The sequence below is a fragment of the Aythya marila genome (genome assembly GCF_965140915.1).
Source record: "Aythya marila genome assembly, chromosome: 12".
In the NCBI taxonomy this organism is placed as follows: domain Eukaryota; kingdom Metazoa; phylum Chordata; class Aves; order Anseriformes; family Anatidae; genus Aythya; species Aythya marila.
Window position 1 is genome coordinate 7,390,002 of NC_139053.1, and position 144,179 is coordinate 7,534,180.

Genomic DNA, 144,179 nt, shown 5'->3' on the forward strand with positions numbered 1-144,179 from the left:
TAAAGAAGAGAGCCCAGCCAAGCACACTTTTATGAAAACCAGAGCTGAAGCCATTCTGACGAGGCAGGAGTTGTGCTAGTTTAAAGTCTATGAACAACAAACAGCGCAATGCTTCACTCCAGCACAGCTGGCCTCTGAGGAAGCTAATTGTACTTGTTCTTGAAAGAGAAAAGAGCAGATAAGCCACAAAGAGTTATATTGTGGGAACAGCTTGTATGGACGCTGGTGAAGGACATGAAAGGAACCAACTAAAAATACATTTGTTCCTGATTGTAGCCAGCTTATTTTGATGGGGATAATTTACATATCTCATTTAGATAGTTAATGTTTTTGTGGCAATTTTTTTTAAACCTCAGCAATGTATTCATTATTTTTTTTTAAGTCTAATGGAAAGCGGATCAAGGTATTTAATCATACCCATACATTTAAAAGCAGAATGAAATTTACTGTTACACTTAGGGAATTGTTTCAGATGTATAACAAGAAAATCCTATATATGTCACTATGCAAAGCAGGCAGCTTTTGCAAAGCACCCCATGGTCTGCTGGCTGATGGTTTTGCTCATTGATAAACAAGGGAGAGGACTATGCTGTCAGAGAGGGTCTGCACATCTTAGCGTTGAAAACGATATGTACAACAGCTGGATGTAAGCTGCAGTCCGTATAATAGACACGGATCCTTTTGTATTAAGTCACACGGCAACAAGTATTTGTTGGGAGAGCCTCACCTCAGCTCTTACATTTCAGTTTGCCAGAGGGAAGAGCTTTTCTAAGGTAACACTTTTTGAAACGTCAGTGGTCTGGTTGGAAGGAAGAACTCGCCTTCACTCAGATTCACTGCCTTGACCTCCTGCAGAAGTGCCAAGGACAGCCCAGCCCTTACAAAAATACAAAGAAGCCTGCCAGCTGTGTAGTAGTACGTTCCCTACACCGACAGCCATCCTTCAGATCCCTCCAGTACCTTACTTTATTTGAACCTCGGAGCTGACTGTACATCTGGAGGGGATGGACGATACTGTGTTCTGCTAGCAGCAGTATTTTATTGGCAGTGGAAGAAACTACAGCAAGAGGACACCTCCCAGCTTGGAGCTGGCAGGGAACAAATATGGTGAATTGTCTACTGTGGGACTTCTTAAAAAGAATCATTTTATGAAGACTGACTTTGCCAGACAATTAACTTTCATCTCACATCCAACACTGCAATTTAACGAGAAGTTTAAATGTGCAGAACATCACTGCTGGTCCCACAGACATGGTCCCATCCCATTGCTACGTGGCTGGATGGATGCATAAAAAGAGGCAGAGGGAGAAGACAGAAGAACAAGAAGAAGAGAACAGGCAAGGCTCCCTCCAGCAGCAGTGGCAAGTTATGGCAATTAAAAACCTTTCATGAAATTCCCTAGATTTGAGCTAAGAGCAACACTGAGCAATACTTACAGGGTTGCATGTGTATCTGACAGCAGAAACAACAGGCACCTCCTGGGTTTGATGAAAGGAAACAGATTAATACTATCCAAGCACTGAATATTTATGCATCAAAATGGTAGTTTGTTGCTTTCATCTCTCTTTTGCAGCTAACACAGAATACCCTGTGATAGGTTCTGACTACCTTCACCTAGAAGATTGGTGGTCCAGCTGGTATTTTCTTCTTCTAGCAGTTCTGTAAAAAACACTTTCTTTGGTAACATAGTACAATTCTTTAATAATGGATCCCATGAACCCAGGAGATTTCTACAGCATAATCTTTCCCTCTCCCTATTGCATTGCTTTCAGCATCATAGCCTCACTGTCAGACCTCTACAAGTTCAAGACCTCTGCCTGACTTTGCTATTAACCTGTTAGCGATGCCATTTCTGTGGGCAATGGAAACATCCCGCCACCTATTTTCAGTAATGCTGTCAATATTATTGGCATTGCCAGGGAATAGTAGAAATCATTACAAGCTGTAGTGCCTCAGACCTCATCAGGTACTGACTGCCTTGGGTGTTCTACAGGATGGGATAGGGAAATGAGAGAGCCTCCGACACACCACGCAGAGGTAAGTTAGGGGCACTTCTCATCACCACTCAGCATTAGCCAGCTTCCCCTTATTTCTGAAATTGTCCTGGTTGCTCACCCTAGCACACGTTTCTCAGCCCAACTTCACCCTGTCATGCACAGGAAGCACGCTGGCTCTCCAGCCCTTCCTGAAGCACCAGGACAGGCTTGCTGCAGGAACTGATAGAAGAAATGAGTGCCAAGCCTGCCAGGCAGCAACTGCCTGGGGGACAAACTTCTTCCCCTGCTGGAGAAGGAGACATGCTCTGACGCTTTTCCCAACAGCGAGAGGTCTGCCTTCATAGTTTTCAGGGCAATGAGATAACTTTGGACAGAAGTTGCCAACTATTGCTGGTTTCCCATAGGCGGGGGGCATTCTCTTCAAAGAGCTGCCAGAGTTTGCAACGTAGCATGTGACCATTAAGGGAAATTTTCTTCAAAAATCCATCATCTGCTAGACTGCACCGTAGTTCTGAGTGCTGCTGTCTGACATGGCAAAGCCAGGATGATGTGGTGCCTCTCCCAGGGGGAAAACAGGCTTGGTATTGGCAGGATCTGCCTGCAAACCTGGGCCAGCAGCAATGTAAGGGGATAATTACTCCAGAACAGAATGAGAACTTTTGAACTCTAGAGCACAGCATGAGGCAGTTTTTTCTGTCCCAAGGGAACTACTGAAGAAGCAAACATTATTATGGATGACGCAGATGAGAAAATGAGAAACGGGGCAGGGGAGGAGGATGTATTGTTTAAATTGAAATATTTTAATTTATCACATTTCATTTCCTATCAGTGCATCAAGAATTCAGAGATGTTCCGTTTAAATGAATAACATGAGAAATTACCACTCAACATCAATTTACAAATAATCTGGGTAACTGCTGTGGCATTTCTTCAAGCCCAGGGAACCACCAAATGAGGCGCCCTGGTGCCCTCTTGTGGATTTTAGTGTCTAGAGAGAAAAAAAATTAGAACATTTTAGTGCTATGAAGGCTAAGGTGCTGCACAAGGAGAGTAACATTACAGGTCCACACAGAAAGTAAAACAGTCTTTTGATTGCAAGTTTTTTTTGCTTGCTAGTTTTCTGAAGGTGAAGGCTAAAGCAAGCAAAAAGTACCTTATTTGTTCTACAGTACGTTTTTTTTTTTTTTTTCAGCGTTCCTAATTATTAAAAAATTATGCCATGGAGTTTTTAGGTATATATGCTTCTGTATACAGGCAGTTTGTATCAGCTTAACCTGGCTGTATTTTAATAGCAATGTTCTCATCTCCTAACAAAAAAAGCATTCAAGAGCAGGGACGGGAAGGGAAGATGACCTTACAGAAGCTCAGCGCTCTGTTTCTCTCAGCTTCTTCCATGCTACTTCCAGTTTTCACCAACATGCAATCTCTGACTCTGCACTTTGATGTAAACTGCATGTCAGAGGAACTTATTTTGAACCCACTGAATATAAAGATACCTTATATAATTGGAGCCTCCTAAATCCTTAGTACCCATACACTGCTGAATTATTTTGTATCTGTATTGCATAGAACAAAATCAGAAAACCCCACCTAATGTATCTGTAAGGACGTTCAATCATGTTAAAAACATACTAAAGCCACAAACAGGTTACTTAGGTCAGGCAGCAGGTGGCACTGAAATCCCTTTATGAGATGGAGTCATCATCCAAATGCACATTTCATAAGGAGTAAGGGTATATGTTTCTCAGCATGTTTATAAGATCACATTTAGTGAAAGAAAATAGTTAATATCTCACAATTTGATCCATGAAAGAGAAAAAATGATTTAGAAAAAATGATTTTGTAACCTATTATTTCTATAGAATAATTGCAAATAAGTGCTGTCATGGCTGCTGTACACTTACTGTTAATCAGTCATCTGAAAATGTAAAAATGATCTCTTTACAAGTAGCCTACTATTTACAAACAAGAGCTTTTTTCTTTTTCATTTATTAATGCTTTCCATTGTCTTTAAAATGTGAGTGAAATGAATTTTCATTTTCAAAACTTGGTCAATGCAAAGACTGTTCTTCTTTGGGCTGCCCAGGGAATTGGTTGAGTCACGATCCCTGGAGCTCTTTAAAAGACATTTAGATGTAGAGCTTTGTGATATGGTTTAGTGGAGGACTTGCTAGTGTTAGGTCAGAGGTTGGAGTGGGTGATCTTGGAGGTCTCTTCTAACCTAGATGATTCTGTAATAATAATCATCATCCAGCAGAGCACACCCTAGTGTTGTTTCCTGGCAGTACTCTTGAAGGGGTCTTGTATGTACTAATACCATCCTGCCTTCAGGTATGTCCTGTTCTTCAAAGAGACCAAACTTAGGCCTCAACTATAACACTCTTATAAAAACATTTTTTTTGTAATGTTCTTATTCAAGACAGAAATCTGTCTAGTTTTTCAGATTTCTGTCTTACAGTTGGCCCTGCTGTAGTCAAAGGAACCAACCAGGCAGATTATCATGACAGAGCAGACAGAACTAGCATACCAACTAGCAGGATCACGTGGGTCAGGGAAATGTGTCAATCCCCACCTTTTCTTACCATACTACTAAATCCTTCCAATAGAGGATAGCTCACAACTGTCCTTTATTATTACTGCTTTTCCAGACAGCTAGAAATCTTGAGGGGGTACCAGCTTGTTTGTTTTGTAGTCCACAGGCATGGAGTTGTATTCAACTAGTACATGGCAGTAACTCCAGCCCCAGGAGCCTTTACTCACGTTAGCACAGCACTGGGCTTTTGAGACGAAGCTGGCAACTCCACAGTGCCCTACTTGTGCTCAGCACATCACACCTCTGCACCACGTTCCCCGCACATACTGGATGCACCTGTGCAGATGCACTGAAATCAGACCACAGTAATTCTGCAAGATGAGGAAAAATACAGGATTCCTAAGGAACTCACTACAGCACACAGAACAGAGAATAGGTTCAAAGTGTATGCAACGTTTTATTGAAAAAATACGAATGTTCTGTACATAAAGTACAACTCGATGGGCTTGACAAAATCCAGAGACTTATTGGTTAATAAGGGTCATCTTTTCTTCTTTTTCCTCTAAGGACACAAAGCATAGAATGAAGCAGCAGGTCCCCTGTACTTGCGTAAGTGCAATCCCATCGCTGTGCGTGCAGCATAGCGCCTGGCTCTACACACGGGACTCCAACATGCTCAATGTACTTTGATGGATGGTCTGCAAGAAATTTAAAGCATGGAAGAACTGCACAGGACTGGTCCTTCAATCCATTGATCATTCCAAATTTATTGTGAGATCTCTGTACTCCTAAGCAGCCTGCATCTGCATACCCAATATTTCTGACAAATAAATACAAAAATAAATAGGGATCTGGCCTCACAGAACCTCAAGTCTCAGAAGCAACACAATTTGTAGCAAGCTACATACATAATTTCAACTGTATCAACATAATTTATTTAAATCTCTATCAATAAATGTATTAAAAGTATAAATTCTTATCCAATACTGAGAGTTTAGTTCTGGAAATAAACCCAGAAAAACAAAAGCTTTTTCAGTACTCTCTTACAATTTAGTGTGCTCTTAGAAAATGCTTTATAGCTGAACTTCAGCAGAAACTAGCTGCTATATAATGTAATTCTATCCCCCCAAACCTAATATAAAAAGCTTTTTAAATCTTTTTACAGTAACTGGCTTTCATGTCCTAACTTTACATACAGTTACTAAAAATACTGCATATAGCAGTGTTGTCTAAAAAAAGGTTTAATGGTAAAACTACATGCACAAATGCTGGAGTACCAAAGCAGAAACTGAATAATGTGGCAGCTTCACAATTAATTTATGTTGCTAATTGGATGGTGTAACAATACTGCAATCCCAAAAGATATGTATGTTGCAAATGGAAAGACAATGATCAGGACTGGATGAGGAGAAAGTTAGGCAAAAAACCTTTTTTTTCTTCTCCATTTAAAACTGGAATGTCCGTTATCACCAAGAAGGTAAATGTAGGCCAGCATTAGAAACTTATACTAAATCAGGAGTAAATTGTGATGACTTCTCGGCCACCTCCTCTGACAAGTAATACTCTCTCCAGACCCTCAGTCAGGACTTCAAGAAACTCCATGTCTGTTTCAGTAAAGTCAAGGACAAAGAAATGTCAAAACCAGAATACAGTGATTAGCTCCCCCTTACAGAATTGTAGTAAAACCTTGGATTTGTAATGCTGTAGGCAATGAAAAAAGTGATCTCTGAACAATCCCCCTAGTTTGTACTTATTACAACCCAAGACAAGAGGAACTTTCCTACATGCAAATTTTGAAAGACTTAGGGAAATGGAATTTTTCCAACTGTTAGCATATGCTACTTGTGGCTGAATGCATTTCTACATGCTTGTGTTGTGAAATGTCTCACTGGGAAATGCCAAATGAGAGCTGAGTTTAAACTGTATTCCTTGAAAATTTGACATATCTGTATTTATCTTTCTAAACAGATACAGATGGTGGCCGTTGCATAGGACTAATGACAGTTGTTTATAAATGCATCAAACCAATTATTTTATATACAGAATTTAATGTTACTAACAGAAAGATACACTTAAGAAAATCCCTAGAGGACTCAGTTTTCCCCCCTCTTTTGCCTCTGACTATGTAAAAGAGGAATCAGTGCTTTTAGACTGACTCAGATGCGGTTACAAAACCTACTTTTTTGTGCATGTCAGCAGTACAGCAAGTTGTGTTAGTGCATGGTTCAGCATGAGCCATAGATGAACTCTAGTCTAATGTATTTTCAGAAATATTGCTCTTTTTCAATATGAACTGCTTTCATCACAAAGGCATCGGGGAGACAATACAAAGAACATACTACCCCAAAATCTTGTACCTACTACTTAGTTCTGAATAAATTCTGGGGTTTGGGGAGGGCGAGGCAGAGTAGGAGAGGAATCCAATGGATAAAAACAAGCTTCGTAAATTTTCTTCAAGCTCACTCAAGTTCAGACACTGCCCTACCCAGAGCACTGACTGCAGTGATGCCTCCTTAAACACTGCCTACTTCCACTACTGAGAATTAACTTCCAAGTCAGTGTCATGGACTTCATCCCCACAAGCAGATGCCCAGCCTTTAACTAACCCTGCACGCAGGATAACATTGTCCATACGCCTTTCAGAGTTGGCCTTTTTGCTTCTGCCCTCAACCACGTTACATGTTGTCAAACCATTGTAATGGCAAAATAATCACAAACGAATTATGCCATTTTTGCCAAAGTGAAACTTTGCAAGGAGTTGGTAAATTAAGTTAAGAAAGAATTTAGACAGGACTGATTTCAAGGCTTCCAGAGCAACCAGTGGCAAATTTTAAGTAATCATTATATAGCAGCCACAGGCAAGGATTCTCCACTCAGTAGAAACCTTGTCACATGTGATGGCCTGACACCACTTGTGGCAAAGCAACTTCAAGCCTGAAAGGATACAGTTTTCATCACCATCGGTATTCTTTGGAGGACCAGGCATATTGAGGAGAACGAGTCTGGCATCGTGAGATCTATTAACAATAACTTCATTGAGCTTCACCGCTGTGTGCATTCTTCGAACGTTAGATTGGTTCCTGCGGAGAAAGCACATTCAGACGTACTGTTAGAAACACAACCCCGAAAACTGAGATTAAGAAGTCCTTAAAAGCATACCCCAAGTCTCCTAAAAACCCTGTTAAGCATTAGCACACAGTATTTTTTTCAAACAATTTTGAAGGTATTAGAAAGATTTCACAGAGATCTTCAGGTTCCGCCAGCCCATTGGTTTTAAGATCCCTGGAGTCAGGTCTCCAGCTGTTGGTGTTGCTCTTTACAAGCACATTCTATAAAGATGATTTACAGTCTTTCATCAGAAGTTAAAAACACCTTTAGAATCATAGAATCATAGAATCATAGAATATCCTGAGTTGGAAGGGACCCTTAAGGATCATCAAGTCCAACTCTTGACACCGCACAGGTCTACCCAAAAGTTCAGACCATGTGCCTAAGTTCACAGTCCAATCTCTTCTTAAATTCAGACAGGCTCGGTGCAGTGACCACTTCCCTGGGGAGCCTGTTCCAGTGTGCGACCACCCTCTCTGTGAAGAACCCCCTCCTGACGTCCAGCCTAAATTTCCCCTGCCTCAGCTTAACCCCGTTCCCGCGGGTCCTGTCACTGGTGTTAATGGAGAAAAGGTCTCCTGCCTCTTGACACCCCCTTACGAGGAAGTTGTAGACTGTGATGAGGTCTCCCCTCAGCCTCCTCTTCTCCAGGCTGAACAGGCCCAGTGACCTCAGCCGTTCTTCGTACGTCTTCCCCTCCAGGCCTTTCACCATCTTCGTAGCCCTCCTCTGGACACTTTCCAACAGTTTCATGTCCTTTTTATACTGTGGTGCCCAGAACTGCACACAGTACTCGAGGTGAGGCCGCACCAGCGCAGAGTAGAGCGGGACAATCACCTCCCTTGACCTACTAGCGATGCCGTGCTTGATGCACCCCAGGACACGGTTGGCCCTCCTGGCTGCCAGGGCACACTGCTGGCTCATATTCAACTTGCTGTCTACCACGACCCCCAGATCCCTCTCTTCTAGGCTGCTCTCCAGCGTCTCATCGCCCAGTCTGTACATGCAGCCAGGGTTTCCCCGTCCCAGGTGCAGGACCCGGCACTTGCTCTTATTGAACTTCATGCGGTTGGTGATCGCCCAGCTCTCCAACCTGTCCAGATCCCTCTGCAAGGCCTTTACGCCCTCATTTGAGTCCACAACTCCTCCAAGTTTGGTGTCATCAGCAAACTTGCTCAAAATACCCTCTATTCCTACATCCAGATCGTTTATAAAAATATTGAAAAGTACCGGCCCTAAAATGGAGCCTTGAGGGACCCCACTGGTGACCGCCCGCCAGCCTGACGCAGCCCCATTTACCATAACCCTTTGGGCCCTGCCCGTTAGCCAATTGCTCACCCATCGTATGATGTTTTTATTTAGCTGTATGGTGGACATTTTGTCCAGTAGGATCCTATGGGAAACCGTGTCAAAAGCCTTGCTGAAGTCCAAAAAAATCACATCAGCTGGTTTCCCTTGGTCCACCATACGGGTGATCTTATCATAAAAGGAAATCAGGTTAGTTAGGCAGGACCTACCCTTCACAAACCCATGCTGGCTGGGACCAATGACTGCTTTGTCCCCCAGGTGCGCCTCAATAAGTCCAAGAACCAACTTCTCCATGATTTTACCAGGCACTGACGTGAGACTGACAGGCCTGTAATTGCTAGGGTCTTCTTTCTGACCCTTCTTGAAAATTGGCACAACATTTGCCAGCTTCCAGTCTACCGGGACCTCTCCAAATTCCCAGGATCGTTGAAAAATAATTGAGAGAGGTTCCGCGATGACATCCGCCAGCTCTTTCAGCACCCGGGGATGAATCCCATCCGGACCCCATGGACTTGTAGGGATCCAGGTGGAGTAGCAAATCCCGCACACGTTCAGGGTCAGTTGGGAGTTTGTCATCCCCACCGTCCCGGTCCTCCAGCTCAGGGCACCCTGGGTCCCGAAGCCCATCATCGGCATTGAAGACAGAGGCAAAGAAGGCGTTAAGCGTCTCTGCTTTGCCTACGTCATCGTCTGTGAGGAGACCTTCCCTATCAAGGAGCGGCCCTATGTATTCTTTAGTTCTCCTTTTTCCATTTACGTATCTAAAAAAACCCTTTTTATTTTCTCTCACAGACACAGCCAGCTTCAACTCTAGCTGTGCTTTGGCCACTCGAACTTTCTCCCTACAAACACGAACAGCATCCCTGTATTCTTTCCATGACGCCTGGCCCTCCTTCCAGTAGTGAAACACTCTCTGTTTCCGCCTAATCTCCATTAGAATGTTCCTGGTCAGCCACGCCGGCCTCCTGCCCCGCCTGCCTGACTTGCGATATTTTGGAATTGCCTTATCTTGTGCTTCTAGGAGGCATCGCTTAAAGAGTGACCAGCACTGGTGGACATCGAGGCCTTCAAGAGCAGTTTCCCAGGGGACCTTACTGACTAGTTCCCTGAGCAGCCTGAAGTCCGCTTTCCCCATATCTAGGGATGAGGTTTTGGTGGCACTTTTCCTTCTGTCACCATAAATTTTGAACTCAACCACTTCATGGTCAAGGACATGTACTTTGCCCAAGGACATTTGAGACTGCCGTCTTCACTTCTGGCAGCCCTCTCCAGATGCCCTCACTCCCATGGGGGGCACAGACAGAGCTCTCATGGCTCAGTACCACAAAACTCAGAGACCCATCAAAGCCCAGCAGGAGGCTGGCAGCCCCTCATTCTATCCACACACTCCGTGAGTGGATTTGTCTTTGTGTTGCACAGCAGTTGACATCTCCAGAGAAAGCCTGGCTTCCTACAGATTTATAGGCTACAAGTGGCTGGATGCCTGCCTGCTTGTGGTGCTTTACTGATGCTTACCATCAATTTTAACCTCTTCTTCACTGGGACACTAATCAACCTTTGTGCCTGGCTGTTTGCAAGATAAACTTATGATCTTTAAAATTTCAGTTGTGCTTTCTAATTAGAGCAGCCACGTGATTCAAAAGTTATGAGAGAGAACATTACAGATGCAGCATGATCTCACAAGCCTCTGTTCTTTAAGAATCCAGGTTAATGTAGGTACAGGATTAATTTTTCAGAATATATCATCACATAATAACATCAATTCATGTAGCAACAGAACTGAAAAGTATCTTTTTGGGGATTCTGAGCCTGGGAATGTTTCCTTCCTAAAGGAAATCAACCATTATTTTGGTACTGTAAAAGGAAAGCAGAACAGAAATAGACTTAAAGGGAGAATAGATTTGCAGCTTTGACTATTCTCCACTTTTTTTCTTCAATTTAATACATTAAAACAAGGTATTAGTAGAAACAAATGGAAGATGAATATGCAGTTTTTCTGATGCAGTTTTACATGTTATGAGTTAAAGTTTTTAGTAACCTTGCTGCTCTTCCAAATACTTAGGTTTGCAAATATATATTTTACATATTTTATATACACAGAGAACAGAAGATGCAATGGTACAATTAATGTTTGTTATACTAACAACACAATTTATCCACTTTGAATTACCTCTCTGTTATTCCATGTTATTTAATTTAGAGCAAGGACACCCTCTGTCTTTACCACATCAGTTTCAGAAAGCCAGGGACAACAAGGAGACGTGCCAAATTATGTTTACAGGAAGTAAGGAAGAAACCAGCACCAGAGACAATGTACTGTTATTAACTATGTACAATTTTGGAAAAGTAACTGAAAACTAAAGGTTTGGTGTTCTCTAAAGTGACATTTAAACTTGGCATCTCCCCAGTCATTTGAAGTCGTAGGCTATGAGAAACTGTTTGTTAGTGTCCAGAAACTGCCAGAAATAACATCATAGCAGTGTTGTAGAATGAGAGCTTCTCTAAATGAGTAATGTTTCCCATATCTTATGTCATTCTCTACTTAAAAAAATAGGCTCAGACCTGTAACTGTTTTCTTTCATGATTTGTCAGGATAACTTGTGGTTTGTTACACGCTATTTATAATGATACTCATCTTAAGTGGCTAATCCTATTCCCTTTAAAACCACTAAGACTGCTCAACTCTAACTCCTTTTCTTTTCTTCCATAATTACATATGGTTTTCCTGCTTTTTAGTTGAGAAAATGAAGTCTTCCCTCTCAACCATCTTAAGGCACTTCTATGTTAAATAACAAACTTACAAGTTTTCCCATTCTCTGAAAGCATGGAAGAGGAAAAAGTACAGGTAGTTAACACCAATTTCAGCAGAATTTCTACAGTATATGAACTATATATGATTCATCCTAAAGCCGATTCAAATTGTCACTGTTTTTTTGGGAAGAAAAATCTGTAACTTTGCCAAGTGTGCAAAGCTGGCCAAGTGAACTCTTATGTAAGATGCAATACATCAGAGAGGTCACAGGACATTCACACATTTTTATTCAAAGCCACAAATAGAGCTTTATGTCCAGCTCTAAAGGGTGCACACTTGGCAATATTTAGGCTGTTGTTATATGTCAGTGCTCCTTCAGAAGCAAATCCATCTTAGGTTTAATCAAACATATCTTCTATTCACAGTCATTCATCACCATCTCCACAGCCTCTTCCTTGCTGCATTTAACATCCACACTCCATATTAGATCAGCAAAATTATCGGTCTTTTATTAATTGTGATTTGATCAGTAAAATTACTGGTCTTCTATTAACTGTGATTAGATCAGTGGAATTATTAATCCATTTTTTAAATTGTGTATCTTGATGTATTTGTGAGGCAGGAAGAAAGTTATAATAGGCTTTAACATCTCCAGTTTAGAACTCAACTATACCAAGTAAAATAGTGAGGCATGTGTGCCACATTTAATCGGTTAGAGATTTCTCAGGAGGCTAACTGCTGTCTTTTCAGTAGTCTGATCTGAGTGCTTATTGCACAAGTCTAACCAACCTTTAGGATGGACAAGACAAGAAATGCAAAGCACAACTTGATTGTCAGGAGGTGCAAACTGTTGACTCTGACAAGACTCACGGCTTAATGCTGATGAGATCTCTAAAGCTTCCCACAGCACTGCCTCGGTTCCGCTTCTCAGCATCACATTTCTCTTTTGTCCAGGTCATCTGAATGTTCTCAGGAACTGGGTCCCCCTCATCTTCTTCATCTGAGTACAAGCTTTCCAGTCGTGCTATTGAATGTCTGTCTTTTACCAGCTGAGCCTAGAGGGCATGCGAACAACAAGGTGAACTTAGTTTATTTTGCCATCTGGGGTTCTTTTAAGCAATAAAAAACTTTTTGTTCTGTTGTATCCTTTATTCTGTACAGTCAATTTAGTGTCTAGGACAGCTCAGATGTCAAGCATCTGCCCTAGCTAATAACCTTACATACCAACCTGACTTTAAACTGTTTAGGTGAGTGTGAACCATGCAGAATTTGGACTAACAGAGGCCTAGGTCTGCATATATACAAGAAAAAACGAGAAAAAGACTCCATGTCACATTGTGATGTGGTCTGAAACAATGGATGTCTGACTCAAAATTGATGATAAAAAAGTCGAACAAATGCATGCACAAAAATAAGACAATACGCTTGGCTATGAAAGGTGCAGACTAATAGTCCAAACTAGAACGAAATCTTCAGTAGGAAAACAGGATACTCTATAAATTGAGACAAACCCCGGACATCCCATAGAAAGCAAAACCAAAGTTAAAACAGGGTTGAGACTTACATCCTCATGTCACTGAGTATCATTTACACTGCAAAGTAGAACATACAAGTTGTTTCTGCAGCTTATATGCACTGCCATTGTTTTCCCCAAAACCAAATGATTTCTAGCATGGGTTTGCAAGTGCAGCCAGGCTATTCAATGACTATATGCAATTTTGGGAAACAAAAAGCTACACTAGAAGAATTTCCTTATAGCTTTAGAGCACAGGACTTAAATTTAGAAGCAGCTATATAAAACACCACCAGAAAGGAACTTTGTGTCATCCAGCTCAGCAGCCCATAATAATCAGCCACAAATGACATACCTCCCGTTCCCTCTCTGTTTTTGTCAGCCTCATTTGCCTCAGCATCTGAGATCTCTGCTCCATCATAAGAGTTCTCTCGTAAGTATATGCTGAGATATCACTATTGTGCTGTGGAGATAAGAAATATGTTTTGCTCTTTTAATCAAGTCATAATCAAACACCACCGTTTTTCCCTCAAAGTGAAAAATGGGCTCAAATTTCTTACCATTTCTACCACTTCTACCTCTGCCTCTATTCGGAGTTGATAAAGGAAAGTAGCCAAGTCCTTCTTCATCTGGATGCTGTTATCATCCATCTGAGCCACAGTAAAAATTCTCATTTTGCATTTTCTCCAAACCTGGAGGGAGGGAACATAAATTCTCAGAACCTTTGAACCAGTAACACTTTGCTATATGAAACAGAAAACTACCGATATAACTGCTTTTTTTTTTTTTTTTTTTTTTTAAATCAGCACAAGCTCTGCTCCTGAGCCTTTTTTCTTTACACTAATGCACACCAAAGTGGTTGGTAACAAAGTCTCTCTAGCTCCTTACTTTGTGCTGTTTGAGTAGAAAAGGAAGAAGCATCAACATGCCCCCGTCATGTACAATCCACCACACATCAATGTTGCCTTCATTGTAACGCTCATGGTTGCTGGGGTAGAAAGACACATTTTTGGGAACCAGTAGAGCCAGATGGGCTGCAGTTGTGCAACGAACAGTACCTGCCAGATGGGGGAAGAACAAACAGTTAACTCTGATTCTGCAAGAGTGATCTACGGTTTAAAAGTTACTCACTAGGCAAACGTCAGCAAACTGTAAAAGTCACCACTTAAACAGAAAAGAAGTACAGAAAGACTTGTACGGACAGGTCAGGCCAAACGATGCAGCTAGGATCAAACAAACTTACAGGAACACAAGCCCTGTTTCATGTCTGAAATAAGAGCTGCAATCCTCAAAGCTAAGTGCAAGGAGGAAGCATCTGCTTTGTTCTAATTTTACTGTGTTAAGTAGTTGAACCATCCGAGATGACAGGGGAACAACAGGGATATAGCAGGACAGTGTTAGCTCCAGCAGTTAAAATGGATAGATTAGCAGCTATGAAAGGACAGAGATTATCTAGGAAAGAAATTATAGTTTGCCACAAGAACAGTACCCTTGAACTCTGTAATTTTTAAGCATTCATTAGAAAGATGAACTTTAGCTGCTAAATTAATCTTTGGAGATCTTTCATGGGCCTCCTAGCTACAAGTGATATTTCAAACTTATTTCAAATGTATTGTGAGAAATCATCTACAGGAAATTTGCTTATTGCTTTGCCTGAAAGCATAGCTATATTTTTTCCCCTTTCTCCTCAACTGTATCAGCTGGTCTCACACGAGATTTTATTTCCCTCACAAACTTTGCCTCAACTGCTGTACTCGCTCCATTTGTAATGCAATTCTAAAGACTTCAGATTATCACATTTATTTAAAACAAATCAAAAAAAAAAAAAAAAAAAAAAAAAACAATCCACAACCCCAGCACTGGAATTTAAATCTATAAGATTGCACTTATTTTCTAAGACTTTGCTCCATCAGCTCAAGAATAAATCCATGATCAATAGTAGAAACAAAAAATTATAAAAATAAAACCAGTTTCACAAGAATTCTGCTGAAACCCCCAGTGCGTACTGTGTATGTAATAAACATCTTGGTGCACAATGTTTGATCACACAGAACCTTCGAAACTCACCTATAAATGTCTTCCATGACCTTGGATCTTCACTTTGCCTCCAGCCATACGGCCATCCCAAAACCACCGTGTTATGTTTCATGCCACCTAGCCCACAGGACTGGATCAAGTGGGCTATTCCTTCTCGAACTTTATTGGCTACAACTACCTGACAGAATCCTTTCACCTTCTCAATGTCCATCATATTTTTAATAGTCTGGAAGACAGACAAGGAAAAACCTCACAACAAAGAGAAACTCTATGTCTTGGTCTGTCATTTGATTACAGTGTAAAATCTTGGTGCGTATGTCCACATGTACAATACATTGCAAGGCAAAGTGGATGAGCAGATTCTGCTCATCTACTTTCCTTAATAAAACAGCAGAGAGAGCATACACTCATTGTATGTAATATCTGCTGAAAACACATAAGGTTCCCTTCCAAATATAATTATTTCTAAGATAGAAAGATAGCTTTTTTGTTTGTGTAATAATCTCTTACACACAAAAATTGTAGCAGTTAGTGATATCTGTGTTCCTATCTCACTTTCCGTTCTCTAATTTTAAAACAACCGACTTACTAAATACACTTAATTAGCTTCCCTTGGATTTCCAGATTCAGGTATCTGTGTAACTTGCTGTGTTATTATATTCAACTTACAAATATGAGCACTAAACCCCCACTCAAAAACCACTAACGCCCCACACAAGAATACCAGGCCCTTTATTTGTTTAAAAAATAAACTCGCTCAACCACAGGCCTATGAATTAGTTTTTCCTTTGTAACTGTGTTCCTGTACAAAAACCCTTCAGGGAAAACAACAACGATGGGCAGATGCTGCACAGATGTAAGCAGGGCTATGATGTCATGTTTTACACATTAAGGAAGATGAAATGATTTATTAGCAAATTTTCAAGACTACCCTTTAACGCTTTTTGTGATAAAATTACCACCATATAGCGATGAAAAGAACACAGCACATTTGCTAAATTTTTAACAATTTAAAGTCACTGAAATGTTCCTTGGTGTGTTCAGAAACTAAATAGTCGCCTTCCCTCCATTAGTCAGCATATATAAACTCCCACAGCAATTATTTCTTATAAATGAAGAGCTTTATGCTTTTTTATTATTTCTTATAAATGAAGAGGCTTTTTCTATAGGTTGCAAGCATTTATCTTATGTTCTCAAAGCTACAACTGGCAGCTGAAACTTTTGCAAGCTCTTTACCAAACAAAAGTAGTACTACTCAACTAGTACTGTATTTCATGGAAGTCTTACTGACACGCCTTTCTCCAAAAGTTTATTAAACTTTTACATTACCTGCCCACTGACTCCTCTCTTTCCTTTAGGAATTTGTTTAAAGCACTGACCTGTTCAGCAGCCTGGGCTTCTCCATAAGTTTCCAAGAAATTCCCTTGGATCACTGATCCTATGATAGTTAAACCTTTGCCAGCTTTCAGCTGGGATGCAAATGTTAACAATCTAGGGTATTTCACATGCAAATCTTCATCAAGTTTCAGAAGCACCAGCAACTGAGGCCTGGATAAAATAAAAAGGGAATGCATTTTTGTATTAATGCTTTGCAAAAGCACTTCTAAAAAACTGTTTCTTTCAATACTTTAATTGTGCTTGAATATTAGCCCTGATACAGTACACTCTTTCTATATCTCCTACATTTGGAGGGTTTTAATTAATATTTTCTTTCTCTTGATTTGAAGCACTGAGGGAATTGTTCTGCTGTATTGTTTTGACAGTCATAAAACCCATTCATGTACTCAGCTTAAGAGACTTGCATTAGTGTTTTATTAGGTGGTTGATTTTTCAAGGCTCTGTTAGGCACAAGTAGAGCACATGCTGTGTTCAGAAGAGTAAGCCTGTCCCTGCAGATCTGTCTTGAGCCAAAACATTGGGAAACATGAATGCTTTTACCTAAACATAGATCCCACTTGCTCTCCGTCCCTTAAGATATCATTACACATCTGCTACACTATTTTCTCTTTCTCTCTCAAGCTATGGTTAAGCAAGTTCCAAAAGATTTATAGAATTCTTAAGGTAGATGCTTGTCCTCTTGTTCAGAGCCTAACAAGAATTTTGCAATGCATAACTGTGAGGAGGATTCTGTAATCTGGCTTGACACAAAGCCAGAGGGAGAAATGTAGGTTATTCTTCCAGTTTTTAAGTCTAGAATGATAGCAGCGACTTCTTCATGCCCCCAGTGCAAATTACAATGGCCCTCTGCTCTCAGCCATCTTTACAGTTTCCCCAATTTCCACTTATGATTTTACATTTATATATATATTTGATATTATATTATGATATCAATGTATTGCATTTATTTATTTTCTTGGCATTTAGATTCAAGCACAGATTCCCAAAATCTGTTTGGAATCCCATTAAAACTTTACATGTAAGAAGATAAACACAACAGGGCACATTACTAGTCTAAAATGAGTACCTCCAGTTCTTTGTGTGCGGAGGGCCCTCCTCCAGTCTGAGTAAGGCGTATCTTGCCGCGCTGAGCGAAAGACCCCGGATACCATCACCCCATTCCTTCTCTGCACTGTGAAGGACATCATTTAGCCATCATTCAGTTTTATGAACATTTAAATTATTTACGAGCATTTAAAGGATCATCCAAGTTCCAGCCCCCTGCCATGGGCAGGAACACGTCCCACTAGCCCAGGCTGCCCAAAGCCCCATCCAGCCTGGCCCTGAACACCTCCAGGGATGGGGAATCCACAGCTTCTCTGGGCAGCCTGTTCAGTGCCTTAACACCCTCGGAGTAAAGAATTTCTTTCTAATATCTGATCTAAATCTACCCTCTTCTAGTTTCAAGCCATTTCCCCTTGTCCTATCACTGCGCTCTGTGACAGAGTCCCTCCCCAGCTTTCCTGTAGATCCCCTTTAGGTACTAGAAGGCTGCTGTAAGGTTTCCCCAGGGCCTTTTATTCTCCAGGCTGAACAACCCCAACTCCCTCAGCCTGTCCTCATAGGAGAGGGGCCCCAGCCCCTTGATCATCTTTGTGGCCCTGTTCTGGGCTCATTCTAATAGGTCCCTGTCCTTCTGGTGCTCAGACCCCAGAGCTGATAGCAGGGCTCCAGGTGGGGTCTCACAAGAGCAGAGCAGAGGGGGACCACCCCTTCCCTCATCCTGCTGCCATGCTGCTTTTGGTGCAGCCCAGGACAAGGGTGGCTTTCTGGGCTGCAGGTGCACTTTGCTGGCTCATGTCGAGCTTCTCATCAACCAACACCCCCAGGTCCTTCTCCTCAGGGCTGCTCTCAATCCATTCTCCATGGATTGATACAGCATGTGTCACATGCACATGTATCAGGTACATATATGTATGTGATACATATCACAGAAGCAAAATGCAAATATTTCAGTCAGATCTATAAGACACCACCACCTTCCTGGATTTAATTTGTAATCAACACTCTGCTCCAGAGGTTTCCCAAGCATAATCAAACTTGGAATAAGGAATTTTAATACATCATTTGTTAAAATCAGGTTATACAGCCATACCACAGCCAAACTCCATCACATATTAACCATCTCAGGCAACCTAACCTGCAGAATCAGCTTTTCAATGCCTGTTCTAGACAGACCTTTGTGTCAAATAAACTGAAATAAGATGGCGGCCTTCAGGTGTTCTGGGCCTGAGGTAATTGTATGTGATAACAGAAATAAAAGACCATAACCAGGGTTTCTGCTTCCTGTAATTCACAAATTTCACCAAACACGTTCAGGGGCTTAAAAAAGCATGTCCCTGAGATTTCAGGGGCTTTTGTTTAGCAGTGACGCAATAAAACAATGAGAGAAGAAAATAAAAAAAGTATTGCTAAGGGAAACCTTCTAATTCAGATCTCTGGAGAGTGTCCATTCCTTCACTAATTGTCGTAAAGGCTGGAGATAATTCATAAATAATAGATCCAATCTCCTTCCTACGCTCTTCTGTTCATTTAATACTTACCCTTGATATTCAATGTACTTGTAAATCATGCCTGCAATAAGCATAGCTACCAAAGCATAATACCAAGATGAAATGAACATCAGTGCCAGGCAAATACTCATGCCTAAAAATGAGAGAGCCCTGAAAGAAAAAGCAAAGATATTAGTGAGTAGTAGTGCAGAAAAGCAATTAAGTAAGTAACTTCAATTATTCTCTTGTTCTTTTTTCTTTAAAGTTGTCTATTGTGAACTGGCAAAATTGTCTATTGTGAACTGGCAAAATAATATTTCCATTAAATCTCCCTCATCCTCCACAGTTTTAGTATCCTGTTGTAGGAATAAAACTCTCATCCCATTAAATATTTGGGTCTGGCCCACTAAGAATATTACACTGATGTCTCCTTGTCTAGAACCAATATCCAGAGAAGCAAGACATGTTCACAGCCTTCATGGAGAGGGCTCTCCCCAAACACATGCTGCAGATCACAGACGAGGCACTGAACATGCTGGCCTTTTGCTTACCAGTGATAGTATTTAAATCGGGGCCGCCAGTTTGGAGTTCTGAGAAGTGTTTGTACTGCACATGCTAGATTAACAAAGAGGTAGCACATCAAGAAAAACCTGCAGGAACAAACAAACAAACTTTTTAGCATACACATTTACAGATTATAATTACAATAATTATTTAGTCAAAATATTATGTGTGCCTACCCATTAATTTTCGTTAGTCTGAAATATCAGTCTAAAGTAGTTAGAACTTTTAATTGGATCAAGCTAGGTGCATCTGCAATATCAACCATATCTTTTACATCATTCTGCGTTAAAAATAATATTTTCCTGCATGAAGTAGCAGTCTACCCATACCAAAAACCTTTTTATTCAGAGAATATTCCAAAGCAGAAACAAATGGATTTATATATAGAGCCACAGGTCAGAGAATTCACAGAAACAATAAAAGTGGAACTCAGACAATAAAAAAAAAAAAAAAAAAAAGACAAATCAATCAAGATAGTAAAACTAAAAAGCATATTTTGGGGGTTTTGTTCATTTGTTTTTATAGCATCCACCCTGTTCCTTACATTGAGAGAATTGGAGCCACCATGTCAAGGGAGGCAATAAGGATTCCCAGCTCAGCAATTAATGCTGTTAACAGAAGAGCCCATGTTGGTTCACCATTTGCTTTGCCATGACCAAAAACCTGAAGAAACATAAACATTTTCAGCTTTTATCATTAGATATTAAACATATCTTCTAAGTATCTCAAAGTTAAAATGAAAAGAAAAAATAAATCCATTTAGATAATAGTAACTTTCCTATGTATTTTCTTCTTGAGCAAGGAGAAAATTCTAATGGCTTTCTCTACTTCACTGAATTAGATGTTAGATTTCTTCATAAAATTACCAAATATGTTTATTCAAAATCCTTCAAAAATATTCCTAGTTTTTAACAAATGAAAACAAAGCACTTAAAAAAAAATACAGACCTTCACTTCAACGCTGGGCAAGCTAAGGAGATCTAATGGATCTAATAATAAATAGATCTAATTTCCAAGAGCATAAAGTCAAGTAACTGGTTAGTTAGTAACTACGTACAGAATGCCTTTTATTAAAAAAATAGAAAATGTACAAACCCAGAGGAAAGGAATAATGTTGTCCTTTGCTATTGCCTGCAGCAGCCGGGGGGCTCCAGTAAGGCTCTGTAAACCTGCTCCACAGGTAGAGAAGAAGGATCCTATCACAATGACCCACGGTGAGGGCCATGAAAGGGTGCCCACTACTAAGTTCTTGTTCACTGCGTCGCCGTACCTGCAGAGAGGAACAAGACATTCATGTTTTAAAAAGTATTTTGATACTCATATTTGATTTTCTTGGTCAATTTTAAGCTGTCATTTAAATACTATTAAATATTCTCTACAATAGGAAATACAGGAATTTGTAAACGATCTTAGTTACTTCTAATACACACGTAGGAAGTGTCTGCAACCTGATTTAAGCCATTTGAAATGTTTTCTACCATTTTTTTAATAAAATTCTTGTTTTATTATCAGAATTATGATTCCATACTTTCATCTGGAATTACACAGTTATTTAAAAAAAAAAAAAAAAATCAAAGTTTTAATGTTTAAAACACCCAACACAAACCAGTATCAGACACTCCTACAGATGGAAAGGCATCCAAAAGTAAAGGAAAAAATAAAAGAAAAAAGAAAAGAAAAAGAAAGTAGAGCATTGAAGCAGGAAAACTTAATGGTTACTTACTTATCTCTCAGGACTACACCTTCTATGCAGGCTCCAAATAATAATACACAACTGAAGTCTTGAGTACAGAGTGTGCTAAGGAAGTAGTATTTATTTAAGCATGGCAGATAAAAACAAGAAGTATTGTGAAAAGTTCAATCTCTGCCTCTGTCCTACAGCATTTGCACTGCAGCATCTTCAAAAACACATGGCAAAGCTGATGAGTAAATTAATACCTCACTGCTCATATATACCTTCTACTGTTAGTGACAAACAGTTATTATTCTAAGCTTTGATTTTTTAAACTAAGATTGCTTTAAATGTTACAGTAGAGGAGATACCTTCAAATACAAGAGAAGGAGAGAAGTAGGAAAGATTTCAATACCAATTTCTGTTCTACAGTAGCAGATCAAATTGATGTTTACATGTAAACCACTTCCTTTGAAGTTATTTTGAATGTACAGCTAACTATTACCTTGCACTTTCTCATTTTCCAGTCTGACAGCATTCACATCACCAATGTATCTTTGAATATTTGGTTTATTATTAAACTGTACTATTTCTGCATCAGGGAGTATAAAATAATTCAAGTTTCTTAGTTCTGGCATTCCAGTAAAGGTTTTGATCTTGTGATTTTAGTTTGATTGTTTAAATTCTAAGCTCTACCCTCCAATTCCAAAATGTAATTATGAAATAAAAGGAATAATAAAAGGGGAAAAACGGATTGCTCCTTAAAATTATGGTGTGAGCCTTCCACTGGGTGGCGTATTAATAGCTATGTATAACGTTATCGCTCATGAAAAAAGTTTTGAGCTATAAATATTATAACACTAAAGTCAGGGGTTACATCTGTAACCTGTTTTAATAAGTATTACATGCAGAGGGAACAGTTTTTATGGTACGGAGTCAGTTCCAAGTAACATCTGGAAACGCCTGCGCTCCTAGGAAAAGCCTGCGCTCCTAAGAAGCTGAGACAAGTGAGCTGGGATTCTGACTGGCAGCTTTGCAAGGTTTGGCAAAAACAAACAAACAAACAAACAAAAAAAAAAAAAAAACAACACACAGGTTCCAAACAGCAAAAGTTCCAGAAGAGGCACCTTCTGAGCCAGCTGACTTTTGGGTGGGATTTATTCAGAAAGCTCTTTATTAATTAATTTATTAATTTATTTATTTATTTTTAGGTCTTGCTCATAATATGTTTTTTGTTTGTTGTTTGGTTGTTTTGGAGGGGTGGGTTTTTTGTTCATTTTCTTCAGAAAACCCCTTCATAATTGGCTGTTTAGGATCTCAATGGCTACCTGAAGCTGAAAGACATCCCTCTAGCAGGAGGGAGGAGATTAAAAAAAGACTTTTCTAAGCAGAGCTTCTGTGGTCCTAAGCCCTCAAGAGTTTAACCTGCCATCTTCAACTGTGACAAAGGTTTTTCCTGCGAGTACACACTCAGCACCTGGAAATCTGGTACGATCTGGAACATCCTCATATTTTGCAAATTAGGTGCTCCAGTCTCAGTGGAAACAGGCTGGAAATGGCGAGTCATTCATAGCTACATGGAGCTCGCTACCGAGTGTTTGTAACACTTCTACACATGCCAGCTGGGGGTGTGTGCTAAGCATCTAGTGTAAGTCTGGTTTGTCTTGCCTTAAAATGTTCAAGAAAGCATACGCTTCTTCTTGTCATTTAAGCTAAAAATACTTTTTTAAGGACTTGAAATTTGTGATCTGTGTTTAAAGCTTTCCCTAAACTTAACAGTCCACAACATCCTAAGCTAGATATATACCCATATTCAACCAGCCTGAAAACCTGCACACCCAGATTTTATTAGAAAACAACAGGATATCAATTCAGATGCTTTCAGCCCAAGAAGTGCTTTCCTTTTTGGTTTTGTTAACCAATCATACTCACAATAATTTAGTCACCCGAAAGCAGTCCCACAAATCAAACACACAATCATTCAAGTGAGTCAACTATAACACAGTAGGACTCCATGAATTTTAAAAGGATACAGACAAGTGATGTGGTGACAATAGCGAGAATTGTTCCAACAGGAATGGATTTTTGTGCATCTTTTAAGTCCCCTGATCTATTTGAACCAGCCATGATGCCTGAAAATAAATTTTGGATGCAAGATCAAGGGAGTGAAGAAACCTCAGAAACCCAAGATGCCCTCTCCTCTTTTCCCAGTATTCTCACCAGTCACTGATGGGAAGAAGATGCCAACCAGCACCATGAATGAAGTAGATATATCCGAAAGCACATATAGATGAAGGTTGTTCTTCTGGCCTGTTGCATCAACAGATGGGTGATGTTCTTTCTCCAGTATCTCTCCCTTCTCCAAATAATTGCTCCATAAATTGTCTTCAAACATCCCAGAAAAGAAAAGCATTATTTTGGTTCAAACTTGTTCTCATTATAATGAGTCTAAACAGATGATTAAAAATGCAATTCATGAAATTTGGTGATCAACACAAATTAAGACATGCGGGTTACATGACAAAGTTTCTGTTTCATGCTTTCAAGGGAATCTGTACCAAAAATAAATATATGTGAATGATCTACAGAGGTCTAGGCACTTTCTCTGCTTTAAAATTATAAAATGTAACGTTCTTTTAACTTTATATCTATTTTAACCCCCAGAATTACTCTGAGTATTTTTAATTAACTGTGATATCCACACACTCCTGAGAATCCAAAGCAGCAACATTAACTAGATTTTTGGACATAAACTTTTCTTTTTGAGGAACTGAGAGAAAAACTATTGTCCTTTAGACAGTGGAAGAATTATAAAATTAGATGGTTGGGATTTGAAATTGCACTAATAAATGCTAATTCCACTTTAGTAATTAGATTACCAGTTCCTGTGCAAACAGGCACTCGGCACCTACACATAACATCTGTTCTCCAGAGTTCATTTCAATAATGAACACTTTTCAATTGTATTATTTACAGGACTGGACAAAAGAGCTAAACTAATTTTTAGACAAGTGTTCTTAATCCTTCAGGACATAGTTTTAACCTGTCTAAACTGGAGAGTCATAGCTACAAAGAGTTTTGAAAAATTGTAACAATTTACTCACATTAGTATAGCTCTAATTATAGTTGACTTTTGACTGAAATTATGAGATGTGCAAGGCAAATTTAGTTTTACAGCACACAAGTACTGTATATCAAGAGCTATGTGTCATCTGCCCTTTTAAGGATTATAAGCCTTTGGTTTCTTTATTGAAGATAATGTTCTTTGCCATAATATTATTTTTTCCATTTTTCTTTCCGATCCACCAGGGAACTGTTTCAACTGCTCTGGATACCTCCTCTTTAAGGGAAAAAAAAAAAAATCCATACCTTTTAAAATACCACTAGCAGCTCCAGGAATTCCTGCTATCTCGGAGACATTGTTTAGTAGGAAATATTCATCACAGTTCTCAGTGGTTAAGTTTGTATTGTGGCAGAAGTTCTCCCAAAGCTTAGAAGCCACGGTAATGTTATCCTTAACTATGGTTTTGGCACAAACATCAAACTGATCTCTTATCAAAGTCCTGTTGCCCAACATGCAAATCCTGGAAGGGAAATGTAAAAAGCAGTATAATTGCATGGCACCCGGAAAATGAAATACATCTTTCCCCATCAGCTGCCTTTCCTATCATGGAAGCTTCAAGTGGCTTTAGTCTGCTACATTAACTCTCAACTTCAGAAAGGTGGTGGTAGCACGATGGAAACTAGGCATCTGTTTTGCTTGGAAGTCAGAAATATAAAGCTACTTTTTCACTGATTCTGGGAGAGGTATAGCAAGCTACATAAGAGTGATTCAAAGATTTTGATGTCAGTGGTAAATTTACCTTAAACAAAGGAAGTGAAGTATTAAGCAATATTTTAGTTTCCAGTTAAATAAAACTATAAGAATGGAAAATATTTCACAGATCTAAAAATATTTAGAAAAGCATTACACCAGTTTCTGTACAGAAGCACTTAAATAATCCCTGATAGCTTTTAGCTTCAGAATTAGAAACATGCAATTCAGTCCCAATAAACAAAGTTTCTTCTTGTCAGAAGATACTATGCATCACTGCTGAAATCATCCAGTTCCTGATGTGATTCACCTATCCACAAACACAGCTTTATCCCAGCAGTGGAGATTTTTAACCTGCATCTCCAAAGATGGTTCCACAGAGAGGGTGATGCAACATTACAGCTTGCTGCCACTGAAAAGTTCATTCAGCCTCTCCTCCTACTGCCAGGAAATGCCCAAAAGGGGACTTAAAAATAAAAAAGTTTATTATTTTCAGACATTTTAATAAGTTACATTGATTCACAGGCCTCAACAAGCTGTAAAGCCAGGAAAATGAAAGAGATAGGGCCATTCCTTTAGGATTGGTAAGCCTGTGAATTGTAACTTCTGAGAAGCCTTCTCCTCCCGTATTAAAAATAAGTACAATATCTGATTACTGAAGCAAAAGAGAAAGGAGCACAGCACAAGGAAGAAAGATAGGGAACATTCATGAACAATAGAAGAGATAATGAGGGGGAGGTAACGACACTCTTATTTTTACTGCTGTAAACCTGCTGCTGTTGTAAAATATTATAATCATTGGGCCCTAAATATCTAAAGGGAGCACTTGTGGGTTGTGACTGCTTATTTATGGTCACAACATTTTGAAATGTGAATAATTACGCAGACTCAACTCCTCTATTTCCATTCCATTCTTTTCTTGTCAGCAGTATCAGGAAATATCGTTTGCATTTTTGGTACAACACGTGTATCCACGTAACCGCTGCTCCAGCTCTGAGTTTAAGAAACCTTATTACACGTTTAACATGCCAAGGAGCGTGCGCTGTGTTCAGAGCAGAGCTACTCATACAGTAGACTAATCTGCCTTCAAACCAAGGGGAAGTTCCACTGGGGCTCCAGCACGGCCCCATCACACCTCCCACATTCCTGAGAGATGCTCTGTTTCTCAGGGAGCAGCAGCATCACACCACCAGTTTCCAGCCACGAAGGCAGCACATCACGTCTGACTGGCCTGCAGAAAACAGAGCTGCCACGCTGCTTTCTGCTGAGAAGGGCTGCATAAATAACCCAGCCCAATCCTTGCTCAAAAGTAACTCAGCAGCTGTAGGCTAAATGGATCGTCTTTGTGGGAAGCAGAGAAATGTCAGCCTCCATCAATCTGGTACACTCACGAGACTTTGTTCTACTGAAGCAGTTAAAGAATGTGACAATGCATTTGTTTTCACCCAAGGAGTTTCTATTCCATGAGCTCTGCAGGCAGAAGGCTATCAGTGCTACTATATACAGCTAAAAAATCTGAAATAATTCAGACACACAAAAAAAGAAGAGCTTTGACAACATATTAGGCACAAGTTTTAAGTAACTTCTATTGAATCCCATCTTCCAAATCTGTAGTCAAAGCTATACCCCCACCCCACCTCAGTCCAGAAATACTACTCACGGAAATTCAGGTGGATCGAAGATGGACTTGATAGCTCCAGCGTAAATGGACAGTATGGATATTACTACGCAGGCCAAGAAGAGGGAAGCAAATTTGTTAACATATTTCACACCTACAAAGACCACCACTGCCATTAAGATGAGGAATACAGTTCCATACACCCTCATGTTGTTTAGCATAGCACTGGATGCATCATGGGCACCGGATGGATAAAAAATTGCTGCTTGTGGCACAATATATGTCTGAAATAAGAAGAAAGCAAGCTGAAGGAGCACAGAACCACAACTCTGTCTACACTACTGTAGTGATCTTGTCCCTATACAAGAAATGCAAATCACTCTCCAATTTCACCAGGAACCTTCAGTTTATAGGAAAAGTCAAAGGGTAACAGCTCATTCTGTTTCAGTAGTACAACTCAGACAACTTTATCAACGATGAGCACATATATCTGATTAAGTCATGCTTCTGTCCACATTTCCATGAGAATTTGCATTCTAGATACCCACAGAGCATGCAACTCTTAAAGTGCAACCCTAGCACTACAGAACTGGAGACCTTCTGGTCTGACATGTGAACGTGCATATGAATACGGGACAGGAATACTGCAGTATTTCTATTTACCAGTTGCCTTAAAAGCACGGCTGCCCCAGTATTACTCACCAATAAAATCTCAATGGCACCAAGGATATACATTGCTCCTGCGAATGTTGTTCCCAAATAAAAGCACAGCCCTACAGCTCCACCAAACTCTGGGCCTAATGACCTGGATATCATGAAATAGGAGCCACCAGCTATGAAACAAGAAAAGAGAGGGTAAAATTGTCATTTGTTGGTTGTTATGTATTTTTAAACAATCACAAAAAGAATGTACCAAAACTACAGTGTGTATCTGCTTTTCTAGGGCTTAAATTAAAGCATCTTTTTGTTAGTAAGGTGGTAAGTAAAACCAAAAAAATATATAGTATTTAGCCTAAATGATATTAAAGTGAAATACTAGATATGAATTCAGGCTTTGTAACCTGGCTTAAACAAGTTTCTCTGGATTAAAACCATATTTTAGTAGTAGTTTGCTAACTACACTTACCTGGAACAACGCCATTTGTGGCAATAGCACTCATTGATATGGTTGTCAACATGGTCTGTGAGAACAAGAAAATGGAAGCAATGGTGTCAACAACATTTTTTAAAATTGTAACTTATTCCTTGTTAGAGTAAACCTGCCAGGGAACAAACAATACAGTATTTCTATTTATTCTGCCCTGACAGGTCATTATCTGAAAGAAAACAAGGGAAGCAGGAATTTAATCAAGCTGTTGAGACTTTTGCCTGAGAGATGGCTGCTTTATCAGGTCAAACAATGTCTGTCTGCAGACAAGGCATGATAAAAGAGTGCAGGTGTCACTCCCTCTGCAGAGCTGAAATTCCAACAAAGGCTTGTCCAGCAAACCAGGCAGCTGTGACCTAAGATGGACACATAAAACAGCTTTTTGCTGAACGAACACCATTTTTCTGACTGTATCTACACTAGAAATGGTTTGCCAGTTTAGAAATACGATCAAACACGAATTTAAAAAAAAAGTCACATGCCTACAAAAACGTGGCTGTTCATTACACATACAGCTACAATGCAGCCTCTCCAAGTGTCTCACTAGTTTCAAAGGTGTTATGTAACAGGTGTTATTTTAGCTATATACTTACACAACAGCAGCAAAGTAATACAATCAGGAAGGACTGGAGAACTCCGGCCATTCCTACCATCCATGTCAGCCGAAGGAAGAGAATAACCCCAAAGATATTCTGCATGCATGGTAAATACACCCCCATCAGGGTGCCCATGCTGGGTGACTGAAAAAAAAAAATAATAATAATAATATGTTGGCATTCATTATCTGGAGGTATTCAAAGCATAGGTAATCAAAAAACATACAACTTCAGTTTTTTATATGATAAAAAATCTGCAAAACATAAAGTATGCACACACAAGTACTATTATCCTCCACTTCCACAAAACATGAAGCAAACTGCTAACACCAAAACCCTCAATTTATAAACAAGATGCTGACCCTATCACATCTTCATGTTTGAAGTCATTATATTCAGCATTTAACACTAGTCACTAACAGCTAACCATATTCATCTGTTTTACTGTAGAACCACAGAGTTTCTAGAATGGAACCAGGGGAGGGCTGCAGATTTAGAGTAGGACATAACCTACCCTACTCCCCAGAGTTTATAAATTAGCTTCCTGGAAAATATACTTTTGTGCTGTTATAACCACAAACAATTTGGAAGCAATCTACAGGCAATCTTAATGTGTTAGTTTTTTGTGTTTTTTTTTTTTTTTCATATTCCATATAAAAGGAATGATTTTACCTTTTCTATACTTAAATAATAGTAGCATCAGACTCTGAATTGCTTTTGACAGTGACTGTGAAAATGAAAATTGTTTACGTGACTTCACAGTGACTGCACACTACTGGCATTCAACACAGTATCTTCCAGAATTCTCCTTTGCCTCAATAGTTATTGTCAAAGGACAGTCAGGTCTCACACAACGATATCGAAGTGCCACTGGGAAAGGCTTAGTTTCAAGGAATAAAAGTGGTCCCTGCATTGGCACACCTGGCACTGGCAGCAATTCAGAGTCCAAAATCTCTGTGGTTTCCTGCCAGGACATTTCATTGCTTCCATATTTTAAGGTTTTGTTATTCATTTAAAATCACACAGAATGCTGAAACATAGGGGGAACCTAACTTCTCAAAGGTTCATCCCTTTTCACACTTCTTTGCATTAATAAACTTGAATTCCAAACCATATTACCGACGGGCAGCATCCAAAGAAACCCATACATAATCACCTAAATGACAAGGATATTAAAGGGAGGTAACAAAACTTGTTGACGTTTGACTCCACATAGCAGTAACGAAATGCAAAAGTAAGAAGCCATAACATGCATTCCTGTAAACAAATCAGTCATGAATCAAAAGCAATGGTACTTAGGACATGCATATTTCTATCAAAGCAATAAAGCAGCTAACTTCATTCTTGCCTTGCCTTCACTTAGGAAAGAATGAATTAGCTAAGGTAAGGCAAAAGTATATTTTGGCACGCAAAGCAAAATCCTAGAAAATAGAGTGGTTATAGTATCACCAGGTTAAAATAAGTATCCAAACGAATTCAGTGCAACTTGCAATTGCATGTTACAATTTGGAATTTCCTCATCTGCATTTGTAATTTGGTGTGTCTGAGATGAAAGAAAGCTGTACTTCAGAACAGGATCCCAACATTTCATTGTTAGAAATACCAGGAGCTGCTAACCAATTTTTTTTATTTTTTAATTTTTTTACGTCAGCTTTGAATTCCCTCTGTGACTGAAGCTAAACCTCCTGAAATAAAGTGGGCAATGGGACTGTGTGCTGGTGGTCAGCAATGGGCTTACCCTGCAGGACCAGAAGGGTCAGAATGGATCCAGAGCGCTCTTACTTGGCTGCTCCAATGCAGTACAAAGAAGTCCCTAAATTTGCCATTTCTACAAAAATTACCACCCTACAGGACTGAAAGCTTTCTCAGAACAATGTACAAGGATGAAAGGAATTGCTGTCTTCTGATACTACCAGAAATGACACTTGTACAGAAGTATTTTGATCAGGGTAAGGATTTTGAAATGAGTTGTTCCAATGACTCAGCAGAAGAGAATTTTCTCAGGCTATTCTTTTTAATACCACCCTTGTTTCCTCAGAAGCCCAACTTATTGCCATTACACAGCAGGGGCAGCACAGCTGTATATTCTACACACAGTGTGCCAAGCACTAGCAAAGCAGGTGAGTTTTCAGCCTGCCTGTTATACATCTCTCAACATCTGTTTCATTTGCATAAGAATTTGCCTTCACTCAGCTCTTTCTTATCTGTTCTACTTGGCAGTTTTGCTCTAGTGTTCATCATCCCTTCCCCATCCCTCTGGAGAAGCCCTTTTTGTGTATCAAGTGACAAGCCAGCTCCAGCCACAGAGGAACTGCGCATTAATTGCATAGCTATGAGACTACTGCAGAGCACAGCAGCCTAGCCTAGGAGATGCACCAGCGTCTGCCAGCAGATGAAACCCAAACCACAGCATTACTAAGTGCACCTGAGGCATAAGGGTTTACTCTGTATTTTCTTACCCTGTGGAATAAAAAAAATACAGCCATGAAATGAATGATGCACAAATATTGCTTGCACCAGCTTGTTCAGAGAAATATTTAACGCCAGTAATCTTCAGCAACTTTACCCTTTTTATCCATTTTTTTAATCAACAATAATTGGAGTAAGTGATACTAAACCAGTACTGAAGCTTTAACAGAATGCAAACTGAAATAAGAAGGGCATTACATTCAGCCTCTGCAGCTGTCAAATAAAACTAATTAAACAACCCAGGCTGCACAACGGAAATAAAACAAAGGCATTCTGAAAAACACTGGTTTAGTTTAGTTCAACTGAGAAAGGACAGAACAATCTCAAAAATCTCAGTTTCAGTGATGCAGATCTTGTTTCTGCATGTGTGGCATTCTCTCTTATCAGCTGCAGACACATAATTGATACAAATATTGATCTGAGGCTGAAGGACATTATTTCCATTGTGCCAGTATGACGGGTCATCAAAGCACTTGCCTGCAGGGCTCAGGGACATTGATCAGTAATGACAGCTCTTGGGGCTGCTCTGTAGCATGAGGACAAACAGCAGCACAGAAATGCTCTGCCTTGTTAAAAATACATGAGCTAAAATACTTAATCTAATTTCCACCATGAGAAAGGGATATTTTATAGCACTGTGACTCCTAAGTGCTTTAATACAAGACTGTATTTATAAAACAGAAAAAGCAACCCAAATCTCTACCCTGTTACAATGCAGTAGCATCAATTTTTTTCTGATGTATATCTAACACAGGATGATACCATCAAAAATATCTGATGGGAATGCTGAAGCAGGGTAATATATTTATATTGACCTGTTTTGCACTGAAATTGTCCTGATCTTTACTTGTACCTTCCACAAACTCTGCATTAATTATTCCAAGAGATGAGAAGGGGGATTAGGCATTTTCCAGAGTTCATAGAAATAACAAATCTGTTTTGGTCTTGTCACTTTGGAAAGCAGGAGTCAATAACAACGATCTTCAACAAGGCAAAGCACCTCATTATCTACTCATTTAAACTTAAAATTTGAAGAAAGATCTCATTTTTTTGATACCCACCACTCAGAGATTTCATCACTTTATGCGTGCACAACTGTGTGTGCTCTCTCATGCTCTCCTCTTTAATTTGAAAGGATCTGATCGGGGGGAGAGTGGTGTGCCAGCTCACAAAAGAATTCTCATTCAGAGACCTGCCTTACCAGCTCAGATAGAAATATATTCACTTACTGAAAGGACTGCTTTCTTCTTTCAATTTTTGAATACCAGATCTGGAGTCTGCTAACCCTCCTTGCTCAAGTTTTTGTCAATAAGATGCCAATTCAATAAGTAACACAACAGGACAGGCAGCTCACCTTTTGTCAAGTTAGCTGGGCATGTATCAGCTGAACAAACCCAGGAGAACATTCAGCAATGAGTCAGTTACCAAAGCTGCCACTCATAAACTATATGGGCCACCTGCTCCCGTGCTAACGCTCAGATAGGAAGAACAGGGTATCAGCAGTGCACCAGTTCATGCTTCAAAAATGACTAAAACCAAATGTTTTAAGAAGTTCTGAAAATCCATGGAAGAATCTCATTTGTACAGTGTCTAGATAATTTCAATGCACAGCGTTGTACAGTTTCCCATTTTTAATGATATAATTATTGGCCGAGTTATTATTTGACTTCATTATACTCTATGAGATGTTTAAACTTTTGTATTGCTTATGGCAAGACAGGGAGAAGAAATTCAAAGTACTGTTATGATATTGCAATTGATGTAATTTATCTCAGAGACAGACATGCTAGGCAAAGATTCACTTAAGGAAACAGCAGTGTTTACACAAAAAACACTGAGATATTAACACAGGGTAATACTATCACTTTTGGAATAGTTACCCAACTCCTTCGACAAAAAAAAAAAATCTGAGAAGTCTGTAAACACACATTTTAGGGGCATAGTAAGACAGAATTTTAGACAATTAGAAGCCCAAAGTGCATTTTACCATAGAAGCATAGCTTTCATGAGGACAGTATTTCTTTTTTTTTTTTTTTATAGCCGTCAACAGTTTCAAAATATTTAAGTGTTTACATGTATCATGTGTAGACACAGAAACACTAACAAACTTTACATGTTACTCTACTGAGGAGTTAGAACAACTTCTCACTTTACTGTTATTTTGCTGAGTTTCTTCCATAGGAAGCTATACTGTCTTAACCAGTATTACACTGCATCACCAAATTCTCTTAATTCTTTCTCAACAGGGAAATAAGCAACTGGCTTTCAGATCAGACTGCATCATACGCTGGTATCCTCCCTGGGCAATCAGTAAGGAAACTAATAGCAAAAATGATTAGAACTTTATCTGAACAGTAAGGACTTGCCTATTGCATCTCCTTCCACTCTGTCTTTGCTAGGATAACAATCAATCTGCTTCTGGTAACAAGAGGTGGAAATATTTTTTTTAGCTTATGCAATATCACCAAGTTAACAGCAGATACCTCACCTTATTCCCCTCAACAGCATGCTAAAACAGAGATACAGATGAGATTTCATATTAGCAATGTCAAGGTAAAAACTTTACACAGACTCAATAATTAGCATACTACAAATATCATGCAAAAGAAACTTACAGTTAAAAAGTTTAAATTACTTTTTTGATTTAAGGTTGAAGTACCAAAATGCAGTACAGCACCTACACAACCTTCACTCAGTCTTGTAACAATGTCATATTAACCCCAACACTGCAGCACTTTAATCCCAGATAAAACTGAACTTTAAGCTTCATGTTGACTAAACAAGCAGAGTAAGGAAACAGTGTGAGCAAGAGAGCTGGAATCCAGCATTCAGCATGGCGTAATGTGCATTCTCTTTGACAACAATGTGCTGTTTTTCAGCATTATCACTTCCATCTCCTTTTGAAATGGATCAAAAAATTTTGACAGGACAATATTATGAAATCTGTAGAATTCAAACACTATCTTCATTTTCTGGAAAACTTTCCTTTGAAAAAACTGACAGGCCTGCAAGTGTCATAAAATGCAGCCCTACCACTTAGTTTTAGCACCAACTAAAACACTTGCCTGACTGCCAGAGCACTGACAACAGCAGTTAGAACATAGCCCTTGCGATAGAAATCAAACTACCAACAATCCAACCTCACCTTCTACTTACTTATTACAAGGCCAGCCCAAATGGGCTAACCATCTAACTGCAGATCCTTTGGGGTGGAATTCAGTTGCTTAAGAGCCTATCAACCACAATGACACTTGAGCTGCCCTGGGGTGTCCAATCTGACCTCCACCCACCACTCTTTAAGGGCGTTGTCTCCTTCAAGCCCTGTGTCATACCTAACAGGCTTGCAGAGATCTCTGATATTACCCAGCACCTCAAACAGCAGTAGGGAAAGCCGTTGGTTTTTGTTTGTTTTGTACTTCGATTCACAGCTAAAAGCTTACCCTACCTAACCCCATTCCAAGTGTATATAACTGCAGAGTAGCGCACCCTCCTCAACCACTGGATCAGTTCCCATTTTTTGATGCCATCTGATTACCTACCACTGAGTTCTACAGTCTTCTTGGCAACACTGCCACAGCACCTCACAGCTACAGAAGTTAAGATAAAGTGTGAAGGAATCCAGCTCTCCAAATTCACATAGGGAACTATTCAGTTTGTTAGCTGGCCACAGAGAGAATTTTTACTTACTTTTGATACTTTCTTCTTGGAGCCATCGGTGCTTTCTGCTTCTTCGTGTTCCTTAACACCCTGGGTAAGGTTTGTGTAGTTGACCAACTTGCCAAGCAGAGATGACACTTTTGGTCGTATATCGAGTTCTTCCTGTGGAAGAAAGCAATAAGTCAGCTTCTGCAAGCCACAGCATTTGTGGAGAGGAGGTGGGGTCATGCCTTCCTTGGCATGAGGCTGCCAAGGAACACACCAGTAAAATCAACAAGGGGAGAATGGAATATTTCATTGTGCATGAACCACTGAGGAGAGGGCTTATTTCTGAAATGAGAGCAACTGACAGGAAAAGGCCATAGCAACAGGTATGCACTGTATGCACCCTTCTCCTTATGTACTGGAAAACACAATTTACAGCAATAAAGCAGAACTTTGAGCTTCAGGACTGTACAAAAATGAACATGTGCCTTTCATGAATCTCTAACATTAACGTACAACAACAGATATAGTTTTAAAAGATTCAAGTTTCCGAATAAGCCAGTCTAATACTTGAAGTCCAGTCGTTGCACACACATTTGAATTCTGAATCACTTTATTACACTTTTCAACTGTGTAATCTAATTCATGTGGAACTAGATAAAATCCCAGAAGCCATATGTATAGAGCCTCAAAGTTTTAGATTCTTCCCATCCAACCTCTGTTTCTGAAAGTAATTTCAAGAACAAACCAGTGGCTTCCCCATGCAAACAAATACTTTCCTCAGACAAAGATGGAAAAAGAAAAAAAAAATCTGCAGCTCAATGAAACAGCTAGCCTGCAAAGAAACAAAAGTAGGACAAAGTCATTCTCTTCCCTTTTCTCTCTGAAGCTGAAATGCCTTACATGTCTAATTGCACAATAAGCAATGCATGGCAAAGAGAAACAGCTTTCTACACAGAAAATCAAAGCTGATTATGAAAGATTTCACTGTCTGAAGTTCTATCATATCTTCATGTATTGTCATGAACAGTTTCTGGGAGGATCAATGCTTTGCAGCTGATGCAGAAACTGACCCCAAACAGTAAAAAGGTAATGCCATGAGCTAAGCATCCCTTTTCTTATTCTTTCCACAAATCTTATGTATGAGATTTCCTAGAGATGCGACATTTCCCATCTTTAAAAGCCTGGTTGGAGTAATGTGCTCCCCATTCAGCTGAGCAGCATAGCCTTTGTGTTACCTGCTCCTCCTCCTCTTTAGCACTACAGAAACAGCCTGCAGCATTGGTGTGGTACTGTGCTATTGCTTAGGAAGGAGGCGGGCATGTAAGTAGCAGCACTAATGCCACAAATGGCAGACTAACCATGACCTGCAAACCAGTTTATCCTGGTCATGGAATCACTGTGCCTTGGAGGAATGAGACACTGGAGCTGGGAGCGTGCTTCCAAGTCTTTAGCTCAAGCACTCTGCCATGCAAACACTTTTGTAGGAATTCCAGGGTGAGTTGCTATCTAGCAGGCTAATTATACATGTCAGGCTCTATGCCACACAGCTGGACTTTGCAGGGACCAGCCTGGCTTCGTGTAGTTAACCAGGATCACTGGGAAGCAGTAACTCAGGAGCCCAGCTGGAAAGCAGCTGCAGAGCCATGCATAAACTCTCTGCACCACTCCCCAGAACCTGAGCTTCTGAAAACATTTTTTAGAAGCTTGGTCTTAGCACACCATGAGATATTTTCACTTAATGCAGTGCCAATGAAATGAGAAGGAGGATTCTGCTGGGCTTGGTGTGGGTCCAGATGGCCTCCTGTATAGGAGTCTGGTCCTCCTCACTTCTGCATGGAACCAGTCACCTCTCTCTGCCCCGCAGTATCTGAGCTATTCCATCCCAGAGAACGTCCCACCATTACCTCAGACAGCAAACACATACCCACAACCACAAGTGGTGAAGAAATCCCTATTACTGATATACTGCAGGTGTAATACAGGACACCCGGGCTAATTCGCATACCTGAATTTAGGCACACTCCTGCAGGACAATGCAGTGATTCTCAACACAGCAAATCAGCTGAGTCTCATTTTCCACACTGCTCAGCCCACAGAGCCACAGCTTCACTATTTAAATTCCTCAAGTCACCTCTGGTACCATTATACTTTGCTGCATTATAGACTTACCCTTAAACACACCGACAGGTTTTTAGATACCAGACTCCCACTGAGTGAGAGTTAGGTACCAATCCACCTGGATCTTTGCAATGCTCTACCTTCCACTGAATGATAAATAATATATATTCAACCCCTCCCAGCTCAAAAGATCACAAATCACATCAAAAGTCTGAAAAACACTTAGAAATTACCTCAAACAAGGCCAGATTTCTGTCATAGTAATCACCTCCCTTGCCAGCTTCTGAACTGTTGAGGAAAGGACTGTTTTCTTTATGGTTGCCATGACCTGCAAGGAAAAACAAAGCAGATTTTGGTAAAAACAGATAGAGAGAAATCCCAAGGAAACTTCGTAACCTTGACAAAAAAAAAATCCACAGGGAATAAACTTGTTTGTTCAACCAAATCCGTTTCTTTCAGTATCTAATGTTATGCCACAATATCGATATCAGAGACGTGACTCTGTCAGGGGAGGTTTTGCTCTTTCTATTCCTCAGTTTCCATCAAAGCAGACTAAAAAGTCACTGCAAAGCAAAACGTACAAGTAGGGTCCCAGCTAACCCCCAGCTGGGCCTTTGTTCTCTAACGTTTCCTTAGATGACTACTCCTTACACCAAACTGCGACAAGTCGAGATACAGTTCTTCTGCACCCGGAAATCTCTCCTAACACTGAGAGTAACTTGTGAGCAGCATGTCCAAACAGATCGGGTCAATATAGTAAGACTGAACAATTCAAAAACTAGACTCTGTTGCTACAATACCGGAAAATATCAACCAAAAAGCTCCTCCACCCCGCCGCCCACGAAGTCCTAGACATAAAACCACACAGACTTCACGAACCCTTACCACTTTTGTTTTAAACAGACCGTGCATTCTTCAGAGTCCTCTTACGCTTTTAAATTAAAACCTAACAGCAGGTACAGTAAAAACAAAGCATTCACATATGCAACAAACCATGAAAATAAAAAGACAATCTGGGAGAGCAGAAACTTTCTTTAGAAAGTATAAATTTAAAAATTATAAAAGGGCACTATAGTACAAAATAATTTCTGCCAAATGAAAAAATAAATAAATATAACAAAATTTAAAATGAAGTCTATTCCAGCAATCAGAAGTTCTCTGACATGTGGCTCCCATTATCATCTGCTTGACAAACAATTCCTTTCAGTTCCTTTCTTTTGCTTATAACTCTTCACTCCCTGCTCTTTCAGCCAACAGAAACTAAAGAGATTTCCAAAAGTATCTCCTTAAGAGAAGGTCAATCAAAGGAATACTCTCTCTATTTACCAAGAAAAAAAAAAAGTAACCACTAAAGAAACTGAAAATGAAAGGAAAAACAGATTATCTCAAATGAAAAGATGGCAAGTTCAAGAAGCCTTGTACGCTGACTAGGAAAAAAAAAAAAACAAGATTAAATAGCTGGATTTTGGGGTGCATATTTTCACTGATTAAAGTAATCAATTCAACAAGGCTATGCTAAATTATTTTAATACCATGGAAGTGTAATTATTTCTGCATTGTGAGATCTGAATCAACTTACAAAATTAACATGGCAGGCAAGTAGAAGACTCCTCCCCTACACACACTGATCAGCACATACCCCACCGTTACCAACATTATTGTTTCTAGCAAAATAATATGAGAAATTTCAGTGCTATTCTTACTGAAGGGAAGCAATGCACATGAGGAAGCACTGTTTGCTGGAAATTGCTCACAGGTGCTTCGAGCAAAACTGGTGGGGAAAAACTCACAAACAACAGATGTCTTTGTAAGTTTCTGGAAGTAATCACTTAGCAGACTGAAAATATTGGTAGATAGCAGTCGGCTGTTTTTACATGCCTACTGCTTTTCTCACTGCTCTGAGGATTAACACCGAAGCATGGATTAGCAGCGCCTTGCACTTGTCTCAGCCTATTTGCTGACCCTACCTACACGTAAGGGATGTTCACATTGCTGTATATTGTCAAACTTTTGCATGACTAGGAAAAAAAGTATCTGTAGGTTTAACAACACAATCAAAATAACATGTTTATTTAAATAAAGACAAATACTTACTAAACAAACGGTAAGAACTACTTGCTTTCTGTAAACATTAGGTCTTTCATTGGCAGAGGGAGTGTACTAGACCAATTTTATTGCAGTTCATATTGCTTGCTATTCTGCAGTCCATTCTATTCTATTTTGGTCAAAGTACATTTGCAAGTCTTGCTGAGGAAATTGAGTCATCTGCCATAGATTTTACTTATGAAATTGAAAATAGGCGGGGTGTGTTTGACCACAAAAATTGAAAACTTTGGTCTATGCAGTAGCTCCTCATTACACTTACCAAATGTAGCAGGGTCACAATTAACATGTTTTTTTTTGTTTGTTTGTTTTTTCCCCCTCTCCTTCTTCTTATCTCCTATATACTTGCTTTTACTTGCTTTGGTAATTCAAAGCTTAAAAAAAAGTCAAACAATGATTTTTAAATTAATTCTTTGCTGTTGTAATTTTCTTTGTTCTTAGCTTATAGAAGCAGTTTACCACTTCAAAAAAAGTATAGTGGGTGTTCCATCATTTGTAATGCTTACACAATCTCTCTCTTTTTATGTATAAAAATCATACTGTTGTCAAGATAGCTCATACATCCAATCCCAGATTTTTATAGAAGATGACAATTGCTTTGCTCTTTCAAAATGCCAAGCCTCTCATTACTGTCATCAGTGTAACTTGCCCTTGGTTAAGAAACATTACTTCATACCTTCTCCCTAAGCCTGACACAAAGACAGTGACTTAAGATCAATCAAGATAAGTGGCATTATTTTTTAAATGGATCTTCATTTTACTGCAGTACATTTTTCATCACTGGTCTCTTCAAAAGCTCTGTGTCCTTCTCAGAAAGAGCACCTGGCTCCTCTCTCAGTCACCATTTGCATTTTCCAGTATCAACAAATTCCTTCCCATTGGCTTCCCTTCTGAATTTAAGTCCTTGGTGTGCTTGCTCTATACATCTTCCTGCACACAGGAAGCTCAAACAAAGCTAACTGCGAAAGAAAATCAGCAACACTAGTGACTGGAATTAGAGCATTGTTTTTGCGATTGCTAGGGCACGCTTTTCTCTCTATAGAACAGTTCAGATGATAGAGAGATACAGCTGGCTTTTTACCACATTCACAGCACTAGCTCCATTATCCTGGAAGTACGTACAGATTATGGATTGCTGCCAGCTACTCAAAATAATAATGAATTTTCAAATTCCATGATTCTACCAATCCAACAAAATACCACATTAAACCCCCTCTCAAACACTGGTCACTTATACTCCACTGCTTGGCACTGTATGTTTACATTCAAGTTCTTTCAAAGAACATATTTTAATTTCACCATTACATGGATCTGGGTGCTACAGAGATGCGCCCTGCATCAAGAGGAGTAGAGTAGTACACTGAATAGTTAAAAACAGCTAATTAAATGATAGCCAAAATCACCTTCACTACAGTTGTATGTTTGGTGTAATCTCTACTTTTCATACATGTTGTAAAACAACACCAAGGTATTAATCTCAGCTTCTCTATTTCTATATTCTGTTCCTGATTTCAGGAATAAAACCCATGGTGGATGACTCCATTTGCTCAACAAGAATCGCACAAGAATCAACAGGTGACCACACTCCAACAGAACAGAGTACAGCACAGCGTGACACATATTGCAATAAAATATTTGTACGGTATATTCTGTCTGCCAATGAGCAACAGCAGCATCTTCACACAGACTTACTTGAACAGGAAGAGCTTGTTATCTCCATCAGTTTTGGAAGAGTGCAGAGGTGACCTCGGAAAGATACTCTGGGGAATTCTCGCCCCAGCTTCTCACGAGGACAGTTTACACTCTGAAGCATGAAGTCTCCTGGGCGAGCACCATCCCGTGACATGGGCAGAGTTTTCCACATTCTTAGTTATCAGGCCTTTGGTCTTGGACAGCAGCTATGTGATGTTAGTTTTCATGATGCAAGATTGTTTTGCAAGGAACATTTCATAAAGAGGGAGCTATATACTCTGCAACAGAGAATAATTTATTTGCCTTAGTCCCTAATTAACCTCAATTTGTGAGATAGGAAAGCTGTACGCCAAGTAGGCTAATGTTTCCTCCTCACTTGTTTCACTGCTTCTCAGTCTTCGTTATGTTTCAATAATTAAGGGTTCTTAATTATTAAGTTATTATTAATAACTTCTGAATGCTGCCAATTCTCTTCCAAACCAAATAATTCTATTTACAGCCACCACTACAACTATGCAGCATGGCTAAATCTCCAGCATACATGTAGATCCCTGCACTTTTTAAGGCTCCCTGACACAGGTACAGGCACAGGTCTAGAGAACAAAATTCACTGTGTTTTTCAACTGGGTTCCATAAAACAGCGAAGATGCTCCATGGAACACCACCTAAACACCCCGACTGTGCATATACGGAAGTGTGCAAACACACCAGCCCAGGAGATAGGATAAAATGATAAATGCATGTCCAAACCTTTGCCTTGCTTTTATCTTATTGCCAGGAAAAAACACGGTAGCAAAACTGTACCAGACAGTCTGTGGGCTGGTTGTACCGTGTTCTCCATAAACTTTAGGTTGTCTTTAAAAAAAGCAAAAAGACAAAGAACAGAGGACGGTGTTCACAAAACTGCTTTCTTTTTGGAAGATGGTTAGGCTAGAGAGCCAGCTCCCCTGCTAGAGCACTGTGTGTGCAAGCCTTCTGTGCAAGCCTGCAAGCCATCCTGTTTTCTTTGCTGAGGGATGAACACCAGGAATCAAGGCAATTTACAGACAAAACACCTACTTTAGAACAACTATAAGCAAGCCAGATTAGTGAGGATAAATGAAAGCTGAACAATTAGGCACGGCACAACTACTGTAAAGGCAGACCAGGAAGCTTTGCAGTGGTAAGGTGTACTCAGCCAGACTAGGACGATAATCATCCCTGGGAGAAGCCGGCAGGAGCGGCTGCGTGACTCGACCTGTCGAGGTTTTGTTCCCTATCGTCAGTTTCTGAACTCCCTTAAAGAAAACTACCACTCCCGTTCTTCATCACGCTTGGTTAAATAAGTGGAAATTAGTACATCTTAAAACACCCTCAGATCTTTCCATTTGGACATGACTAAGCCAGATACTCACTAGTTCTTATGGAGGCTTTACCTATGTGACAAGTTAAGGCGTGCTGAAGGCACGGATGGACAGGCTTTCGTCTAGCCAGCACCAATAACAGGAAAAATATAGTAATGCAAATTAAGCTGCAGTTAGGCTTAAAATGTTAAAAAAGGATTCCCAAGAGGGCTGTACTTTGATACAGCCTGTGACAATGATATGTAGCGTTCCTGCAGCTCCCTGCCTGAGATACTCAGACCTAAACCTTAACTACATCCCTTCAGCTCAGGGACAGAGCTCTGAGCAGAGATTCATTAGAAAACCAGACATTCAAAGAAAACCCTGTGACCCTCCCCACAAGATAATTGAATTTCTGGAGCAGCGTAGGAGCTAATATCTTCTTTGTAATTGCACTGTGCATGCACAGCCTCCCTCGTGCACACCACAGTAAAAATATTTTTGTAATGAAATCGGCTGCAAAGCAGCTAGCACCATGTTTTACAAGCATCGCTGGTCACAAAGCCTGTGACAGTGAGGGACAGGCTAAGAGGTTTTCATGCACAGAGAACATTAAAAATAAATAAATGTAACTTAATCTAAGATTTAATAAAATTTTACAAATATTTTTTAATATTCCATCATATTTTAATATTCCATCTACAAATGACACTGGATTTGAACATTAAAAGGTAGAGTGGCTAATAACCCTGCAGCTGCTGAGGGATTCCTTTAACCTAATTTCAGCTCTCTGAGCAGTAGGCAGTTATGTTCAACTAATCGTGTCGGCTTGCTCTTCAGTCAGAAACATATGGCTGAATTAGCAGATCCCTGAACTATGTCTCCTGTACATACATCTTGGCATGCTGAAAATTACACTGGTGCAGAGACCCTTAACTTCACTAAAAACCTAATTTAAAGATTGAAGACATGCAAAGCTGATCCCTCAGCAGAAAACACGTTTGTTCTGTTTGGATGATCCATTTTGGCTTTTGTAGATTTTTGTGTGTCAGGATCTTCACAAACTTCTATACAAGAGATCATGAGGCCTGAACTCAGTTTGAATTTTTGCCCATAAAACAAAATAAGTTTGCTAGACTTACTGTTCTCACAAGATCTGGAAGCAAATGAATACACACAAGACAGATATTCTACAGCAGATTCTACAGCAGAAAAAGTTGCAGGAACAATGGGATTGATGCAAACATTATTTTCAGGTCAAGTATTTCTTTCTTGCAGAACCAAATAGTTTCATTAGTCAACACATTTTAATGAAGACATCTGTTCACAGCCTTAAGGATCAAATTTTAACACAAAAAGCTGCCAAGGCCCATTTTCATTATACTTTGGGGTTTGTTTGTTTCTTTGTTTGCTTGTTTTTACAAAAAGGAACTGTTGTAACACAGTTTTTTGACAAAGCACTGTCCAGATGGTAATAGTGATATTACTTTTCCAAACACTTGCATCTTAAGATAAAAGGTGGTTCCCTTGAAAAGGCTGTGCAGTGTTCAGATAGCATTCTTAGCAGAGACAGTAAAGTTTTGCAGAACTGAGTATTGCTGAAGAATAGAAAGCCCTAAATAAATGTCTTGGCCTTTCCTAGTAGTTCAAGAACCCTGATATCTCCACATTTGGCAGCAAAGCATTCTAGAGTATTGTTGATGTGTATCAAGAGACCACCATGTTTAGATAGCCTAAGAAAAATGCAGATGACAGCACTTCAAATACATTCTAAATCTGTTTATGTTCTTTACTTATGTGGCCCCTCACATGGGCTCAACAAAACTTCTGCTCTTAGGACTGTCATGAAACCTCCTTCTTAGAGAATTTGGGAACTATAACAAATAATTCAACTTACAATTATATATTTTGTTTTTGCACAGATTATAACCCGTAAATTTCATAAATAAAATTCAGATATGGGTTCTTTTCTTGAATCACTCATGATCAACTACTTCGCAAAAATCCTAATCCAATGTTAGATATAGTCCAAAGAGATCTTATTCAAAATAATAGTAATAGAGACAACCTATTAAAAATGTTTGTTTCTCCATGGACAGCACACAGCTAGCCAGAAATAAGAAACATTTTTTAAATACAAATTCTGATTATAAACTCATTCACTGAAGTAGCACTGGCAGCTCACATCACAAATCTGATACGGAATATTAATTTATTTGCGCTTTATCTACAAAGTAACCAATATTATCTAAAAGATTTTTTTTAATGTAAAAAAAAAAAATCAAAGGACACTTTGTAATATTCAGCTTTTAATATATAGCTTTTTAGTATGTATTTAATATTTAGCTTAAGTTTTTTCAAAAACTGAAAATGAGAATGTCATTGCTTTGCAATAGCAAAAGGTTTATAGTGACCTTCCCAGATCAAAAAAAAAAAAGAAAAAAAAAAGAGAAACAACTCAAAGTATTTTGAAAACCTTGCTAAATTTTCAGTTATTCTTTTATTGTTTGCTTCTAAGTGTGTTGTTGTTTTGTCTGGATTTCTTTTCTGTTCATTTTTTCCTTTTTGAGTAGGAGTACATTTACATCAGAAATAGGAGAAACTGGAAAAAAAACGGCATTGTATCAAGTGAGAAAAAAATCATTCACACTACAAAGCATGCATTGGCAGTGAAATAACTGATAACTGTTAATGCCAGTTCACTTAATACCTTGGACCACTGAGTCGATTTTCACTGCAGGTGGCAGAAAGCATGAGCCATAAATCCCAGGCTGCCCCAGTATTTTATGAAAATAAAGGCAAAAGGCACACTAGGTACCAAACCATACAACAATAAGTTCTGTGAGAGGAGAGAAGAGCAGAATGAAAGTGCAGATCGATTATTTTAACCTGGACAGCTTTTAGGCAGCAAAAAGACCCTCTGTACTTTAAACACAGGCTCAAACTATCACTGCTACACTGACAGCACTGAGCTCCCACATACCACAGCCAGACACACGCTTCCATCAAAAAACGCAGCTTAGGGCCAAACTACTGACGTGGATGGGGATTTTAAAAACGTAAGATGCTCACTCACCATTTTAAGACTAACACATAGCATTTACTTCACTGTGGATTACCACTGTCATTAAAATTTTGCGTTTACTGGATTTTACCCAACAAGTAAAGCGTGTTTCTTTGGCGCTACTCTGCAGATACCGTGCACATGCTTACAGTCAGCAACAGCTTTGGCATCTGCAAAAGCTACACAAAGCATAGTTTTACCAAAATAAATAAAATTCCATATTGTTGATAATACATTAGTTCCTCTAAAACACTTCAGAGTTTTGGTTGTGCTCTGCATGAAAGAAACAGCCAAAGCTTACCCAGACAACCCAGACTACGGTTTGTCTGTAGCAGAGTAAAGAATTAGATGTAGAGCTAAGCAGAGATCTTTGATTTCTCCCTAAATAAACATCCATGAAGTTACTATCAGACTTTCACTGTACTTTGCAGAACTACATTAGGGAACAGCTTTACCAAACAAGTTGACTTACACTACACAACTCAGAGGATTTAGCAATTTAATAATAATAACCCTGTTTCAGAAAATGCAATGATTTTACTCCTCAGTAAAGATACGCTGATAGCTTCATAACAGTGTAATCCTTTGTGGATATTAACACCAACATGAAGTACTTACCCTTCAGCAGTAACTCTTTGCCATTTGCAGTTATTTGGTTTACCATTATTCTTCCTTCTGCTCTTAGCACATGCTCTAGTAAACGCCTTCTCTGTGAAGTCCTAAGGATCAGACAAGTTTAATATCGTATTCCCAAAAGAACTTTTCCTACCTCTGACAAACTGACTGCTGGCTGCAGTGCTCTGTGGGACTGATCTCTTTCAGGAAGCAAGAGGGCTTCTTAGAGAAAGCTAAGCCAACATTGATATACTCCTGGCATTATAATCCTTTCAACACTGAGAAAATATACAAATGTCAAGTTCTCACTGAAAATGCTGTTCATGAAATCCGAATCCAGCCACATCTAAGAGGCACTTTGCCAGCTGTTTGCACACTTACTCAGAAAAGCGTTTGCCACAGATCTGCTGCTTGCTGAGTGCGGAATCAGACAGCATTTTAAAGCTGCTAATGCCGTGAAGAGTATTGCTCTGTGACGTTTGCCCTCCAGGCACTTCAAGTGAAAACAGTGATGTATTTCTTTCCATCTTCAATTTTTTACTATGATTACCCATTAGTGGATGAATCATATGGAAGATCACATACACATACACACAGCATCTGTATGATGAAATGGAGGTTTATATAAGATACAGAGGCAGATACTAACTTAATGATTCTAAGTAGTTCATAATTACCAGAACGCTATACATTCTGCTTGTTTAGAAGGAGGTCCTTAAACCACACATACCACACTGAAACTATCTACATTACCCAGTAGCTGTAACCACCAAGAACGCCTCGGCGATTAAAAATGCCAAGTCACTTTTGAGAAATGGATTTAGGAACTCACGTTGCTTAAGAGCTTTCATAATATAAAACTCTTCATCGCCAGCTGAAAAACACTATAAAAACAACCTTTGTACTTCACTGTAATCCACTTCAGAGGTTCTTTCATGTGGAACAACTCCAAATCGTTTCTCACGACTATCCTCCCTGAAACTCAGTCCCCTCGCATGCATGAAGGCATCTCAGATAAGACACGCCCTGTGTCAAAACATAGGAAGAATGTTTTTCTGCAGGGAAAATGCTAAAATACATTCTGAATTTCTCTGAAAGGCACCAAGCTACGTCTACGAGTCTGGCATACAGCTTCTATGGGATATTCAATTCACTTTTCTCTCTGATATCAAAAAATGGAAATGGTTTCCAGCCCTGTACCCATTCCGCTAAGCGTGTCTGTGCAGTAAGAAAGATGAACATACATTAGAAAGAAAGCACACCAAGAATAAAAGCCAACTGCACAAGCCACTAAGTGAGAACAAGCAGCTGGGAACAGTGACCATTAAGTCAGTATCGTCACCAGCTCACAAAATGTCCTACAGAGAGCAAGTAGAACTGGAGGAGATGGAAGCAAGAGTGCTAAATATCTCCAGACATAGAGAAAGTAACTGAAAAAAGGTTTCAATTAAAGGTTTAAATTACTTTGAGAATTTCAATGTATGTATACGTTACACATTACATACTACACAATGTAACAGACATTTACTATCCATTCCTGGAAGACAATGAGAAGATATCTATTTTATCTGTCAGTTTATTGTGAACCCCTGAATGCTTTATTTGTTGTCAGATAACTCATACAGAAAGTGGAAACTATTAGATTTTTCTTGCATTTGAGTAGGACTTTGTTCCATGTGAAAACAGAGCATGCAAGAGACTTTTTTTTTTTAAACTAAGGGAAAGAAAAAAAGGAGAAAGACAAAAAAGATGTACGCATGTATATGCTCCAAGGATGAAGAGTTGATCTTTCAGCGTGAAGTGCTGCAAATGTCCAAAATTCACTTGCAACCATGGTCACATTACTTAAAGAACTCTGAAAACATCAAATTCAGCCTGAGACTTTCTAAACAAAGGAAGTCACTCCATCCCAAACAAAATTTTTGGGGGTGGAGAGCACTCTGGCATTGCACATACGATAACACATAGGATAAATAACAAACTGCGGTTATTCAAACACACAATTATGAACAGCTCACAGGTCTTCCAAAATAGCACAACATACTGCACACTGTGTAACGCAGCACAGAGCAACACAAAGCCAAATACCTGGAAAAGCCACAGTGGCTTTTATTATCATTTTACAGTCAGTCTATCAGTTTGCAAAAGCATCAGAGCAAAATAAGAACAGTGTGTAGCTCACCGAAATTCTTCGTGTGGCAACAGGTAACGTGGGATCACTTCGCTTCTGCTCCACTGGTCAGGAATTAAATAAAGCACAAGCAACAGAAGGTAAGTCAGAAGAAACTCACGGACATCTAACAGTGAGCTTACCCTACCTGCCAAACATGTGCTTCCACCACAAAAGATACTGTGTCTTCAAAAGGGCAAGGGCAAAGCACCACCATTAAAATTATTATCTGCATGTTGCCTTCAGTTACAGCTTAAAGCTCCCTGCATGTACACTAAAGGGCACTGTACAAAAAGGCAGATAATCATCCCGCCGTCTGGTTAGACAGCATTGGGATGTAGCAAATAAAGCTCAGCTAGACTTCCTGACACGTCCAGCTGCAATGCCCCTGAAACTAATCCATGACATCGCCCCTACATTCTCTGGGACATATAGCCACATCAAAAGTAAATGGTTTGTTTCTGCTGGGGCAATATAACTTGGATTTAAGTTACATTCATGCAGGAACTGAATTTGGCTAAGGTTGGCAAGGTTTTGCTGATGATGCTCTAGAAACAGCTCTGCTCTGGAGATCATGTCCCAGTACAGAGTAAAGAATACAAATTACGAATGTAGGGAAAGGAAGGGATCCTGGAGGGAGGTGATAGAATACCCTAAACCAGTTTTGGTGCTGAACACTTCATATCATAAGACAACAGACTGAACAGTGATAACTGGAACAGGAAAAAAAAGCAGAAAATGTTGGTGAACAGTAAGTTCTGAAATGAGACTTGCAAATCGGTTAGGGAACCCCTACTTTATGTCCTATGCATCAAGTTTGAAAACAAATATATACTATGGCAACAGCAGTGAAAGGGAAGTCAGATATATTACTTAAAGGTGGATCAGGACTGCAAAACTCCTGAATACAAAGGTAGAAAGCAGAAGAGAAACAGTAATGTGCTATTCTCCATCAGAGAGGGTGCAGCAGCTACACTGTCACCTTGAATTACTCCAAGTCCCAACCCAGACCTGACTTCCTCCATGAAAATCCAGAGGTGGACTTTGCACACAGTGATTAAGCTCAGGGCTGATCAGCCTGCAAGCACAGACAGAGTCATGACACAAGGTAGCACTGCTATAGATAATTCTATGAAAAGCAATTGTACTCCAGGGCATAAGATTTGTGTTTTACTGCGGCAATCAGCAATTTAAAGTATGCAAGAGCAAGCCTTAACAAGTTTCCTTAGGAGTTACCCTAACTCAGCAGATGGGCAGCTTCTAATGGCACACCAGAAGAGTGCTTTTTTCCCTTTGACACGGAAGTGAAAGGCAAACATTCACCCTGTTGCCTTACCGTAAGGAGATAACTGTGAAGACTAGATGCTGTTCTAAACTCTTCAAACAAAAAATTGCTAGATACTGGAAAAGGAAAAATGAAGGATAGCAAATAAGCTGTAGAAAACAAACACAGTTTAATTCAGGCGTAATTAGCTTGAACCTGTATGTAGTACTGCATGCCTCTGTCCGAAACAGCCTGCGTCATCCCTCCTCTCCCAGGATCTTGTTATACAATCTCTGCTGCAGTTCCCTGTAAGCCAGCTTCCAACATCAGCTTGCAGCTTTGATTCTAATTTTCTAAGCGATCAATGGATTGCATCCTAGTTATATGACAGACCACGTGGCAGTCAATGAGAGTTCGGCTACTAGGAGAACACAGGTCACTCGGGAGGCAAATTAAGGGTTCTGGATTCAAGTGGATAGATCCACGGGGCACATTTCCAGGTGACATCAGGCAAAGCCAGAACCTGAGTAGCTCTGGAAATGCTGTTATGGCATGCCCTAAGCAGACCAGCTTCTTGCCATTGTACTCTGACCACCAGGACAAAGCTGGGATGATGTCTGTCCTCTCGCTAGCACCGGCATCTTCTCCCTCACCTCTCCCCCCAGCTGCCCTGCACAGCCTGGCACTGGCCTTGCACCATCTGCTTAGCAAAATGCCATTTCACTTACATCTCCAACAAGTCTTAGGCTGCCTCCCATGAGCAAAGACAGCTAACTTGGCAGTTTTGCCAACCGATCAACCTTCCCTGTTCATCCATAAGCTAATGAATGGAGCCAAAGCTCTTTTTGGTCAATTAGTGCTTTATCCTGCACATCTAACCCCACCTCTCTGTTCTACAGAGCAGAACGAAGATCAAAAGATGATTCAAAATATTCCACCAAGTACCTTTAATAGCAGCAAATATTGGAGGGGGGGGGAAGAATTCCTAGCGCTGTCCTAACCCACACCTCTGTTGCTCAGACATGAATTAAGACTGCTGAGGAGAAAAAAAAAAAAAAGGTTTATTTTTTCCAGGCCAAACCTAATACCTACCACAAAAAAAAAAACTACCCCTTTAACTCACGAACTTCTTTTTATGGCCCAAAAGAGACAGTTTGAAAGGGCCACTCAGGACAAAGAGGCAGTTTGCAGCCAACAGAACAACCTCTGGATAGGTGTGCACTGGATGACAGAAGAGAGGGGACCCGTGCCACATAACAGCATGTAAGATGTTATCACATCCAAAACCCTGAAGAGAAGCTAACCACACATGGATTATAAGATCTGTATTTTTCCTGGTCATGTAGCTATTTTATATTTAAAGACAACATATTTAATGTATCTCAAATATTTGATATTGCTGGTGTTTTTGGTGTATGGTGTTGTTATTTTACATGCATCAAAAGAAGGTTTTGTCGTCTTTGCACTGACTACAGCAGCCAGCGGGAAAGATGCAGTTCTCCATGTGTGACAAAAATCCAAGTATACTGAAAGAAGTCATCCAAAGCAGCTCAGCTGAATGAACAAAAGATAGTACTACTCACCACTAAGGGACCACTTGGCATCACTTAAACAGATGCCTATTGAAAGCAAATAAGCAGGAAAAGGGATTTACAAAATCAAACAGCAAAAATACTGAAACTTTCTTAACTGTGAAAATGCAAATCAGCTCAGTACAGCACGACATCCAAAATTTCTGATTCAAAGGTTACTGAAGACAACACAAACATTCCTAAAATGTAATTCCAGTAGGCTTCAGATCATGTCTTAAAATGGTGCCTTTTTTTTTTTTTTTTTTTTTTAAGTTATCTGTAGCTCATATAACAAAGTATTTCCAAAAACAAATGAAAAAAAACTTTAACCAATGGGTTAAAGATACAAAACCCTTGATCAAGTAAGTCTTGCACCAGTGGATTGGTAATAGCAATTTTGCTGAAATACAAAATCAGTCTGCATATTAAGTTATTTCTTACATTGTAGTCAAGAGCAGATGTAAATTTTTAACCTGGTCTTGGAATGGAAAAACTCACCAAATGCAGCTTTGCTCTCTCTGTGGCACTGTGTGTCCCCATTCTCTTACATGCACTTAAAAAGAAAGCACTGATCACCAAGAGTGATTTTCTTCCAAGTTTTTGTTCTTCTACTTCAGTGAATGGCACTTAGTGTGTTTGGCTACATTTCCTCCTCAATGAAGCTGCAAAGTTACTTAGTCACCATTCCACATGTAACTTTAGAGCAAAAGTCAAATTTAAACTTTACAGTTAAGAGCATGCAGAAACGTATTCTTTCATTTTGCTGTAGCCGAGGACTGGGGGAGAAAGGAAGAGTCACTATTTTCTTTAAGGAAGTGAAATGCTGCAGAAATTTGCAAGGGCAAATGGAATAAACAACACAAATCAGTTTTACTTGTGAGAGAGACAGGTACCACAAATACAATGGAGGAAACCCAAAACCTGATCTGAATTCCATTAGGAGAGTGCAGAAATTGAATAAAAGACAGAGCTCCAGCACACTGAAAAAAAAGGTTAGAAAAAGAGCTTCATTGAGACTTAGTTTGAAGCTCAGCAAGTCAAAAGGAGCAAGCATTTGCAGGTAAAGATAGAAAATCCACGTCTTTTCATGTACAGCTGCTTAGCCTTCTGATACAGGTGTTCTCCTAAGCACAAAAATGTCAGCAGCTACAAAAGATGGTTGGTGGCTTTTTTTTTTTTTCCTATCCTCTCTTATTTTTTGCGACCTACAGACCCACACACAGCTACAGGAGTTGCCTTCAGCTTACTTAGACACAGCCTTCACTGAGCTTTTCCAAATAACTCAAATACCAGAGAACCCACAAAAAGGGCTATGTTTTTCTATATTTAGTTAAAGTCTCCTGGCAGCCGGCAGCTAGCACCAAGGTCCCTTTAGTGCCGGACAGCTGCTGCCTCACCAGCTCTGTCTTAATCACGGCACTAGTTGGAGGTATGAGAGACACGCTTAGCAAAATTAAAAGTTCATGGAGTAATGTGAATCTTTTCTTTCCCTGGCAAGCATTTTTTATGGATGAGTTAAACCTGACAAGACCACACGCTACTAAAAAAGATCAAGAAACTTGTGGTATCCACCCGGAACTCCATGAAAACAAGTCACACCAGATTTCACAGCAAATCTCAGAGAAATGGTTTTGCTTTCAGGTTGCAATCCCTTTCCCCCACCCAAGTGTTATACACAGCTAATCATCTCACAAAGCATTTCTCCACTTTCATTTTTCACATTCCACATGCTTATCTTTTCTTATCTGAAGCAACAGTCCACTTATCTATGCACCTGTATACTGAAAAAGCACACTGGAGTTTGGCACTGCTATCTGTGTTGTGCTAATTGCCAATTGCACAAGCTGAAAAAAATACTGGGCTTCACAAGGATAACTGCTGCTAAGACCCCTTTCAGGATCCATGTTTCCAATGATAACAATTGCTGTGTATCCTAATTATGTTTATAGTAGAGGGAAATAACTCAGGTCAAAGTATCTCAAAACCACTTTTAAATAAAAAGAACAAATACCAACATATTCAGCACTCATGGGAGACCTTTAAAATCTCCAAATTCACACAGAGAAAGAAAAATGTGATGCAAAGCTTGGCAGAACAGGAGAAAAGAAACAAAACCACCTTTCCTCATCAAAATACAATTAGATTGAATAAGATACAGAGAAATCTGTATCATTTTCATCAGACAATAGTGAACAAATCACCAGAGAAGACAGATGACTGACATTGGTGTATTTCTCTTCTCAAGTGACTTTTCTCCCAAACTGTTACAAGTTTCTGCCTTGACTCCTCCCCAGGTCCCCTCTTGCATGACTTCTTTCTACAGTTTAGAGGCAACAGAAATAACGCTGAAGATGCACGTGTTACAGAGGTTATGCAAAAATACACTGTTATGTCTACTGTAACAGCATCGTTTACCCACAGTGCTACTAGCACAAGTCCTGGTTTGAACTTAAGAGAACCTAAAATATATTTGGACACATATTTTTATCACTGCTGTTTAGCAGCAATATCTAATTTGTTATTGACTAATTTTATCTTGTCTCTGGACTTTGCCAAAACATTTATGTATAAGAATTAAGAGCTTTGCAGAGGGATTTTTGAATGATTTATGCATCTCCATTAAAGGTATCTTTAGATATACTTTATGCAAGCTTCAATTCAACTCTTGCAAACAACTTAAAACCTTCACTATTCAGTTACCACATATTAAAAAGCAGTGACTTGGGAAGAAGTAAAAATTCACTGCTTTCACAGCAGAACCTCCTTCATCCATCTACTCCGGTTCCAAACCAGCCTGTTAAAACTGGCCAGCATAACCTGCTGCTGCACAAGGATGCTGTACGTAACGATGCAGACTGTAAGCATGAGGAAAAGGTCTCAAGTCTAGTTAGAAAACCGTGGGCTGAAAGAAAGCCATGTGATAATTGGAACATAAGCAGAGCAATTCATTGGCAAAACCCAAGGGTGGCAGCTGACCAAGGTTGGTTAGTGACACCAAGCTGATTAGTGTCTCATTTCCACAAACAAAAGTCACAGGAGGATAAATAACTTCCCTTGGGCCACATGACGCTGTTGTACTTTGGTTAACATGGTGTGCAACCACTGTAAAGCTGAGATTCCTGTTAAAGCAAAGCTTAGTTGTTTTTTGTAGGGTTTTTAACCACTATTCAGTCCTCCCTTCCCTTTTCTTACTCTGTGTACCCAAGCTAACACGCTTGCGTTGTTTCAAAGACTGAAGAGATGCCAAATTCACATTTCTCATCCCTGTCAAACCATAAAGCAGGATTCACATGTTTGTCATAGGATCACAGGATAATTCTTTGTGCTTCTTTTTCTAAATGGAAGATGTCAAATTCTATTACAAGCACTAACTGTAGGAAGGACCTGCTTAGAAGAAAAATGCTGGTTTTACTCACAAGCCAGCAGTGAAGCTATCTGGGAAGGGTGAATTGTTATGCACTGACCAATATTGTCTTATGCAAGGGGTTGATGAGAAATTCTTATTGCAGAATGGCTTCACCTCTGTGTTGCTTAGGTGACACCACATCACTTAATATCCCAAATAATGCAGAACTCAGAGAAAAAGCATTCACAAACAAGACCATGAAAAACGTTAGAGTAAGAAGGTCAGAGGGAAATGAGAATCCATCAGAATTGTAAGCTTACAACATTGTGCAAGGAGTATCTGAACAACAGATCAGCTACTTTGCGTCTAGAGACCAGCTATAAGCAGTTATATTACCGTGATAAATCACAGGCTTGAAGGGCCATATCATTACTCAGTCACTTTAACCCATCCCCAATCAACTGAGCAACCCAAACAAGTCTTTAAATGTCTTGAAATAATGTTCTGAGTAGCAAGCCACTTAAAGATTTCCCTGAAGAAAATTCAGCAGTCCCTTATACTGGCTGTGGCACTACTTGACTGCAGATAAAGCCTGGACAATTGGCGTTGTTCGGGCAGCTCTGCGTGCATTCTTGCAGTGCCAACGTGAATCATGTGCACTTTGATGGGGCCACAACCCAGAACTGACAACCTGCATTTAAGTCAAACAAACTTTACCTTATCTAAAATCAGAGAGATCACCAACATCAACCGGTCCCACCGTGAGTCCCTCAATCTGCTGCCACAGAAAGCTCTGGAAGGTCCCCCTCTTTGCTCCACAATGCAGGTGCTAAGCAGCTGTAAGATATTTGGCCTCCAACAGGAGCTTCCCATCCCTACCAGGTCCTATTTTCGACTCTTCCCCCGGTAGGCGAGGCTCCTGCTCTCTACATAGGATACGGAAGGAAGCACCAAGAATAACACGGGGTGGGGGGGAGTTTAGATTCCCCTCTGCAGAGCCATAAACCCAGGAAGCCTAGGAGGAGATCGACAAGGCAGTGGGGAAGAACACTCTTGTCAGTACAGGTAGGTACGAAACGTATCTGTATACGCATACCCTGAGGATATGAAACAACACTTAATTACTGTGAAAGTAAATTAAAAAATAGAAGACAGTTATAGTTCAAACAGAAACAGGATTTAACTACCGTACATTAATGGAGATGTTACCAGATATTTATCGGTTTTAAAATAAAGAGACTGAGCTAACTTCCAGCAGCATGGCTCTGTGTGCTGCAGAGACCAGAGCTTGCCAAGCACCAGCAGACTGGGACAGGGAGCTGAACATCTTTCAGTGCGCTGCTTGCCCACACCCTACAGGCACTCTGATAGCCAGACAACAGGCAGCTTGAGCTGACCTTCCTTTATCCCCCACGGCAGCAGCTTCCACAGGTCCCTCTTACCAGCCAAAACTAATGAGCAGAGAAACAACCTGTTCAGATGGGTAAAAATCATCTATTATTGTCATACACATTAACTATATGTCAAGTAACCCGGACTTCAAGTACACCTGTTTATAAAGTGAAGTCAAGGCCCTACACAGCCTTTAGGGCTAGCATCTCAACTTGTCTGTGAAAACTGACAAGTCAGGAAGGACACTTGCCTTCCACGAGCCCAAAACGTGCATGCTAGAAAAAAAGCAAACATAACAGACATTAGATCTATATGAAATCTAAAATTCATTTGAGAACTATGGGGAAAAAAAAAAAAGAGACAAGGTATATATTGGAGATTGGATAACAAATTCACAGAGAACCAAAGAGAATGCCAAGCCAGAAACTGGATATTGATCTCATGACATCTGAGTATCACTCAGCAAAACAACCCTTTTCTCCTCCTTGAGCGCAGGCCTGAATAGCGCAGGCTCCCTTTAGGGATTATCGTGCATCCCATAACATTTGCATTATGAAAGGTTTGACTGCACAGGCAAGGAGGAGCAGGCCAGGTGTTTACTGATTTTTCTTTTGTTGCCTAGAATCCTGCGTGATTCACAGAGGGCAAGTCAGATTCACGTGCTGAGCCCATGGGAAGATCCTCCTCGCAAAGGCTACAAGACTAAACATAACTAAAGCAGAGAAAACATTACAGACACCACAAAGAGCTGAAATAACCTTTTAGAAGAACCGCCCCGCTCTCCACATCTAAGTGTTCTTCCTTTGCTGGCTGGAAACACTCACTGCACTGACAGTAAAAAACACCACGGCAGGCTGAGCGCTGCCACCAGTTACCCAGATAACCAAACAGGCTGCGCACCGCCCCAGATCCCTTTCCTAGACACGGCTCCCTTCTGCAAGCGGAATGCACGAACCGCTAACAAAAAGCTCTGCCCCGCCACCACACACTTGCTGTAGCATCCAGGGCCCGGTGTCAGCCCTCGCTGGCCAGGAGCCTCCCTCGGGGTGCCAGCAGCAGGAGAAGCGGTGCCCTCGCCGCGTTCCCCATCCCTGCTCTCCCCGGGACCGCAGCTATCGGCGCCTATCTCCCCGCACCCTCATCGCCTGCGGGAGGCCCGATAACGGCGGCGCCCCGGGCTAGCGAGGGGGAGCCCCCGGGGTGGATCCCGAGGGTGGATCTCCCCGGGGAGGATCTCCGGGGAGGATCCCCGCGGCCGGCGGTGCCGGAGCAGCCGGGGGCCGCCTTTGTGTGCCGCGGCGAGGCGGAGCCGGGCGGGGGAACCGCGCTCGCCCCGCCGGGGACCGGCAGCGGCCCCGGCAGCCGCAGCCCGGCCCTGGCCGCTCACCGTCGGAGCTGACGGTGTCGTAGGAGTCCGCGGCGGCTGGGGCGGCGGCCGGCTCTCGGTAGTCCACCCAGCTGAGCCCCTCCACGCTGTCGTAGTCGGCGCGGTGCTTGTCCTCCACCGGCACCACGGTGAAGTGCGGCATGGCTGCCGGGGCTCCCCGCGGCACGGCGGCCAGGCAGGCGGGACGCGGCGCGGAGCCGGCGGCGCATTCCTGCCCCGTGCGGTCACTTCCTCTCAGGAAACCGCGCTCCTCAACTCCACCCATTCCCCTCCGAAGCGCCGGGGCGGCGAGGAGAAGCGAGGCGAGGAGAGGCGAAGCGAAGCGAGGCGGAGCGGCGGCCGCCGCCCCCGGGGCCGGCGGGAGGGCCGGGGCCGCCCCGCAGCGAGGGCTGGGCGCGGAGGAGGGGCCGGGGGCGGCGCGGAGGAGGAAGAGGAGGAGGAGGAGGAGGAAGAAGAAGAAGAAGGGGGTGTCCTGATAGGAGCCGGGCCCTGAGGGCGGCGGGGCGCGGTGTGGGCTCGGCACCGGGGGGGTTTCACCGCCCCCCCCCCCCCCCCCCGCCTGGCCGCCATTTGCTGGGCGGGAGCCATGAGGGGAGGGCGGCGGCCGGCCCGGGGGGCGGCTGGGATGGAAGCCCCGGTCCTCAACCCATCGGCAGCGGCTTAATTAAAGGCATCGACTTAATTAGAAGCACATCGAGAGCCTCTACAGGAGCTGTCGCCAGGCACGGATGCGGCAGCTGTCCCTGTCCCCGCTTCCTGTGCTGGGGGTGGCCGCGGGGTGGTTCCTGGGCTTGCCCCTCTCCGCCTCGCTCCCTGCTCTGGCTGTGAAGCGCTCGGAAATAACGAGGCAAGCCCGAGGGAGACGGGAAGCATGACTGCACAAAAGGGGCTGGAGGGGCTGAGCAGCCAAATACTCCCCTTGGGAGAGCTGAACGCCAGCTAGACCCAGCGTATTTCCAGCCACATGCAAAGCAGACAGTTGCTAAGGCAGCAGACTGCCGGGGCAGATGAAGTGTGGCCCCGCTGCTGAAACAGGGCCTGGGAGCCAGGGCTGCCCCATTGTTATGTCCCACTCTTGGGGGCAGTGGGGTCTGCCAGCCCCCCGGCAGCCCCGCCGGACGCCTGGGTGGCGGCAGGGGCTGTAAAGCCCTGGGCACGCCTGCCCCTCAACCCCTCGTCCCTCAGGGAGCAAAATTCAATTTGGCCTTCACATTTGAAAGAGCACTGGCGCCAGGGCTAGGTATCTTGGCCTTCGTTTCGCATAGGGCAGCCTTCACGTGGCGTTTAAAGATGAATTAATAGTTGATAATGCTATTTATTGTCTGCATTTGAGAGCTAGCCTTGAAAGTAAAAGGATCCTTTCTTAATGCGTTACGTAATCACCGGAGGAAAAAAGCTCTAGAGAACAGTTCATGCATTTTTCTCTGGGCTATCAACTCAAACTAATTCTGTAGATTTTTGATTAGCAATAAGCCTTATTCAAGAAATCTGTGTACAGTGACAAGTCAGTCCAGTGCTGATAGAAGTTTTGTTCTCAAAATGTATGGGAGTCTCTGGGAGGATATAATCCCTAGAGCAGAGGAAGAGGATAAGACTATTTCAGAATTTCCTGTACTCAAAAGAACCTTATCTCTAGCTTTTGGAATTTGTCCTGCCTTTTTCACAAAGCAACCCCCAGGTCACCTGGGGAAAGAAAAATGTGTAATGAGCAAGAGAGAAACAACCAAGAGAGAAAGTGCCTTGTTCACGATTAATAGGTCTACTCTCAATTAGGTGGGGTTTGAAATAAACAAGGAGGATCCGTGCTGTGGAGTGGCTGCTGCCAAGAGGTTACAGGTCTCTCAGTTCACTTAGACCACCTCTGGGGAAAGCCAGAACAATTACACCTCCTAGCATTGATCAGACAGGTGGAAGGACTTCTAAGACTTCTGTGTTTTTTCATATAACCTACATTTTACTGGTGTCTTTTTGCTCAGTTAAGAAAGACAACGATGTATCTTCATTTAACTATGTATATCAGTAAAAGCCCTGATAGTTTTGGGGGAGAAACAAAACATTTTCTTCTATTCAAAACTCATGATTATCTCTATGATCAAGGGTGAGATTCTTTTTTTCCAGTAGCCCTAAAATTAGTACATCTGTGAATATGATCACACTGAGGTCTGTGAGGTTTACTAGCAATTTCTGTGGGTAGGCAAGGTAGACCAATTTTGAGATTTTAGAAAGCATTTCTGTTGATGTTAGAAGCATTACCACTGACAGGCTGGAAACACACTGGTGTGCCACTTAGTCCACTGTCTTATTTCCAGCAATACTTTTTCTCTCACAGGAATGCAGAACAATTGACCAAATAGTAACATTTTCTGTTTAACACCCTGAGGCTGATTTATGTCTCATTAGTGTTTGTAAGTACAATATAATAATCTAGAGTCCACCAAGAAAACAGGTGGAAAAATTATTACTTGATAGGGAACAGAGAAATTTATATAGATAAGCAAGATGAGAACTTACCATTAAGCAACTTAGTTCATGCTGAGTCTTCTGTCTTCTTTCCTGTTTTTGACTTTCTAAAGCTTTTGAGTGAAAGGCTCTGGTCTTAGTAAACTGCTCTAGAAAAAGGAGACAGGGATTATAAGAAGCTTGCCTGAAGAGTTAAGGTTTTTGCAGTCATGTTTATTCAGGAGGAAGAATTAAACTGGGCACTTCTCATCTTGCATGTGAAAGCAGGTTTGGCAAGGAGCTGTCTGTCTTTGGGTACCAAAATGCATTCTGGCCACTACAGATTAGTTTAGTATCATGAAATCAATAGAATTGTACCCCATGAGGAAAAAAAAAATCAAGCTTCTCCACATATACTGGCAACTCCCCTCTCTGGAATGGAAAATGTATCCAAATGTCTTAGGAGAGAATTTGGCCCTAGGAAACTATTCAACTTTATTGAAGCAAAATATTTCTTTTGTCTAAAGACAATGACTCTTCTGGCTTGTAGATGGTCCATATTTAAAGATGAGAAGTTATCTGTCCATATCAACTTCGGTTTTTAGTATTTGGGTTGCAAGATAAAAATTTCAAGTTGGATAATCGACTTTTTTTTTTCTGAGTATGAATACTGATTGTTACTTCTAAATAGTATGAGTAGCCATCAAAAGCTTAAGAGCCCTCTGATGCAAACATGAACTGGAATGAAACAAGGTAATCTAGAATTCTACAGCGTTTACATGAGACAATGTTGATATCTTCCATTAAATAACGGATTAAAATTACCTGCTTGCAACAAAGCTAAATAGAATTTGGGATTACAGTTTTGGGTACACACTGGTCAGTGAAAACAAACCAAAAAAAGAGCAGAGAGAATAATATTAATTTCCCTTCTCTCAATGAAACAGAAAAATTGCTCTGCTGAAAAACAGTCTGGTGGTTTCACTGGGAAAAATGTTGAGACCGGCACAGCAGAATCAAGTCTCATTAGGTAAGAAAAGGCCTGAATTTTGGTACTCTAGTTAACAGCATCAGTGAAGTCAGCAGCCTTAAGATCAGCAACTCCATGATCATTTCCTCTGTGACAAACCATCAAGAACTGCTTTTTGAAATGATTATCTACAAATTATATAAGCAGAGACACTATATAGTTCCTGTTTACTAAGTCACTGTGTAATCATGAACTACTTCAAGAAGGTATAAGCTTCCAGCTGAAAGGTCGCTATGCTTTCACAATAAAAACTGTTATTCAACTCAGAAAAAAGCTGTATGAGAAACTCTGAGTCTTCTGGAAGGGTAGTTTAGTAAACTGCTGAAGACCCTGCTATAAATCCTCAGGGCTGGCAAGCAAGATACCTTGAACACCTTTTATTACAGGTGATACCACTCAAGTATTAAAGAAAAAGGAAAAAAAAAAAAAAAGGCAGTCAGCTTGGCCTTTACGGCCCAGCATGAGATAGTGGCTGCACACCATGCTGGCAGTTGACTTACAAGTTTTTTATCCAGTCCCTGCCAGACGACAATTCACAGGTTCTGGTGTGGTGCTCCTATAGTCATCCTAGGAGAAAATGAACACAGAATTAATATCAGCTGAAAATATTACAGTACCAAATAGTCTGACTTATTCCTCACAAGGGGATGTAGTACATGCATTGGAAGGCCCTTATAAATGAGCTCCAGAGTATTGGTAGCTTACAGACTTTGAATATGTGATGTTAACTTCAATTAAACAACAAAACTTAACACTGTTTTGTCTCCTTGTCAATGAAAGTGATTTGCAATTTATTTAAGGATAAGAAGACCCAGCATTTGAAACTACGTTTGAGGACAACTTTTCTTATCTTCCCTTTTTCCTGAATTTAATTAAAATACATACATAAATAAATGTTTCTAGCTAGGAAACTCAAGGCCAAGTGAAAATTATCGTCATATAAAAAGAAACGTGGCATGCAATTACAATTCAAATGATGAAAATATTTTAAATTAATCTGTAAAACTATATTACTTCTAACATTGTTCAGATTGCTTTGTAGCAATGTAATATCGCAGAAAGCTGTGTAGAAAGTTTAAAGGAACTTTCTTTAAATGAAGCTTTGAATGCCCCATTGGTACAGTAACCTGCCTGATTATTGACATTGCTGTTGAGTCTTGTTTGTGTCCCCAGGCTGACCACACAGCCTGCTAGAGCTTCATGCGCAGGATGCACTGGCCTAGAACCTGAGAGAGAACATCCATAACTGTGTTATCCAAAATACCTAAAACTCCTTGAGTAGAATACCTGCATTGGGATGTTTTAAATAACAACCATACTGTATCCCTGTTAATACAGACCAGTGTAGTGCATCGCTCTTCTTTGTCAGTGGGACAAGCTCTGAACCTATATTTGGAACTACAGGAAATTTCTAAACCATATGTCATGAAAAGTATTTCTGAGATATCCTAGATCATTGAGATAGTAGCTGGATAGTGGCCCAGAAAAAATATATTCCAGCTAGAACAGAAATAGGGTTTTGGTTAGAGGACACACTTGCAGATCTGTACACAGCACAGATCTAACAATTATAAAAATAAACAAACAACAATTTGGATAACTGAAGGCCTACTCAGATTATCTCCCATACAGCTAGGGCACAAAGCCCTGACACCCGGAAGAATTAAATACTTGCAGGTTTTAAAGCCAATGACTTTTTAAAAACACAAATACAGATATTTAAATCTTGCAAACGCTGCTCCACTACAAGCTAGAAGTATCCTACTGGGGCTCTGATGGTGTTTGCTCCAAGTAATTTGAACAGTTATTGAGGGAATCCAGATGCTCCCCTTCCTGTTGGGCTGGAATACACACAGTGGGTCCATAACTATTATTTACTGTTTAAAAGGATTTTTTCCCACTTAAGTGGAACTTGGGTGACAAGTAGCCCAGAGCTGACCATCAGAAAAACTAGCAAAACAAAAAACATGCCACTGCCAAGGTACAGCTTCCCCCAACAAAAGGCTTGGCAGAAGTCCTGCAAGTTCATGGCCAGGATTTCACCCCCGTGAACTTCCATTTTCAGCACATTCCTGCTCCTCCACATCCAAGGATCAAACCAGCTTTATGAACAAAGCAGGCCGGAAACTGGCAACCTGGCTGCAAAGGTTTCTCCCCAACAAAGACTGGCATCTAGTTCGTCCTCGACAAAGATGAGCAGTCACTGCAAGAGGCCCTTTGGAGAGGACCACAATATGTACATCCATGTGTGAAGAACTGGGGACACAGGAGTAAGAGCTCATGTGAGATGCAACGTACAATCCTCTGCATGCCATTTCCAAGAGGAAGAGAAGGCAAGAAAAGGTCATGTTATATTTATACAAGAGTTGGTGTGTTAACTGCAATTGAAAATTTTGCTGTTCTCCTAGAAAATGCACCACAGCTTAGGCATTAAAAGACCACCAGAGGACACTATGGTGCCACTTACATTCAAAAATTATTTACTTCAAGAAACTTCTCACCTCACGTTTTAAAGTTACTCATAACTGTATTTGGTGCATCAAATAGACATTTTCTACAAAGATGCATTAAACTCATCTTTAGACAGTGAAAAATGACCAACTTGTTTTCTTTTTCCCCTCAAATTCAGGTTCTGTACATTCAAATAAGAAGAGATGGATCAATTTTTTCTCTACTAAAACTGCTAAATATTGCAGTAATTTTCAGGGTAGGGTTAAGATGCTGGAAAAATGTTCAGGGTTTGTTGCATTTTTTTCCTTTTTTTTTTTTTTAATGAGCATTTTTCAGTTCAGTTACATTTTTAGCATGGATAGATTTGTCATGATCTATTTCTTTTTAATAAAAGGCTCAAAGAAGAAACTGAGCACAGGCTTACCCAAGATTCTTTAGATGTTCTGAGTTTATCTACAGGAGGATACTCAGGAAAATTAATCCAAATGGGCTTTTCAAACCTATATTAAACTTTTTTTTCAAAAATTTTTATTCATACTAAAGGCACCTTCATTTGATTTGTCTGGCAAAACTTGCCTTAACTTCAGTTTTAATCTTAGCTATTTTAAAACCTATTTTGTTTCTCAGAAAAACCCATGGGGGAACTTGAATTCATGCTTTCTTGGCACTGCTTTTCTTTCATTGCACTTTGGACTCCATGGGTGAAAGACATGCTTTATAAAAATACTGAGACCAGATACAGAGAAAGAATTTCAGAGAAAATTACTTACCCATTAGAGGGGTGAGGATTAGCCCAGTGAAGGTTACAAAGCAACCTGGGGAGAATCAACAGAAACAGAGCAAAATCAAGCGTCTTCTCACTTGGTTCTGGTCGTCAAGGCCTTGCTTATAAACAGCAACATTTATGTGATGTAAGCTAAATGAGGAACTTCATGTAGCATCTTTTACAACTTTTACAACAGATTTTTCATGACAGGAGCTGCTGAGCCAAATCTAAGATCTTCTCTAGGGTCACAGTTTTAAGGATATGATGCATGCCATAAGGGTTGTTTGTTGATTTTGCTTTGAATGAAAAAAAAAATTATAAGTGGCAATAATTTCTCAAACAGCATAAACACTGGGGAAAGAATTGGCGCCTTTGCAATTTGAGTGGTAGGAAGTGAAACAGGCTGTGAGCAGCTCTCATCTGTAATGCTAGACCAAGAGACTGAGAGATTTTAGCTGTCACCAGAGATTCTGACACCTATGAAATACAAAACTGAAACAAAAATGCTTCCTTTTTTCCACAGAACTTTGTTTTTCCTCTGATATAAATTATATAATCAACTTATAAATAAATATGATGGTTAATAAAAGATTTTACTTTCATCTGGTTTAAAAAAAAGAAAAAAAGAAAAAAAAGGCAAATTAAAGGAACACCAAACACCCACCACCACCTCACGGTGTCCTGTGTAGTTGTTAGGCTTGTAAGTAATCTATCAAGTTAAAAAATAAAACCAAATTAAAGAATATATACAGTTCCTAAAATACTGACTCAAGCCTTCCAAAATGGCCCAAGAAACATTATCCCATGTTAGTCTATCCTGAACGCAGCTCCGGAAATCCACTAACATACCATTCTGGGTCTGTGAATTAAATCCAACAAATCTAAAGAGCAAATTTGAAAGCCATTTTGTTTTGTTTTGTTTTGGGTGGGGGTGTTATGTGCATGTTTGTAGATTAGATGTGTTTTGTTTTCAGAATCTGAAGTAAGTTGATCATTTCCATATGTGTAAATCCAGGGAAGTTCAAACAGACAAACTGCTGCTTCCAATAGCAAACATAGGGGGAAAAAAAAAAAAAAAAAAAAAAAAGCCTCAGTTGCTGCAGTCTTGCTCTGCTTTTCTGCTTCTCCTCTCCTCTAACACTGAACATGGGTAACCCTGAGAGAGCTGATCAGCAGAAAACCTATCACTTGAGGGAGGAAAACAGAGGAAAACAGTTTTCGGCTAGATCAGCCCCCTAAAACAGCTTACTATGTAGTTACACAAGCACCAGTGTTGCCACAAGGGACAGGGGAGACAACGTGCAGACCAGAGGCAATGTAGCACTGAACCAGTCAAAGCTGACACTGGCATGAACTGCTATAGCATTGCGGCACAGCGCCTTACTCCAGAAGATGATTGAGATGTAATGATGCCCAGCTCTTCAAAGTTGACTCTGTGGTGCAGATGGCCACTCAACTTTAAAGTCAAACAGAAGTTAATGGACTTAATATAGGTGGCCTGAGTAAATGTATGAAGTTTACTGACCTTGAAACATAGAAATATGCTGACATATTGCTTGAGCAGCTCAATGATATGTAAGAGGGAATGCACATGTGGAGCACTGATCAACTTCAGTACTGCATATCCAATGTAAAACTTGTGAAAGTCCTTTCATGGCCCATAAAAGTCACCCACTGAGTGAGAGTTAGATGCATGAACTGAACTACTCAGATCTTACCTAACAGATCAGCTCTATGTGTAAAAACAGCAACAGATTTTTTAGGCCTCGTTTCTAGCATCACCACATACCCAGATGAGACAAATGAGAATTGCAGTTATTTATTTCTGTGGATGCTACAGCCCATTAGTCTAAAAAGGGACTTGGGAAAGGGTGCTGGCACAAACCCTTTAGAATCAAATCAATAATCTGCATTATTTTGTCTGGAGTTTTTGGCTGTGCATATATCGCATGCGAAAGCACAAGCCTTGGATTTTTAAAGAAGTCCTGAAGTTTGGCTCTTATTTACAACACCAGCCTAAGGTACCTTGTAGTATATACATTTTTATACTTACAGGAATAGTAATAGCTGTTTTCAGAATTCACATTAGCACAACTCATTATTTAGAAAAGGTAAACAACGAATCCTTCATTTGGCAACCAACAAAGTCTATTACAAAGTTGCTATCTTAATTATATCTGGTATTTCAGTAATACCACCAGCTGTAACAGAATCAGTCAGTTTAGCTATCATACATTGCAAATTACCAGTGAAAATTGCTCTTATTAATCAGTGTAGGGCAAAGGCATTCAGTTTCTGGATGAATCATCCTATCCATTGGGAGACAAAAATCAGAGTGCAATCATTTTATGCTTGAGCTGTTGGAAATGCAGTGTTATGACTGCTTCTACAACCTGCTGTCAATGGGACCAGAGACACTAGCACTCAGACTAAAGGGACACTACAGTTTTTCAGACAGCAGTCACAGTCATATCTTGACATGATTTCACTTTTGAAATGCACTTTTACTGAGGTGCCTTTCTAACGTGTTTCAGTTCACATCGTTATGATTTTAATTGTTTAAGAAAAATAAATTGACCACATCTATTAGATAAGCTAAATAGCACGTGTAATCACTGCAAGATGCCTAAGATTCCATTTCTTGCTTGATGATTTTGCACTTTCATGTTGGTCTCACACAAACAGCTTATTTGACATTTTGTCAATTAACATTGTAATGAGTAATGGAAATGGGGACTTCAGATCATTGTACATCTTTGAGAAATGTTGTGAAGCAGAAGTTAGCCTACCTTGGTGCAGACAATCTGTCTAGTTCCCCATAAGCCTTGTTGTCTACAACTTGACTTGCTTGACCAAGTGATTTGCTACAGGAAACACTGTCATCATGGACTTGCTGCAATGACTTTGAGTTATCCTCCTTCTGTCTTCCTAAGTACCTGCTCAGACTTCTCTCCAGGTTAGGCTGCATTTGAACAAAGATGAAGCTGACTGCCTACATCTGGGATGCTTCAGGGCTGAACCTACCTGACTTTCTCCTGCCTATCATGGAAGAGCTATCTTCCGATGCGGAGCACACCTCAGAGGCCTCACAATACCGTGGCCTTCCTTTGCAGCAAAGTTGCACGGTTATTTCAGGGTTTCCTGCAGTTATGAACATTACATTGTTTTGTGAGATTACACCAGTATCTAGACATTTTTAATCAATATTTTATTTAAATTTCATGTATATATTTTGCCACAAGATTACAAATTACACATTATACAAAGCAATCCAGAAAAAGTGCAATACACTACAAATAAAACAAGGAAGTAAACTACAAATATCTATAGCATAGTAAAATAGAGTAATGTAAAAATATTATCCATATGTTAAAGAAGAGGAATGTATATTAAATCCATGCTACGATATCAAAGGAAAGTACAAATTAGGCAGGAATGTGGCAACACACTAAAAATTATAAGTCTGATAGGAATAAAGAAGCATCTTACATTTTAAATATGCATTAAACTTAATATAATGGTACTAATTTTGTGAAAAGAGACCATGGATGGCAGTTTTCTAACAGCTTATGAAGCTATTAGCAGATGAACTGATGAGAAGTAAACTGATGATAAGAAGTAAATGTCTGCAAATATCTATTCCATTCTTCATTTTACCAGTATCGTGCACTTACAAAACAAGTTCTGATGCCAGTTAGGCAGTATCAGGAAGGCAAGACTAGTGCTGTAATTCTCTACTGTATCTCTATAACTGGGCTCAATATTTGTTGAGAAACTGCTTTTAAAAACTTGGCTTGTATGCACTAGAATATTCAACATGGCTTAGAGCCTATTAAGAATATGCTCATCAAGGTGACCACCTTCTCAGAAGAGCTAATGAAGCTTCATTTTGAAGCAATAAAAGGAACTGTCTTCCTCCAGAAACCCAACTTGCAGACGAAAAGCAGGAATGGATGGCAGGAACAATCTCAGGTGACTGGAGAACAACTGACTTGTTGTTTCCATTCTGTTTCTGCTTGGCATTATCTTTCAATTGCTAAATAACTTGTGTGTTAGAATACAGGACTTTAATTTATATTAAGGTTATATTATGCAGATGTTCCATCAGTAAATAAAAACATGTATCACAAGATAAATTAACAAGTATCATGAGATGGTATTTACAAGCAAGAGGTGGGAAATGATCCTACAGAGATTTAGTGCTGCCATCTTATAATTTCATGATGAATCTCAGACTATTTGATTAAAATTCCAGCTTTGAGCCTTGAGAACCTGCCAAGAATAGGCCTTTTGCACACGGACAATTCTCTTCTGTAAAACAGGAGCTGCTAACCTCACATACCTTGTGGACTTGAAAACAAGTTCCAAAGATTTCTTTCTAATCTCATGGTTTTTAATCTTTTGATGATGGTCTGATTTTAGCATGGATAAAATTTTATTTAAATACTTCTTTGCTTTTGATACTGCAATAAAAATAACAGAACAATATCTTACTCTCTGAGTAGCCAGAATTCCTGCTTTGGCCTGGCTTACTCATGTTCTAACTCCATGAACATGCAGCAAACAGCAGTTCCCAAATTATACAAGGATATCTACAGCACTATCTGGACATCTGTTCCTTTATTTTGCTGACACCTGAATATAAGACACCTACCTTCTCCCTTCATAAACTCTCCAGTTGCCCATTGTCCTGGTCATGGTTCAAAAATAAGAGTTTAGTATTGCAAAACAGATGCCTAGAGCTAGTGGCAGGCATGAGAAATGAATTCAAATAGTCATATCATCCAGTTTGTTGTCTAGAACACATACACACACACAAATCACACACAACCACTACTCTACACATACCAGAGTGGAGGTGTCTTCTCTGACCAAGCCACTGACTGATGACGAAAGCTGCATCATGTGAAAAGAAGTAATATCTGAAAACATCCCACTACAGATGTCTTAATGTCTTAGTCGCATTCTCTCATTCCTGTGTAGATCTGCTGATTCTGGACTGACCCTGGTATTTACATCAACTGCCACAACATGGGTACCAAAAACACAAGTCATGTATTAGAGGATTTATTCATTAAGTGTGAATACTTTCCATTTACAGTGCTGGTCCTGACTTGGCTGAGATGACAAAGAATTTACCACTTCAAAGCCTAAATGCTTTTGCCACAAGACTTAAAGTCTACATTAACTTTCAAGTATGTGGGTGAAAGTATAGAACTTACACAAAATATTTTAGCAGAGCTCTACATTAACAACCCCCAAAAAAAGATACTAGTGGTATTGCAGGTTACTCCATCTCTTTCTCTCTCCAGGCTCCATAAACTTTATGATCCATAATACAATATTAAATACGGTACAATTACAAGTGTCAGACTAAAAGACTGTGCCACAGAAGAAAATCCAAAAGAACTGATTGTCTCAATCCGATAATTATGTAGGTCTAGGCGACAGGAATTTTGTACTTCTTTGTGCAGGATTTCACTCTCGCCTACATCCATTAGACCACTGGAGTTCCGCACCTAGAAAAATGCAAAAGGTTGCACCTGAAAGCAAGACTGGCATAACAGCAAAAAGCTTTATGTAGCTGGTAAATTCAATGCCATGTCAAGTGAACAGAGTCAAACTGTATTGCAAAAAAAACACAACTGAACTTGGGGAAAGCAACACCATTATCCTCATGTTTGCATTCCAGTGAAGTTTTTCCCAGAATTAGTTACAGATAAATTATAGCACAAGTCACAGGCTGTTCTTTGTCTCGGCTCCTGCTACGTTTGAATGCATTAACTGGAAAACCTTTTAAAAAAAACAACTCATGAGCATTCTTCCCTGAAGTCAGCTCACAATCTTAAAACAGAGCTCAAACCTCTCTAATTTAGAAGAAAGATAATTACTAAATCTCACAGATTGATTACGTGTGATGAATGTCAGCTTCTTTATAATGTCAGTCTGCCATGTGTGCAACTCAGCATTAGGTAGATATGTTGGCAGAATGACTGAAACAAAAATTCCCTATTTCTATTCCTCTAACATATCCTAAAAAGGCAACTGGAAACATATATGACCTATATACATTTGCTGCCTATAAGGTTCTGTTTAGGGTATCCTTACTGTCATACAGTCTCTCTTCATCCCTCCACTCCACTCTCATCCTTCTCCACTACTTTCTGTCATTCACACGTAAAGTTTGTTGCGATCTAGATGTTATGTTTACAATTTGTTAGTGTTCTAGTCATGGCAAGAGCCCTTTGGATAGGAGCCTGATCCCATGACAAGAATTCAATGGATTTGCAGCAGTCAGCATTCCTTACTGCACCAGCGAACACAGCTGGAGCAAGGGCTGTGACGCTGGAATATCCGCAGCTTATCTAAACCGTGAAGTGATTCCATTTAGAAGTCAACGATGTGTATTTATCAGATTACTGTGGAGAGAAAAAAAGCAACACAGAGTTCTGTCCACTCTCTCTCACTTTCTTTTATTTTGCTAATATTCCCTTGACTTCTTTGTTTCTTTCCTGGCATTTGGAATTAATGCACTGAGTGCTTAAGCTCCCTCATAGCTCTCTCATTGCGCATAAAAAAAGCAAGGCACCAGCAGTTTCTTTCTCCCCTTTAGTAAGAATCAAGATTCAGTTTAGTTTTTAATCTTACCTTTTCCACTTCCCTGAAGACACGCAGGAAGTTCTCCCTTAAGACCGCTTTTAGTTCAGTTTCGCTCCATCCTCTTCTAAGAAGTTCCTCAATCAAATAAGGGTATTTAGAAACGTCTTCCAGTCCCTCAGGGAAACTGTTGGCAAGAGTCACACAAGAACATTCAGCACAGGTCACTCACTGAAAATATGTAGAAAAAGATTTATTTTTTTTTTTAATCAGTCTTTTGCACACATTCACTTTTAGAACGAGCTCATTTGGGACCCACTTCTTCCTCTGAGAAGTCAAAAAAAATGATGAATCCAACTGACATAATCAGAAGGAATGGGACACGATGCTTTTTCTGCACAGAGTATCTCATTAGCAAAACTAAACTATGTATGAAGATGCACTTACATGCAGGAAGGACAACAGCATGGAGCAAACAAACCAAAAAAAAAAAAAAAAAGAGTAAGTGAAGATTCAGAATAAATAAAAACCAAAAAAGGCTAAGGGTTATACCAGTAAATGCCACCCAATAACACAATATGCATTTATTTTCTGTGCTGTAATGTAACATTTGCCCAGGACTGAACAGGAGAGAGTTTACGTTGTAGGCTGTTCCATGATCTGCTTTCCTCAAACATATGCCAAGGATAGCTGTCCAAGCCCAGAAAGCAGGAGTGGTTTCACAGCCCCAAAGCACTTCGGGCTTTCCCCACTAGAAAGTAACAGCAGAGGAAAGAGTTTTACAGCAGTCCTGGGCTAACACATTTACCATCTGAAGGACGAAGCAGCTTTACTGTAATTCATCATTGTTTTCTGGAAGAAGGTACCCTCCATCATCATTTCTGTATGCAGAAACCACTGCCTAGAGACACATTTGCAGAGTTCACAGGATGTTGGGACTAGTTTCCACATTTAGAGTACTCCATCACAGAGTTCTAAAAATGAATTATGCCATTCTTTCCCAAAGCCTGTTTTAGAGCGCTCATCACAAAACAACTTGCTACAACTCTTCTTGGTCTGCCTTCTTCTGCCCCAAAGAATGTCAAACCCCTTACAATCTAGGGGTCAAAAGTCAATGTATATATGATGTTACCAACCGTTCCACTCCATCGTAGTCACCACCAATTCCTATCGATTCTGGACCTGCAATTTTCTTTATGTAGTCAAAATGATCTAAAAGAAAATACCAAAGAAGGCAACATCTAAGCACAAGACAAGTAGGAATAATCCAGTTCAGACATATTGGTTCCAGGCTACTGTTCTCAATCATGGATTCATAATAAAATATATATATTTTTAAATAAGTCAAAAGGCATCCTGATAATATAGCTTAAATTTTAATAATCCAATTGATGTATTCAGGATAATTACAGGTGGTTATCTGGATATTTTCTGCCACTGAGTGCATCAGGTAGCAATCTTCAAAATAACATCTACACAAATGAGATGTAAACAAAGAAAAAGACATGATCATTACAGCACGTTAATTTCCAACAAATAACCCACATATGCCAACAGAATTTTCTTTACCATTAAATAGCAATGTTTTGCACTCTTAATTAGAAAAGTTTAAGGTGTTTTCTAGAAAGGAACAATTACTTTGGGATTAATTGTTCTTTATTTCGGTGCATCAGTTCCTCAAACTATGCACTTTGTCCTCTTGTTATTGTGTAATGAATATTAGCTCCAAAATGACTCAGAGCTGGGTCAATGTGGAGAAGGAAATAAGCAAGTAGTATAATTTACACAGTCTGAAAAATGATGCAGACAACAGGAAATTCTTAGAAGACACCCACAAAAATCAGAATATATTAACTTCAAACCTGCGAGGGTAGAAATATTAACAACTTCTCTGCCACAGGCCAGTACATCTGCATTGAAAGTCACCATGATAATTCCCCTGTTCCTTTTCTGAAAGATAGGAAGAGACAAGTGATGAGCGTGCCCTGCAAACTTCATGGGTACCTTATATAGATCGTTCCCTATCCATCCACAAGTGAGCACAACAACACTATATGTCAAAGTTTAGATGGCAACACAAGGCTTTGCCTTTATGCTTTACCCTGAATTCATTACATCCTCATGTGGCCTGGATCAGCAGAAGCCCAGTGGCTACATCAAGGAAATTCAACCAGAATTCCAAAGTGTTTGTAGCCAAAGACAAAACACAACCAAAAGAAAATATCTCAGAAGTGATCATGTAACTTGCTGCTCAGGGATCTGCTTATAAATCCAATTCAGAGATGAGAGAATCAAAAGTAAACACTCTGATATGCATGCAAAAATTTGCTTCAGACTAGCAAGTTTTTAAACAACACTCACCAGTTGCTGGAGGATATCATCAGGAACATTTCTCGAATGATTACAAACAGAAAATGCAGCAGAATGGCTGAAAATTACTGGTGCTTTTGAGATATGTAGTGCATCTTTTGCTGTGGAATATGAGGTATGAGATAAATCTATCAGCATACCCAGGCGATTCATTTCCTTTACCACTTCCTAAAACAGATTTACAGACAACAGTGTCAGTATTACATTTCCTTAAAGGAAACTGTTTAGCTGATGTATGTAAGCAGATAAATAAATTCTGCAGCTGTCAGCTAGTTATAATCACACTGTGTCTTTATGGATTTCTATTTACCTATTAAATTAATAGTGATTTATTCACTCACAATTAGTTAGCATACCATCACATGCTCAAACCTTTGAAATCTTTGTTCTTTGAAAATCTTTGAAAAAAGATAAGGTCAGAAGTTGTTAGTTGCATAAGAGATTGCTTAGATTATCACTCAAAAAGAGATCCTTACTTGGCCAAAAGCAGTCAGACCAGTAACACTAGGATAAAAGTTGTGTATTCCTTTAGATGAAGATTCAGACCTTAAAAAGGGAAGTGAGAGAAGAAACATCATATTATTCTGGAAACTATGATATCAGCACCTGAAACGTCTTATGCTATACACAATAAAAGTCCTATCACTTAGCCAAATTTAAGGATAATGAACTGCATAATAAGAATCTTGTTCAAACAGTGCTCTGTATAATCATAACTATTTTGTGGATCATATGTCTTCAGGTTTCAGACTGCTGCATATTTGTGAAGCAATGCAAGACAAGCAAAGAGACACTTGTCAAAAATTTTCCAATTAAACAAACCTTCATCAGAAAACAAAGATAAACTGAAATGTCCTTTACCTGATAGACAGAAAGCTAGATTTTCAGTCCTTTCTGCATACAATTCTATTTTGCCTTAGTCAATACAAAGGAAGTTTGTCAATCCAACAAAGAGTAGGTGCTAACACTCTGAGAGAGGAACTGAGTACTCATTTCTGTAGCCAAACATTGGACCTGTCCTGAGCTGGCCAGAGAGGACAGTGTTAAAGGCTTCTGACTGCCAAGTTCTTAGATAGCATTTACCATCTTTGAGCCACATCATAGCATCTTCTTTTGTTTGTTGTTGCCTATTTTGACCTATGTAGCCTCTCTAGTAAAGCAAAGTGGGAGGCAATTTTCCAATCTTTCTGTTGCTAACGAAGTTTAAAAGTTCCCAAACTGTCAGTGTAACAAGCGCTACATAACAGATCCTTCAGTCTCCCAAGTGATTTACCCCCCAAACCTGTCACTGTTGACTTGGTTTGGAATGAGTACAGCACAGGTGAACTGTCTGAATCCATACTTTCCTCATCTTGGAATTGCCACCGCTTTGTATTATATGGTCACATAAACACAGGCACATCAGTTACCAAGGTGTATTGCAGGAATGTGTTAAGGTCATGTAACGAACGCCCAGGTCATAATACATCCTCAGTGTCGCCAAACTGCTGTCAATGGAGTGACCGCCTTCGATTCCAATCAAACATGCAATCTTCTTACTGTCAGAGATACCTGGAAACATGAAAGTACGATAACTCCAAAACAATTTCATGACAGATAAGAAGCCAGCACCACTGAGCAACAACAGTTATTGCAAACTGCAAGCAGTACTACTGACATTTTTGTAAGATGGGAGGTGTGTTTATACGGCAAATTATCTCATGGCTGCAGCGGGCCATGACTGTGCACAGTCAGATATTGTAGTTCAGTAGAAAAACTGAAGTTACTCTTTAAACCAGGATACTGTTTGCTTGCTTCCAGTTTTCTCTCTTTTGCATATACCTCCAGAAACCCCAGTAAAAATATTCTGTTACAAGAAAGTGTATCACCTTGGGAAGTCGTCACAAGTTCAAGCTCTTCATAGCTGTTACACATCCTCTTGACAACATCAATTTGCTCTAACGTCAGACGCACAGCATCCTTATTCTGAGCGCTGCAAAGAACATACACTGACCAAAACTGAAAGAGACATTGACAAGTAAACTAGATAACTTCTGTTCCAACATGGAAGCTGCAATTTGCTAATAGTGAAGTTTCTGAGTACTACCAAAATAATTTCCTACAGTTTACAAGGGAGTTGCCACTGCAGTTTCCCCCCCCCCCCCAAAGGAAGCATTATGCTCTTGCCTTAAATCATCTACTCCAGACATGGTTAAGGCCTCTTGACACGTTCAACTATTCTAGGCAGAAGTGCAGGCAGGAAAGCAGATGTATGTTTACTTTAATTCATTTATCACAAAACAACAACTGCTGTTTTGGTTAAGGGTACCTGGCTTATAAAACACAAATATTTGCAACACAAATGTCCTGAAAAAGTGTCTGTGGCTTTTCCGTTTCATTTTGTTTTTTATCTTTCAATAGCAAAAGCCAAAACCAAGGCCACTAATACTTCTGTGATTGGGAAGGGAGTGAGGCAAGTGTAAAATTGTGTTCTCAGACAGTCTTATTGCCATGACAGTACGTACCTGAGCTCCCACATAACCAGCCTCAAGTTTTGCAAGGTTTGTATGGGTCTTGTTGATCTCTCTTAAGTTGACCTTGCTGAGTCTATTTTGGTAAAATATTCTCAGCCGTAGTACAAAGTCGTTGTGGCTAGAAGAGAAAACAAGTAAGGCTTGTGATAGAAATATGCTGTTACCTTCTAATACAAATGTCATTTCTTTAACTCTTCTTAGTCTCTCAGACAATTAACTGCCAATAATCTTTGCTGTAACATATACTTAAATGTCTCCTTCCTTTCACAAAAGATCTTTTTTTTTCTTAAAGCTCTGTCTAATCAGGACAGCAAGAATCCCTTTTGCTTTTCCCACTTTTATAGCTGTTGTGATTCTATATCTATTTTTCTCCCTATTATTTCTGAAGGAATAGAAGAACTAAGATCATTCACCATGCTCCTTAGAAGCAAATACTCATGGTAGAACAATCAGTGCTGCCTGTGTTAGAAATAGTCAGTGTTTCTCCTCCCAGGTCAAAACACATTCACCACAGGCAGCATTCCTTCAAGTTGCAAGGGTAACCTTTCAAAGCATGGTGTCTGGCTTCTAGCTCTGAAACAAGTCATGGCTGCCAAAGATGCCATTAAATTAAGGAAAGGACACCATGAAAAGGGAAACAATAATTAAGTGGTGAAACCTGACCAGAAAATCACAAAGGCATTTAGAGTAACCTAGTCCTACAGTATGCACCCAGTGAACTGAAATTCCTTCTCACTGACAAATCTGTACAACGGTAACTAACTGCTATGTGCTAGGCACAGTCTGCTGTTTCTACTCATCCAAACACACTGTGGCATTTCCTCTTCACTTATCAAGATTCACTGAGAGGGTTTAATCAAACATATTTTATATACCCATCGATTAAACGCGTATCTTGCATCAGCTTGATAGCTTGCTCTCTCATTGATTTCTCGTAGGTGAATGGCACAGAATCGGAGAGGAACATCAGCCATAGCAACAACTTTGTTGGATTTCTCTTCATTTCCATTTTCAAGTTTGCTAAAGCAAAGAGATACCACAATTATTTGCTGAACATGATGAAACAGGTAAGTTTCCAGTCTGCAGACATTGTGGATTTAGTAATATAAGCAGAGGCAAAATGCCCTCTTTTCTGGTAAGGCTGGGGTGAGTTTGTAGGAAGAAAGACCAATGAACAGAAGGGAAGGCAGCCATGGGAAGTGTAAGACTGCTACCTTTTCTGAAAGATTTGAAGACCTCTGGCTAGTGTGGTTTTGCACCTATAACTCCATAAACACTGCTGCTGCCACCAACTGACTGCTGAAGGGAACCATCTTATTCAGAGCTAGCAGGGTGAGGGTGCACCTCCCAAAACGCTGCAACAAGATTGTTTTCTCCATTGGAACAGCTTTAACTTGTTTGTTCCCATTACTGGGGAAACCTCAGGCTGAAATGAACACTGATACATTTTTTGAGAAATTCCAAAAATCTTCTCCTTTCTGAGTAAACTCTTCATTGTTAAAACACAGAGTATGTGCCAGAGAAAGCTATGGAAACCCTACACATTTTTCATATTTTAACAAGTACAGAATGTGCCAAATTTCAGAGTCACTTTATTTTAATGAGATCATAGGTATGACAACTTCAAGAGTAATCAATGTACCCCCTGTTCTTTTTTAAATATAGCACTCAAGCACTTATACAACAGCCTTCTATGTGTTGGACAAAAAGTATTTTACAAACAGGTTAGAATTACCTTCTGTTCTGTGTAAAGTAGTGTAAGATGTGCTAGGAGGTGAAAGTACCTTTGCAGGGAAGAGAGTTGTTTTTCCCCACATTCAGAGTTACTGGCAACATTACCTATGAAGTTGAGAAGCAGTCACCTCCTTTGCTTATTTGAGTGACATCCTAATCTAGAGACACTTGCCCTATTAATTCTTTCAAGTCAAAGGAGTTCAGCAAGTGGGCATTGTTCAGCTCCTATTGTACAGCCAGTACTCAAGTTTTTCCAAAGGACAACAGAAGAAAAATAAAGTTGACTTTCCATTCATTATTCACTATAAGTCAGTGAAGTTCATGTTTATAAACCTTCTGGCAGCAGAGAAGTGTTTTTGTTCTTACTGATTATGAAGGTTGTTTTGTGAATTTCTTGTTCCCAGAGGTAAAAACAAATAGCAAATATCCAAGATATGATGAAATTACAAGGCAAAAGAGATTTTGAAATCAGGGCACTAAGAAACAGTACAGTGAAAAAAACATGTTCTTGAGATTCTTATGTTTCCAGGCTATACATTACACTGTTTTCCTGTCACCTGCAATACACAGAGTGTAAATCAAAGAAAAGTTTAACTGGATTATTTGCCCTGCCTATGTCTGAGAGAATGTAAATATGCTATAAAAGGAATTTTGATTTAATAAGCCAGTATAAGTTTAATTAAGTTGCATAATTAAAAAGTTTTAAAATGACAAGTCATTCATTTTGCACATATTTTCTCTCTAAATCAGCATTATGTAAAAAATTCAAAAATAAAAGTAAGAGTAAGAAATGATCTCTCACCTTGGGTTCAGCAAGGTGTAAACTGCTATTCTAAAAAGTCCTGTAATTGAGGAAAATTCCTGAGGTTCCTCTTTGGAGAAACTGGCTCAGGACTTTTCTGTTCCACAGGATTTGGGAAGGTACTCACATGTGGGACCATCTGTCAGGAAGTGGTACTTCAGAACAGCGGGAGCATAAAAACTTAGGCAAAAGGCAGTGTAGAAGGGGAAGCTGGTTTAGAATCAATGCTGAAGTTGTCTAGAAAAGAAGCACTAGGACAGCTGAATAAACACAGTAGCATGTATGTAGGCAGAAGTGAAGATCCAGTATAAACATGACACAGGGTGAGCTGTATTCCTAAGGTTAAAAATAATAATAATAATAATAATAATAAAGTAATACCACCCACCCAGTGTTTTTCCTGAGAAACCCATTACATAAGGATTGGCCCAGGCAGTACCTGTGATGTAAAGAGATCTGTCTAACTCTGCACAGAGAAGAATGCTGTAGAAACTGATTCATCCCTTTGAGGATGCTTAGCAGTCTTCATTCATCAACAAACATAGCAGAAGCATGATTGACTCCATCAAGTGTCTTCTCACGTACAAAACTTAAGAGGTTTTGGCTAGGCCCTTAGGACAATGTAGAAATCAATTTACATCATAGTCTGCGCATCTGGATTTTATCATGGTAATGGTTTCCTTCAGGCCAAAGTACTTCCCCTAGCATCAGGATGAGGAGCAGACCTCTCAAGACTGGGATGATCCTTTCGGGCTTCCCCTTGACAGAGCACAGCTGACTCCCATGCAACACTTTGGTTTGTCCAGGATTCATACCATACCTGATGGAAGAAGCTTTTTATTCCTCTTATGCCTGCAGAATAACCAAGGGAAGTGTTCCTCCCACACTAACTGAGTAAAAGGGAGCTTTTCCACTTTTATTCATTGCCACAGGTTAATGCTTGTATACAGGGAAAAAATATTGGAAAAGTAATTTTCTATCTTGTGTGTGTGTAACACAGCCTTTACAAGACAAGTATTTGAATTGCCATTGGTAACAACTAAGCCGTGTCAGTTCTGAACAAGTTGACCTCTGTTTTTACTTTTACTAGAGGAAATTGAATATTTATGTATTTGGCCAAAAAATGAGGCACTGCAAAGATACGTGGTCTTACACATTACATCTAGCAACAGGGAAATCCTTGTCCAGATTATGAGCCCTGCTGTGCTACTAGGACCCGCTGTTTGGTTTCTTTCTCTCATTTATTTTCAATAAAATCCATTTACTGAAGAAGGCAGTTTCCAAAAATAAAAGATAAACATGACCACAATGAAGTCTTAGATGCCTTTAAAACTGCAGTGGTTCTCTTAAGTTGACTTATAATTAAGCTGGTGCAGGAAGCTGGAAGGTGCCATGCAGTGGGGAGGTAAGGTAAAACAGGCCCTACAGCCTCCCTGCTCCTTTCCCTGACCAGGCTTCTCTCTCTGAGCCCTGGGGCAGGTAAAGCAAGTATCATTAGTTCCCTTGGGACAAACCCAGAGGCAGCCTCCTGATGCTGCCCCAGGGACTGAAATAGGGCCGTATGTCTCTCCAGTTGTGAGTTCAGCACCGCAGCTGAATCTCCCCCAGACCAGGGTCAGTCCTGGAGAAATACGTGTACCACTGCAAGGGACAACGAGCACAGAGGAAATTTTCTGCTGACTTTCAGCTCCACTGCAGCTACTCAAAATATCACAGGCTTGCAACACACAGACACAAACGCTGGGGAACAGATAAGGAGGGTGGTGCAAAATGCAGCGTTATCTGTTCCTCCACATTACACTTCAGAGCTAAAATGCCTCAAGATCCCCATCTGCTTTTGCACCTCCCATTAAAAGCATAACTGCTTTCCATCCCCACTATTCTTCTACACGCAGGGTAGGCACAGCAATTTGGGGGCACCAAGCTTAGAAAAGCCACCAGCACAAAGCCCAGAAGAAACTAAACAATGGTCCCAAAAGAGCTGGACTGAGCACAGAGTCTTTGCAGACGCTCACTACAGAAATGAAGCTTTGCTACTTCCCTGTAGTTTGCTTTTACAATTGCTTTATGTTCTCCAAGCTCTTTACAATCATCTAGGAAGTTACTATCAATAAAGCATGAGTGCTGAGAAAGCAGACTTTGCAGTGAGTGTTCCCACGTCAGGGAGGACATCCCGTAACAGCGGGATGGCCAGATCTGCCTTATAAGGCTGGGACGAGGAGGGGGGGGGGGGTTGCTCTTTTAAAATAGATGTATTTCAATGGTAAGTTTCACAGTAAAAAAGGAAAGCTTTACTGCATGCCTCTGTCATTTACCATCTTCGGAAATTACAGGCAAGCGCTGCCTGGCCTCTCTTCTCCTTTTCAGCAGCAGGACAGACCTCAGTGCAGGGCATTTAGTAAACAGCTGCTATTTAAGTGCAGCAAATCTCAGTTAGGAATGGCGTTCCTTTCACCCATTTGATGATTTTCCATCTTAATCTTTATTAAAACATTTAATGACAGCCTTCACATTGATACCAGGGTTCATTACATTATTATGCCCAATCAAGTGTAAGAAGTGCCATAAAACAGGGCTCACAGCTCAAGGTAGTAACAGCCTAGAGATGAAGAAGGCTCATGCCCTGCACGGCCCAGTTACGCTGGGAGCTCATGTAGATAATACCAGGGTAGCTCTGAATTAACTACCTCAAATCATGGTAGCAGCTTCATTGCAGACAGCACAAACACCAAAAGATGACTGGGACCCTTGGTGAAAACTTCCTTGCTGATTTCCAGCAAAAGCTTGGATTTTCCCTGTCTCTGAAATAATAATTAAACATGATTAGCCATATGTAAATAGTGAGCATGCTTCTGGAAGAACACATGCATCAGACTGTGCAGTATGTTTTTTACAAAGGGTAGGGATCACTTTGAAATTCCTCTTGTCATCAAGTCAGTCTTTCAAATCTTTCCATATTTTTTCTTAAAAGTCCTTCCACTGTCAGCAGCTCAGAGCCACGTCAGGTTTAGCTGTTCATCTGCTCAGAAACCTCCTCAGTGCTGTCCCAGTGCAATGTTTACAATTTATGATTTCCACACGCTGTTCCTTTCCTCTTTGTGGAGGTACAATGAAACGCCCCCAAGCACTGAGAGAACAGGGTGTTGTTTCACTTACTGCTCAAAAAAAGGGGAATAAATACTGTAATGGTTTGAATGCACATCAGGTTCCCTAGGGAAGAGGAAGCAACAAGCAGGATAATACGTCCCAGACTTTCTGGGAAAGAGGAACCCCGTAGAGTAATTACAGTACTTATCAAGTCGTGCTTAGCTTTCAGCCTTGAACATGAATGCATCCTTGGACATTTCACATGCTACGCAGGTGAACTGCAGGTTTTTCAGAAGCAACATAACCTCAGTGTGCAAGACTTTTTTGCCCCTGAAGTACAGGAGATTGGTTGCTTTCTATGATATAACTTCCTAAACGCGTAACAAGCCAGAACAGCCTCCCAACTACTTCTACAGCACTGTATCACAGCGCACATTATCAGGCAAACCTTGCTTTGGTTGAAGAGTGCTGACTGACCTCAGAGGAAGGATCAGCTGGAAGTGTTTCACCAAGAGAGTAGCCTGGTGACAGCTTCTCTGTTAACAGTCTCCCCTTGGTCGGATCCAACAGTGCTGCTTTCGTAGAATGCAAAGCAGAACCCTCACATGTACTCGAGCAAACAGCTCCTCCAGGGTTTCCCTCTGTAGCCACATTCCTAACTGTACACACTATAGCAGGCTCCAAAGCTACAGACAGCAGGCTGCAGCTGAAAGGGATGGTTTGCCTCACAGTCATCCCCTCTGGGCCCTCTGCCTCATGCTCCTGCCCCTTGGTTAACCAGCATCTCTGCCCCTGTGCTTCTCCATGCCAGGAGCAGTGTGAGCCAAGTCCCCTCCAGACTTCACTGCTGACAGAATCACTCTTTTTGGCAGGGTTTTGTCAAGATCTAAAATATTCCTAATATTTTTTAAATGTTTGGATCCAGCATTCAAAAAATAATGCTACAAAGTAGTGAGAGACATAAAGGCCAGGAGGATGAGCATTAATGAGATTTAAAAACTGATTTTGACCATAATGGATGTAAATGCTGGGGAAATACTGCTCTTGCAGAAGGTAATGACCTTGCTTCAGCACAAGAAAGCCTATCTGAATACTTGCGTTGCTGTGGAGTTTATCCTCACCACTGGCTAAGCAGCGCACTCGATTATGAACCTGCAGCAGAGATGATGATGGACAGTTTTTCAAAGGAGAGTGTTCTCAAACACACCACAAGTTGTTTTGTTGGGTTTTTGTTTTGTTTTGTTTTTTGTTCTGCCCACATTTTTGAAGCCTAAGAGAGAGCACACTTCTGTTATCTTCTGATGGTGACACATAAAGGAAAGATTTGGAGGAACAGCAATTACTGAAAACACAACTGTTGCTGAAATCCTTCTTAAATGGGTATGCAATCTTTGAGAAGCTTTGCTTCCACACAATAGCAGAAATATATACACAGTGTAAGATCCAAAAAGCTCTGGTGAAACAGCACTTCTGCAGAACTGAAAAGGACAGAGAGCAGTTCGAAGTGGCTTCTTTTCTGCTTTGTGACAACCACAAACGTTGCCCTCAAATGTAAAAAGCATAAATGTAGACTTGGTTACCACAGAAAAAAAAAATCTTTCTCTCTCTTATCTAGAAAATGCTATATTTGATCTTAAGAGCTAAGTGTGTAAGATGCTAAACAATAAAATGTCAAAAAATTGGCCGAGCATCAGAGTTCTGGCAAGCTGGCATTGCAAAGGCCATTTAGCTTTTGAAGGCGACTTTCAGCTTCAGTTTCCACAAATCAAAATACAGCTCCTATGTGCAACCGCTTTCTCTAGAACTCCACGAGTTCCTGACAAAATGACTCATAAGGGAACACTAAGGTTTTATGGTTTATTACAACTCTGTGGCATAGTCCAATATAACTGCTATTCCAGAAATTCACGTAATTTGTTGCTTCAAAATCCTTAATGGGAATGTAGCAAGCCTTTTTCACACAATAACGCTATTCTGATGCTACATAAATCTGTTACATGCTAAATGTTGATCCAAATATTTACTCTTTTTTCCATCAATATATGTCCATAGTGATTTTCAGGAAGATTTTTAAGCAGAAAACGTAATTGTATGTTCTTCAAGCTGTTCAACTAACAGCAATTATTTATACATTACCAAATCTCCATTCTGTGTATTTATACAAAAATAATATTATTGGTAGCTATGAAAACTTCCTACTTAACATTAATCTGAAGTCACTGTGCCCCAAGAACATAGAATAAAAGTACCTTCTAGGTTTCATCCTGTTACAACCTATGCAAAATATTCTTTACACTTTGACAATAAGACTTATTTGCCTTTGAAACTATTTAGGTAAATAAGACACTCGCTTGTATCATCATTCAGTAACCTGTTCTTGAAAACTGAAGCAAGCAGTAGACAGAATTAAGAACATGGCATACTAGGCACCTCTATTTAAATGGCATTTAACATAAAGTACAAAAACCATACAGCTTTTTTCTATGCTGTCTGAGCAGAGTTGAGAAATGGAAGTAAACACGAGATTTATACTTTTTCTTGTTTATCTAAAGGCTCCTTGGAGCAGGTTACCTTCTTAGGGAAATGCAGCAGAGACGAAATCCACATACCACTGCAACAGTTAAAGCTTGGCACCAGCTCCTCCTGGCATCAGGACAGCAGCCAAGGAATGTCCTCTATTGCTGTAGCTCACACATCTCAGGCTTCACACTCAACAGGCGTTCGGAGATTGCCCCTCGCACAGGAATAAAGTCAGTGAGAGAACTTCCAGCTCAGCTACCGCCCACCCAGCAACCCGCAAGCCTTGTGCTGTGCATGTTCAAAATCCAGCGTCTCCTCCCTCTTGTGGCAGACTTTTGTGCAGTCCATCCTGCATCTGCTCACTAACAAATGATGTGTTTAACACTGCTCTGTTTATGTGGGTTTAGAAACAGGTACCCCTCATCGCAGAATAATTTCGGTTGCAGGGGATTTCTGGAGGGATGTCATCTAGTCCAGCCTCCTGATTCCAACTAAGCTAAATTCAAAGTCAGATCAGGATGCTCAGACCCTTGTCCCATCAAGGTTTTGATGTCTTCAAGGAAAAAGATTGTACAACCTTTCCAGGCCTTAAATCCACTGGAATCTCCCTTTCTGCACTTCGTGATGGTTGCATCTCTGCCTCTTGCTGACCCACACTGAGAAGAGTCTCCTAAGAGCTGAATTTGCAGGAGAACCAGGTACAGGTATGCACCATACCACTGACCGAATTTAGCCACACTGACCACATCTAGCCCTTGTTACCATACCTGCCAGGTTTTACGCAGAACTTACATCACCACTCTGTGATATTTGTAAAAGCCAAAATGCTCACAAGTTACAGGCGACCTTTTCAAATACACTTATCTTTCTGAACCTACAGGGGCCTTCTGTTCCCTTTCTGGGAGCTGACAATTTGGATATAGACAAAGAAATATGTGCAAAAACATGATTCTGGAGTTTTGCAGGAAATAAACTTTGCTTATCATCATTTTAATTTTACTTCATGCTTTGAAAAACACAAATTTAATTTTACTTCACTTTAAATTTAATTTTACTTCATGCTTTGAAAAAAGCAGAAGGCCTTCATGCTTTTGGTCACGATTCCACTTGCAGAGAAGAAAACAAGCCTCCCAAACAAAACACTCACAGGGCTGTTGCACAAGGCACATCTTAACAGGAATATGCATCTTTCCTCAATCCACTGGCTCTCAGTATAGGAAAATTTAAACAGAGACCCTTACATCACTTGAAATTCTGCTGCACATTGATAATTTGATGAACTTCACATACAAACATTTATCATCAACTCAAGTGGACTGAAGCACACTACATGGAACAAATATTTTCTTTACGAAATAGTTGTTTCTTCATCTGAAGCCTAATCTAGGCCAGGTCCACTTTTATGCCTATGGCAGGAAACTGTCTCCCAAATTTAGTTTAGACTGGTAACTAACAGGCTCAGGTTAACTTCTCCACACACACTCTAGTTCTAGCTCAAGTTTCCTTGTTAATTCTCAGCCTTTCAAATTCTCATCTCCTACTTTCAAAGTAATTAATAACCATCACTGCTTGTATTTTGTCACCCTATTTTCCCAGTTTGCTCTCCTAGCAAAGCCAAGTTTCACCCCCAAACTGATTTCTACCTAAAACTATTTCCGCATGCCTCTGGAAAATTAAGCTCACCAACTTCTTATTGAAGAACAACTTTTGCTGAGTGACTAAGCTCCTGCTCTGACTTTTAAGAGTTCAGCCCTGTAGGTTCTGAATGCAAACTGATTTTTAAAGCTGCTACAAGTCAACTTCTTTCTTTGGCTCACAGTCAGCTTTCTTCTGTAATTTCATTTCAATAGCCCTGGATGAGCCTTAGCGGCTGTTTGTGTTTAATAATTCTTATAACATGGCATTTGGGAGGTATGCCTTTCCTGCAGAGTCCATCTGGCAGGACTGTTCTCTTAATAAATATCCTGTGAGCTTTCTTTATTGTCCAGAATGTAGTTACACAGCTGTCCCTGATAATAGCTATCGCTATGTTTATATCATGTTATATTCATCTCAGACGTATTTTGGAGCAAGCTGAGAAGCTATAAACTAACTGCAGCACTTACGTTTGTACCAGCTGCTGTCAGAACACAAAGGGAGAACATTATGTGGGGGAACTATTTTTCACAGTAGAAAGGCCTGGTGCAGGCACAGAGCAGCTTCACTGATTTCAGTGCTCACAAGTCCAAAGTGTTTTCGCTGCCAGCACAGATTAACTACCACTACCACTGCTCAGAAGGTAAGGATTTGCAAATGCAGACGCCTATTGTGGCAGCAGCCATTTTTAAGGGAGATGTGGTTTCTCTAAAACTCTCCCTCTGTTCCATGACTCTGCCAGCTCATGGAACATCTTCCCTACATACCAGCTGTCCCAACTAGCATTTGGCATGGATGTATTTCTGTGAATGAATCAGCTTTGAAACCTCACCACTGCAAAATGGCTAAGGCCATTTCCAGGCCAGGCTGGATGGGGCTTTGAGCACCCTGGTGGGATAGGGGGGTGTCCCTGCCCCTGGCAGGGGCTTGGAACTGGATGACCTTTGAGGTCCCTTCCAACCCAAACCACTCTATGATTTTATGATGACGAGCCCCACTGACATAGTACTATAGGTGCTGCTTACCACGTATCGGAACTTGGTGTCTGTCTTCCAAGTAAAGATTGCAATCTCAGAGGCTGTCCCTTTGGCCTCTCTTGTGCACAGCCATCACTATTTTACTTAGAAATCATTATAACGTGTTAGGAAGAGGAAGTCCTAGGTATGGAAAATTTTCTTTGCATAAAAATAGCAACATTGGCAGTCTTAACTACTGCAATGAAATTCTGTTTCTTCTACTGATCTCAGGATTGTTTTCAGGTCCTAAAATGGAGTGAGTTCATACTCGGAGCGGGGGAGGTTCATTATCTGATTTAATCTATTTAATCAGCATAGTTGCAACATATTTCTCAGATAAAACCTAACAAGAAATATTAATCTAAGGTTTGGAATCAAATGGGTTGTGAGCCAAGTCTGTAAAAAGTGTATTTTTCCCCCATTTTGCTCTGTCTTGGTTTTGTGGTCGGTTGAAGCTGCTAGAGTTTCACGACCCTAGTTTGATCATCATCAGTGAAAACATCAAATGATGGCATTTATTCTCAGGATCTGTACATGCGGAACCCCCGTAGTTGCCACTAATACCAAATACAAAAGAAACAGGAAGGAGTACAAAGATGAACATTTCTTACCACAGATACTGGTTTTATTTTCTCATGTTCTGAACAGGAAAAAAAGGCCTTGAGACGCACGCTAAGGTATCACAGAAGTTTGTTAGTCACTGAAGAGGAACCTACAGCTGTATGTTTCCTTCAGTTGGAAGTAAATAGTGCAATGAGGCCAGGTATGTTATAGGATGGACACAGATGTGCAATCACACTGACACCCATCAAAGACTTTCATCAACAACTTTTTATACAAATACCGAAGTTGTTGGAGGTTCTCTTGAATAAACACTGTACTTCAGCAGAATTTACAGTGTGTTGGAAAGAAAGATGGAGCAAGCAGCTGCAGGAAAACAAAACAAAACAAAACAAAAAAGCCATGAAACTTGTTTAATAAGTCATAGTCTACCCATATAAATTTTCCTTGTTTTAAAATACTACTCAGATTTGTAAAACATAATGTCCAAATGCTGAAGCAAAGCAACCAAAGCCTCTGGTCTCCCTGCTTTCTGTTTGTTTAGCTATACGTTTGTGCTACAAAGGTAATAATTACCCATTTTTCTTCTCTTGGTTGAAGAAAAGTGAATGTTCTTGCCACGAGGTGGCAGGAGCTTTCCAATTAGAGTCTAATCAAATCTGTGCTCTAGGGACAGATTGCTGGTTGTCAAGACTAAAGGCCGTTTCCATGAAAGTCTCAGAAGGCTTGTGGACAACAGTTGTTGTTTTCTCCTCATTCTGGGAACTATAACTAGAGAGGCATCCTGAAACACTTTAAAACAAAACAAAACAAAAAAGTACTTGGAAAAATTGCTTTCAGTTCTGGATTGATTCCGATATCAACACTCTTCCTGTTCAAAAGCAGAATCCTGAAAGTTCTATTATTGTCACTTCCCAGACCAATTTTCCACCAGGAACAAAGCCATCTACATCTATTTAAAGTAGCAGCTGCCCCTCCTGACATTTGGCACCCACAGCCATGTGGGGCAGCAAGCTCCACTGAGCACCGCGCTTCCAGCTTGGCACAGATTTCTGAGAGAAGCCAATCCTCCTGGTATCTATAAGAAAACCCAACATAGGGTGAGTCTACTTAGATTCATTTCTGCCACCTAATAGAGGGTGTTTTTTTGCTCTGAGTATCAAAGACTTGGTTTTGCATTTTTGGGGGGTGCCTAGAAGTCGTCGTTGTTTTCTCTGATCTGCAAAAGATGTCAAGGTCACCCTTGATCCAAGCCAAAGACTTCCTTATTCCTTCCTTTCCTTCCTTGACTGGAAGCATATGTCCTGAAATACAGCAGCTACACTGTTCTTGGAGGTGTTTTCCCCCTGCAGTACCTGTGCTGCTGTAATTCATAAAATGGTTTGGGTTGGAAGGGACCTTAAAGATCATCCAACTCCAACCCCCTGCGGTAAACAGGGATGCCACCCTCCAGATCAGGTTGGCCAAGGCCCCATCCAGCCTGGCCTTGAGCACCTCCAGGGTTGGGGCATCCACAGCTTCTCAGGGCAGCCTGTTCTAGTGCCTTACCACCCTTACAGTAAAGAATTTCCTCCTAATGTCTAGTCTGAATCTATCCTCTTTTAGTTTGAGACCATTCCCCCTTGTCCTATTGTTATCTACCCAAGTAATGAGTCCTGTCTTTTTTATAAGACCCCTTTAAGTATTGAAAGGCTGCAATGAGGTCTTCCTGGAGCCTTCTCTTTTTCAGGCTGAACAGCCCCAGCTCTCTCAGCCTTTCTTCATGGGAGAGGTCACAAGGGCAGAGCAGAGGGGCACAATCCCTTCCCATCCCTGCTTCCCACCCCTCTTGATGCAGCCCAGGACGCACTTGGCCTTCTGGGCTGCAAGCACACACTGCTGGCTCACGTCGAGCTTTTCATCCAGCAGAACCCCCAAGTCCTTCCCTGCAGGGCTGCCCTCAGTGAGTTCTTCCCCCATTCTGTGCTCATGTCTGGGATTGCCCCCACCCAGGTGCAGCACCTTGCACTTTGCCTTGTTGAACCTCATGAAGTATATAATAATTATATCTATATGATTCTGAAGTATAGACCTAGCCTAAAGCTTCCAGAGTTGCTAACTGACCTATATTCATGAAAGCAGCACTGAAAATTATATTTCTGTGCCTTGGCCCATGCAATAGTTATATTTTACTGGTACATATATATATATATTTACTTTTGCTTTCCTTCAGGATGATTCTGGGGAAATGGAAGATTATGCAGCTCAGGAAGGACACAAGTGTTTTGTCTGCTGGAGCAGCTCACATCATGCCATCAGCAGCAAGGAAGTTCCTGGATGTGACCTTCGTGTCAAAGTGTTCGCTGCTGCTCACGACCGACTCCACAGAGTACTTCAAATCTATTGTCACATAACCACGGATGGACTGTGGTGGTAGAGAGCGTGGCACACCCTGTTTTTGTTTGGTTTTCTTTTTTAAAAAATATGGTAGAATAGTAAGATAAACATTCCAAGCATTCTGTTTTCCACTGACTAACAGTTTTCCTTTCATATCACTGTTTTTACGCTCGTATTGTTTGCTACTTTTTCAGCTAAATTTTATTATAAATTGTGCTCCCAAAACAGAACAAAATCCAAAAGATATTTCTCCATAAACATCACTAAAGTTGGATATAGTAAAAATTGTAGATTGTTACTTTATTAACAAGAAAAATTATATTTAGTTCCTGGCAAATTCCATTTTAAGTTAGAACTGGGACTATTGCCCTTCTCACTCCCCTTGTGTCCTTAACAGCTAGCCAGCTACCGTCAGCAAAACAATTCAGTTTTGGGAAACAGGCATTTCCACCAAAAAAAAATCATTGAGCAAAAGCTCCCAGCAAGCTTTAACTGCAAGCTTGTCAGCATACTCCAGGATATTGGAAGAGTCTAGGTGGTACTGATTTATTGATTTTAATTTTAGTGTTCTTTCCTCTGTTTAACACTTAACACTTTGTGTGTTTCATTAACTCAGTGCAAAAATCAATTCCATGGAGAAAGCCAAGCCAGTTATTCTGTAAGATGCTGGTGAGCATGACAGTAAATCAAGAAACTTGGTTCCCTTTTTTTTTTTTTTTTTTTTTTTCCCCTGGGAGAGGCGGTGCTGGTTTTGTTTTGGTTTGGTTTTCTTCCATTTAAGCCCAATGTATTCAGACAGTCAAGATTTTCTAAAAATCTTTCCAATTTTAGTTCCCTGAAATTAGCATTCCCAATGAAAAAATAGCTTTTGTATTTATACACACATATACACACAGAGAGACAAACTAATTATTTAGAGAAAAATTCTAACTAAGTGAATCCTCATCCACTCCTGCTGTCCACCCCACCCACACCAAACCACTTCAAGTCAGCTCCAGCTTGCTTCTTTGGAAGACAGCAAGAACACATCAGCTCAGACACCAGCCCTCCTGCCCTCCTCTTCCTCCCAGGAGGTCCCTCAAACTATCTCCCAATCTGTGGTCCCACGTGGGCACGGGACAAGCAAGAACTGCCCTCAAACAACCTGGGGGGCTCATCTACCAGAAAGAGCTCAAATAGTTGAGAGCCATTACAGAAGTCTCACTTCCATCTCTTTTCTCTATGCTTTCTGAAGTGGCCCCAATCCAAAATGAGACATTTGGATTCTGCAGTAACATATCTACCATGACACTTGCCTAAGCCTAAAAGTTGCAGGACAAAGGAGAAAAACAGTAAGCTAAATAGAAGCAGGGCCTAATACTGATTGTTATATATCACTGTACCACAACATAGCTACAAATACCGCAAATGTCTGTTTGATGGTAGGTTTCTACTGTGTGTACACTGAAATATATGACTGAAAATACCCACCTGTATTGGGTGCACTCACACGTGGTAGATACTTTTCTATATTACAAGTATTAGTACTAGTTGTGCCATTTTGTCGAACAACCTGGAAACTACATAAATTTCCTCATTCAGTCTCTATCGAAGGTTTTCAGAGAAATCATGATTAAATCAAATCTAAAAAAAAATCTAAAATTGGCTGCAAGTATTTGAAGTCAGCTGCTTTAGAATCTGACACGAAGCATAAATGTGCTCTTAAACATTTGTAGCTATGTGCAAAAAAAAAAAAAAAGAAATCCTATATACAATGTGTGTATATATATATATATATCCAAAATATTTTTAAGAAACTTCAAAGCACAATTGTCTTAGGGTGTCTTTGTTAGATCAGAAAACTTGCCAACTGAAGATCGACTGTTTCTGAAATACTTTATCACCCATACAACATATTGTGATACATAAGAGTAAGTTTCTTTAATTAAGGAGTTTGTCAGCAGTATGAATAAGGCTGTAGATAGAAAGCTGCCTTGGTTCTATTGGAAAGAGAGCTTTCTTGCAGCAATGAGATAAAATCACCATGGAAACGTTTTTGCTAAGATGACATTAAAACGCAGCACGGACACTTACATCTCTCCTTTTTAATAAGCTGCATTTTGTGATGTGGTCTGGAGTGACTGGGTAAAAGGTCTATTGGCATAGCAGGAGACCAGGACTTATTCAGGACAATTATTGCAGAATTTTGTCGTGCTCCAGAGCTGGCCAGTTGACTGCGTATCTTGTTACAGAAATGGGAGTACTGGGAGATGACCCAAGCAAGTTACCTTAACCAGCCAACTAGGTAAAACAAGTTAGTAGACACACACGACAAGCAGGTTTGTGAACTGGCCTTAGCCTAGGCTATGAACTTGGGAAGCTACTTGAACGTATTCATAAAAAGAATCTACTTTTTAAATCAGGATGGACCAAGCTCATAAACTCCAGTGAAGTCATCTTAGCTTCTCACCTTTTGCCATCAAAACACCGGTAAGTCTGCTATTTAACAAGGGGAACATCGCTTCTCCCTGAGGTTGCTCTCCTTCTAGTTTCCACAACACCAGAACAGCTCCTCAGGCCTTGCACCGGGATTCGACTACACTTTGCATTGAGTCACACATGCATTTACAGACAGTTCACATATGAGGACCTGTATCAAGACATCTTTTTCTTCTGTGAGAGGCCAGAATGTGAGACATCATTCACGTCACTTTGACCACACTCAGTTGACAAAAGGGCTGTGTACAAAACCACAGGAACACACAGGAAGAAACATGTCTTGAATCTGATGACACAAGTGAAGACATGTTACTTATTCTCTACTGAATAAGCAAAAAGCATCAAGATGCATCCTGTTTTGAAGTTTAATATGGTTTTGACATCTGTTCTAGTTTAACATACATTTGCCAACACTGTAGGCCCCATAATCTCTTTTCATAGCTTTATTCCAACATGAGTTCTATTAGAGCCAAAATCATAATTCGATACTCAGTTGCTCTGTCGAAAACAAATAACAAGCTTAGTTAAACAAATCTACCTGCCCCATCAAAACTGCAGAAGGAAGGCTGCAAACAAAGCATGGACAGCTTAGCTTTTGACTGTTTAAATGCAGTCGTCTTATTTTAATTTAAACTCTAAGAGAGGCAGAAGTAACTTGTATTTGCAATCAGCAAAAGCTTTGATGTGTCCATCTGACCAGAAAGGAAAACATGAAACAGTCACGGGAAGGATTTGCCAAGGAGCACCTACATTGCTGGGTGTTAAACCAGACCTACCTTGTCTTGCCCCTGATAGAGCCAGTTTAGGAGAGAGGGAACTCACTGGTTCTTACTCCAGATAACTGCTTCCAAAGGGGTTACCAAAGCGCCTAGAGCAAAATCAATGGCATCACATGCTTCAACTTACACAGAAGGCCAAACACTACAAGGAGAAAAGTCACTGTCTGAATTCTGATTTGTTGCAGTTTTCAAGCTGCCATTGCCTTAAGAGAGGAGCTGATGAAGCTTTGACTGTTCACTACGTACCAGCTAAAGTTGAAAAATGTTCACTGAACCACTAATTTCATTTCTAATCTAACTAAAAGTTTCAGTCAATAAATCAAAGATAGCCAAACAGTTCAACTGCATCTCACTCATCAGTCATTCAGCTTGGACGCGTCTGCCAACAGGGCTGAGTTAGATCTCATACTGAAAAGACTCTTCACAGAAGAATTAACTCAGAGTTCATGTCACAGGGGTATAGTCAATGTAGATAATCTCTAAATTAAATGTAAAAATGAGACCTTGGATTACTGGGTCATACACAGTGGGAGTTTGAAGATTTCAAACAGGTAAAGGTAAAACTGATTTTTGAGAAATTAATCATCATATTAGCTAGATCTCCTGCAATGGAGAGAAAAGGATGCTGATTATGTTATTCCCCAGCAGCTCTGAATTACATGATTGTCTGTATGGAACAACATGGAGCTTAAACAAAAACATGCTCACACAAATCTAATTACACAAGACTGAATCAGCTTAGACATATTACTATTATCACTCAACCTTCCCTGACATGAGCATATACTGCCCACTGAATCAAAAACCTCTATTACAGATCGGTGTAAGTTTTGCCTTTCTCCTGTTACTGAAGAACTTGAAGTAAGACACAGCATTAAACTATACAGCACAACTGAATAAACAAAACAAAACAAAACACGTTTTGAACACTGAACATTCAAGTCACAAAAGACAGGGAACAAAAGAAAAAGATATTCTATGTTGGTTTTTTGTTTTCAAAAAACAAAGTGTCTGTCCAATGTACAACAGAGATTTAGAAAAAAATAGCAGATAATGTATGTAATCATAGCATATGCAGTGTGCAAGTGTTATTGAGACTCTTAAGACTTTTACCACAACGTGTATTTAATTTTCCCTCTTTAGCAAACCGTAGGCTCTAGCATTTAGACAGAAAGTTGTCTCCTTAGTCTACAACATGAAAAAACACCTCAAGAGATAAGAGAACTTGGCAAAGAGATTATTGTGAGTTGTTTTAATAACTATATGGCAGACTACTCAGAGGAAGATTGGACAAAATATTTCTGCTCCCTTTATCTGCATCAGGTTGAGTATGATCTGTTTATTACTATCATCATTTCCTATCTTGGAGACTGACTTTATAAGTCATTATAAAACAGCTCTTCAAGGACGAGAAAGGCAAAGCTCTGATTTGTTTTGAAGCTTTCTAAAGACACTGTCTTAAAGACAACTGTTTGAACACAGCCATGTATGTCTACAGTTTAGGTGACTGAATTTTGTACACGCTGTAATTATTTAGAAGGCTTTAGTTTTAACCTGTTCCATAAGTTTTTGATCAGCAACCTGTATTCAGTGACTGTGTCTAAGCAAGTTGGGCAGTCAGCAATGCAGATTACACATTCAGTCCTGCGAATCTCCTAAGGCGCCTCCTCAGAGTTTTTTAGAAATACTTCCTGTCCTAAGGAAAAGAGTTATCACCAGAAGATAATTTTTTCATCCTAATAACATGTTCAGATCAAGTTAAAACTCTTCAAAAGGGACCAAGTGATTTATATTCAGTACCTGTGACTCTACTTGTCTGTGTGCAGCAGAGTACCCTTTCAGTCAGCTGTCTGGCTGCATCCCTTCTGTGTGCGAGGGTTCTCTTTCATGCATACATTCAGGCTTGTGCCAACCAGGCAGCTATTTACCAAACTCCTGTCAAGCCCTCTAAGATAAAGTGAGAGAGAAAAGCTCTTTGTTACCTCTGAGGCTCCAGTTTAGCTCACGCACTTGTACATAGGGCATTAACAGTTTCAAAGGCCTCATAAAAGATGTTTCTATCTTCTCTTGTAATACAATTTTCATCATTTTCATTGTTTTCATTGTTGAGACACACAGGTTCAATTCCAATCTTCCACCTGTGAGACTTCAACCTTACCACTTGTTGTGGTTTAACCGAGCTGGCAGCTAAACACCACACAGCTGTTCGCTTACCCTCCCCCCTCCCTCTCTGGGATGGGGGAGAGAAATGGGAAGGTGAAGCCTGTGAGTTGAGATAAAGACAGTTTATTAAGACAGGAAAATAATAACAATAATGATGATAATAGTCCTACTAATAATAATGCATATGAAACAAGTGATGCACAATGCAATTGCTCGCCACCCGCTGACCGATGCCCAGCCTATCCCTGAGCAGCTGACCCCCCCACCCCGGCCAGCCACCCCTATATATTGTTCAGCATGACCCCATATGGTATGGAATACCCCTTTGGCCAGTTTGGGTCAGCTGTTCTGGGTCTGTCCCGTCCCAGCTCCTGCTGCACCCCCAGCCTGCCCATTGGCAGGACAGAGTGAGAAGCTGAAACATCCTTGGCTTGGTGTAAGCACTGCTCTGCAACAATTAAAACATCAGCATGTTATCAGCACTCTTCTCATCCTAAGCCAAAACACAGCACCCTACCAGCTACTAGGAGGAAAATTAACTCTGTCCTAACTGAAACCAGGGCACCACTCAGAAAAGGTGAAAGGATTCAATTAGTTAAATAGACTTTTTAACCATAGAACTCATGAGGCAGAGAAGTCACACTCCAGAAAGCCCTCTTCTCTCCACTGAGTGCCTTAGCTTGAACAGTCAGTTAATTTCTCTTCTAGTTCTGTGATGTTTGTACTCACTGCAGAACTTCAGCATAGCTCCCACATGAGCCCAACTACCCCATACAGCTTGGCCAATGGTCTGGTAAAAAAAAGTAACTGTTCATCTAAGGGATGTAGACTTCAGTTCCTTTATGAAAGAGATTATGCAGGGTCGGAAATGAATTGAATCTGGGCTCCCATTTCTTGAGCCAACATATACAGAGCAGGCAGCAGGACCTCCTGCCCCTCCTGGGGTTGTACTTCAGGAGATAAAGGGCACTGCACCTTCTCACCCCAGGGTACAGCCAGGTTTGGGACCACAAGTGGAGAGTGGGCTGTTGCAATCTCCAAGTGCAGACACTTCAGACCTACCATCACTCGTTTCCTTGGAGCTGTGTTTATGTAGCGCATCAGCCTAAAGGGTTTTTTGGCCCCAGCTAGCCTTCTGAAGAGCACAGTACATAAAGACAGATGCTGAACTCAGGGCTATAGAGTGGACTTTTGGGGCTAGATGCCTGCTTGTTTTCCCTTAAATGGATCCGGGTCTGAGATGTAATCCACTTTCTCCAGAGAGAGAGAGAAGTGTGACAGTAAGACTGCTGACTGTGAGGCTTGAGTGGCCTCCTTCCACTCAAAAGTCAAGAGCCGTAGAGAGCTAATGCAGAGGTATCAAAAAGCTGAGCCATGATTATCAAAACAGTAAGTGATTTTTGCAACAAGCCTGGTATTCAGTATAATTAGGAGCTGAAGCACCCATTAGCAATCAGAAAATAGACAAATTGGTTTGTACCTAAACAGGCTAAAAATGTTACCATTTAAATATTAGCATCTGATGTTTTGTTCTCCTTCCCACCCCCCGCCCCCTACCCTTGTTTCCAGATCTGACTTCTCCCTCTATTCTCCTTGCTGTGGCTGTGCCAATCTATCCACAGAGATCCACTGCTGTCCTCCATCTACAACACCTCTGATGTCTGCTAACCAGGGACTCAGCACATGAGGCCAACACTTTCATTTATCCCAGCATCAACTCAGACAAATGGCAACAGCAACTGGCTTCCATTTGTCTTGATCTTCACAGAATCACAGAATTTCTAGGTTGGAAGAGACCTCAAGATCATCGAGTCCAACCTCTGACCTAACGCTAGCAGTCCCCACTAAACCATTTCCCTAAGCTCTACATCTAAACGTCTTTTGAAGACTTCCAGGGATGGTGACTCCACCACTTCCCTGGGCAGCCTGTTCCAGCGCCTCACAACCCTTTCAGTGAAGAAGTTCTTCCTAACATCTAACCTAAAACTCCCCTGGCTCAACTTAAGCCCATTCCCCCTCGTCCTGTCACCAGGCACGTGGGAGAACAGACCAACCCCCACCTCGCTACAGCCTCCCTTGAGGTACCTATAGAGAGCGATAAGGTCGCCCCTGAGCCTCCTCTTCTCCAGGCTGAACAAGCCCAGCTCCCTCAGCCGCTCCTCGTAGGACTTGTTCTCCAGGCCCCTCACCAGCTTCGTCGCCCTTCTCTGCACCCGCTCAAGCACCTCCATGTCCTTCTTGTAGCGAGGGGCCCAAAACTGAACACAGTACTCGAGGTGCGGCCTCAAGTCATCACCTGATCTCGGTGACGTCTGCCAGATTTCTGTTTTTTCCTTACTCCTACAGAGAATATCCATTTTCCACTTAGTTGTGTTTAAACATTAGTTGTCTTTGTTCAGGAAGCAACACACTGTTTCTAAAGAACTGCAGAAGTTGTAGTTCACGTGGCTCAATCCACACTGAATTCTTTCTTCCGGATTTCAGGCGAATCACCTCAGATTTTACTATACCACGCACCATGTGGACACTGCCAACAAGTCAGATGTGACGGCTCCCATGCTATTTGTGCTCCTGCACTCAATAAAGTGACTTGATTTCCTCCACCCACCTGGACTAGAGGATTTGACTTATGGCAAGTCCTTTGTCTCAGCAGGGTCAGCGTCCAACCCACAGCATTTGGGCTGTGAGTTCTCAAGGACAGAGGATTTCTCACTGTCAGAAACAGACTATTTAAAGCAGGTAGGAAATGGCAGAAAGAGGGAATCAGAAGAAAGAGCCTTTACCTTTTCTGGAACTTTCAAATGTCACAGTAAACACAGTTCCAGGATAAGGTTTTGACAAAGCCTGTAAATTACCACTGAAAATCGTTTCCTCCCAAGTAAGACCAGACAGGAATACTCCCATAGCAGCCAGCTTCTGAAGTCAAATTTGCAGCATCTCAGTTCCCAGCTGAAAGCAAGCTGAGTTTTTGCACCTAATTTACTGGATGTCTAATCCAGCATGTCAGTAACACGTTCCACCCAGAATATTCACCCTCCTTCCCAATCCCATGGTCACAACACTCTCACTGAAATACACAAATTCTAGCAGGCTAGGGTGGTTTGGTTGGTTGATTTTGATTTTTAATTTTAATTGTATTCTGAAGATAGAAAAGCTAGGAACATCCATTCTGCAAGAATTCAAGAGATCTTTGAAAAAAAATGCATTCAGATCTAAAGAACCCTAAAATCCCTCCCTACTCACCAGCAGAACTGTGCTTTCTTCTGCCTATTTTCTGTGTAGTGTACCATGCAAGCTTTCAGATCTGCAAAGTTGTGTTTGTTCTGCAGGTGACAGACACGCAGTTCTCAAATTCCTGCATGCATTGTCTCAAATCCCCTGCAGGAGAAACCACTCCTGTTGTAGTCATTTATTATTCTGCTCAAATCCAATATAAGGAGGAGAAAAAAAAAAAAAAAAAAAAAAAAAAAAAGCACACTCATTTACTGTGATTGCTGTGGGTTCTTCTTAAATAATACTTTCTGGCATGACTGTCCACTTAAAAACAAACAAACAAGAAACCACAGATCTAAAATACAGAGATAACTATTGAACCAACCTCCAATAGCTTTCTTTGAAAAGTTTTATGAAGTTACATGAATAGTAATTACAGAAGGGACATTACTAGCAACATATCGACAAAAGGAAAAGAATACATATTTAAGTTTCCTGATTTAAGGATGGATGTGTACTCAAGGACGAGGGGAAAATACTAAAACTAGTTACTGAATGATGGGACTGTATGTTCGAGGGGGAGGAAGGACGAGAACCGTCAGAGCTGCCTGCAAGCAATTAAGGAGATGAAACACCAGCAGATGGCACTCAAGTCTTCATTATAACGCCAGGCTTCGCAGGGTCCCCAAAACCTGTGTGCTGAAAGCAGCTGTCTGCGAGCTGAGGGCACAGATCCCAGCAGGCAGACAGAAGATTTGGGGAATTGGAAGGTTTAGAGGTGTCCGAGATGCTGTGCCACAGGACGCAAAGCAGCCGGGCTGCGGAAGACCACGAGAGGCGCAGGTGGCATCCAGAGCGGGCTGCAGAGAGGGGACCATGTCTGGAGGTGATCTGCTCGTTGGCACACAACAAAGGTAGATGCGTTTTCCTTTGCAGCTCAGACATCCTTCACGCTGTCTGCTTTCCATCTCACCCCATAACCAGCCTCAGAACTATATCGCATGTGTGTGTGCACTCTTCCATGCACGAAGCTGTCCTGCAGGCACAAATCACTCTGCGAGTACCGTTCATCTTTGCCTAAAAACTTTTTTCTTCCTTACTGCCTGCCTGTACAGTTCACAGAATATCTTCAGAAACAGACCATCAAAACCAAGTTGCTTAGTGCCTTCTAGAACCTGCATGCTGTTTCTAGAAGTAAAGCATCAAGAACATGACTAAGCTATTAATCCTTAATAAAATTTCTTAAAAGGGAAAAAAAAAAAAGGCCATCTCTTTCCCTGGTAGGGAATATTACAGCTGCTCACAGCTACCATGACTGAGCCTTTCCTTTTCCAGTGCAGATGCTCTTGGCACTTCTGGGCTGAACCCAGAACTTCCTTACAGCTAGATCAACAAGAACCACAAACATTCAGGCACTAAGGAATTTGGACAGATACGAAAGAAGTGGCAGAAGCCAGCTGCTGAGACTAAGGCTTCTCCAGGCTTTTGTGCTGAAATCACTAGTCTCCAGATTGTTTTGTGCTCTAGCATGAGCACATTAGAGACTGAAACAAAACAACAAAATACTGTTCTGTTGATTTAAAAAAAAAAAAAAAAAAAAAAAAACAAATCACATTTTAGATTTTCTCCTGTTTCTGTGGCCAGCTCCAATGATGCTCCTTATAACATTGCACAGGATATCATTCAGCATCTGCTGCTCAATCCATCCCTTTGGGTTAAAACTCGCTTTCACTTTGTTCTCCCCCTCCTCGCGAGTAGTAATGTATGGGGACAGGTAACGTATGGAGACAAAGCCGACCAGGGTTATTCTTCGAAGGGCTCCGGTCACAGACAGCACTTGTTCTCACTGTCAGCTCCGAGCAGAGCTGGAGAGCAGGTACAGCAGCTGCAGCTCTGGGGACTGGTGTGGGAGGGAAGCTGAAGAGGAGGGGCATGAGGAAACCAGGCTGCAGCTTCTTTGCCTCTGCTTCATCCTCAGCCCTTCTGGCACAGACTTTTCCTGTACCACAAGAGCTCCTCCAACAGCAGCTACCAAACCCCTTGGATGAGAACAATTTCCTAGACCTCTTTTTGCCAGTTCCTGGAAGAGACAGACAAGACTTGGAAGAATCATCCAAAGAAAATTGCTCCCCAGAGCAAAGGCACAGAGCATTGGGAAACCCAAGCATCCAGCTTCTGGCCACCATCAGCAAACACAGAGCTGCCCCACAGCAGTCAGGGCTGCAGCGACTGCTCCCCTGTTTCCAACCAGCCTGGCTCCATGGAGGAGCAGGAAGACAACCTCGCGCTTTCCTTTGGAGCCAACGCCAGCAAGTGCAGCCTTGAGACTAACCAGACAGGGGCCTCACCATGCTGGTCAGGAGCAACCAGAGGTGGCCCTGAGGTGGTGATCGTACCGGTGCTTTTTGGCTTCATTTTTCTCCTGGGAATGGTGGGGAACACCCTGGTACTGGTTGTTCTGGGGCGTCTCCGGCCTGGGGGACGCCCATCGCGCAGTGCCACCAACATCTTCATCCTGAACTTGAGCATTGCAGACTTCTCCTTCTTGCTTTTCTGCGTCCCCTTCCAGGCCACCATCTACTCCCTGCCAGAGTGGATCTTCGGTGCCTTCTTTTGCAAGTGGGTTCACTACTTGGCCATGGCGACAATGCTGGTCAGCATCTTTACCCTGGTGGCCATGTCTGTGGACAGGTACATCGCCGTGGTCCACGCCAAGCGTTCCTCTGGCATCCGCAGCAAACGCAACGCTGCCCTCGGCGTGGGTATAATTTGGCTGCTGTCTCTACTCATTGCCATCCCCGTGGCCCAGCACCAGGCTCTTGTGAGTGGTCACCAGCAAGCACCCAACAGCTCCTTCTGCTGGGAGAACTGGCCAGATGGATCAACGGCCAAGCAGACATACAAGGTTACCATCCTGCTGGTGGGATACCTCCTGCCCCTGGTGCTCATCACCTGCTGCTATGCCAAGGTGAGTAAGAGGGATGTGAGTAATATTCAGATAGAGGAAAGGATCAATCCCAACCTCTTGGTGGCTTAGATTCACACATGCAAGCTACCCAGCCAAGAAATAAGGCATTCACAGTGCTTCCTATGTTCCTCCTCGAATAGGATACTTCTCTGGGACAGGGGGAGGGAAACAAGAATGAAATTACACCATCTAATAAAGAGGAATGAAAAACATTTCTATTCAGGGACAAAGCGAATACATGAAAGTTCAATCCCAGCCTGACACCCAAATCTACTAAAGATTCCTGTGGATTTTTGTAGTTTTCAGTTTGTCCTTTCTTGATAACAAATCTTTGCTCCATGCAAGAGAAAAACACCATGGAGGATGTAGCTGTGCAGAGAGTGTACAGAATTAGTATCAGAGACATTGCTGCCTTTTTTTTTTTTTTTTTTTTTTTTTTTTTTTTTTTTTTGACACAAATCTCAGACTTCGTGTCTTGCAAAGATTTCTAGAAAGATATCTTAGGATTTAAGTTTTCTTCAGCAGGGAATTTCTTCCTTTCTTCTTGGGAATTGCCATTGTTCAAGTTTTTTCTCTCCTTTTACTGATCTTCAGCATGTTTGAGGCAGACAGTAAATCTATCAGTTATGATGGACTTCCAGAATGAAGTTTCTGTGACTTTTGAATTAATCTCCTATTGTGTAGTGCCTGTTGACTGCTAGGGAGTAAACTTCCTTGTCACTAGTCAGTTGCATGTCAACTCCCCTGAACAAAAATATATTTTCCTGGAATTTAAGCTCGTGTCTGTTTAATCAAAAGTTGTGATACTTTCAACACTGATTTATTTTAGCACTGATTTATTGTCAGTGCTAAGGACAGGACAAGGCACTTAGATTTAAGCTAAAAATCTTTACATCTCAGGCCCTGCTTGTCACAAGAGGAAAAACCCACTAGACTTCACAAATCCTGTCCCTTTGGCTCCTGTTGTTTTTCCCCTCACTGCCCTTGATGAGCACAGCAACAAATGGAAGGGGAGCTGCATTTAACAGAAGCTTTATTTTGTTCATTAACTGCTTTAGAAAACTTAGCCTTTTACCTGTAAAGGCCAAAGTATAAATATTGCCAGGTTACAGCTGTGCTATAAGCAGGTTCCTAAAGGTTAATCTAAATGTTGTTAACTGAGAATTTCCTGACAGGGCTCTAACATTTCTTATGACTCTCCCTGTGAAAGGAGAACCCACTCTGACTGCCCCAGCTGTTACTGCTGCAGTCAAGAGTGGCAAAGCAGTCACACAGGGGTACAGTGTTGGCACCCTGTTCTCTGTCCTTCTAAGTCCTTCTAAGTAATCAGCCCAGAGAGTAAATGTGGATAATTTAAACACAATCTAAAAATCAAAAATCCATGGAAAGTCTCCTCTTGATTTCAGCATAGTGTCAGCTGAGCTCTTAAATAATGCTGAACTAAGTCTTCTTAAAGCTTGCCATTTTCTCCTTCAAGAAACAAGCTTTGAAAAGAAAACTGGGGAGAGCTTAGAATTAAAAATCTCAGTGCATCAGATTGACCCCTGACGTCATGCTAGAGCAGTTCTTTTAACGTCTGGTGCTCATTCAAGAGGTTCAATACTAACATATACAATTCAATTTCATATTCAATGTATTGCTCCTTTTTTCAAGGTTCTGTATCACCTCCATACGAAGGTAAAGAACATTTCTAAGAAGTCAGAAAGATCAAAGAAGAAGGTAAGCATCTTTGATTTGTACACTGATATGTCAGGTTTATAAGATAACTAGCAGTCTTTTCAAGTTTCATTCACATACAAGTGTCATTCGTGTCTTTCAGCTTGAGTTCAAATTCATGTTGACAAGTTGTTATATCTTTATAGACACTGTACAAAGTGAGGCCATTATTGAGTTGCTCTATTGATCTCTACACACATGTCCGCTGGACTGCCTTTTGATTTATTTTGCTGTAACAGAAGTCCCACAAGTACAATGTTTTTACATTGACAGGCAGAAAGATATTCAGGCTATTAGAAGATCTAGGCATCTGAGCACACTTCAGCAAGCTAAAAGGAAAACACGTGAAGAACCCTGAAACTGCAGTACCTCAGTTTTGCTGCAGTTTGCGTTTAAGATCTCTAAGGTTTGCATCTAGTATGTGGTTGATTTTGACCTTGGTTGGCACTTTGACCTCTCTGAAAGTCAAACATCAGCTTATCCCTGCTCAAGCTGTATGAAATAAGCAGAATTGCAAGAATTAACTGAGGAAAATACTAAGGATAGATTTCTTTTTTCCTCAGTGTAAGAATCTTAGAGTGAATAAGCCATAACTAATAGACGTTTTTAGGTAACAAAACTCATCAAGAGCAGCGATGCAACATAAAATTTACCTGTCATGAAAAGAAAAAACACTATTTCAGTCAGAAGAGTTATAATTGTTGTGTGTACAGTGATGAGTGAAACTATAGATTGTCTGGCTGGTCACAGGTGGGAGGTAACAGGGCCCTACCATTACCTGCTGATAGGACAGTCACAGTCTGTGCCAGTGGCACAGCAACCGTACAACCCAGATGAGCAGCGTGCATGCCACCGAGGTGATGTGACAGCCAGTGGAAATGATGAGGCAGAGCTTTGATTTGCTCTCAGCCCGGACAGTTGGAAACTGGACAGTTGTATGACCAAAATGAGGGTTATTACAGCAAACACAGACATTTGATTGAAAAGGGTGCAAGACACAGAAATCAAAGCTTTCACATGACTCCAGCTGAGGGGTGGCTGGAGCACAGACACTGGTACCACAGCTGCATGAAGCTACAGAAGTGTTAAAACACAAACCTGCTTCTGGGCATAACAAACTGCATCCAGGGGGTTCTTCACTGGTGTTACTGGACCCCCTCCCCCCCCCCCCTCCACCTCACCCCTGTAGAGTTAGATCACTCACAAGATGAGTTCAAGGTACCAGATTTGCCAGCATACTGATGTTATACAACAACATAACCGGATCCTGTACCTCTATTGATTTCTTTTTCCACCAAAGGGACTTCCTACATTGGAAACCAAAAGGTCTCTCTCTAAACATAACACAGCCACCTGTTGCCTACCTCAGAGAAACTAATCTGAGTAAGGTAATATTTTCACGCAGCCAAGGTGTCACAAGAATGTACAGCACTGATCAACACAGATATCTTCATGAACATCCTATTTAGGAAAAACCAGATGTACTTGAGGATGCTAACTGTGCAATCTGGATGCTGTGGTAGCATCTCAAACAGAAGTCGAGGGTTTTCAATAGAAAAATATACTTTAGCTATATCCTCTGTAACATTATGCTACAGTTTTTCTAGTCTGCTCTATGTTGGTTTTAGTTGATTTTGAGCTGTTACAGAGATTTTTCCAGTCTTTTATAACAATGAATCCTAAATAGATTTAACTATAGATTATATTTAGTTTCTATGACTTCATTACATACACTCAGCTTTGTTGGTAACACACACACAAGTATCAATCCATAATCAGTCTTGCACTCACACTGCCTGTAAGGTTAGAACTCAGCTGATATTCCTACGCTGTGAGACAATATTGCAAAGACCACAGAAGTTATAATACACAACACACATAAAATTTCACTGATATTTTCTGCTCTCCCTTAGGGTGTTTTTGATCCTGTTTTCTGTGTTCAGATGCTGAGTTCACATAGTAAACATACAAAGCCCTACAAATACTTTGCTCATCTGCTTGTTTCGCTTATTTCTGAGCCTTACTGAGATCCATTTTATTAGTCCAGCTCATCTCATTTCAAGCAGGTTCTGACAAACAATCTTTCTATCACATTTTCTAAGGCAATAAATCATGCAATAACCAGCTGCTGTGTATTGCCTTCTACATCAAACCACCAAGACTACATGAGGCAGGCTACACTGAAGAACACCATGCCTTATTCTGCCTTCTGAGTTGCTGTTGAATGCTGGCACTGCTACAGATACAATGTGAATTAAAACTTGAAGACCAGGAGTGTCATTTCTGGGCAGGTTGACTACTTTCTGCTTTTTATCTGCACTGAGTCTTGTGTGCTTAACAAAGATATGAACAAAGCCTGCCCAGCAGCTACCATGACAAAAGGCAACCAAGATCTGTTGATGCTTATGTTTACTTCAGCTATAGCAAATAAAGTGCTAAGAAGCACTGTTCTTTGCATAGAATAATCTCATAACTCAGGAACATTAGCAACACATCCCTAATCCCTAAATCTGGAGGCGAGAATGCTCCAGGGACACCTCATTGCAGCCCTCCAGTACCTAAGGGGGGCCTACAGAAAAGTTGGGAGGGGAGTGTTAGGGAGTGTGGTAACAGGGTAAGGGGGAATGGCTTTAAACTGAATAAGGGTAGATTTAGATCAGATATTAGAAAGAAATCATTTACTCTGAGGGTGGCGAGGAACTGGCACTGGCTGCCCTGAGAAGCTGTGGATGCCCCAACCTTGGAGATGTTCAGGGCCAGGCTGGATGGGGCTTTGAGCAGCCTGGGCTGGTGGGAGGTGTCCCTGCCTATAGCAGGGACAGGGAACTAGATGATCTGTAGACGTCCCTTCCAATCCAGACTTTTCTATGATTCTATGAAACACTTTGGATGGTGTAAATTCCACTTCTGTCTTTTCCTTACCTATACAAAAATGGCCCTATACCTATTTCTTTCCTATATTTGAAGAGAATGCTACCAACTGTCAAAAACTGGTCTCATCTTCGTGTGAAGCACTGAAGTTACAGATATGTTTGTTTGTTTTTTCCATACCCATTTCTTCAAATATATCTGCTTGCATCGTTTCCAGATTTGACCTGTAGAGTTAGATGAAAATCAGATCTACAGTTTTTTCAACTTTCAGTTTCCTGACTAGATACAACTGAGAGGACTGATCATAAAAAATACCTTTGACTTTGCCTGTTCAGACAAGTTAATGACAAAACATGTCTTCCTCCCTCCCCTTAAGTATTTCTATGGCCATAATTCTGGAACACCTGGTAGTGATTGTTGTTCCTCATGGCAGTTAGACCCAAGATAAAGGGAAAAAAATGAATCAAATACATCCCTCCACATACATACACACATCTTCCACAATTTGTCTCCTGCCAGCGCTTTCTGTTGAGAAATTTCTCATTTATTTTTTTGCAGGCCAAACAGCATCTTTGACATCTCTACTGCAATTACTTTTTGTTTACTTCTCTTCTTTATAAGGAATCTTTCTTGTGCAGCCTGCAGACTCGCTCCATTCCCAGATGTGCTTTCATAGTATCCTCGAAACACACCGTGTGTCAATCATTTAAAGCAGATTTTCTTAAGAACACTTCACATTAGAGCCTAATAGAAAATTCATATGTGCATGGCAGTTCTGTTCAATTAGCTTCCTTCATATGTACTTAATTGGTCTATTAGGGACAAGTAGTTTTGTTTGGTCTTAAACCTTAACAATAAGGCAACCAGCTTTTGCTTATTTCACTCAGATGTTTGACAAGTGAATCTTGCTCCATGTTTCAAAAATTAATTTAGCAAATACAAAACATTCAGCTTTATGAAACACACACAGTTTCAATGGCCAAGCCCTTATCACCTTGGATCCACCAAAACATGAAAACAAGATCTTTCAACATGAGGTGATAATAATCAGATGCGAATCAGGTAATTTTCAGTGTGCATCTTGACCACGCTAATATGGAAAACAAAGTGTCATATGAGTACACAAATGAAATCAGTCTGGAACTATGATCACTCAGCACTTACTTCATTCCTTTAATTTCAAGAAAACAGGACAAAAAACCACACCAGTTTTTATCCTCCTTCCACCCCTAAGGGAATGACTTTGGAGTGTGGTCTTCTTTTTCTTTTTTAAAGAGATAAGCAGTAAATTTTGCAAGCAGCTATTTGTACAGACCTCACTACGTTCATCTAGGCTATATAGGGGAGTAAAATTGTTCAGAAAATCAAATTGCAGACCTCAAATCCATGTTGAACAAGAGTTGCCAGTGAAATGGATGCTGGCATTGCCACTGCAAACAAATTGCTTTGCCATGAGCTCCAGAAACTGTAATGCCTTTTCTTTGGGCATTATCAGACTCTTCAAGATAGAATATTTCCAAGATAAAACAGTTTAGAAACAACGTGAATGCCATAGAGTGAGTGCCAAATCAACTTGTGAATCTGGATAAGGCTAACATTTACAGAACAGGTGAGAGAGAGCCTGCTAGATGCAAACCTAGGGTAGCTTCTAAAAAGATGATGATCACACAGGTTGGACAGTTCCGGCATTGTGACAGCATACACCTGACTTTCCGAGTTCTACTGCTGCAGCAAAGAAGGCAACAGCAAAGTCAATTTAATTCTATCCAAGCATACAGAGTACATTAACAGAACACATGCTTAGTACTTTAGTACTGTAGTTCAACCTCTTCCTTTAAAGGTTTTTTTTTTTTTTTTTTTTCTAAATTAGGATACAGAACTCAAACAATGAGCTACATTACTAGAAATCTGTTGTTTTAAGAACTCTCTTGCTTATTTCCTCCACTGCTTTGTTCTGCATTTTTCAAGCACAGCATGGCTTTCCTGTGCCTGCCGCTGCAGCAGCGCTCTCAGCCTTCCCTACAGGCTTGTTTCATGCGTGGTACCTGCACCCAGCAGAGGATCACCAGCTGCTCAGGGACAGAGCAGAGCTGCACACGCAGACACACATGCCTACTGTCAGTTAGATGAGGAAAGAAACAAAACCACCTCAAAAGTTAAAATGATTGTTACAGTTTTTAGCTACCTGCCCAATTAAGAGAAGCTCTGACACATACACCTGAAGTAGAGTGGCACTGCCACTCCATTTGTCTCAGCTAGATTGTGCGTGCAAAAAAGGCACACATGCCAGTTTCCCCATTTAACTTCTTGCTAGCTGCACAAGCTTGCCAACATTACAATTGAGATGGTGTGATACTGCAGGAGTCCCCTTTGTAATTTTGGTTAATCTTTTGTTGAGGCAGGACAGCAAGACAATGTGCTAGGAAATCCTGTGCACCTCTCAATCAAAAATAAAATACATTTCAGTCCTGTTACTTCCAGTATGCATAATGAAGAGCACAGTAAGTCTTTGGCTCCAAGGAAAGTTAACAATTCCCTATCTGACAGTGTTGAAAAAGTGTTTCATGAGAGCCCAGCCCTAGGAACTCCAAATATACATTTGCAGTAAATAACATTTTAATAATGGAAATGAATGCAAACCAAGGTCTAGTCTGATCATGAAATGGCCCTGTGGTGTCTTACTGGCTTTTGCAGCACCCCAGGGTTCCTCAATGTTTACTTGGTTTTGTCCTATGACATCGTTAAAGAACAATCTGAAATGCTTTGTCAAGCTTTAAAATGGTTCTGAGGCCGTGAATTTCACAGCTATTTTGCAAGATCCCTTGAAAGGAAGGTAGGAGCTGTGGAATCTTTAGAGGCAATAAAAGCCAGAAGCTCCAATTAACAGGCCAATTGAAACATCTAAATCTAACAAATAAGTACTATTTTATTTTTAGCTACAATAGAAAGGTGAACCAATCTTACCTGGTGGGAAAACACTCTTTTGTTCTCTCTTCTTCTCATAATAATTCCTAAAATTTTATTCCTTTTTTTTTTTTTAATTATTTCTCCCTCTTATAACCACTACTTAAGAACTGAGCCAATGTGTTCACAAAACACATAAACCCAAGATCTTGCTCCAAAATTGTAATAGTCAATTTAAAACACATCTCCCTCTTTGAAGCTAAGATTATTGTCTTCCTCAGTTCATACATTCACAACCCTATACTTAACCTACACACAAATTCATTGTTTTTTGAAGGTCATACCACAGCTTGAGGCACAATGTATAGATTTCCTTCAAGGTAGATGGGTATTCTTGAGCATTTTGTTCAAGAGAGGCAGACAAAAGTTTCACTGCAACTGCTTTCCTATATGCTTGTGAAATGTGTTTATTACATGCTGAACTATTTATTTGACTTCTATTCACACAGCCAGAGGGTTTTCATATAGACTTAATGAATGTGATGTTCAGTGCTTAACCATGACCAACGCTAAGGACAGAAAAGTAGCATGGGAGATCTTGGGATCCATCTAACAAAAAAATATTAACCAAAAGTGAAATCCTGCAAGCTGTTTTGCTAACAAGAACCTAGGGCAGCAAGAATAGAGTGCTTCATTACCAATTAGTAGATAATAAGAATATCATAATGCTTATAAGCATTTCTGAATACAAAGTGAGTCAGTATTAAGAGCATCAACAGAGGGGATTAGCGGCATTATCACAGAATCAGAGACATTCAGGGGAGTAGTCAGACCAGAGCAAACAAGCTACTGGGAAAATGAAGAGTTCACCACTTAGGAAGTAGCCAAAATGGGCTGATTACAACTGAAAGTTTATATGTTTCAATCCCTCCTCTTCTTCGTGACAGCCAACTGACATTTCTGACCACAAGGGGAAAAACAATGGGGAGGGAAAAAAAAACAAAAACACTTTCAGTGCTGTTTTTAGAACTACACTCAAGAGTAATAAAAGAAAGACCGGAGGACAGTGAGAAGTGCTTCATAAACAAGTAACAAATGAGTTTGTTCTGAAGCAGAGGAAGCTGCTGTCCAAAATTTAAGCTGGCTAAGACTAGATACGGATTTTTCTGAAACACCTTTTTGAAACCTTGTGTGTTTATCATGAAGCTATAAGCATATTTCTGGAGTTCAAATTGTGCTTTGGTACCTTTCTAGTGTTATAACTTGACAGGCAGAAAAGGATGCTTACAAATGCATCAGTGGGTGTCAGATTTGTGAACACAGTAGAGAAGAACCTGACACCAGGAGAGAAAAAACTGACAGTTTATGTACATTGGCTTAGAGAGACCGAGCAAATAAATGTTCAGTTATGTCTCTCTTCTGAAAACAGAGGATAACAGTGTCTAGGGCTGCAAAAATTGTTCTCATCAGGAGAAGCTGGTAAGTACCTCCAGCAGTACATCAGGAGGTTGTGCTGAGCCATGCATCCTTCCTGGGTACTGACACAGTGTAGTATCTAAAAGTAAAAGCTTAGAGCACCATGGGTCACTAGATTTTGGCCAAGCTTTCACCACACTACAAGTATAGTATGTATACACATATAAAATAAATAGCCATGGCTGACACCCAGTAGCTTACCCAAATCAAATGTTGGGCAATAAAAACATGTACCAACTGTCTCTCAAATATCAGGGAAAACGAAGATGCAAGCTAGAGATAAGCATAACAAAATAAAATAATTCAGAGAAAACACAATCAGACTTTTTATTACAAGTCAGGAGAAAAGTATTGGCCCCCACACAATGGCCGAGGAAGTATGGTATGGTGTGAAGAAGCAGCACTAGCTAGAGTAAGGCTGCCTTTGGCATCACAGCAGTGTATTATTAATTTAAACTAGTTTAGAGGAGTGAAGGGAAGCAAGACTCATAGTCCAGTTCATTATATGCCCAGTCCTCCTACAAAGCAGTAATAAAGAAAGAGGTGCTATTTGTTAATGAGACAGCACAGAAAAAGAGGCATAGGTTTCATGCTTCTTTCTTCAAAATTGTGGAAAAGGAGGAAAAAACCTCCACCATATTCAGAAAACAGTAACTGTCCCACTAATGAAGCCCAGTTTTTCTGCAAGCTAGTGAGAACATACTGTTCAATAAAAGCGTCATTGAATGTTCTTTCCCTTTTCTGTTTGGCTGAGGTACAAATGGATAGTCTGATCAGCTCTGAAAAAAAAATATATCTGTGTCTAGACTAGATGAGAGAAGTGACAGGCTCTCTACCTTTAGACTGTTCTGTCTGTTGTATATTTTATCTCAAGACTATTTATTAACCTAATGCATCAGGTAGTTAGTTCTGCACAAAAAAAAAAAAAAAAAAAAAAAAGCTCATGGGATATTTGCCATGTAATGAACCAAATGTTTCAATCTTCATTTGCCTTTGACAAGTTGAGACAGCTTCATTAGAAGCTTATCAAGAATGACAACTCCAAAATCAAAACTAAATGCTAAAAACTTCATTATCCTGCAAAAATTAGGTACTTCCCTAAAAAGGGGTCTTTAAACACGTTTCAGCATTGCTTTCTGAAGGACAGGGGAAGACTAAAAGCAAGACATAGCTCATTCAGGGCTGAAGAAAATCAAAGGAAAAAGAAAACTGGGAAATCTATAAATGAGGGTCAGATCACATATGACTATAACAGAAGAATAGGTGAGTAAATTCTAGGCAATCCTGCGTGGCAGAAACATTAAGGGGGGAAACAAGAAGTTTACCTGTTTGACAAACAAACATTTATGATTTCCCCCAGTCTCTATTTCCCACTCTGTCATTGATTCACTGTATAGCTTAAACACTTTCTTTGTACAACAAATAATGCACTAAGCTGTTTCATGGAGCTTCTCAAAAGAATTCTAGGAGTGCAAAATATTAATAAGAGTCAGTTAAATAATCCAGTGGTGTCCATTGTACATGCCTACTATGGACCCACTAAGACTTCAGAAACAAACCATAAGGTTAGCATTAACTGGGCACAGCTGGACCAACAGTAACCCATTAATGGTGCAAATTATCACAGCTCACTGAACAAACTCAAACTGTACACAAGCGATTTGGATCCATCCTCTGCAGCTGTTCACAGTCTATATTAGCACTAGTTTTAGACTGTTACTGTCCTAAAAGTAAAACAATGTTTTTTTTCGGTTTCTTCTCTTGGCCACATATCCCCCAATTTGAGGGGAAAAAATAGACAAAAGTTCCATTTCCAAAACACGTTCTTTGAGTCCTGAATTATGTAGGTTATTGATATTATTGTCTATATTCTCATTTGAAAAATCCCAGGTAGCTGGATCTCAGAAACAGCTTTGTGCTAACACACAGCGACTGCAAATCCATTTTTAATATCCATCCCTATGCTGAATGCATGGTTTGCCATTTCACAGTAAAAAGAAAAAAGAATCTAGGACTATATCCCCTATTCAAAAGAATCTTTCAATGCTTGTAGCCCCCTAATTTAAGCAGAAGGATGCTACGAAAGGTTGCCTTGGTAACATGCCGAAGCTATTTAACATTGTTAGAGGGTAAAAAAGTAGCACCATTAATGCTGGTGAGAGTTCAGAACGGTACCTGCTATTCATCATTTCTTTAGCACCCATCTTACCACAGTAAGCAAGCTAGACCCCACAAGGCCACCACTTTTGTGTCTTTCAGTTCCAATTGTACCAGCACATTACCAAGGACAGCATCTGTTTCCCAGTGTGGTTCAATTTTTAGGAGTTCAAGAGCAAAGGTTGTACACTCACATGGGAACACGCTTTGTCACCTAATATGTTAAACAGAGCATTTTGGTATGCAAAACAAGGAAGCATCCAAAATATGCCACGTACCAGATGAACCTACAGGCCTTTCAAAATTAATACAAATTTACCTGATACATCTATTTGGCAGAAAACGCCCTGCTCCCCATGTTTTTTTAAACTTGTTTCATAAGCAACTGTTTTCTCTTATCTGCACAGAAATCTTGATCTGATACAACAACATCTTCCTAGAGTTTAACAGATTTTAACTGGCTTGTTAATGCAGTTAAGGCAAGCAAAGGGGACACTGTTGGCCCTCATCCAAAAGCATTTTTCAACTTCAATGACTGTCTGTTTTTATTGCAGGAGATCATTGCTGCAGGCCCTATGTAAACAGAGGAAAGATGTTGCCTATCCAACACAGCAAAAAAACCTTCTTATCATGCAGTAGACTTTTCTGCAGGGTTAAAAAAATAGGAGAGGGAAAACAAAAACAACAACAACAAAAAACCACAACAGTTCCCAAGAAAGCACCTTTAGCCTTCACCCACTTTATTACTGTCAGAGCAAGCAGAATATACTTGAAATATTTTAGTGCAATTCATTCAAATATAAAACATGATTAAATGTATGTTATAAACAGCAATTATAATTCTAGTGTCCTCTCATGTTCAGCAGGTTTTAATGCTACTATTTAGGAAGGTCCAAACAATATGAAAGTCCTGATCTAACTCCATTTGAGTAGATGACATTAACCATAGATTTAATAAAGACCTATATCTGAACACATAAGCTTAACATTTTCTTAGAACTGCAAGTTGGTTTTGAAGTATTTTAATGTTTAAAAAATAAAAAGGATTTTAAATTCCAAACAATCTTATGAAATTTCAAGAGCAGCATAGGGCTGTTACTAAGGTGAAACAAGAATCTGGAAGACAAGTGAACTTCCTGTAATTTTGCCCCATATCTCCAACCCCTTCCAACAAGCCAGTTTATAAACATTTAATACTTGTTTATAAATATTTTAGCACTGCCTCCCATAGGTTCTTATGTATAGGACTGCAGTCATTTGTTATGATCCCAGACCTTACACACCAAGATCTAATCACCTTACCTTCTTTCTTCTAAGAAGTATTGCCACTCTGCTCTTCCCTGGAGCATACTGCCATCAAGTTCAGAACATGATCTTTGTAGTTAGTCTGCAGCAGAGGAGTCTACTGTTAGCCAATAAACATTCATGAACACTATACCTAACTCATTGATATAGGAAACTAGAAAAAAACTCTCTGAAGTAGACTCCAGAGGAGAGAATTTTTATTACGTTTTTATTGAAGTGCCATTGACAAGGGAAATACAGCAAATACTCTGAGGAGAAATATTTAATTTGTATCACCACTGTCTGTTAGGGTACCAGAGAAATCAACATGATCCCTTAAGAAATCCAGCTTCATTAGTTCTGTGGCTCTTTGAATAATTTCCTTGTTTTCCTCATATTACTCTTCACACAGGGTCAAGCATGTGCCTTAGATAGTTACTAAAACAAGTTGCAGTTTCCATCTCACACAAAGAACACAGAGTATACAGACAAGTGCAAGTCACAAAATGTTTTCCCATTTAAATGGAAGTCCAAAAAATTATCTTCCTCAGCCCATCTCTATCCTGCCACCTTAGTCACCACTGAAATATTGCCAAGGAGATGTACTTAACTTGGCAAGTCATGCCAACCGTTGTAGTGCTACAGAAAAGTCAGAAGGATATGGAGATTTTGCAGCAGCTATTTTGTTTGTTGTATTGTGGGGCAGGGAGAGATTTCCCTTCTCCTAGAAGAGGTTCCAGCTTAGGTGTTTTATATACATAACCCTGACTCTTTATAGCTTCTATTTATAAGTTTTAACACAGCGATTAAGTAAGTTTTTGTTCACTAGTAAATTATCTCTCTTGTGGAGAAGTAATTGCATCCTGTTCACCTGAAATCATGGAAGTTACTGACTGAAAAATTAGCTTAGACCTATAGGGCTGTAAACCCTAATTTGAAATTAAGCCCAACTTTTCAGTTTTCTTCAACACTTTTCCTTGTACAACTCACATTCTTCTTAGGAGAAGGATAATATCTGCATATTCCCAAAATGTTGTATTTATTTAAGTGACAAAATACAGATGATAAACACTAAAGTTGAAAATCACACATTTTGCTGAGAATTAGGCAAGGGGAGTGGACGGAAGTCACCTGCTGTGCATCTGCTACAATGCTCCAAGAAGAAGGAATTAAATGGGTAAAAAAAAAAAAAAAAAAAAAAAAAAACCAGCATTAATGGCTCTCTGGGCCTTGCTCAGTGTTCCCTGCATGTGCTACAAGTAGAAAGTGAGAGAAAAGCAACCCTCTCATGATGCTTAAACTTGAGTACATGGGTACTGTCCACACAGGCCTCAGGGACTTGCAGGAAGGTGAGTTATAGTTTGATTCAATTCATTGTAACTTACAGTCAGTGAAAGTCATACTTCATATTCTTCAACAACTTCTGAACAGAAAAAATAATATTAATAAAAAAAAAGTAGGTACTTTTTTTGTCAGACAGATCCCTAACCATACCAGGTTGAGGCTTTGTTCAAAAGGGGATACGCCTTTTCAGTAAAGGCTAAGTTACTTCTTAGCATGCATCTGGCAGGTCCCCTCAACTTTAGCTTTATAACATTTATGAGGAACAGGACTTTTCCTACATTGGTGTGGATCTCCTCTTCTGGAACAGCAGACAGCCTTAGCTCACTGCCCCAAAATACAGACACGCTAGTCTTTACCTTCAACCCACACCACCTGGGCTCCTCACAGCCCGAGCCCTTCTCCCCAGACTACCATTTCCCGTCAACAAGAACAAAACCTCAAGAAAGAGCCAGCTAAATTTCACACCAAAATAACTCAAGCAGCTCCCATTACTTACCTTTGCTCCTGGCTGCCTTTCCCCCTACCCTTTCCACTCAGGTAGCCAAGCCCTCATGCTGCTCTGCCATTTTGTGCAGCCCTCCTGAGGCATTGCCTCAGCTCTCTTTCCTCTTCCCCAGCCACAGTTGTGAGAGACCACCACAGCTGTAGTCAACAGCTCACCTCTCCTTAACATTTCTTTTGGATTATGACTTTCAGGAACATTTTTCTGGAAAATTTTACCTCAGTTTAAAGTTGATATGGTGCTGACAAACAATGGCTTGTGAGGGTGATGGCCTAGCTGGAGAGCTGGTGCTGCAGGGTCACATCCCCAGCACACAGCCCACGGGCAAGCTGGGATCCTAGAGGCATATTGTCTAGCTAGGAGTATATCCTAGTAATATTAATAACAAAAGAGCACTATATATTTTTTAAAAAGCCTCTCTACATTGTTTGGTGTTTTTTTTCTGTTTGTTTCACCCGTAAGAGAGAAGCTGCTGGATAAATTTTTCTCCTCAGAAATGCAGAGGTGTCCCTGTTGCCCCTCTCAGTGACCTATTTCCAAGCAGACAATTTTCCCCTATGGTTATTTTCAATACTCTTAATGTTCCTCAGCCTTCAAACGTTAGAGAATATTATTTCAATTTTTCCATGTAACGTGGATAGCATTAGTTAAAACTTCTTGTTTGAGGTTTTATGGGCACTATCTCCACTGTCTTTAGTTGCCCAAGAGAAAAACTGAGAGCCAAAATTCTGTTTTTACAGGGAGGAAGGCTGCATTTTAGCATCCTTTTTCATACTGTCATAGTTTGCCCACCTGGCAGTGGTCACCATTGCAGGTCATGCTGCCTCCCTTGATTCACATGAGCATGGCAACAATTTAATACTTGATCTTGTCTTTCCAGACAGCGCAGACAGTGCTTCTTGTGGTTGCTGTGTTCCTGCTGTCCTGGCTGCCGCACCACATCATCACAATGTGGGCAGAGTTCGGGCACTTTCCCTTGAACAACATCTCCTTCACCTTCCGTATCATCTCCCATTGCTTGGCCTACGGGAACTCCTGCATCAACCCCATCATTTACGCTTTCCTCTCGGAAAACTTCCGCAAGGCCTGTCGGCAGGCCTTCAACTGCAAGTTCTTCCTGAGGCCGGTCCCTCCTGAGAAGCTGGTCAGAATACGCATGGAGAACTTCTCCACCACACACTCGACCACTAATGTGTAAACATGGCTCATAAATACGTTTCAGGAAGGAGGGGAAAGGTGGTGTCTGGGGAGACCAGTTATACGGAGGCATTTTAGGTACCTTGCTACTAGACACTGGGCTATGTACATCAAAAGTGTCTGAATGTCCTTGCAGTACCTCTAAGATAAAACTCATACGCTGTTGTTTTTATGCCCATACAGGCTAATATGTGAGTTTACACAGAAGGTGGAATAAGGATAGATATAAAAAGAGCAAATAAACAATTGTGTGTGTAGACTGTCGTTAGGATGTGAACAGTGAGTGACATGACATTTAGAGACAGCGCTAAGAAGCCAAACTTTAACCAAACTTCGGTTAAAGTCTAGCTAAGACGACATCAAATATGTCTCTTCCTTAAAAAAGAGTTTTACCATATGTGAGCTACATACATTTTTAGCTCACTATCTGTGATGGGGTCTCTAAATCTCTTTGAAGGCTTCGCTATAGTATTTACTTACTCTAGTAAAACACGACATCTCACTGATGCGGATGTCTACGTTTGGTGGCTCTGTATCAGTTTGCATATAGCAGGATTTGAATGTTTGTGTATTCCTGAATGTAATCGCTGCTGCTAATGACAGGCTGTAATAACCATCTCTTTGTGAACAACAGTAGGGAAGTGAGATTTCTCAATATACGCTTAAAAGAACTGCAGTTTTATTTGAAAGTAATGTTTACAAAAGGCTTTATTGGTAAATGTTTGTGTTCTCTGAGCATATCTACCCAAAGCTTTTTATTGGCTACTTTAGTATACAAATGTCAAAATGTCTTTTATTTTTTTGATAAACTGTTTTGATCAACAGTGCCCTAGCAACAATCAGTTCAGAGCATTTGCGCTGAGTTTAAAGTTACTGCTTGTAAATATATAATGTGCATGTTACTTCAAATTTAAGAAGCATATAGCTGAAAGACCTTTATAATTTCACTGTGTTGTTTAATTTGATTTTCTATTGTGTACTTCAAACCAGAATGACCTGGCATGGGACTCACTGTAATATTATTCCAGATTCACAGACTATTGCAGAATTTTTAAAAGTGGGTTATAGAAGTTACCCTAAAATTATACATCTAAAGACCTTAACAAGAATATGCAAATGTAACGTTGTAGAACACCTTCAATGTCTTTTGTTATGGCCATTAGAGGATATATAATTCATTTTTTATAACATATACATAGTACACCAATCATTCATTTTTTAACATGTATATTTAATACCTCAGTAAGACTACCATTAGCTTTTATAAGCTGATTTTATGGTGAATTGATCAGAAATCAACCTTCCTCCCATCTTCCTTTCCCAAATTTTAACTCAGGAAAAAATATACCTTCTTATCACCAGTGCCACTTAGTTACCAATAAAAAATAAGTGGATGCATTAATTATGAATGAACATTGCCAGGTAGTTTTGACTGTGGATCCTGAGTCAGAGGTTATGTTTACATGACATCATTTAACTTCTTTGGAACTGTTTTCCTGCAGGAACCAAACATAAACTCCAAAAAGGCTGCATGACTTAAAATCAGTCACACTATTTGCTCTGCTACTAGCAGTTTCTAGCTAAAGAATTATAGCACATATCTACAACAGTTACGAAAGTTTATCCCTAATTGTTTGATTTAGTCTTGTATATTTATGAGAACATGGGTCCAGGGAGTCTAACACCCAAACTCCTAAGCAAAAAACTTCACTCCAACTTAAAAGGGCAACTCTGTATATTGAGCAGAGAAACACAGTTGGCATCACCAGCTGCCTATTAAGAGGAAGACACTCAATGGAATAGATAGTAACTCGGTATTTATGCTAAAATGGTGAAGTAGTATGGATTTGAAAACTGCCTTGTCTTACATCAGATTCAAATTATATGACACTTGAAATGCAGTCAGCCTGAAAGCAAGCAAGCAAATATTACTTTTTTTTTTTCTCCTTGGAGTTTAATACAGTTTACTTCATTTAAGATAACTGTTGTGTCCACAGTTGAAGGAAGCTGTTTCTCAGCAGTTCAGAAAATCTCATAAAGCCTAGATGCATCAAATGGAAATAGGATTTTCTGTAAATTATACTACACACTACCCCTAAATTTCTGCTTAAGTATTTACCTTACTGCTCATACTAAGTATACTTCTGCTTGTGGGTGCATGAAATGAATGAACTTCAGATATTAGGCAAGTAGTCTATGCAATGAATGGGTCAAAAATATGAATGTTTTTACACCTAATTTAGAAAGTTGAAAGCTTTCCACTGAATAAAGTAACTTTACTATAGTTTGTAACTTCCCCAAAGAGCCCTTTAGCTGTGGAATTGAACAGAATACATGCGCACAATTTCTAGTTTTGTTTCTATGCTTTTTACTCTCATACTCAGAATGCAAGTAGCTCCAGTGCCTTATTTGCTTTGAAACCAATGATTTAGAGACATTCTGCTGCAATCTTCTAACAGCTTCCTATTCCTGCATGCTGAGTTTTAGCACAGGCTGAAAAAGTGGACAGTGTGAGGAAAAAACAGCCACTAAAAGAAGAAGCTGTGATAAGTCACCGCAACATAAATCAGAGCTAAAATACTCTTTTTGTGTGATTATTTACCATGGATACCAGCTAGCAGCTAGATATGAAATAACCTCAGCCTCATTTTAATCCTTTTGCTTTAAAGCAGAAGAGAACAATGACATGATACTCAAAAGAAACCTTATGCACCTGTTCTGTTATGATAGAACTTGTGAGTCAAAACACTTTCTTTCCTTGCCACAGGAGACATTTACTTTTTTTTCTTTTTAATGCAGTACAGACAGCAGACATCACTAGAGCCCGCATGAAAAACAAGCAGAAAACATGATGCTTTTTTCTTTAATACAATGAAGCAGCACAGATGTCTGTTCCCACTGAAAGGCAACTGTAAGATGATAAATAAAAGCTTGAAAAAGCCTTGAGTTTTATCGTACCTTCTCACTCCCACCTGTCTTTATAGGTATTTGGTCTAGAATTCTCTGAATCAAATGCTACAAGAAAGTTTAATGTAATTTACCATTTAGTCTTTCCACACATAGCTAAAATTGGGTCAAAGTTACAACAAAGTTAGGAAAACATTCTTTTTTTTTTTTTATCTTCTGCCAGTAGACATTCTTAAGATTGAATAATATTGTTTAACTGCTGTTGGTGGGAAGGCATACATTCACTCTGATTTGAATTTAAGTTAAAAGTCTCAACACAATTAAGCAAATGCAACAGATGACAGGATTCTTGGGTCTTCTCCAAAGGTATTTTATTATTCACTTATTAACCTCCTTTTGGGAAGCTGTGAGTTGTGACGCCTTTGGAAGTGACTATCGCCTTTGGAAGTGACTATCGCAGCTTCCAGAACAGTGCACAAAATTAACCCCATCACCTGGTTATGAACCTCAATTCTATACTGTTTCAATGGAGCTCACACACTTGAGCTCATATGCTCTGCCTTAATGGCTTCAAGCTTAGGCCCTGCCAGGCCATTTATTACTGCCTGGCAACACAAATCAATCTGCTTTAGGCGGAGGCTCATTAATAGAGGAGTCCATGCCTGGGAGACCTGTCCTTTTCCGGGCTGCGGTCTCGATTTTCCGCACCAGGTCCACATCCCACTTATGGGTGACAAAGCTAACCACAGCTCCAGGGGTCTTGCTTCCGACGCGTCCAACCCGCCCCACGCGGTGCAGGTAGTCCTGCAGAGTGTCTGGGAAGTCGTAGTTGACCACTAGTTGCACGCTGCTGGTGTCCAGCCCCCGGGAGGCCAGGTCAGTGCAGACAAGGACAGAAACGTCACCCTTCTGAAAGGAGGCAAAGATGCCGGCTCTGGCAACGGCTGACATCTGCCCCTGCAACCTCAGGTGCTTGATTTTGTGGTCATCCAGGATGTAGCCCAGCCAGTTGACAGTGCTGGCGCTGTTGCAGAAGATGATGACGGCCCCACCGGATGCCGGGTGGTCCTTGAGGAGCTGCAGCAGTTCTGGCAGCTTGTCCTGGCCCTTCAGCCGGACGAACTTCTGCTGGACGTGGGGCGGCAGGCGGTGCAGGCCCTGGGTGGCCAGGCTGGCGAAGCGGCCCACGTCGACGAACCTCCCCAGCACCTCGCTCAGCCCAGCGGGGAAGGTGGCTCCCACCACCACCACCTGCGTCCTCTCCTCGCGGGGCCCAGCCGGCCCAGGGGCCCCAGCAGCGAGCGGGGCGTGCGCCAGGATCTCCTCGATGGGCGCCGCGAAGGACTCGTCCATCAGCGTGTCCGCCTCGTCCAGCACCATCCACCGCAGCCTCCCGAGGCTCAGGAACCTCCTCCGCAGCGCATCCCGCAGCGCCCCGGGGGTGCCCAGCAGCACGGCGACCCCCGGCCCCCTCAGCTGCCGCCTCAGCCCGCCCGCGGCGCCGCCGCCCGTCAGCCCCCGCAGCCGCAGCCCCGCCGGCCGGCACAGCGCCGCCGCCACCGCGCCCACCTGCGCCGCCAGCTCCCGCGACGGCACCACCACCAGCCCGCGGGGCGCCGCCACCTTTTTCTCCTCCTCCTTCTCCTCCTCCTTCTCCTCGGGCCGGGCGAGCAGGCGGTCGAGCAGCGGCAGCAGGTAAGCCAGCGTCTTGCCGCTGCCCGTCTCGGCGGCGCACAGGGCGCTGCGGCCGCGGAGCAGGGCGGGGATGGCGAGGCGCTGCACCGCCGTGGGGCGGCCGACCTCCAGGCGCTGCAGGGCGGCCAGCAGCGCCGGCTGCAGCCCCAGCTCGGCGAAGGACTGGCCCTGAGGAGCCGGCGGAGCCTTCAAAGCGGGGGCAGCCTCCTGAGAAGGCTCCAGCTGGAAGTAATCCCCGCACGCCTCCCGGTGCTTCCAGCCCGCCGACACCAGCCGCGGCCGCTCCCAGCGCCCCATGATCTGCCAGCGGGGCTGGCTCAGCTCCGGCCGCCGGCTGCGCAGCAGCAGCTTGCCGGAGGGCACCGCCGCCTCCCCGGGCCGCCTCGCCTTCCGCCGCTTCTCCAGGCGCTGCCGCAGGGCCCAGGGGATGCGCACCACATGCTCCGGGGGCTGCGAGCCCACCGCCGCCCGGGCGGCCGCTGCCCCGCCGCGCCTCAGCGCCATGGCGGCGGCGCCGCTCGATGACGCCGTGAGGCGACGGCCGGGCCGCCCGCCTTCCTCACCGCCCCCCCCGCCGGCCTTCCTCCTTCCCTGCCTCCGTCCCTACCCCTCCTCAGCCGGCTCCACGCGAGGAGGGTGAGGAACGGTGTGGGGGGAGCCCGGCTGCCGCCTCATATCTTGCTTTCACCTCCCTCAGGGTGCTTTCAGCGTCTGGCAGGGTGGTGCCGCCATGAGGGGAGCCCCCCCACTGTGGTGGGCTCAGGGCTTCTCTCACCCTGTGGGGACGAAGCACCCAGCCTGCGAGCCGCCACATGAGGCTCCACAGCCTCAGTCCCCCCTGAGGAAAAGTTCTGGGAGTTTCCTGGAAGGAAATAATATGTCATAACCCCCCCCCCATCCCCTGTGTTCTCTTTCAGACAGTGCTGCAACAGGAATGACGGTGAACACCCCGCTGTGTTTCAGAGGGAAGAACATCCTGGCGCCCATGGTGCGAGTGGGAACCTTACCAATGCGTCTTCTGGCCCTGGACTACGGTGCTGACATCGTGTACTGTGAGGTATGGAGGAGGAGCAGATGAGGCAATTTGAGGACAGGGTTACTGAAAAAATGGAAGGAAAGGAGTAGGCTTGGCTTACTGTGGTACTCTTTCCATATACTTTTCATTTAAAAAATGGAAAAAAAACAACAGAGTGGCTTGAGAGAACCTTTTGAGCAGTCAAGTTTACGATAGGCCCATCCTTTAGGACTGTTTAATTATTTCAGTTCATTTAGATGTCAGAACAATTTCTTCATGCTCTACTGCTGTTAAGACTACCGTGACACCCACAATAAACAGGGTGCTCAGCTTCAGGTAGCTTCAAAAGTGGCCAAGCAGCAAGACTGGCAGTACTGTGTAAGTATGGATGTGCTGGGACAGTGGAGCAAAACTGGGTGAGAGGGTAGGTCATTCTAAGGTTACAACTCAACCCCAATAAAATGAGATATCTGTATTAATAGAATGGGCTGAAAGGAACTGTCAGAATCAGTCTGAGAGGATCTTTGATCTCTTCTCAGAGAGACAATATGCTGGGTATGATACTTAATTAGTTGACTCTGCTCCATTTGAAAGAATAGTTATTGCTGGATGATGCGGAAGAAATCTCAAAATCCAGTAGTATAGTTAGCACTATGTCAAAATTGGGGATAATAGTGCGTCTTTCTTTTTTGACAGGCAGTAGTAATTTCCCACTTGTCTGTTTTACATTGGGTTAAATGAGACTATACGTTTATTTATTATTATTATTTTTTTAATTTTCTAGGATGTCAACTATAGATTGTATATACAGGAATCACAAATTTACAGAATCTAGTGACGATGCCTTTGACATGTATTAGTATTTGCAGTTAGAGCTCTGTCTTAATAGATTCAGGAACACAGTTCTATCGATTTTTATTTTTTAAGAATTTACTAGATAATATAGAAATTATTTTAGGCAATTGTACCGCAGTTGTGTAGCAACAGAACAGTATTGTGTAGCTTTGTTTTGATACACTGAAACAGAGTTTTCCAATTTTCTTCAGTAAGCTTCAACACAAGTTTTCATTTTAACTTTTAGTAAATTTAGCAAATCTTTAAAGCTTTTGAATTAAGGTAACACAGTCCTATAAACCTTATGTAGGTATTTTGTTTACCTGTGGGTGTAGCCCAGTGGAAACCCACTTCAATTCTTGAGATGTCTTCTTATAGTATTGTTTTCCCTTTGTTCTCTGGACAATTAATTCTGCTTTTATTTCTAGCTTGGTAGAGAGATATTTGAACTAAATGGATCTTCTAGAACTGTATCAACATCTCACCTTTCATATTTTACAACTTTGGTTGAGCAATTCACAACAAATATAAACAAGTATTTAGTTGTTTCCTTTTCTGTATTTGGTATCTCTAGATAGGTATCTTAATAAAATAGAACAACTGTATAGAGCTGGATGGGTTATATGCTTTTACTTATAATCATTTTATTCCACCCTTTGTTCTCAGGAGCTGATTGACATAAAGATGCTGCAGTGTAAGAGGGTTATAAATGGTAAGCATAGCATTTGTTTTGTTAATATCTGTAAACTTTCTTTCTCGAGTTGAGAAAATAATTACTTTGCTGAAGTAATCGCGTAGGGTTTACAATGAGGTATCAATACAGACGTAAAATAAGCTTTTGAAGCTCCATTCTTATGCCTGGCTGCTGCTGTACAGTTTCAGACTTTGTTTTCCTTCTTAAGAAAGGAAAACAAACAAAACATTTCCTGAGGGATATTAGCTGAACAGTAGTTCAGCTAATATCCCTCAGGAAAACCACAAACCTTCTGAGGATAGGGCTAACCTGTTAGTAGCTAGTAGTTTGGTGTTCTTTCTGGGACCCTAACACAAGCTTCTTCCCTACCTTGTACAGAACAGCAAATATCCACCATTCACTTACGCTATTACAGGGATTTGGTGAGTCTCTTGTAAAGTTTTTGGCTGAGGTCGGGTCAGTGGGTGTGCAGGTACAGGCCTTGGAAAGTTTAGGATGTTAGAATTCTACCTCCTAGAATTATGTCTGTCTCTCTTAACTAAGAAAAGTGGCATTGTTGTTGGAAATCTTAGTAATGTTTCAGCATCATGCTTACTGACAGCAGGTGAGAGAAGTAGCTGGAGTAGGAAGGACAATAAAATTCCAGTACATTGGATGAAGTGCTGAAGGTTTTATCTTTGTGTGTCAAAAAGGCAAGTAATAAATTTTTAATAAGCAGATAACTTTCCTCATTTCTGTGTCTATATGCTGGTTCTAGTATCTAATTTTCTGGTGGTTACTTATGCCATCATAAGAAATAAACAAGCCAAAAACGCTTGTGTGCTTTTGTGTTGTTTTTTGTTTTTTTTTGGTATGTGCTGAAATAAAATCTAATTTCTGGAGAAAAACTACTCATTAGTTACAAAGCACTTTAGTTCTTTCAGTGAAGTGTGTCAGCGGCTGTGGTGGTTTCACAGTGATGGCTAGTGAAACTCCACCACACTGCCCTCACACTCCCTCTCCACAAAGGAACGGGGGAGAAAATACAATGAAGAAGGGCTCAAGGGTTGAGATAAAGACAGGGAGATCACTCACCAATTACTGTCATGGGGAAAACAGACTCAGCATAGGAAGTTTAATATGATTTATTGCCTCTTAGTAACAGATCAGAGGAGTGAAAAACTAAAACCAAAAAAAAACCACCTCCCCCCCCATACAGGTCCATATCATGTACAGCACAGGTCCCTCATGGGTGGCAGCTGCTACCAGACCTGCTCCACCAGGGCTCCTCTCCATGGGCTGCTGATCTGGCCCCAAGTCTGCTTCTGTGGGGGCTCTCCATGGTTTGCAGCCTTGTTTGGGTCACATCCACTTGCTCCACTGGGGGCTGTGCCATATGGTTCATGTTCCATGGCTAACCATGGCTGTGGGGCAACAGCCTCTTCCACCATGGTCCCTTCCCCAGGCTGAAGGGGGCCTTTTCAAGCCTTTGCAAGCCAGTCAAGGGTTGTTTCTCTACTGTTTGCTCACTTTCTCCCAGCTGCTGTTTGGCAGCAGTTTTTTCTTTCCCTTTCTTAAATCTGCTCACACAGAGGCACAAGTAATGTCACTTGTTGGCTCAGCTTTGGCCTGTGCCAGGTCCCTTTTGGAGCCAGCTGGAACTGGCTCTTACCTGATGTGGGGCAGCTGTTGCACTCCTCTCAGAGGCTCCCCCTGCAGCCCTGTTTGCTGCCAAAACTTGCCATGTAAGCCCAATATTGTGGCTAAGAAACACATTAATTTAGACTGTAGTAGAGGCAAGTGCCAGTCGTAAGTCTTTATAAATGTTAGCTGGGACATTGTAGTGTGTATATATATATATATATATATATACTTTAGTCTACTCCAGTAAGGAAACAAGACATACAGGACCTCATTGTTTGCCATTCTACCCTTAAGTTGAAGTCTGTGGACTAGTTTTGGCCTAACACTATTTTCACAGGCAAGTTCTTAAATGGATATCTTTTGAGCCCTCCATAAATTTTAGAACAGCTGAGTGGGATGAGAAACAGTTGTTGTGTCCCTGGCAGGGAACAGAAGCCAACCATAAATCCACTTTCCATTCCAGCCCCTTCCCAAAAATGGTAGCGTTATGTTCATTCATCCTGGCTGATTCATCTTCAGATATGTTCTGGTGCTGTTGCTTCCCAACAAACAGGCTGCGGGGATGATTAGGGAGTACTATGGGAGGGAGACTGCAGTGTGCAAGAAATGTGTTCGAAGAACTTTTGGGAGATAGGCTGCCATTAGTTGGACTGTACATAGAAGTTTTATTTGATAGCATTTCATTTATATAGATGCTGTGTTGTCGTATGTCTTCCTTTATGATTACATCTGTATATTATATTTTGCCTGTTTTGTGTTTCTCACTTCATGTAGAAGTACTTGAAACAGTGGACTTTGTTGCACCAAATGAAAGAGTTGTTTTCAGAACTTGTGAAAGGGAGAGGCACTGCGTTGTCTTTCAGATGGTAAGAAACCACCAGCAGGTACTCTTTTAATACCAGCTAAACGAGGTAGCGCTAGTAACTCTGTAAGTCTAAAAGAGCTGTCTGTAATTCACCTATTTATACCTTGATGCTTCAGCTGGAGATAAAATTTCACACCAAATATGTTGCAGATTTCTAATCTGTTGGTACACAGACAGTCGACGTGCTGCAGTATAAGTTCTCTATACAGCTGGTTTCAGAAGACATGATTAAGATGAATTATGTGCTCTGTGAAGGCATCTTGGTTTTGTAATCAGTATCTTTGTTATGTTTCCAAACATATAAGTACCAAAAATAAATTACCCTGATGCTTGATCACATGCTTAAATCTTACACTGTGAAGAATTTCACTGGAAAGACTAAAAGAAATGACATTGTTTAGTCTGGATAAGAGAGTATTAGTATCTGCATTAATGTTGCACAAATAGATTAAAGGCTGCTAGAGGGAAAAACAATTTGTTTCTTTGAATGCACTGCATATAAGACATGTTGGAGGAAGGAGCATTAGACAATAAATGACTTTTCTCAATGGTAATGATAGCTCTGGAATAAGCTGCCTGTAAACGCTATTAAGTCCTTATTAGTGGAAATTTTTAAGAACAGGAAAAATAAATATCTATTTGGTGATCAGCTAAGAATGTTTGATACTGTTTTAGGTCAGGAATGTGGACTGACCACTCAAGATCTCTTTTTGTGTCACTTTTTGTTGTTCAGTGGTTGACATGCGTTAGCTGAATGTTTTTGCTATCTGTTGGGCTGTGAATGAGTCTATGTTACTTTGGACTAAATGCTTAGAGCAAATAATAGTTTTATACACGTGGAAGTGAACTTATTTTTTATTAATTTGATGCTATTTTATAATTATACACTCTTGTTTTTCCAACAGGGTTCAGCAGATGCTGAAAGAGCCTTGGCGGTAGCTAAGCTTGTGTAAGTCATCTTCTCTCAGCCCTTTCCCACTCTGGGTTTGCATTTTTTTTTTGTTGGTGATTGTGGTGTGTTTTGTTGTTGTTGTTTTGTAGAGAGGAGTTATTCTGGAAGACAAATGGTAATGATTGAGAGGATCAGGGTAGATCTTGATAGGACCCTTAATATATTTAAGAAAAGTTCTGTAAGACTGCAACTTCTATTTAAAATAATTTGTACTCAAAGTAGCAGCTGCATAATTTCTATACTGGGATTGAAGGCTTTCTTCTAGTGTAGTAGCTGTGTCCTTGATTTTTCCAGTGTGAAATTTTGCTGGGTTTTACACACCCGCTAACAAAACTAATATGGCTCCTAAAATGGCTTCTGTAAATGGCTCCTATTTTTTTATGTTTTGAAGCACACAGTACTGTGCATAAATGCAAAATACATCTCCATCCTATTTGAAAGGTATTTTGAAGCCTGTGTTTCAAATAGATGAAACTTTTAAGACTTACTTTGTTGACACTGGTGAATTTGGTGGTTGATATGGTGAGTATCAATTAATTCTATGTAAATGCATTTAAGATGAGTATTTGCAGCTTCTGCACAACCCTGGTCATTGAAACCTGTGGGCAGATGGTTGTTCAGACCACTGATAAAGTAGATAATTTACATAAATGAGAAGCTGAAAATTCAGAAGATCAAATAAAAACTTAACCTTAAATTCACATTTAAGCCTTATACCAATGAAAACAAGCTTCCCAGCAAGATACCTGTTTCCTGATCCTTGTTCTCATACGTTGAAATACATTTTTGGTTCTTCTCTTTCAGAGAGAGTGATGTAGCTGGCATTGATATCAACATGGGCTGCCCAAAAGAATATTCTACTAAGGCAAGTAACTTTTGATTATTCTTAACTACTTTTCTTCCTTGTGTGGGGTGTGAAATAGACGTACTGGTTTTCTGAGTTGAACAAATTAAAGCAGTAAAATTTTCATGCACATACTTACCTATATTAAAGAGACAGAAGGACAGATTATATCTTGAAATTTTGGAACAGAAGAACCAAAGAGCTGTAACAATTGTAGGTAGAGTATATAAGAGATGGCTGAAGTATTTTTTCCATCACCAAGATTGCTTTTTGTTTGGAGTATATAATGAGTGTAAGAACAGTATAAGACACGTTTCAGGTATCTTGTATCTTCACTTGAATAGTTCATACTGTTCCAGCCTGGATCTAACAGTGGTCGATGTTGAATGTACCAGGAAATGGTACAAGTAAGTCATAAGATGAATCAATTCACAGAGGAATTTTCTTTTTCATTACTTTCAGTTTTGTAGATTGGCTTGCACTCTGAAGAAGAATTACTTTTACTCTTGTAATATTTAATTTAACTTGTAACTTCACCCATGTAGATTTCTAGTTTTTTTTTCCATTTGAATCCCATTAACTTTTTTTTTTGTTTCAATGATAATGTCTGAAAATGACATAGTGAGTTATGCTGAAAATAAATATTACATTCTTTTAAAACTCAAATTTGAATTTCCCCTTGTTCTGGACCTTTTTATTTATATATTTAGATTCTGTTGCTTCTGAGCTTTCCGTGTATTTTGCCAGATGGCACTACAGTGCTTTGGTAACACCATTTTATATCCAAAGCCATCTGGCAAAAAAAATGGTGTTACCAAAGCACTGTAGTCATGCTGAGGACATGTTAAATTTGTAGTGATCTGCTGGTATTTCCAGTACTGTTTTAGTTAGCCTTTTTTATTTTCTTTTATATTGTAGCTAAATAAATGGAAGATGATTTTATCTTTCTGCAGAGTCATAATTAAGAACAAAACAGCAAAACAACCGTCCTGCATTAGGGTAAAAGATCAAAAATTCTGCCAGTAGTATTGGGTCAAAAAAAATGTCATGCAATTTTTAACTTATTTCTTATGACTGCCTATTGACCTCCAGATCTATGCATGCAGATGGAATGTTGCAGAAAGAACAGCCCAAATATTAAATTATTAAAGTGTTTGTAATATATTTAATCCAGCCACTTAGTTTTTGTTTACCTGCTTTTCTAAGTTCAGAGTGTGTAGGCAGAAACTGCTGACACCAAGACCTCTCAAACATGAAGTGGAAAGCTAAAACAATACCTCTGTCCTGCTGTGACTTAATGAGTAGAAAACAGATAATTAAAATTGCTAAAAATGTCTTTTTGAAATCCTGTCTGCTCCATAAAGTAATGGGAGCAAGTTGGCGTCCTGAATTACTGCTTAATTATCCTGATACATTTCTAGGAAATGTTTCACCAGACTGTTCACTAATGCTCCTGCATTTCGTATTTTGCCATTTTCTACTTTCTTTGGCTAATAAGCAGTGGATTTTTGCTGTGATCTGCTATTAGGTAAAATAATTGAGTTGAAAAACATTTGCGTTTTTCATGTTCCTAGTGTGTAACAGTTCCTCTGTGTTTTCCCAGGGTGGCATGGGGGCAGCACTGCTATCTGATCCTGACAAAATTGAGTCTGTAAGTATCACCTTGTGGGTTTTAAACTGCCTTGAAAAGTACTACATGTAGTGCTTTACTGGAAGCAAGGATGAATGCATAGAAGACAAATTTGTAAAAGCTAGAGTAGAATAATCAGTTTTGAATATTAAAATTAAAAAAATATATATTAAAATAGATGTGTGTATGTATATTCCTAAGGACTTCTGGGCTTCCTGATACTGAGCAGTCTGCACACTGCTCTGGGTTTCCAGGGTTGTTCTCAGCAAGTATGTTTTATTTTCCTTTCTCTTTAAAGACTTGGTACTTCCTAGTTTGATGAGTAGACTGCTCACTTTGTCCTGCTTCCCTATAGCTTATGGCTGTATCCACCTTCAGAGCTCCTGAGGGCAGTTGTAGTTTACAGTTCCCTATCTCTTTTTTCCAAAAGCAAAAGCAGAATCGGGTAAATGTTACTATCTGTGGAAAGTCAGTTAACAGGACAGGCAACAGAACTGGAACCAGAACCTAAATTTTTGAGACCTATATGGTATTCCATGAAGTAGGTAACATGGATGATACTACCTAGAGTTAAATTGGAATTGATGTACGAAGTGATGAAGCCTGAATGAAATTTTTAGGAGTGGGACCTGAGAGGAAAGTATATGGCAAGCTGGAAGTAAGTCTGGCAAAAATACTTTTCATAGGAGTGAGAGGCAGTTGGAAAGATGATTGCTAACAGATTCCCTTCCACTCCTTAGCCATTATATTTTGTTTTGGTATTCTTCAGTAGAACAGGAAGCTTGAACTTCAAAAAGTTGGAAATATTTTTTTTAATGTAAGGTGTTAATAAGCAGCAAAATCATAGTACTGAAATTACTCTTAGCCAACTGCAAAGGGATAACTAAGCTTACAGCCTACAGAAGATGTTTGAAATTGCAGCTCCAAATCATTAATCTATGTGAATAAAAAGCATAAGATGTTTGTTCTTGTATCAGAATCCTTAATGAGACTGACACTGAAAGCTTATTACATTTAAGATAAGATTGTGAAAATAATATACTGATAATGTTTGGAAAATGAGGTCATCTCAGTTTCATTTATGTGTAAAAACAAAAAAAAAAAAAAGAAAAATTAAAAATACTGAAGAGTTTTTTTTTGAGAGCTTTCTTATTTATTTTTTTTTAATCAAGAGAATGCTATGGAGGAAAGTTTGGAAAACACTAATTACTTCCCAGCTGTTTTAAGCATAAGAATTTGCATATGCTAAGTATAAAAGCTCAATTCTGTATTGGGAACCTAATAAGTACTGTAGCATTAAATAAAATTCAGGTTTCATTTATATGCACAACTCTGAAATAAATAATTTACCTGCAGTTCAAGCTGTATTATACAGGGGAATTGCACTCAGTAAAATCACACGTATGATAATATCTCAAAAAACAGTTAAAAAAAACTATTTTTTCAGTAATAGCCAGGATCAGCTGCTTTCCACTCTCCTGTCTAGGGAGCTATTGAGTTTCTGGTGCCATTTTCCCATAGAATATACTTGCATAAATCAAAGTACTCCTTTATAGTCATATAGTGATTTTAGATGTGTATAGGCCGTTACGTGGCCCTTTTGTTTAAATATGGTCTGTTGGACTTGAATTTAGCCTCTGAAAATAATATTCTTTCCATAGCTTAGTTTTTTAATGGTTAAACTAACAACTACTTAACTGTTCATTTATTCCAAGTTTGTTTTAATGAGTAAAATGTGCTTTGTGTTAAGCATGGAATTCGGTTTACAATTTTTGTTTTTATTAGAAGATTCAATGACATTGCTTAATTTTTTTCCCCTCTTTTTTTTCCATCTTGAAGGCTTTCTTCTCTCAAAAAAGCTCTTTTTAATGAATACTCACATGCAGTTTTCATAAACTTACAACTCAAATATGAAAAGACTATGGAAACAATCTCATGAAAATGAAATTTTGCACTTCGTTTTGAAGTGATTGGTGTTTACAGTTCACCTCCTATTAAAAGCAGCATTCATATTTACCAGCTAAAATGTTATACTCAATTAGAGATTGTATGTGTTCTTTAAGCACTTAAGATTCTTTCTAGAGGTACAATAACTAGTGTTATATTGTTCTAATTTCATTGCATATTCAAGAGAGAAGGAAGAGTTTTATTCATTACTCTTTTGTAATCACATTTGTCTTTTTTTTTTTTTTCCCTTTCCAGATACTGACTACTCTTGTTAAAGGAATTTGTAAGCCAATAACCTGCAAAATCCGCATTTTGCCCTCAGTAAGAACATAAATCATCATGAATTTTTGTATTTTTGTTTAATATTACGATGAAAAGTCAGTTATAATATATGGAAATTTAATATGTTGAAATTTTAGCCCCATTATTGTGAAACAGCTTTTGGAATTATAATTTGTTTGGGATGCCAAAGTTTCTCCTCTAATTGAAAACCTCAAGACAACATTAGATGTCTATACACAGTCTTATTCTACTGGATTCCAAGCGCGGGTACTTCTATATAACATACACGTATCTTAGTCCTGTTTATTGTAACCCACTGAGTTAATCCCAAAGCCTTTGCTGATGGATAAGCACTAAAAGAAAAATAAAAAGGAAAAATGTACTGTTATTGTAGAAGATTGCCAAATATGGAATTGATTGAGAGTAATATCGTGTACATAAGCACAGTGTGGCGACCTTTGAATTTCTTGACAGTCTGCATGAAGTTTAAACTGAAGGGGAAGACAAAGCCTTACTGTTACTTCTCCAACTTCCAAAATCCACTTTAACAAAGATTTCACTAATGAAATTGTTTGCAACAGTAACTGCCTGTGCTCTAGAAACTACTTGTATTTTATGCTGCAGGGAGACTTTTAATGTCTTGATTCCTGATTTACTCCACATGTAAAGACAGTAATAAGTACTACAAATGATACCCAACTTAGAAACAATTCCTGCAGCCTTTTTAGAAGCTGTTTGATAGATTGAGCACTGAAATTGCTAGTTTATATGAAGAGATTTATAATCTTTCCCGGAAGCACTGTCTCCATCACAATTTTAGAATGACATTTTCTAGATAGATTCTTGGGTACAATCCTTCATTTCAAGAAGATTGTGGTGGGACTTTACTTTGTTAAAGCTGTTGCATTTTGCACTGTCAGTGTTTTTCTAAAATGTAACAATTAAGAATAGAGCAAAAATACCTAGTTCTTTTTTTTTTTTTTTTTTTTAATAGCTGATATAGTTCCATTATTACTATTTTTTTGTTGAGTCCCTTTCAAAGTTTGTAAAGCTCCAGGAGATGATTTGCCTTCTCTTTAAGTGACTGATTATTTTTAAAATCTGTATGTGATTACCTGTTTATTTACTTTGCACATGAACTGGAAAGATAGTTCTGTAGATGGATGAACTGTAACTCAGCTAGCTACTGTTCAAAAGTAATTTGCATGTGCACTTAATTATATGAACAAATGAACCCTGTGTGAAAAGAATCACTAACTCAGTGTAAGATGATTATTTTTGAAGTACTGCCTAATAGTATTAAGCCAAAAAGCTGGCACCTCTCCTTTACATTTCTACAGCCACCACAGGCTTTGTTTCCAGCTGCTTTTGCATAAGGTGTCTCCAGTCAGAACAGCAGGTGGGCTTCTGTCTCTATATCCATGCTACCTGATAGGTGTTGCATTTTTCATACACTGCTATTTTGTGATGGGCCACAGATTGCTCTCCAGCTTTTGAAAAGAAAATTGGCCTCTTTCCGCCCCCCCCATGTCTCCAGAGCTGCAGAGTTATACAAGACAGGCTAATTCAGCAGTGTGCCAACTTTTTCTCTTTAAAGATGTACTTACAGCTTCCCTTTCTCCCCTGCATCTCAGTTCTTTCATTGAAGTATGTATTAAATAGGTATGCATATTGGGAGATGCTGTTGAAGTACAGGAATCATATCCTTAATGAAAGAACAGTATTTCAATATTTGTTTGTGCAATAACATGATGGTTATCACATGATAATTGTTTTTTCTCTGTAAACTAAGATCATGTCATTCCTCTTATCCCTCAGGTTGAGGACACCGTGAATCTAGTGAAGAGAATAGAAAAAACTGGTATCGCTGCCATTGCAGTCCATGGAAGGTAAATGTGTTTCAGGAAAGTGTGTTACATTTTTACTAGTTTTCTGGCAAACGTAGCACAGTAAGGTATGACTCAAGTAAAACTCTACATTTATTATGTACTTCTGATTTCAATTGCTAGATAAATCAATCTTTTAGAAAACCAATACAGTAATTAGGGAATGGATCTATTTGGTGCTATTGAACTATTTGCAGCTATTTTCCTAAAATTTTAGACTCGGTCAAGACCAAATAAAAATAAAATTATGTGTCTAAAAACCCTGCTTATCTGGATATGGAATTAGAGTAGGAACATTTTAAAATGCATTTGATTTAAAATAATTATATATAATTATATAAACTTATAATTTTTATATATAATTTATAATAAGATATACATTAAATGAGTACAAATAAGTACGTCCAAGTAATCTTTGAGTTATTTCTGCTGTGAGCTAAGTGTGTACAACTTCCATAGGAAATCTTTGGTCTTGTCTTTTTTCTTTTTTGGAAAGGAAGAAGGAGGAGAGGCCTCAGCACCCTGTCCACTGTGATGTGATCAAAGCCATATCTGAAGCAGTCTCCATTCCAGTAATAGCAAAGTAGGTTGTACTAATCAGCTGATCATTACAAGATGCCTGTACCTAACATAAGTTGTGCTCGTGCAGGAAAATGAAGGTTCTTCATGTGGAGGCAAACAGAAATATTATCTCTAAATCTAAATGCAGTTATCAGTGATGGAACATTGCCTTGGGAATTACAACTGTATCTCAGGTTTAGTTTTAAAAGTCCTTGTATGCTTCAAAAAATTACTGCTTTTCTGCGTCACAGCCTATCCTATGCAAGTTGTTTCTAACTGCATCCAACAGCTGAATTTTCTGTGATTTTTAAGCCATGTGCAGTGACTGGTTATAACCATACCACTGTGTGTCTTGAACACTTTGCACAGTAGAGCTCATCTGTCCCACTGCTCATAAAGTGTTACATATTGTGGTGTCACAGTTTTCCCTAACACCTGCTTAGCCTACAGGCCTGTTGGCACCGAACCTGACTGCTTTTATTGATAGATCCTTTGGTTACTCTGGTGATAAAATGAGGAACTCATTCTTATAAAAGTTTAGCCACAAACAGGTATCTCCTGCTTCCAAAATTGCTCTTAAAGGTAATGAAAAGCACCAGACTGCCCTGATTGTCTAATTGACATCTTTGTATGTTTCACCTGTTTGTTAGTGGCAGTAGAATCTCCTTGGCCAGAGCAGCTGTGACTTAAATAAAGTTCTCTTGATGTCACGTTTGCCTGGAAAAGCTGTGACTCTGCAAACCGTACACTTGGATCAGGAATTTGGAAGCAGTTTCCTTGTTCACATGTCTGTGTAGAAAATAAATAGAAAGAAAAAGTGTTTGCTGTTGGAAAGTCTGTTTCTGCACTGGACAAAGGAAATAATCCATGTTAATAGTCTTTGCTATTGCTCTTTTCAGTATCTCACCCCCTTTTCGAGTTTTCAGAATAATTCTTTTAAAACATGGAATTCAGAAGAAAGCAAAATTCACATTGAGCGTTGCAGATAATCATTTGCATGCCTGATTAAAAGATGAGGCTACCAATTTTTCCTAGATTTTTTTGCATGTCACAGATAAACCAACTCTGTATGAGTACTTTCCATTATGAAGAAGTGTGCCACTGAGATGCAAAAAAAACCAGAAGTTTATTGTTGATGAATTGCTTCTAATTAGTCAGTGTATCAGTTTACTTTTGTGCAAGTGTCCCAAGATGCTGAAATTACCTTTCTATTTTTTTTTATGGTTTATCTGAGAAGAAGGATGTGATCTTTGTTTTAAATCTACTTCCTTAGACTTTTGCCTCTCTAAACAAATATAAATGTGCTACTTAAGAATCCTTCTTATAAAATATATATATGATCTGTGATACTTGAAACTGGCTGTAACTTACTGGGCTAGTATTTTGAGTGGCTTAAGTTTGGTTCGCAAATATACAAAAATTAATAAAAGAAATTAGATTGGTGAATAATTAGATTAGTTTTCAACCTTTTAACATTGAAGTGCTCTTTGATCTGTAAGTACTACTTGTAGCTACTCTTCTTGCATTATTACTAGAACAAAAATAGAAGGATGCTGTCCATACTAAAAAAAAAAAATTGTATAAAATCAATGTGTTAATGATCATTGCTAACTTAGGCCAGACCCATTTGTTTTCTTATATTTGAGATGGTATCCTTGAGCACAGTGCTGCCATTAACAATGTAATGTCCCATTTGAAAATATGAGGTATGTTATAGTATATATAATAACAAATAAAACTTTCTGGAGCATAACACTGATGTTTGTTTGTAGTGGAGGCTCTCATGACTTCATCAAAGAATATATGGACATTGAGACCTTCCGGAAAGCAACAGATGCCTCATCCGTAATGATAGCTCGTGCTGCCATGTGGAACCCATCCATTTTCAGAAAAGAAGGCCCTTTCCCCTTGAAGGAAGTTATGCAAGATTACATCAAATATGTATGGTGGTCTTTTTTTTTTTTTTTTTTTTTTTTTTTTTTTTTTTTTAATATTTTACTTGTAATTAATATTGTTTAGAATATTGTTTAATTAATTGTTTAATTAATATTGTTTAGAATTGTTCCAAATCTTACCATGGTATCTTAACTCCTCTTATTTTTAGAGACATAGTCTCTGTTAATATCTTAACATACTGCATATGATGTGAGTCTTGCAAGTGAACTGCTGCTTCTTCTGTTTTGTTGTGTTCAGTAAAAAACAAAAATCCAGAAATCGCTCAGAAAACAAGTTTTCCTAGTGGTTATTTTCTTACATACCACGCCTTTTAGCGTGGGAATAGTTTTTTTGGGAACAGTTACGAGATTTACCTCTAAAAATGTCTAGAAATTTGAAAAGCCAATGATAGGTATGGCAACTCTTGATGCTGTTAGTACAATTAATACTGAACAGAAAAGTGAAGGAGTATTAAGTATTACGTTGCTGTTAGATTCGTTTTTAGAAGTTAATTGCCTATCACAAATACTGTCAAGAATGTTTAGCAGCTGGGAAGCAAAGGCAATGATGTGTCAAAGTAATGCTGTATTGCAGTATTATAGCTTCATTAATTGAATCATCTATCATGCAAAGTTGCTGGATCATTCAAAATAGAGTGCTTTTAATGGCAAAGCAGGAAATAAATTGAAAATCTGCAGATTTGATCATGTCATCAATTCATTTTTTTCTGAAGATATGGACTGTCATTAACCGGTTACTTATTAAAAATATTACTTCACTAGTCAAATCTGTTAACTTATAACCTGTTTCTTCATAAGCATATAAATAAGTTGAATTTCCTTTTGTGAGAACATGCCAAAATAATCAAGATATACTCATGTTAATTAAGTTATCTTGAATTGAGGAAACTCTACACTGCTTTTAATTTCAGAAATAGTTTTGAAGTTCATCAAGTGTAATGAGGATTACACAAGAGAAATTTGTTTGGTGTATTTTAATATATTTTGTTTTTCTCCTTCAGGCAGTGAGATATGATAATCACTATACCAACACGAAATACTGTTTGTGTCAGATGTTAAGAGAACAATTAGAAACTACTCAGGGCAAGAAGCTGCATGCTGCACAGTCCACACAGGAAATCTGGTAAGCATGTACTTCTGAAATAGGAATTGTCTCTGCCAGACTTGCAAACCAGTTCTGTCTGTAGCACTGTCTTGGCATATAGACCCTCAGAAAAAGTTGGGGGGAAAAAAAAAAAAAGCAGTTGCTAAAATGTGGAGCACTACAGTAGCACTTTCCAAGTTTCCTCCATTCTCAGGTGTTAAAACTTTAACCCTAATACTGTCTATATATTTGGCATACTAATGTGAGAGGCACATCACTGAGTGATAGGAATTTATCCAATATTTGCATGAACTAATTAATTCTTAAAAAAAAAAAAAAAAAATTCTAAAAAAATTAAGTTTTGCTATTTTCTAGTGGTAGTTTGGAGGTTAATAGGTTGGAACTTCTGAGATTTTTATAAACTTTTCCTGTGCAAGTGGGGTTTTTAATATTGATGGTATTTTTATGGTGAGATGTATATCTTGAAGGACCACTTAGAGATGATCTCAAAGCAATATATGAAGGTAGCCTGTATGACACTTGCATATATTTTTTTTGTGCTGCTTTGCATACCTGAAATACCAGAACTGAATATGACCTCCTTTTTGAGGAAATACAGTAGCTTTGTTGAAGTTCTTTGTCCTAGATTTCTGAAATGATCTGAATGAAATTTCTGGAATGGGGAGGCAAAAAAGGAAGAAGGAAAAAAATGTGAGAAACAATACAATAGATGTTAAATTCACACAGAATGGAGGGGAGTTCAAATTTGGACCCACTCGAACTGAACAAAGTAGAGGTCTGAGCTTGCCTATGTCATATCCACGTTGCATGCCACAATTATTCTGCTGATTGAAGGAGGGGAAGTTTTTTGGTTTTTATGAAATACAGTCTGAGACTGTTTATCTTCCATGTAGGAAACTGGAAAGAAATGTTGAAAGCTTGAAATATTTTGCAAATTGAATTATTGTTGTCTAGTGAGACCTAATCAACGTTCTGTTCGCATTTAAAATGAATCTAAATGTTTGCAGTCCTTCAGTCTGTTTACTGTGATTTACCAACTCTATAAACACTGCTGCCCACAATTGTTCTGTATAAAAGGAGCTAGCCTCTGTTAATCATAAAGGAGCAGTGGAACGTGTAAACAACACTTAAATTTTGCAAGATATTTTTCACTTTTGCAATTAAGTAGTTGAACAATTTTTAGTATAGTAACTTGCTGTCTTTTTGCATATAGTTTTATAATTCCGTTAAAGAAATGTAGCATAGATTGCAACTACCTTCTACAACTTCAAATAAATCATAGTCAAAAGGGTGGTGGGGTTCTCTACTGCATTAACGGTAATGCATATTATGTAAAGAAAAGAAATTGTAAAGTAAGAGTCAAGCCTTTAAACAGGTAATTAGAAGAGGTACAGTTTATGCACATAAATACTTTATGGAGGTCTGGGGTAAAGTTTTTGGTTTTATTTGCTATGCCTAGTGATGCTTTAGGGGCTTCCAAAGTTGAACACAAGCATTTTTGTACATGGGATGCATTACCATGTTCAAAATTGGCTTAAGTAGTGCTGACTGCATAAGAGAGGGGCAGAAAAGAGTGCCTCTTAGAAACCGGTTTTATCAATTTTCATCTGCGGACTCAAAGCCTTCTAACCACTGTTTTAAATAGTCTGTTTAACCTCCAGATAAAAGAATAACTTTGTTATTTAAGATTAGCCTATAGGTTGCCAGACAAAAATGTTACTTAACACTGCTGCCTCGTGGTGGGGATAGTATGTTACAGCCATTTGAGATTTTAATCTCAGTACTGAACTCAAGAGAAAACCTGCTGCATTTCAGACAAGTGTTTGCGTACCAATACATAATGAGCTGCCTTCTCTTCACTCATCAAGCATCACTCAGCATTATTCAGCTTCAACACTTTTCCATTTAGAGCGCTGACAATGGTCTAGTGTCCAGAATTCATTTTATTGTTGAACAGATTCATACCAATGAGTACTCTCATAACTCATAACATTCAGCAAGTAAGTTTGCCAGTGCTGCAGGTTATATTGTTCTCTTTGGAAAATGAGGAGTATCGGTTTTTCAGCGTAGATGGAGCCTGCCATGGATGTAAAATTGAAAATTATTTGAGGCACTTGCCATTGACCCAAATCCTAGTTTCTTCCCTTGCTTTGGGACTTGCAAATAATATTCAAATTGAGCTAATAACTTGAATGGACATTGCAGGACTTGTATTTCTTATGGTTCTGCCAGAACTTTCAGATTGCTAATTAAATATATAATGCTGGAAATGACAGCGTTCTGCTTGTAGCTCAAGTATGTCTTAAGAGACATGAAGGAGAAACAATATAATGTCACTGAACAGAAAATAGCCATACTTCCATGCAATTCTCTGTACATGTATACTTTATTTAAATACAACTGGTTTCTATACTTTTTTTTTTTTTTTTTTTTTTTTTTTTTTACTCTGTCATAATGGGGTACAAAAAGCAAGCTGATCTCCAATACAAACTAATTCTGTTTCAATAGCGAAGCCTTTGAAATGGCTGATTTCTATGAAGAAACAACAGCTATTTTCGAAGCAAAGAAAACATCTCTGGAAACTAAGATACAAGATGATGATGACCAGATAGAAGATCCAGATGTAATAAAAATGGCTGTTAGATTTGACAAGTAAGTATGCAAATTTATTTTATTCAACTTTTTTTGCATCTGTAAATAAAAAGTATGAATTTGGCAACGTTTTACAGTTTCTAGGAAATAACAATTTGTATAACAGCATGTACTGAGTGCATTTTTATGAAGCAATTAGTGTACATTGTTATGTAATCACTAGCATCACTATTCTTCCTGTGCTATTTGGATGTTATGAGATGTTCATGTTTTTTAGTTTCAGGCTTCCCAAGACTCAGTAAATTTGTTAAAAGTGTGAGTGGGTTTAAGAAAAAAAAACAAAACATCTGTATATAAAAAATTGTGAATATACAAAGGCATAGAGTTCATTAATTGTTTTGTGGAAATTTGATTAAAACACACTTTTTTTTAATAGAAAAAGTCCAGCATAAATTTCAGAAGTCTATTCCAAGCAGATAACTTATCTGCAGCCTTCTAAACATGTTCTCATCATCAGGTATTCATTGAGAAACTAATTCATGAGATTATGTACAACATTATTTTAAGTAACTTCTGGCTATAATCTGAGGCGTATAGAATTGCTGTTACTTTACATGTTATACCCACCCTGCTATTACGTCTATCAACCTGCTCAAGAAGAGTACTATATAAAGTGCTCCACAAATCCATTCATACTGCATTAATAGTTACAGGGTATATTACATGGCTCCCTTTGGACAGAATACAGTGTTTTACTGTATTTTTTCTGCCAAGTACAAGGAGTATTTTGATATTAGCAACTGAATCGATACCTACCTTTGCTACGATTATTTATTTGATGACTGTATTATTTTGTAACAGAAGCAGTTTTTGTTCTTTATTTTAATGTTTCATATTGTGTTGTTGCTTATAATAAATAGTATCAAGCTGTATTTCTACTCTGTATCATAGATTTAGTTAGAATTTCCTTTCTGGTCACTGTTTTTTCTCCTGTATTATTACAGGATGTGAATGTTTAAGAAAAATAGTTAATAGAAGAGTTTAGGTTTTATTTTAGGTGCTAGGTCAGACATGCTACTTTAACTGTCTAATAAGGAAGTGGTATTTTTCTCATAATTTGAGCTGTGAAAGTAAACCACAAAGAATAATGTGCAGAAGCAATATAATGAGTAGCCCTTATTTTGTTTAATTATTGAGCTGTCTGTTTTAAAATAGATTTGTTTAGTAAGTAAACTCTAGGCACAGTTGTTGACCACAATTTTTTTTCTGTCTAGGCGAGAATATCCACCACAAATTACTCCAAAAATGTATCTTCTGGAATGGTGTAGGAAAGAAAAGCATCCTCAGCCTGTTTATGAAACTGTGAGTCAATCAAAAGAACCCTTTCAGCCCTCTTCCCTGTCTATAAAATTGTTATTTTAAGACTTGGGGTAGAAAGAAATTAGCTTTATAGTGTGACGTAACTATTAAGTAAGCTGCTTCAGAAACGGTAATAAATACATACACACACGCACATATATATACGAAAGTAGCTTATTTTATTATAAAAAAGTGAAAGCCAGACCTTCCGTCCAGCTTCAACTGAGTTGTGAAAGAAGTTGCTGTAGTTACAGCTTTTTACACAGGAGTCTGTGTCCAAGTTTCTTTTACTTCTGTGAAGTAAAGAATTTGGTTTCAGGATGTTTTCTTCTGTTACTGGATGCTGTTATAGGTAGGAACTAGACAGTATAGAAGCTTGGTTGGTTTGTTTTTTACTTGTTTGTTTTTCCTGTAAAGCAAAAGTGTTTGCAGTTTGGACAACTTTTTTTTATATATATGCTAAATATACAAGATTAAATTTTTAGTCTGAATTACGGTAATTTTAACGGCTTTACTTAATGTGGTCTTAAGAGTAACAAAGAACTTTGACAACCTTTGTTGTATAAATGACATGACTGTTTTTGACACATCCCTTTTGATTCTTTATCTCCAGGTTCAAAGACCACTGGATAGACTGTTCTGTTCAGTTGTGACAGTAGCTGACCAAAAATACAGATCAACTCTGTGGTAAGTCATCCTTAATGTTTTTTTTTTGTGGCTGTATTGTAACTGTTTAATGAAATACTGCTTAAAATTTGCAATGAAAGGCTACTCTGGTTCACAGCTGTGACATTAGTAAAAGTCAGCTAAACAATACCTCTTAAAGCTACCTGTAGGAAAAAAAATCTGAAAATTGAATGTGACGAGGGAGTAAGCTCAAATAAACCATTACTGATTTTAATTCACCTATTACATTAGCCCACAATTCTAGTGGAAGGGGAGCACATAGGTGACCCAATTTAATTGTGCCTATGAAGAGTGCAGTGACAAACCAAAGGTGGCAGAGGGGACATTTGGAGGAGGCAATGTCTTCAGCCACTACAGCAGATCCATTTTCAGTAATAAGTCAGGATTAGGTGTCCCTATACAGCAAAGTAGAAGAAAGTTCAGTGGCATCTCAGAAATCACAGTTGATCAACAGTAACATCCAGTGCTGATCTAAAGTTTCATGGCAGTATTTTATGCTGTCGTCTATTAATACTGGTGTTGACTTCAGGCATTTGCACCTAAGTTGAACTGGATTTAAATGCACAGTTAGAGCTCCAACATTGGACATATTAAGGAAGATAAATGCACACAACAGTTACTGGTGTTTCCAGGATTCCTGTTCAGAGACTTTAGGAAGCTAAGCTCAGATGATGTGAAATGTTGAGAAGAAAACATTTTCAAATTCTGAATTCGAATTTCACAAATGTGTAATCTGCAGTCAGTCCCTCGTGGAATTGAGAGAAGTTTTTTTATTACGGAACAGTTCCTTCTTATGTCAGCATCAGTGAGTGAACTTGTATGCCTACCAGAGATACTTGGGCCTGAGTGTCTTTTCAGAAAGTGATCCTTCAGTACTCAGTTTTGTTTAGTGATCGTATTTGCAGAAGTCAACTTATCTGAGGATTGCAACCGCTTGGGCCAAACACGTGTTGACTTCATATCTTTGAAATGAAGAGTACTTGAGACACAAGACCTGATGTAGTATTCCTAGAAAACCTATTACTATCAGCAGTGAGAAATCAACATTGACACCTAGCAAGATTCAAATTCTTCTTCTGGAGCTGATCTATTTTTTCTTCTGCTGTGAGATGACTACAAATACTGTTTATTTCATGATGTTGCATCAGAGACAGGAAATGAATTGTGTTTCGGGAGTGTAGAGACTTCGGTTTCTACTTTTACCTGTGCTCTGTCTGCTTGCTCTTCAGGGACAAGTCAAAGAAACTAGCAGAACAGGCTGCAGCTATTGTCTGTCTGAGAACACTGGGTGTCCCAGAGGGAAAGCTGTGTGAGGGAGAAAACCACCTGATAAACAAACGCAAGAGGGAAGACCTGGAGCACTTGAATAACAGAGACCATGGAAAAGATCTTGCTGAGCCTTCCCACAAAAAAGCTAATTTTACTGAAGAAACTTCTGACATGAATGTGCCTCAGATGCCACGGTAGCATGGAGATCAGAGGTTTCAGGCAGCTTCGCAGAAGCTACAAATAAACTCCTGTTTGTATATCTTGCTGTACACATTTCATTTGGATTCTCTGAGAGATAAATTCCCCAGGTGTGAAAGATGCCAGTAAGATGTTTACTATTCACCACTCACTGTCCCTGTGGTGCCTTTCAGACTGGATAAATTAGCAGTTTGATTTTAGAGAACATTGAGAATATTATCCCAAACAATAAATTTTTTAATATCAGATGCTTTCAAGGCTATGTTTTAGTTGGTTTTATTATTTGCTTGTTTATTTTAAGAAGTCTGTGGTGTGCTGGTAAGAGATTTCTGAATGTATCGACCAGAAGAAGGTAGGTTCACTATGGAACTATGTATTTAAAAAGAAAAATTCATGTTGGAAAATGCTAGCAGCTAAGTAGACATGGTTTTGTCAAATGAGTTTCATGCATGACTTGAGGCTTTACTTACACCCATCATCTGTCAAAAAGGATTTTGCAGAAAGGAGAACTTGGAAATTATAACACTAAGCATGATAACAGTTTTTCTTTAATAACTTCCACTACATTTCACCTTCCAGAAATATGATAGCAACAGAATTAATCATGGTTTCCTGGTCTTAGGTATTACAATTGTCTTTTCAGTAAGAAACTGGAGCCTAGTAGCTGTGAATTATTTGATTTAAGGCACTTTGATCTGTTTTGTTCTTTTGAACTTGGAAGTCCTAGTAAGCATCTACATGTATATTATTTGCAATATAGGCATTCAAATATGGCCTTGTGTGTTCTTGAAATGTGACCTACTTTGCCTCAGTATTTAACTGTTGATGATACTGGTGGTCTTAATCAAAAGCACATTTGTGGTTTTTTTTAATTTATTGTAATCTTTAGATTATCAGTACTGGTCTGAAAGCAAAATTACAGGGATACCATGCCATGATCTCTGGAGTATTGTGCATAAGTAACTTTAAAAGTATAATTTATTTGGATGTAGTTCATAGATAGCCTTCCTATTTAAAACTTCGAATCTTTTTCACAGATGATGGCGTCAGCATTAAACCATTCTTTTATAATGGCAGAACAGTATCTCATCAGATAATGTTCAGACTTTTATGTATACATTTATACATATATGTATACATTTATAAGTATGTGTATACTTATATGTATACATTTATACATAGAAATGTATACCTACGTAATTTTAAATGACTCCTGTTCAGATCATAGAGTAATTTCTAGTAAATCTATACAGTCTAAGAAGAAAAGTTTTTCTTACTCATTTTGTATACGGCAATAAATGCAGTTCAGTATACTTAAATTTGATACAGTTTCAGTGTTAGAATTTTACTCTGAACTTGCAAAAGAATTTGCAGCATTAAGCAGAAATTTTAGAAGTAGCCTTTTTCCTGTTGGAAGTACTATCTTGTATCTTGCTTCTGTTCATGTTGTTGGGGGCCATCACAAAGGAAAAAGTCATTTTTTTTTAGGTCCTGCTAGTGATGTGGCCTGCAAGTTCTCATAATATCATAGAACCATTGGATGCTTGAGCTTGGAATGGATGTCTGGAGATCATGTCCCATTTG

General features: G+C 40.0%; 5 protein-coding genes across 14 annotated transcripts; 2 read left to right on the forward strand and 3 right to left on the reverse strand.

Moving 5' to 3' along the window:
* Nucleotides 1–2,776: 2,776 nt before the first annotated feature.
* Nucleotides 2,777–57,097, reverse strand: SLC12A4 (solute carrier family 12 member 4). Of its 4 annotated transcripts, none has more exons than XR_014318356.1 (25): nt 56,747–57,097; nt 37,054–37,148; nt 34,745–34,876; nt 28,586–28,732; nt 27,972–28,026; nt 27,548–27,678; nt 26,888–27,129; nt 24,783–24,997; nt 23,634–23,798; nt 23,447–23,545; nt 21,465–21,522; nt 20,837–21,011; nt 20,286–20,404; nt 19,729–19,827; nt 19,229–19,348; nt 17,713–17,817; nt 16,628–16,796; nt 15,279–15,474; nt 14,100–14,269; nt 13,772–13,903; nt 13,567–13,674; nt 12,569–12,753; nt 7,477–7,610; nt 5,958–6,134; nt 2,777–5,228 (listed from the first exon to the last, which is right to left on the reverse strand). XR_014318356.1 is itself a non-coding variant. In XM_082770140.1 (25 exons), the coding sequence occupies exons 2-25, from the start codon at nt 40,785–40,787 to the stop codon at nt 6,043–6,045; spliced, it is 3,315 nt and encodes a 1,104-aa protein (XP_082626266.1). In that variant the 5' UTR covers nt 40,788–40,893; nt 56,747–56,886; the 3' UTR covers nt 2,777–6,042. The 4 variants fall into 4 exon arrangements, 3 of the variants coding, with proteins under 3 accessions (XP_082626266.1, XP_082626265.1, XP_082626264.1); XM_082770140.1 differs by adding an exon at nt 40,616–40,893 and having other exon boundaries at nt 2,777–6,134; nt 56,747–56,886; XM_082770139.1 differs by lacking the exon at nt 56,747–57,097 and adding exons at nt 40,616–40,893; nt 45,620–45,807 and having other exon boundaries at nt 2,777–6,134.
* A 9,528-nt stretch (nt 57,098–66,625) lies between these two features.
* LOC309882668 (dipeptidase 2-like) lies at nt 66,626–83,304 on the reverse strand. 4 transcript variants are annotated; one of them, XM_082769976.1, is made up of 11 exons: nt 83,145–83,304; nt 75,788–75,932; nt 74,904–75,030; nt 74,268–74,397; nt 73,809–73,950; nt 72,876–72,945; nt 72,391–72,567; nt 71,892–71,979; nt 71,166–71,241; nt 70,081–70,216; nt 66,626–68,951 (listed from the first exon to the last, which is right to left on the reverse strand). In XM_082769976.1, exons 2-11 carry the CDS (start codon nt 75,919–75,921, stop codon nt 68,757–68,759), a joined length of 1,275 nt encoding a protein of 424 aa, XP_082626102.1. In that variant the 5' UTR covers nt 75,922–75,932; nt 83,145–83,304; the 3' UTR covers nt 66,626–68,756. The 4 variants fall into 4 exon arrangements, with proteins under 4 accessions (XP_082626102.1, XP_082626103.1, XP_082626105.1 ...); XM_082769977.1 differs by having other exon boundaries at nt 74,268–74,364; nt 83,107–83,304; XM_082769979.1 differs by having other exon boundaries at nt 83,107–83,304.
* A 16,232-nt stretch (nt 83,305–99,536) lies between these two features.
* Nucleotides 99,537–116,076, forward strand: LOC309882829 (galanin receptor type 1-like; the record flags this gene model as incomplete). Its single annotated transcript, XM_082770289.1, has 3 exons — nt 99,537–100,244; nt 101,898–101,963; nt 115,379–116,076. The coding sequence occupies 3 exons, from the start codon at nt 99,537–99,539 to the stop codon at nt 115,694–115,696; spliced, it is 1,092 nt and encodes a 363-aa protein (XP_082626415.1). The 3' UTR covers nt 115,697–116,076.
* Nucleotides 116,077–116,110: 34 nt separating this feature from the next.
* On the reverse strand, nt 116,111–120,816 carry DDX28 (DEAD-box helicase 28). The gene has a single exon (XM_082770284.1). The coding sequence runs from the start codon at nt 120,799–120,801 to the stop codon at nt 119,221–119,223; it is 1,581 nt and encodes a 526-aa protein (XP_082626410.1). The 5' UTR covers nt 120,802–120,816; the 3' UTR covers nt 116,111–119,220.
* DUS2 (dihydrouridine synthase 2) lies at nt 120,195–143,949 on the forward strand. Of its 4 annotated transcripts, none has more exons than XM_082770285.1 (16): nt 120,195–120,297; nt 121,215–121,354; nt 122,813–122,858; nt 125,238–125,329; nt 126,234–126,277; nt 127,085–127,145; nt 128,728–128,775; nt 130,957–131,022; nt 132,802–132,872; nt 133,366–133,452; nt 135,203–135,371; nt 136,387–136,508; nt 138,999–139,142; nt 140,357–140,444; nt 141,055–141,128; nt 142,358–143,949. In XM_082770285.1, the coding sequence occupies exons 2-16, from the start codon at nt 121,232–121,234 to the stop codon at nt 142,593–142,595; spliced, it is 1,473 nt and encodes a 490-aa protein (XP_082626411.1). In that variant the 5' UTR covers nt 120,195–120,297; nt 121,215–121,231; the 3' UTR covers nt 142,596–143,949. The 4 variants fall into 4 exon arrangements, with proteins under 4 accessions (XP_082626411.1, XP_082626412.1, XP_082626413.1 ...); XM_082770286.1 differs by lacking the exon at nt 120,195–120,297 and adding an exon at nt 120,879–120,933; XM_082770287.1 differs by lacking the exon at nt 120,195–120,297 and adding an exon at nt 120,888–120,933 and having other exon boundaries at nt 121,219–121,354.
* The last annotated feature ends 230 nt before the right edge of the window (nt 143,950–144,179 follow it).

What these genes read in the sequence shown, in the direction of transcription:
- SLC12A4 (XM_082770138.1), bottom strand. Translation starts at nt 57,011, where the DNA reads ATGGGTGGAGTTGAGGAGCGCGGTTTCCTGAGAGGAAGTGACCGCACG. An exon ending in CTTCTTCCCATCAGTGACTG is followed by an intron (nt 23,546 to 23,633) that starts GTGAGAATACTG and finishes ATTTATTTTCAG; the next exon opens with GCATCATGGCTGGTTCAAAT. An exon ending in CGATTTAAATACTATCACTG is followed by an intron (nt 19,349 to 19,728) that starts GTAAGCAAAAGG and finishes TTTTTCTTTCAG; the next exon opens with GGCTCTCTCATTTTTAGGCA.
- LOC309882668 (XM_082769976.1), bottom strand. Translation starts at nt 75,921, where the DNA reads ATGGAAATGAAGAGAAATCCAACAAAGTTGTTGCTATGGCTGATGTTC. An exon ending in GATACGCGTTTAATCGATGG is followed by an intron (nt 75,031 to 75,787) that starts GTATATAAAATA and finishes TTTCTCTTCTAG; the next exon opens with CCACAACGACTTTGTACTAC. An exon ending in CTGGTTATGTGGGAGCTCAG is followed by an intron (nt 74,398 to 74,903) that starts GTACGTACTGTC and finishes TGTCTCTTTCAG; the next exon opens with TTTTGGTCAGTGTATGTTCT.
- DDX28 (XM_082770284.1), bottom strand. Translation starts at nt 120,801, where the DNA reads ATGGCGCTGAGGCGCGGCGGGGCAGCGGCCGCCCGGGCGGCGGTGGGC.
- DUS2 (XM_082770285.1), top strand. Translation starts at nt 121,232, where the DNA reads ATGACGGTGAACACCCCGCTGTGTTTCAGAGGGAAGAACATCCTGGCG. An exon ending in CAAAAGAATATTCTACTAAG is followed by an intron (nt 127,146 to 128,727) that starts GCAAGTAACTTT and finishes GTGTTTTCCCAG; the next exon opens with GGTGGCATGGGGGCAGCACT. An exon ending in ATCCTGACAAAATTGAGTCT is followed by an intron (nt 128,776 to 130,956) that starts GTAAGTATCACC and finishes TTCCCTTTCCAG; the next exon opens with ATACTGACTACTCTTGTTAA.